Source organism: Ammospiza nelsoni, chromosome 12 (assembly GCF_027579445.1).
Source record: "Ammospiza nelsoni isolate bAmmNel1 chromosome 12, bAmmNel1.pri, whole genome shotgun sequence".
NCBI classification, from domain to species: domain Eukaryota; kingdom Metazoa; phylum Chordata; class Aves; order Passeriformes; family Passerellidae; genus Ammospiza; species Ammospiza nelsoni.
In genome coordinates, this window is record NC_080644.1 from 12716690 (window position 1) to 12855731 (window position 139042).

Consider the following 139042-nt stretch of genomic DNA (forward strand, 5'->3'; position numbering starts at 1 on the left):
AGAGAGGGAGGAGGGGATTTGTCTGCTCTAAAGCAAGAGGCAGTGGCAGGAGGCACTGCTGGATGGCCTGGATTCCATCCCAGTCTGTGGTGAGACAGACAGTTGGGTGTTTCCTGGGTGGGGCCTGTGCTGGGGGAACACGTGCACAGCAGATCTGGGCTGGGTGCAGGTGCCCCTTCCACCTGGGGGCCGTTGTTTTGTTTTTCTCACTGCCTGGAAGCTGCTGGTTTGTGAGTTCCTGCTGTTGTTTGTGAGCCCAGGGATCCTCAGTGGTGCAAGGGGTTGTTTACAGCCTGTGCTCTCCACTCACACTGCTGAAAGAAAGGCAGCACTGGGTGTCCTGGGTGGATTTTTATCCCCTGCTCCAGTGGGGATAAAATCCTGCAGTGCTGCATCCAGAGATGCCCAGGGATGTGGATCCACCTTCAGAGATTGTCCCAAAACCAGAGGATCACAAGGTCCCCTGGGGAATGGGGCCAGCCTGGGGCGCTCTGTCCATCACAGTCCCTGCTGTGGGGTGGAAAAGGGGACTGGGGCACCCGGGGCAGTGCAGGCTGTGCCAGCAGGGCTGGCCAGCAGTGTCACACAGGGTGGCAGTGGCACAGCCGGTGGCAGGGAGGGGATGTGCCCTCCAGGAGCTGCTCCCAACTCTCCTTCTCTTCAGCAGAGCCACACACGTGTGTGCCACTGCTGGGCTGGAGCCTATGAGGCAAGGGATTCCCTAATTATTTCTGATCACCTTTTCAATTGGAGGCCAATAATGGAGCTGTAATGAGCTATCACAGGGGTGAGCAGGGAACCTGCTGCTCCAGCCCTGGCTCTTGGGAAGCTGCTCTTGCGGGATGGAGCTGGTCTGCAAGGTTTTATTAAAAAGCCACGAGGTCTCCTGGTGTTGAAGTGAATCCCACAGCTCTGGTGGCCCTGGGGATGTGTCCCCAGGAATTGGAGCACTCTGGCATTGAGGCAGCTCCCACTGGAGCCACCCTGACCTGCAGCAGCCCATGCTGGGGCTGGCAGGAAGGGATTTCCTGCCCTAAGGGACACTTCTGGAACAGCCTCAGGTCAATCCCAGGTCCCCTCCTCACCTGCAGCCCCAGCATCACTGTGGGTGAGTGGTGGCAGTGCCAGGCTTAGCTCTAATCACAGTGGGGAAGGGGAGCAGGGCAGGGCTGGGAGGAATTGCTTGTAAATAGATTGTCTTCCATAATTCTCATGCAACTTTGATGGCTGTGTATTAAAATTAACCCCAGTGTAAATGAATGAAATACTAACAGTCATGATTAGAATGATTGCTTCTTTTCTTTTTTGTTGTTTTTTTTTAAAGATGGAATGATAAATGTGAACTTGGGGTGTGGGAAGGCATTGGGTTAAGGTTTCTTTTTTTTTTTTTTTTTTTGACATTTAATTCTGTAATAGAAATTTGTTACTTCATTCCTGTGCATAACTTATTTAATGTCCTGTATAAAGGAACCCAAACTGTTACAGATGTATTTAGTTTGTTCTACTCCAAAGTAGTCAATAAAAAGACTATATTCATCCTCCAGCTCCCCTTCTCTCTGGGAAGGGACAGAGGTTTTCAGCAGTGCTCAGGCAGCTCTTGGGGTTTTTGGGGGATGCTGCCACACCTTGGGCTTTTAGGGACAGAAATTTCCTCCTCTGTGGTGGTGATGCTGTGGGCAAAGCCTGGCAGAGCTGAGTTCAGCCCTGTCCCCAGTGATTTCTCTGAGTTTACAGCTCAGTGTGTTGTTTTCTGAGCTTTTTTAAAATGTTATTTTTTTATGTGAGCACAGAGCAGCCTGCAGGGTGCTGTCCCAGCTGCCACTGCCAGCTGTGCCCCCCAGGGATGCCCATGCCCACACCTTGGCTTAACCAGAGGATTTTGATCTCCAGGCTGCTGCAAACATTAATCCAGTAGTGAAAAACCCAAAACTGAGGGGTGAACCCTACATGGGGCTGGGGAGGCAGCTCAGGAATCCCAAACAGAGCCTGCTGCAGGGCTGCCCCTGTGGCTGCCCCTCTCTGACCCACCCTGGCAGTGCCCTGGCACAGCCTGTCCCTTCCTGATGGTGCTGCTGTGGCTCCAGCACATCCCTGCATCCTTTTGTTTGTCATTCCCAGGGGCAGGAATGTGGCCCTGCAGCTGTCCCTGCCCAGGGCTGAGCCACTTCTGCTGTCCCCTGGTCTGAGCAAATCCAGGCTTTGGCCAGGGAAGCAGCAAGAATTGATAATCAGACAAACACTGGGGTGCTTGGGGATGGGGACAGGGCCAGGCTCTGCCCCCCATCCCTGGGAGGGGATTTGGGTTTGGGTTTGAGCCTGCCCTGGGCTGGGCTGTCCCTCCAAGCAGGAGCTTCCCTGATCCCTGCAGGTTCCTGCTGCCACCAGCCAGGTCAGCCCCTGCACCCCAACACAGGCAGCTCCTTCTGGAGCAAAACAAGCACCCTAAAACCCAGTGAGCCCTGCTGTGCTGTCACCCCTGGGTCACACCCACCCAGCACAGTGTGATTGGGGTCCCCAGGAGGAGCTGCACCCCCTGCCCCTTCAGGCACAGCTTCTCCTGCCTGCAGCCAGGGACTGGGGCAAAAACATTCAGACTGATGGTTCTGCTGGAGCAGCACCCACACGGAGTGGAGAAGAGCTTTGGGGTGGTAGCAGGTCCCAGGTGAGTGAGGGTTGGGGGTGCAGGCACCCCTGGGGCCACACTGGATGCACAAGGATGATGTTCTCCAGGCCAGGGGGGTGGCTGGTTGTGGGAATCTGACCAATCTCATGGGGCTGCTTAGCTCTAATCACAGATCTGCTGTGCCTTTTGCAGCTTTCCCCAAACCCTCTGATTTTATGGATTCCCACAGCTGGTGTCCCTCCTGTCCCCTGTGCCATCCCACTGTGGAGGCTGTCACAATGCATTTTCCCCCAGCTCAGCAGAGGCTCTGCTGCTGCAAAGAAAGCCCCAGTGCCCCCTGGAGCAGGTGGGATCTGCCCCAGCCCTCCTCCCTCACTCATTCCCCTCACCCCAGACCCCTTCCCACTGCCTCAGCTCCACTCCTGGCACCACTGCCCGGTGCCAGGGCTGGGTTTTGGGAGCTGAGCAGGGACTGGAGCCCCTCTGTCCCTCCCTGGCAGTGCTGGGGACAGGTCCAGCCATGGGCACAGCTGCTGGGGCACAGTGCCAGCCTCAGAGCCACGTGCTGCCAGCGTGGCAGGCCATCAGCAGGTACACCCTGCCAGGAGCACTGCAGGAAATATTTTTCCCCTATAAAACACTCTTGACAATCCATATCAGGCCACCTGGCTCCCTGGGCTGGGTGTCACAGCTGGCCAGTGCTGTGTCCCCTGCCCATCCCTGGGCAGCTCAGAGCCAGGAGGAAGAGGAGCTGAGTGCAATAAGGACTGAAGGCTCCTGGGATGCTCCTGGGCTGCCACCCCACCCAGAGCCCCCCAGGCAGCTCAGACACCGGCTTGGGAGCAGGAGAAATAAATAAATTAACATGAAAAGAGCAAAGGAGCAAAACACCGGCAGGGCCGAGGGCAGGCAGCCCCCGCTGGCCACAGGAGGGAATGGAGGGACAGGGAGGTGACAGGTGACAGAGGCTGTGCCCACGTCCTCCCGCATGCTGATGGGGTCCTGGAGACGCTGGCCCGGGTCAGTTGTTGTTCATGATCCACCAGGAGGCTGGGAAGAGAGGGAAAGCAGGGAGCTGAGGGCAGTGTGAGACTGGGAGTGGGGATTTGGGGTGGCAGAGATGGGGGACCTGACCCTGCAGGGCCCTAAAGCACCCACCCCACCCTGGGCAGGGAGCCTGGAGAGGGGGGAACCCCTAGAACTGTGGCAATTCTGCAGGAGAGCACTGGGAATGGGGTCAGTGGTACTGGGAGTGGGGTCAGTGGCACTGGGAATGGGGTCAGTGGCACTGGGAATGTGGTCAGTGGCACTGGCAACTCAGGAGCAGCAGGGTTCTTCAGTCCAATTTAATCCATGTTTTATGGACAAATATTTTCCAAGACCCTGCAGTGATCCCTGAAAGCAAACTGGGGCTGAATTTGGTTCCCAGTCCCCACAGCTGGTGCCACTTCCATGGGTACCCTGGCAATGGCACATTCCCTGTGCTGGCCTGCCCCTGCCCCAGCTGGGCTGGAGCCCCTGGCACTGAGCTGGGAGCAGCAGCACTTTGCAGAGCAGGTTCAGCCTCAGGGGAAACACAAAATGAGGCTCCAGGTGTATCTGGGCCAGGACTCAGCTTATCTGCTGCCTGGGCAGTGTCCCTGCTCCTGGCTGTCCCCACCTTGGGCAGGGGACAGAGCCCAGCTCACACAGCCAAACCTGCTGGGGACAACAGGTCTCACCCTGAGGCTTGAAAAATCTCATTTAGGTCACTCCAAAGGGATTTTGTGCCCTGAAGGGAGCCCCAGTGCCTGCTCCTGCCCTGTGCAGCACCAGAGCAGGGCTGGGGCAGCCTCACCTGGGAACAGCATGGTGGTCAGCAGCTCTGGGGACTCCAGCAGGCCGAGGATGGACTGCTGGAAGGTCTTGCTGCAGCTGGACTGCAAATGGCTGGAAAACAGGGTGTGGGTTCAGGGGGATGTGGTGCCAGGCCCTGTGCCCACACAGAGCAGCTTCTGCACCCCCAGCCCCTGCTCCCCAAACCCTTTATGGGGGTGCTCCCCCCCTGTGAGCTGCAGCTGCCCAGGGCACACAGGGCAGGGCAGGGGGATGGGCTGGGCACGGGAAGGGAGCAGGGGGCACCCCCTGTGAGCCCCCAGCCCCTCACATGGGCACTGCCCCACCTTCTCCACGAGGTCACGTCCTGCCAGAACTCATACAGGATGAAGCAGGGCTCGTCAGTCAGCTTGCAGGCAGAGACACTGTGGGGACAGAGGGACCCTGAGCCCTGGGCAGGCTGGCACGGCCCTGGCATGGCCCTGGCACAGCAGGGCACTGCTGTGCCCATCACTCTCCCCACAAAGCTCCCAAAGCACATTTTGGGTGCATTCACATCTCCAGATGATCCCAAACCCAATTCCTGCTCCACGGCTCCTGTGTCCAGGTGGCAGAGGAGCTGTACAGCACTCACACTGCTCTTTGCTGCTGCCCAGGAACCAGCAGCTTCTGTATTTTATTATTTCTTACTCTATTTTATTATTTCTTACTGTGTTTTATTATTTCTTTCTCCTCCCCAGCACTACCACATCTCATCCTTCCAGCCCCTTGAAGCAGGTTGGTGTCACCCTTCACACGGGGGGAACTGAGGCAGGGGGGCAGGAGCTGAGCCCCCAGCCCAGACCCCCAGCTCTCTGTCCCCAGAATGATAATTCCCCATTCCCTGGTGCCCAGGAGAGGCTGGGGCTGGTGCTGGGGAGGAGTAAGAAATAATAAAACACAGTAAGAAATTGCCCCAGAGCCCTGCAGTGCTGGGGTGCAGCTGTGCCAGGTGAAGCAGCTGTGCTGGGCAGCAGCAGCAGCAATCCCAGCTGAGGCCAAGCCTTCCTGCAGCTGCTGAGGGGGCCAGGCCCTGGGGGACAGCCCAGAATGTCACCCAGCAGCTCTGGGGCTCTGTGCCCTGCTCCACACGGGGCTCTGTGATGCCCTGCAGGGACCCAGCCCCACAGAGTGTCCCCAGGCTCAGCTTTGTGCTCACAGCCCACACACCACCACCCTGCTGCCTCCACAAATAACCCTGATGAGATAAAACCCATCAATTCCAAACAAAACCCCTCCCATTCTCTCCACCACACGTGTCACTGAAAATGTGAATTTGTGCTGTTGACAGTGAAGAGCTGAGGAAGGACACTCGAAACGGGAGCAGCAGGAACGTTCCCTGCTGGAGGCAGCCTGGAGTGCCCGTGGCACAGGGAGGGAGCAGCTGTGCCAGCAGGGCCAGCCTGGCACTGCCATGGCCCTGCAGGGCTCTGGGGCAGCCTTGGCCTCCCCAGGGCAGCTTCAGGTGCTTGTGGCAGCTCCCCCAGGCTCTGCATCCACCAGAGCTCTGCAGGAGCCCTGCCCTGGACCTTCCACTGCTGCTGAGTCCTTTGGTGCTGTATTCACTCACAGGAACGCTCCACAGCCACTCCTGCTGGCACAAACCCCCCACTCCTCCCCAGGCACTGGTTCTTACTGGGAACCTGCAGCGGATGGGATGGCACTGGGGGCACGCTGCCTGCCAGCTCCCAGCCCAGCCTCGCACACAAAACACCCCCCACACACCCCTGTGTCCCCCTAAAACCCTGGCTGTGAGGAGCAGGGCTGGGGACAGGGGTGGGCACATCCCACCTGGTACCTCTTGTGTTCCACCCATTCCCACCTCTCCTGTCCCACCCCAGTCCTTTCGTGTCCAATCCTGGTACTTCTCCCATCCTACCCAGTACCTCTCCTGCCCCACCCTGTCCCATCTCTGCTGTCCCACCCCGGTACCTCTCCTCTCCCATCCCATCCCAGTACCTTTCCTGTCCCAGTACCTGTCCTGTCCCAGCCCAGTACCTCTCCCATCCTACCTTAGTACCTCTCCCACCCCAGTACCTCTGCTGTCCCACCCTGTTCCCCGCCACCAATTCTGGGGGGGAACCCCCAAAACACCCCAAAAACACCCCCAAAGCACCCCCAAAACACCCCAAAAACGCCCATAAAGCACACACAGCACTCACTGCAGGCAGCTGCTGTGGCCGGCCGTGCCCTCGGTGTAGGAGCGCACCGCCCTCCGGAACTGCTCGATGCTGCTCGTGGCCACCGAGATCTGCCTCTTGGCCACCAGGATGTGCTGCCAGGGACAGCACAGGGTCAGGGGCTGTCCCCTCCCGCCCCCTGCTCCCCTCCGGTGCCACCGCAGCGCTGGGGACAGCGGGGACACCGAGGGGTGCTGCCCACCTGGACAGGAGATGCTCCATCCCCCTGGGGGGGTCCTGCTGCAGATCCCCCCAGAAAGGGGCTCGGGGACCCCTCCCCTTGGGGACCCCTCCCCTGGCTCTGTGGGCACTCACAGGCAGAGGGTGCCACCCTCGGGGCTGGCAGGGACACGAGGGAGCTGCACTTGTCCCCAGGCTGCACCATCAGCGGGGCACGGCAGGGCTGTAGGATGGGCAGCGTGGGACAGGGGGCACCGCACACCAGGGACAGGGATGGGGACAGGGACAGGGGATGGGGACAGGGAAATGACAGGGGCAGGGACAGGGATGGGACAGGGACAGGGATGGGGACAGGGATGAGGATGGGGACAGGGACAGGGATAGGGACAGAGGGACAGGGACAGGGATGGGGACAGGGACAGGGACAGGGATGGGGACAGGGAAATGACAGGGGCAGGGACAGGGATGGGGACAGGGACAGGGATGGGGACAGGGACAGGGATAGGGACAGAGGGACAGGGACAGGGATGGGGACAGGGATGGGGATGGGAACAGGGACCAGGACACGGAAAGGGACAGGGGTAGAGACAGGGAAAGGAATGGGGAGAGGGAAATGACAGGGACAGGGAAATGACAGGGACAGGGATGGGGACAGGGACAGGACAGGGACAAGGACTTACTGCATCCTGTCCCTTGCACATGGCTTCCTCCTTCAGCGGCTCCAGGCGGGGGCTCTGCGTAAGCACCAGGGAAAAACAAGATTTACCAGGAAAAAACAGCGTTACTGGGATAAACCAGAGTTACTGGGATAAACCTGAGTTACTGGGATAAACCAGAGTTACCAGGAAAAGCCAGTGTTACTGGGATGAACCAGAGTTCATCTGGGATAAGCCAGAGTTACCAGGAGAGCTCTGCAGCAGGAGTGGCACCAGCCCAGGGACAGCTGGGGACCGCCCCAGGGACACTCCCTGTGGCACCTGGGCAGGGCAGGGCTGTGCCCTGCTCACCTGTGGGGTCACTGGGGCCTGGGGGACTCCTCAGCCCCCCGGGGAAGGCAGGACAGGGTCAGCAGAGCTGGGGGAAGGGCATGCAGGGCTGGGGCAGCTCTGTGCCAATGCCAGGGCTGAACAGGGGGTGCTGGCACTGATGGGAGGGGGGTCCCAGCACTGCTGTGGCCGTGCCCAGGTGCGGGGCAGCCCCAGCACCCCCTGGGCACACACACACCTTGCACTCCAGCTTCTCGATGAGCTGCTGGAGCCTGTTGATCTGAGCCATCCACTGGCTGTTGTCCTCAACACAAACACCTGCAGGGCAAAGGGCACAGAGGTGTCACCCAAAAAAAGCTCAGCTTTGTCATGGCCAAAGCTTGCTCAAGACCCAAACCCCACAAAATCTTCTAAACCTCGGATTTAATCCAAAAAACTTAATTTTTTTCCTACGGTCCAAGAGACACAACATCCCCAAGAAGCTCCAGCTGGCACCTGGGTGAGATGCTCCAGGCTCCATCCTGGAGGAGCCCTCACTGCCCAGTGCTGCTGGAGATGTGGCATTTGGGGACACAGGTTACAGGTGGACTTGGCAGAGCTGGGGGAACGGTTGAATTCAATCTTGGAGGTCTTTTCCCACCTTACTGTGATTCTGTGCTGGTCCCACAGCCCCTCCAGGCTCCAGCAGGACACAAAGAACTGAGGAACAGCAGGTACCTGTTGTCAGCATCCCAGAGTAGGGGTCTGCTGGGGACAGACAGACGTTCTTCTGTCCCCTGCGCCCACAGCGCCTCCCTGACCTCAGGCCAACCGAAGTCTGCAAGTTCTTGATCTCTTTTCTGGAATTAAACAAAAAAAAAAATGCAAAAGGAGGGGTTGAAGCCATTCCTGGAGGTGTCAGCTCGGCACTGGGCTGGGAAAGGGCTGCTAGCTGTGAGGAGCAGGGCTGGAGACAGGGGCTGGACATGTTCTACCCAGTACCTCTTGTGTCCCACCTGGTACCTCTCATGTTCCACCCATTCCCACCTCTCCTGTCCCACCCTGTTCTCTCGTGTCCAATTCCAGTACCTCTCCCACCCCACCCTGTCCCATCTCTGCTGTCCCACCCCGGTACCTCTCCTCTCCCATTCCATCCCAGTACCTTTCCTGTCCCAGTACCTGTCCTGTCCCAGCCCAGTACCTCTTGTGTCCCATCCTGGTACTTCTCCTGTCCAACCTTGGTACCTTTCCCGTCCCACCCTGTTCCACCTCTCCCATCCCACCCCAGTACCTCTCCCATCCTATCCCATCCCATCCCATCCCATCCCATCCCATCCCATCCCATCCCATCCCATCCCATCCCATCCCATCCCATCCCATCCCATCCCGTACCTCTCCTGTCCCAGTACCTGTCCTGTCCCAGCCCAGTACCTCTCCCATCCTACCTCAGTACCTCTCCCACCCTGATACCTCTTGTGTCCCACCCCAGTACCTCTCCTGCCCCATCCTGGTACTTCTCCCATCCAATCTCGGTACCTTTCCCGTCCCACCCTGTCCCACCTCTCCCACCCCATCCCACCCCACCCCTGTACCTCTCCCGCCCCGCCTGCTCCTCCACGGTGTCCACAGCACACTCGAGGGACGCCTGCAGGGACTGCAGCTGGTGCATGGTTTCCCGCAGCAGGAACCGCGTCAGGAACTGCTCCATCTTGGAGGCTGTCTCGTACCTCTGGGCAGAGGGGACAGCACCTGTCAGACCTGACCCTGTGCAGGGCCACACCTGGAAGGGGCTGTCCCTTAAACAAACAAAATGGGGTGGTGTTACAGTGCTCACAGGGGTTTTCAGGTGAGGGAAGAGATGAGGATCTGACTCCTTGTTCAGAAGGCTGATTTATTATTTTATGATATACATTACATTAAAACTATACTAAAAAGAACAGAAGAAAAGGTTTCATCTCAGAAGGCTAGCTAAGCTAAGACTAGAAAAACAAAAATGATAACAAAGGCATCTGCCTCAGTCTGTCTGAGCCAGCTGACAGTGATTGGCCATTAATTAGAAACAACCACATGAGACCAATCACAGATGCACCTGTTGCATTCCACAGCAGCAGATAATCAATGTTTACATTTTGTTCCTGAGGCCTCTCAGCTTCTCAGGAGGAAAAAATCTTAAGGAAAGATTTTTAATGAAAAGATGTCTGCAACAGGGTGGGTTTTGATCAAATTTTAATTATCACAACAAGTGACACTTGGGGGTAGAAGTGAGGCTGTGGGGCAGGAGAACCCTCGGGGTGCATTGCTGTGAGATCACAGCAGGGCATGCAGCCGTGGTTCCATGGGCACCCCTGCCCAGCACCACAGGCCAGCCCTGCCAGCTCCAGGAGGGCACATGGACACCAGCCACAAGGTCAGGGTCACCCTCAGGGACAGCCCCAGCCCCAGGGAGGGCCCCAGGCTGGCACAGCATCCCCTGTGCCCCTGCTCACACACTGCAGGGCTTGGGGACAGGCTGGGAGCCTGTGGTGGCCCCTGGGTGCTGGCAGCTCCTCCAGGGACCCTTTCACCACTGGCAGGGCTGGCTTTGTGCCCTCTATGCCCAGGGAAACAGTGCCAGCCTGGCTGCTCCCATGAGACACTCCCTGATGAATTCCTGATGGGTGGTGTAAAAGTGCAACCAGAGGGGCATGTGAGAAGCTATGGGGAGAACAAATCACAGAATCACAGACTCACAGATCACAGAATAATGAGGTTGGAAGAGACCTCTAAGACCATCGAGTCCAACCTCTGCCCTAACACCTCAACCAGACTATAGCCCCAAGTGCCATGTGCAGTCTTTTTTTAAACACACCCAGAGATGGTGATTCCACCACCTCCCTGGGGTGCATACTTGAATGGGAAGAGCACTCCAGTACTTTATTATTCTTTTGGTGAAAAACTTCTTCCTAATATCCAACCTACACCTTCCCTAACATAGCTGGAGACTCTGTCCTGTAAAGGGTCACCTGGCCCGGAGAGTGCCCAAAGAACAGGTCAAGAGGCACACCATGCCACAGGGGCAGGTCTGGGAGGCACAGAGAGCCAGGGAAGGGCCTGGACACACACAGAGGCACCCCAAACTCCTGCCCTTCTCTGCCAGCTGGGATCACAGCTCCTCTCAGCTCCTCTCTGTGTGCTATGGGCTCTGCTGGCAGCACCATTTATGGAATCAGAGGATGTTAAGGGATTGGAATGGACCTCAGAGATCATCCAGATCCAATGTCCCCTGCCATGGCAGGGACACTTTCCACTGTCCCAGATGGCTCCAAGCCCTGTCCAACCTGGCCTTGGGCACTTCCAGGGATCCAGGGGCAGCCACAGCTGCTCTGGGAAATCTGTCCCAGGGTCTGCCCACCCTCACCCTCAAAGAACTTCATGCATTTAATATCCAACCTAAATTTTCCCTCTTTCAGTTTGATGCCATTCCCCTTGTGCTGTCACCACAGCTCCTGACAGAGTCCTCTGCTGCTTCCCTGTAGCCCCTTCACACCCTGGCAGGTGCTGGGAGGTCTCCACACAACCTCCTCTTCTCCAGCCTCAAGAGCCCCATCCCAGTTCTCTCAGCCTGTCTCCAGAGGGGAGGTGTTTCAGTACCCTCAGAAACTCTGTGGTCTCCTCTGGAATTGCTCCAACAGTTCCATGTCCTTCTGGTGGAGACACCAGAGCTGTGCACAATATTTCAAATGGGGTCTCACAAGAGCAGAGCAGATGAGCAGAGTCACCTCCTTTGACCTTCTGGCACCTCTCCTTCAGATACAGCCCAGGATTTGGTCCACACACTTAATTTTCCTGTCCAGTGTTCCCTTGCTTCCTTAAAACCACCTGAACTTCTGTCCTTGCACTGTCACAGAACCTCAGGGGATAGAGACAAGGAGGGATGCTCAGTGAGACAGGGAACAGGAGGGACAAACCCAGCCACTTCCAGAGCAGACACTGCTGTCCTCCAGTGGGGCAGCGCAGGCACCTGAGCCTGCTTTGCCCTCACCAGACCCCTCCTCTCCCACTGCAGGCTGTTCCTCCATGCCTGTTATCCCTCAGGAGCCCCAGCCATGCTGAAGCCCGCGGTGGTCATCGACAGCGGCAGCCGCTTCACGCGGGGCGGCTTCGCAGGCCAGGAGCAGCCCCAGTGCGTGCTGAGGACGCTGCTGCCCTGCAGCCTGGGCACCCCCTGGGACCCCTGGCAGCCCCGCCCTGGCACGGAGAGCCCGTGCTGCTCGACCCCGGCCCCACGGCGCTGCCCGCTCAGGTACGGCCTGGTTGAGGACTGGCACAGCATGAGAACCCTGTGGGACCACCTGATCTGCTGCTGCCTCAAGGTGTCCCCAGAGGAGCACCCGGTGCTGCTGGCAGAGTCCCCGTCCTGCCCTGGCACCGACAGGGTGAAGGCGGCCGAGGTGCTGTTCGAGGGCCTGGGGGTGCCCGCGCTGCACCTGGCCAACACCGGGTTCCTGTCGCTCTGTGCCCACGGCAGGGTCACGGGGCTGGCTGTGGAGGCCGGGGCGGCCGTGTCCCATGTCACCTCTGTCTGGGGGGGCCAGACCCTGAGGAAGGGCACCCGCAGCCTGGGGGTGGCCGGGGATCACCTGTCCAGGTACCTGCACCAGCTGCTGCTGCAGCAGAGCCACACGGAGCCCTTGGGGCTGCAGGCCCTGACAAAGAAGGTGCTGACCCAGCTGAAGGAGCAGTGCTGCTACGTGTCCCTGGACTATGAGGGAGACCTCCAGGAGGAGGGATCCCATCATCCAGCCAGATTCCAGACCCCTGACGGGCGCTGGATCACCCTGGGCAAGGAGCGCTTCTGCTGCCCCGAGCCGCTGTTCCGGCCCGAGCTGCTGCAGCTCAGCTGCCCCGGCCTGCACCAGCTGGCCTGGCAGAGCCTGCACACCGTGCCCCAGCAGGCCAGGAGACATGTGCTGGGCAACATCGTGCTCTCAGGGGGCTCCTCCATGTTCCCTGGCTTTCCTGAGAGGATGTGCTTGGAGCTGAACCTGCTGTTCCGAGGAGCAGGAGTGCACATCGAGGTGCTGGCCAGCCCCAAGAGGGCCACGGCAGCCTGGGCTGGGGGCTCCATGGCAGCCTCGCTCACCTCCTTCCAGCACACCTGGATGACAAAGGGAGAGTACCAGGAGCACGGGGCCCAGTATGTGCACACAAAATTCCAGTAGGGAGGTGGCAGCCATCCCCTGTGGCACTGAAACACTGCCCTGCCCCAGGGGCAGCTGCAGCAGTGCTTGAGTGGCTCCTGTGCTGCTGCAGGGCTGCAAAGTCAATAAAGTGCCCCAAAAGAAGCAAAGTGCTTTCATTGACACTCCAGGTTGTTTCCTGTCTAACAAAGGTGTCTCCTCTCAGGCTGGAAAACAATTAGGGCTCATGCTGGAGATGCAGGCCATGCTGACTGCCTCCTCTGGGTACATTTAGGCAATCCTAATGCTCCAGGCTGCATTTCCCAACTGGAAATGCAGCTGCCAGGATGAGGAAGGGAATTTCTCCAGCTGCAGGACCCCCAAGGGGAGCCACAGGTGTGGGAGGAAGGAGCTGAGCAGGGCAAGGTCCCCAGAGCACCTGCACTGCAGCCACTCCTTGCAGGAGGTGATTTCCCACCTGGCACTGGAACAGGTCAGCACTGGCTGAGGAAGATGAGCTAAAAGCAGCTTTCACTCCTTTAATTTTGGTCTAAAGGTTGTTTAGTGCTGCAGGGAGCCAACTCAGCTCCCTGAGCAGGCATTTCCTCACCTGGCACTGCCTGCCTGAACTCACTCAGCTGGGCAGATGATCTGAAAGGGATCAGAGGTGGTGAAGGAACAGCTGGGGAGCACAGCCCAGCTGTCACAGCACACTGCTGTCCCCATGGCCAGCCCCGTGCCAGCTCCCCAAGGGACACAGAAACCACAGGAGTCACCGTGAGCTCTGAGAAAGACAGGAGCAGCAGTGGGAGGGCGAGGAAGGAGCCTGCACATGATGCAGGAGGGCTGGCTGCTCCCCAGGAGCATCCACCAGGAGAAATTCACCCCTTTCCTGGACAAGACAAGGCTGGAGCAGCATCCCTGCCCTCCCTGGGTATCCTCGTGTGACCCCTAAGGCTGCAGCACCCAGAGCTGCCCTCACCCCCCCAGATCCATGAACCATGTCCAAAATCATGTCCAGCAATGCCACCCCATCACTGGGGTCAAATATTTCCAATTCCTGCTGAGTTTCTCTCCAGCACGCTGAGGATCTGGAATTCCAGAAGCTCTGCACAGATGGATTTCATTGTAACCCTTCCACTGCTGGTGCCAAAGAAAGGGAGCAGTGGGGAGGGTCCTGAGCCCCTCATGGCTCTCTGGTTGCTCTGTGCCAGTCCAGGAGCTGTGTCTGACTGGGCACAGCTGTGGCTCGATGGGAAAGGAAGGGAAGGAAATTGGAGAGAGTGGACAGGATGGATGCTCATCCCCCAAGCTCTGGGCTGGAGCCAGCAAAGGATGGTCACAGCTCCCCCCAGCACCAGGGGCCAGGGGGATGGGGGTTTCATCCCTGCTGGAAAATCAATCTAATTTTCCTGCCTCAGAGACAGGATGGCAGCCACAATGACAAGATGCAGCCACAGCAAACTGAGCTCCAGCTCTGCATCTCCCAGCCAAGCATCCCATGTGCTCCCACAAAGCCTTCTGTACCCACAGCCCCAGAAATGGAGATCTCAGGGCTGGGGATCCCTGCCCACCCTTCTCCTCCTCCTCCCAGGGTGTGCAGGCACTGAAAGCCCTGGCAGCACTGCCCCTCTGTGCCTGCCCACCTCCTGCCAGCCTGGACCACTCCCTGCTTGAAGGTGAACAAAGACACTCCAACATCCCCAGGACACACCTTGAGAGAGAGAGTGCCAGGGGGCACAGCAGGAACATCATTCACCCAACACACAGCCCTGCACAGTCAGTTCTGATGCATCAGGTTTTAGCTTTTCTATTTTTCATATTCTGTGCTGCTTTAGTGTGTGGGTCTGAGCTTCATATTATGGGATGGTGAGCTCTGTGCACAGAGCAGGGAAACAAAACAATTCCTGCTCCAGCTGGGCACCAAGGACAAATGATCCAAATCTCAGCCCAGGAGCACAAACACCGTGGGCTGGAGAGAGAAAAACAAGCAGGGTGGGACTGCAGGGGCTAAAGCTGGAATGGGACAATGAACTGCAAGATGCAAATGGAGCAGAACTGATCACAGTGACAGACCCCGTGCCCGTCCGTGCATTTTGGGGCCATTTTGGTTCATCTTGGGTGCAGCCCTGGATGGGCTCTTGTGCTGCCCAAGGTGGATCCATGGAGGAGATCCTTTGAATAAATCCCTGCTTTATTCTTTAGCTCTGTCCAGCCTCTGTTCTAGGTCAGCCTTCACAGGGCATCAGTTTCAGTGCCCAAAATCTAAATCCAAGCCCTGTCATCCCTCTGGCACCACCCAGGGCCCTTCCCCCAGCATCAGGCAAATGAGGTGTGCTCCCTTCCCTGAGGTGTCCTTCCAGCCCTGGGCACACAAACACTTCTCCTGCCCTGGGGCTTGGAGGCTTCTCCCCAGTCACATCACTCACCTTCCTGTGGGAATATATTTAGTTTACTAATTTTATTTTTAGGGGGTACTGAGGTAGTATAATTAATTGTACTACAAACCTGGGTTTCTGTATATAGGATGATGGGGAGTAACATTTAATTATGGATTTTTTTTGTACTGAAACTCAGTACAAAATTGTATTGTTAAAGTAGAATATTGTTATTGTATTGTTAAAAATAGAATATAAGTTTTTAAAACACCTCCCAGATGCCCCATCTCTGGGTCAGAAAAGAGCATAATCTGGCACCAACCCTTCCTCCCAGCACTCCTCATCCTCTCAGCTCCCATCTGAATGCCCCAAGCCCCACATCCCCCATGGATGGAGTTTTATGGCAGGGACAGAGCTGCTCTCACCAACACCACATCCCACCTGCCCTGAGCCCCACAGCTCACCCAGGGCAGCCCCTACACCCTGAGAGGAACAGTGGATTTGTCTTTCCAAACAAGCTGTGGGTCTGCTGGTAGATAAACAATGAAAGAAACAATGGGAAGGATTGCACTGATTGATGAATGGAAAAAGATATTTGCTTTTACAAATAAACTGTAGGTTTGCTGATAAATGAAACTGGATATGGAAAGATGAAAGAAACAACGGGAAAGAAAAACCCCTAAATACCATAAGAATTGAAAATCAAAAAGGAGGGTTACATATGAGAGGGAAATCTTCAGTATCAGGTGTTTCAGTCTGTAACTCCCAAGTACCTCAGCCAGTGGGGAAAGAGAGAGGGGAAATGTGGCTGGGAAGTTGGGACAAAAAGGAGGCTGAGTCCTCCAAAAATTAGAGACACGCCAGGGGAATGCCCCATGGCCTCTCCCTTTATTGGAATAAAGTAAAAGGACTCCTGTGTCTCCTTTTTGGACATAAACCTCTGGTGTTTGTGGATGAATTTCCTAACAACCCCAAACACACAGGCACAGGCAGCAGTGTGGGGTGGCATCCCTAAACCCCCCTGGCAGCCCAGGGCAGGCTGTGCCAGGAGGGGACGTGGCTGCACAGGGTCCCATGGGGACATGGCAGTGCCAGCTGCCTCATCAAACACAGCACACCCAGGGGAACGTTCTGGAAATAGCCATCCCCGGGAGAGCTCAAAATGCTGCTCCACATTTCTGCAGCAATTTGGGAAAATTCGTGCCAGGGAGAGAAAGAACTTAAAATCCAGTCCCCATTGCACTCCTCATTTTGGGGCAAAAACCCAAAATCCTCTCATCAGATGCTGCACAGAGGTCAAACCCTCTTATCAATAAACTCACCAAGCACAGCATTTTGTGCTCATGGAAAAGGAAATAACTCAGCAAGCTCAAGACAAAGGAATTTTGGTCCTGCACTGGTATTTCAGCCCTGTTTACCCAGCTGAAAATCACCAAGTTGCCAAGAGCTGCTATAATTTTGCTTTTGAGGGGTTTTACTGATTTTTTTATGATGATAGTTGAGCTCAGGACAGAATGGGTGGCCACATAATTCCTGTCAGAGGGTCAATGAGGCTGCCTGCCTTGGAGAGGTATTTATGTGAGGGCTTGCAGTGTTTGCACACTGGAGAATGGAAAGATTTCAGCACACAGACCCCCTGTGAGAAACATCAGGCTGTTTTCTGAGCTATTTCCTCTGTTCACCTCCTACCCCTACACAATTATACTGCAAACATGAAGTTCAGCCACAAAATAAGGTGTAATTAGCACACTACAGCACAGCTACCAAGTTATATTTTACAAATAAGTGGGAATGACAGAATGTCAAAAACTCTTTTCTAGACAAGGCAAATTTTCTTCAGCATGTTCCTAGTGAGGGAGGATGGAGGCATGGGAACCCCTAATGGTTTGGTTTCCTCCTGCTGACCTGTAAATTCATAAAAACAACCAGGAGAGGGTTTGCTGCTCATACACACACAGAGCTCCTGCAGTGTGGGATTTATAGAAAAATCTTAAAATCTGACAGAAGGCTCACATAGTACATATTTGTATGTAAACATTGAGATAAGAAATGTTAGCTTATAAATATGATAGAATAAGATAGACATTGTTGAGAGAGAAATGAAACTAAAAATAAGTTTTAAAAGTGTTAGCATAAGTATAAAGTATATAAGTAAATATTTTATATATATAAGTATATATTAAAATATATATAGTATATATTATATATACTATATATTTTATATATTATATAAAATATATATACTATATATATTTTATATATTATATATAAAATATACTATACATATAGTATATATATGTATATATTTTTATATAAAAATATATATATGTATATATTTTTATATATACTATACTATACATATAGTATATATAAAAATATAGTATATAAAAATATATAGTAAATATACACTATATACATATAGTGTATATATACTATATATACATATTTAAAAGTATTTTTATGAGTATATATATTTAAGTATGAAGTATAGTATAAAGTAAGTTTTTAAAATAAATTTTAAATATATATTTTATATATTATATATATTTTAATATATAATATATCTATTTTATATATTATATAAAAATATATAACTGTATTACATAATATTTATATATTATATATAAAATATATTTTTATACTATGTAATAATATAGTATATTATTATATATATTATATATTATATATACACTATACCTATTGTATATAGTATATATAAAAATGTATAGTATATAAAATATATAGTAAATATACACTATATACATATAGTGAATATACACTATATATACATATTAAATGTATATATATAAGTATATATATTTAAGTATGAAGTATAGTATAAAATAAGTTTTTAAAACAAGCTTTGTAAATATATATTTTCTATATTATATATATTTTAATATATAATTTATATATTTTATATTTATATTCTAAAACCTTAAATGATAAGTTTTCTACTACGTGATATTACACGCTTCTATTTAAATTACACACTCATAATATTAATTATACGATTTAATTTTGGAAGCTTTCTCTATGGCCTCAGGTTAAATGCAGTGTTCTCTTGGGGGTCAGTGCCTGGCAGCACAGAAAGTCTGGAATTCTCAGTGACCAGGGTTCCAACACTCCATTTTTCTCAGTGCACAAGCAGCTCCCTGGGGTGAAAGCTCATCTGGTTCTTCCACAACGCTGCTCTCTCTGGCCAAAAGGGGCTCAGAGCAGTGTTTGAACCAGAAGAATTGAGGGGCAGGTGTAATGTGGTGTAAAATTCTGAGGGGCAGGTGTAAAATTCTCTGCCCTGGCTCACAGAGCTGAGAGCTCTGGCTAAAACCCAGCCCACTCATTCCATCACAACTCAACCTCAAGTCCAACTCTGCAAATACAAATGTGGGAGCACACTCATGTGCCAGCAGGTAGGAATGCAGCATTTATCATCTCTGCAGCCTCCAGGCATCCCTCCCACAGCTCCCGCCCAGAGCAGAGCCCAGCAGAGCAGGGAGTGCAGGGAAGGGACCCCAGGAGCATCAATTCCTGCACTGCGCACAGCAGGGCTGGGTCAGAGCCCCTGATCAGCACAGACCCCTCCTGGGTGGGAGCAGTGCTGGGAACTCTGCACTGCCCCAGCTCCAGGCACATCCAAACACGTGGAAAAACAGGTCCAGCAAAATTTGCTTCAACAGGAAAAACCTGCTTCTGTTTTCCAGGGAACAGCAGTGGCACAGGAGCTTTGGAGGGAGTGAATGCCTCACAGCAATACTGGGGAGCAGAGAGTGACTGTGCTGCCCTTTGCAGAAATACATAACTATACACATTCAACACCCAAAAAACAGAACAGAAAGGAACTGAAATAAAGCACAGCTCTCTGGAGAGGATTCCTCCTCTCCCTCTGGACTTGTATTTAATAGCTGTGAGTGAGGCCAGGGATCTGAACCAATGAGAAAATGCATTTTCAGGAGATTCCCTGTCCTGGCATGAGATTTCTACACGTAGGTTTGAAAACACCTCTCAGTTGCCCCATCTCTGGGTCAGAAAAGGGCTCAATCAGGCACTGCAGTAACTGCAGGCACAGAGGACAAACTCAGGCTGGGTTTGGCCAGAGGAAAGCCCAGAGAGGATCTGACACTACAGAGGCACAAATACCACTCTGGTGAGTGTGGGACTGGTCCTCCTTTTCTTCTCTGTCTGACCAAGAGCTCAGAGGAGCATTCACACAGATGATGCCCCTCATCCGCATCAAAGAAAGGCTGTTCCCATGGTCAGCAGCTGCCCAAGCACACAGCTGAGCCCTCTGACACAGCTCAGGTGCAGAAGGAGCTGCTGGTCCCTGGGCAGGGCCCTCCAGTGCTGCCTTTCCCCATCGTCCTTACCCTGAGGCTGCTCAGCACAGCTGGGGCTCAGAGCCTGCCCTAATCAGCACCTCCAAACTGCTCCCATCAGCACAGGGTGAGCACTGGGGCAGGAATGAGCCCTGCACCAGGCTGGGAGAGCAGGAATTGCAGCTGTTCCTGCCCCTCTTCTGCAACCAGCACTCAGTGCTGCAAGCTGGGCTCCATCCTGAGCACCACCAGCCCTGCAGGGCAGTCTGAAGCCTCACTGCTGGGGGGAAACACTTTGTTCTGGCTCAGAACTCGACACAGGCTCCCAGTGATGCTCCCTGAAAGTGTCTGTGGGGAGGACACTGCAGGGACCTGCTGGAACAGGCTCTGCCAGAGCCCTGCAAGGAGGGGATGATGTCCCCAGAGCATTGATGATATCCCCAGAGCATGGATGATGTCCTCAGAACACAGATAAGGTCTCCACAGCACAAAAGTTTTGGATTTACCCTTCTCTGTGAACACCTTTGAGCCTATTAGGGAAACTTCTTGGATGTTGCCCTGGAAGAATTCACCCCAGGCTTTGAGAGTGCCTCTCACCTTAGGGTGAGCTGAAAGGGGCTTCTTCCATGGTGTCCTGCAGCAATGTTAATCTGCCCTTTCCTCACAGGTCACTGCCCTTTGTAGTGCCCCTGTGCCCCCAAACCATTGCTCTTGACCCCATACTTAAAAAAGGGACACTCACTGTTTGCCCTGTCCTTGTCCCTGGGTTTCTTCAGTGTGATTCTACAACAAACCTCATTGGAACTCTACACAGAGACCCTTTCCACATCTTTTTGCTGACCCAGCTGTGCTGAGAGTGTGGATTGAGTCTTGCCTGAGCAGCTTTCTCAGAAGATGCTTTTGGGAAAGGTAGGAGCAAACACCATCCACTGATACCAGGCTGCTGCCCTTGCCCTCCTCCAGGCTGTGGAACTGCACATGCACAGACATCCCTGATTTGAGGGGTTTGCTACCTCCAAACCCCAAATTCCACCCTAAGAAGCAGCTGAGCTCACCACAGATCCAGTTTCCCACCCTGCTGCCCTCCCCTGTGCCATCCTTACCAGCTTGGTTTTGTCCATGGCTGCCAGCACCGCAGCGTTGAGCGTTTCCAGGGCAGAGAGAACATTCCTGTATTCCCCCAGGTATGCTGAGAAATAATCTGCAGCAGGAAACAGAACACCATGGTCAGGCTCCTGAGCACCTCCATCGCTGCCTCCCCTGCTCCTGCTCCCCACACTCAGCCCAGAGCTGCAAAGGAGGGAATTCACTTCCCTTTCCAGAATCATTCTCCCACTAGGACTGAAACGAAAAGTCCTTCCCTATTGTTCTGGGTTGTAAGATGTGATTTAGGGCTGTGTGTACTCTATCCCCATCTGTCAGAGGTGGGGCAGATCTCTGCTGTCCATGGGGCAGTTTTTTCTTTATCTCTCCCACACCAACCCTCCCTCCAGGAGATCTCTGCTGTCCCATGGCCACTGAGTGTCCCAGCATCCCATGGGGAGATGCCCCGCCCAGGGGAGGAGCCAAGCATTCCTACCTGGATCCAATCTGAGCCTGGCACAGCACAGCAGCCTTTGCCCCCTGCATTGCCAGAGGAGCAGCTTTCTGCTGCCCTGCATGGCCAGAGGGAGCCCAGGCCCATCTGCAGCAGCCCTGGAGCTGCAGAGGAAAACTCCCCCCTTGTGCAGGATCCCTGCTGCAGCAGAGCCACAGCTGGCACTGCAGGAGGGCTGAGCCCCCATGGCATGGGGCTGGGACACCCCCCTGACACACAGGGGCAGGGCCTGTGATCACTCTGGCAGTAGTTTTTTTATATTACTGCATTTGTATTTTATTTTTATTTTGTCCCTAATAAAGAACTGTTATTCCTGCTCCCATATATTTTCCTGAGAGCCCCTTAATTTCAAAATTATAATAATTAAAATAGAAATATTAAAAATATTTAAATATTAAAATATAATTATAATTAAATTATATAATTAAGTCTATATAATTAATTATAATTTATTTAATTTATTTTATTTTAGTAAATTAATTATAATTAATTTAATAATTAATTATAATTAATTCTTAACAATATAATTAATTGAAATTAATTATTATTAAAATATTAAAATATAATATTAAAATATAATGAATACACTTTCTTGTGATTTTAAAATTATAATAAAAATTTTGAAATTATTATTATACTTTCAAAATTATAATAATTCATAGGGAAAGTGCATTTTCCATTTCAGGGGAGGCTCCTGCCTTCCTTAGCAGACACCTGTCCTTTTAAACCAAGACACCTCTCCCCTTGGGCAAAGCACCTCTGTGCTGGGATCCAGCCACAGGGACCTTGGAGCCACCCAGTCCAGCCCAGGTCAGACACACACAAACCCAACACACACCCTGGGAAGGGGAAGCAGGAACATCCCTGACTTACCACACAACTTCTCCGTGTCCACGTTGCTGCAAGAAACACAAAAAAAGCTCCTGTTAGATAGTGGGGCTGGTGTGGGGGAAACAGTGAGGGTGAGCAGAGGTTTGGGGGCTTGTCTTGAGTCTTGGTGGATTTTCATGTTCATGTATTTTCACAACTGAATTAGAAAAATAGGGAGCTGCACAGGTTCAGAGCCAGCAGCTCAGGAGCCATTGCCAGCCCCTGCAGCACCCAGGGGCTGAAGGACCAGGAAAATCTGCTCCACCAAATCTCCTGGAGCTGGAGTGTGCTGGGAGAGCACCTGTGACAACAGAGAGGGGTTGGATGGAGGTGCCTGTTGAAGATTGCAATGCAAGATGTATTCCATTACCATCCGTATGGCAGATTACCTTTGTCAAGTGGGCAGTTTGCCTTATCTCTCTCTTTGAGTGACCACAATCACTCCTCCCTCAGGGGAGACACCTGCTGATAACAGCTACTGAATGTCCCTGCATGGCTGATAAGAACTACAGCATCCCACTGGGAGATGTGAGCCCAGAGGGAGGAGCCAAGCATTCCTATCCGGATATAATCTGGAGGTTCTGGAACACCAGCACAGCTTCTCCACTGGATTCCCCAGAGGAACAGCAGCTGCCTCTCCCACTGGATCCTCAGAGGAAGAGACTGCACCTTTCTACAGGACCCCTGCTCCAGCAGAACCAGCCCTGACACTGCAGGAGGGCTGAGCCACAATTCCAATGGGACTGCTGCCAACACCCTGACCCACAGGGTGTCAGGTTGGATTCTGACTCTGGCAGTGTTGTTCTAGTGTACTGCATTGTTTATTTTATCCTTTTTTTTCCCTTCCCTATTAAAGAACTGTTATTTCCTGCTCTCATATTTTTACCTGAGAGCCCCTTAATTTAAAATTTATAGCAATTTGGAGGGAGGGGAGGGTTTACATTCTCCCTTTCAGGGGAGGCTCCTGCCTTGCTTAGCAGACTCCTGTCTTTGCAAACCAAGACAGTGCCTCACACCCCTGGCTGGCCAATTCTGAGCCCTGGAGCTGCTTCTGCAACCCAACATCCTCCCCCAAAGGTGGGGAGCATCCAGCCAGGGCTCCCTCCTTGTTCATCCCTGACCTCAGCTCAGGTCCTCCCCATGGCCAGACCCCCTCCAGCTCCTCCTCCTCCTCCTCCTCCTCCCTCCCTCAGAGCCCAGGAGCTGTGGGGCTGTCTACAGGCTCCCAGGGGCTGGGTGACTTCCCAGCCCTCCAGAGCAGTTGTTCCTCTCCTGAAGGTCATTAAAGCAGGGATCTCGCCCCAAAATCCTGGAGGCGGGGGCCAGACACCCACCCTTTGCACTAACAGAGAGCACAATCCCCCCTGGCATCCCTGCAGGGCTGGGGCAGGTCCCTCCTGAGGCTGCTAAAGGTGCTGCTGGGGTGGAGAGGTGTGGGAATCTACAAAAGCAGAGGGTTTTGGGAAAGCTGCAAAAGGCAGGCCTCAGAGGCAGCAGAACTGTGATTAGAGCTATGCAGTAGCCATGAGACAGGTCAGCAGAAAAAAATATTTAAAAAGTAGAAAAGCAAAGACAAATAGAACAATGGTTTGTATATTAACACTTGTCTAGAATAACTCCCTAAACTACAGAAAAGTTTATCTAGTAAGATATTAGGAAGTTTGAAGCTTAATAATGGAGTTCTGTGCATTGTGCTTTAAGGCTCACAAGCAGGTATTGTATTTGAAATAAGCAAGCATTGTTTAACCAAAGGTACCTGTGCTTATAGGGGTTGGATAGAACTACTGTCAATGTGCTTTTGCTTTGTGTGATTGGTCAAAAAACTTATAAAGTGAGTTGTAACATTCAGTTCTTTGTCTGCTGCCTGGGATGTGAGCTGGTGGCATCTTCGCATTGTCATAACCATGGAATGAGGCTGATGCTGGAAAATCAAACAGCTCAAGGCACGTTCCACAGCAGTCCTGTCCTGTTTGTGATTTGTACAGAGACCCCAGCTGGTGATAGAGAGGGAGGAGGGAAATGCTCAAAAGCAGCCCCAGGTTTTGGGATGGGTCTGCAGGAGCTGCTCAGGTGGCCAAAGGCACAAAGGCAGAGCTGCTTTCCATGCCCAGAGCCTGCAGGGACAGAGCCCAGCATGGCATTTATTCAAATCAGCCTCAGCTCCAGGCCTTCTGCTGCCTCAAAATCCCCCAGATGATTACAACCAATTTTAATCCTGATTGGGAAAGTGGAAGAGAGCCCCAAAGAGAGCTTTTCAAGTGGTTTTTAAGTGTTGAAGTGCTGTCACACATGTGGGAAGTGGCAGTACCTGGAGTTTGCCAGGCTCCCAGCACAGGGAATGCTGCAGTGCTGCTGCCCAGGGATGGGAAACCATCACCCTGTCCCCCCCTGACACTGCTGACAGGGCAAAGGGACAAAAACACCCTCATGTAAAATTAGAGAACAGTGTGTGAACTGTCCGAAATACCATTTAAGGTGAAATAATTAAGGCAAAAATCTTCCTACAGCTTTTCCTGAGACATCAAAGGCTGTTTGTGTCTCTCCCTTTCTCCTGGGCTCCACTGAGAGCACTTTAACAGTGGGCAGTGGCTCAAAGCAGGGGAATATTTTGGAGTGAGGGTGGCAGAGCCAGGGCAGGGGGCTGCAGGCTGCTCTGGGACTGCACCTGGAGCTCTGAGCAGCACACAGGGGCAGGAACACTCAGCTCAGCTATTTTAAACACACAGCAGCTGATTCAGGCAGGGCTCTGCGCACTGACCTGGCACTGCAGGCACTTTGTAAAGGGGAGAAAAAAAAATCCTGTTTCCCTTGAGAATGGATCCAGATAAACCTGCAGAGCCACAGCCCCTCACTGTGCCCAACTCTGCTGATCCCCCCTCTGGGCAGCTCTGCCTGACACAGACACTGGGGTTTGGGGCACCAGTGTGCACTGGGAAAAGGGTTTGCTCCTTGTGAAGTTTTCCTCTTTATTTCTGGCAGCTGCCTGGAGGCTGCAGAGCTGCTGCAGTGCTGCAAGAGCCCTGGCCCTGCAGTATGCACAGCACAGCCCCAGAGCTGCAGGGAAACCTGGCTCCCACCTGAGAGAGGGGTAAAAATCACCACAGAGGGCATGTGGACACTTTGTTTGCACATTATCCAGGCATTTGCACTGGTCCCAGTGAGCACCTGGGACTGGGACTGGTTTCAGCAGGAACAAGGAGCCACCAGCTCAAGTCACTGCCATCCCAGCTCCAGCAAGGTGTGACAGGAGCTGCCATCAACTCCCACCCTGTGGCTTCCAAGGTTATTGATAACTCTTATATATATCTTTATCTATCCTTTTTATATATAAATATATATACATTATATATAGATATATAAATTATATATAAAAATACATATCTTTATACATATCTTTATCTATCTTTTTATATACAAATATATATATAAATTATATAGATATATAGATATATAAATTATATATATATAAAAAGATATATATCTTTTTATATATTTATATATCTTTTTATATATAAATATATATGTGAATTATAGATAGATACATAGATAGATAGATAGATACATAGATTACATATATATATATAAAGATATATATCTTTATATCTTGGATGCTTGCTGCTTAAAAAGAAATGTTAACTAATCAATCACTAAACCACTGACCATTGAACCAATCAACATCTCATGGCACAAATCCTCCCTGTGGGAGCTGCCCAGGGGAGGATCTGCAGCCTGTTCCACCAGCAACCCTGCAGGGGAACCTCTGCCATGTCCCAGAGGCTGCAGCAGCCCCCAGGCACAGGCAGGGGCAGGACAGAGCACAGCAGGCAAACCCTCGGGCCATTCTGATGCTGCCAGAACCGATTCACACCAAAACCAGGGTGGAGCTCACCCCCAGAATGTGCACACCAAATGCTGACCCACTTTGCAGGGCTGCCAGGGCAGCAGGCTTTCCTCCCTGCCGTTCCCACTCCAGGAGAAGAGCCATCCTCTGCCTCCAAAGCACTCATCCTGAGACTCTCCACATCTCCCAGAGCTGTATTTTGACTGTGCTCAAACCACTGATTAACTGTAATTAAGCCTGAACTGATGATGGAGGAGCTTGTCATCATTATGCTGTTGGGATTTTGTCAGAATGTGCCTGGAATTTATGCAAGAAAACAGCAATCAGCTGCAGAAAAGCAGACGGGTTTTTTTTTTTTTCATTTTTATCATTTATCATGTTGGGAACCTCCACTGCCATCACAGATCTGCTTTCCAAACCCTTTTTTGTGTGACACAGAGTGTTTCAGTCACTCTCCATCATCTGGGGCTGGCAGATGCTGCAGTCTCTGAGTAAAGGAGCAAAGAGAGGAGAGGGAATTCACTCAAATCCCTTCTTCCATACAATCACACGCTTGAGGTTATTCCTACCAAGAGAGTTTCAGAGGCACCAGGTCAGAACTTCCATCCCTTGTGGCTCCAGGTCAAAGGCTCTGAGCAATCTTCACCCAATTCCTGAACAACCTCATGCAAAAATGCATTTTCCAGACCTTATTTTTCTAAATTTCCCCAACAGGTGCAAGACAGAAGGACAGGTAAAATCCAAACATCACATCCCTGGGCAGGTTTCACAGGGCAGGCATTCAACCCCTGCAATTCTGGATGCAGCTATGGAGCTCTCAAACTTCCAGAAACATCAGTCTCTCCTCACCCAGATGTTTCAGGGGATGAAAATGCTCTTCTCCAGGAAGATGAACCTCACTGTGCCACTGCCAGAGCTGGTGAGGAGCTCTGGGCCAGCACACAAAGCCATGGACCTGCTGTTGTACCAGCTTTTGAATTTGGCTTCAACATAAACTTTGAAATGTCACAGAATTAAAGTGAGAGGATATTTTATGCCAAAATGGAGCCATTTTCTGAAATGCAGAATAAACCCAGCCTGGTGTGGAGATGTAGAATGTGAAGTGACCCCAGCAGAGGTGTGTGATGCACAGGCCCCAGTGTCCCACCTGAGAGCCAGAGGGTGGGAGGTGGACAGAGGACAGCATGGGGCTCTCTGGAAGGACAACAAGAAATGTGGGAGAGCTCTGAAATATTCCTGTTCCCAGCTGTCAGCTCTGGGGCCCTGCAGCTGCAGGTTCCAGGGGTAGGTGAGGGTCAGGAGGGGTCTGGGCATGGAGATCTCTGCTACTGTCCCTCCTCAGGTCAGCCTGGCATGGATGAGGAAACACCAATTCCAGCCTGGACATGACAAACACAGCACCAAACCCACCTGCTGAATGGAAGTGAAACTTTCCCATCATCACTAAAGCTTCAGGACACAAAAGCACCACAGAAGATCTGCTTGCAGAGCTTGTAGCTGCTCCCCAGCTCTGTAATACTCTTCAGTCTGGCAGCAAATTTTGGCCAGCTCTCTGAAATGTTAAGTTCCTGACAGTGCAAGGGACAAGGCCAGGGGAGAGGGGCTGTCCAAGCCACCATGGGGACAGCAGGGCACCAGCACAGCCCTTAAACAACACCAAATCTTGCACACCCCAAACCTCATGCTCCCTACATTTGCAGGAATTTGCAAACAGCTCTGTCTGAGGGTGCCTTCTGCTCTTGGTGGCAGGAAGAGAACAAGGACCCAAGGCTCACACCCGGCTAACAGGTGTCACCAGCTCAGTGCTGTCACTGCTGCAGCCACAGCTCCTGAGCAGCACAGCCCAGCCAGGCCTCCCCAGCTGCTCCAGATGGATGGAACAAACCCCACCTGAAGGCAGGAGACCTTCCCTGCTCAGTTTTGAGCTGGGTTAAAGCTCCCAGCTTCATAGAACCACAGAATGACCAGGTTGGAAGAGACCTTCAAGATCATTGAGTCCAACCCAGCCCCAACCCCTCAACTCAACCCTGGCACCCAGTGCCACATCCAGGCTTTGTTAAACACACCCAGGGATGGGGACTCCACCACCTCCCCGGGCAGAACATTCCAGAACTTTATCACCCTTTTTGGAAAATCTTCTCCCTAATATCCAACCTGTATTTCCCTTGGCACAGCTTTTGCTGCACCCTGTGTTTTCCAGGGGTGCTGTGACTCTGAGATCACCCCAAAATGGAACAAGAGGAAAGGAGCATTTCCAGAGGAAAGGGAACACTCACTGCAGCTTCCTGGGACCACAGCCCAGAGACAGAGATGTTTTCAGATATGTTCTCCTGCTCCCCACACCCACAAGCCCAACCAGCAGCTCCAAGGAAAGCAGCACAAGGCTGCTGTGTGGACTGACCCCAGCCACGCAATCCAGCAGCACCTAGTTCCTCCCAGCGCCAGGACAGACTCACCCACAGCACCCAGCTGGGCATAGAGACCCCAGTGAGGCCAAAATACCCCAAAAGCAGGGCTGAGAATCCCAGCAGAGCCCAGCAGAGTCCTCTGGATAGCACCACTCATGAGGAGACCAGAGCTAAGCTCAATTCCTTCTCCTGCTCTGTGGGGCTTTTTTCTACAAGTACCTGCCCTAAATTCCCTGTTAGGAGACCAGAGCTAAACACAATTCCTTCTCCTGATCTGTGGGGCTTTTTTCTACAAGTACCTGCCCTAAATTCCCTGTTAGGAGACCAGAGCTAAACACAATTCCTTCTCCTGATCTGTGGGGCTTTCTTTTTTTCACAAGTAGCTGTCCTAAATTCACTGCTAGGAGACCAGACCTAAGCTCAATTCCTTCTCCTGATCTGTGGGGCTTTTTTTGACAAGTAGCTGCCCTAAATTCCCTGTTACATGCACCAAGCCCACTTGTGGTGGAAAGCAGCTCTTACATAAGTGCCAAGCAGCTCCTGAGTCAGCAGTGGCAGAGTCTGTGACTTTGTGTGTCCCCACAGCAGCTCAGGCTCCTGCAGGCACACAGGGCTGCCTATTCCTGGAGCACATTTTCCAAACCACAAAAATGGCATTTTCAATGCTTGCTTGCCTTCTAGAGCTGCAGGAAATCCAATGGCTGCTCCTAAAATGGTCTGGCTGCTCTCAGCACTGGTTTTCAGTGGCTCTGTGGCAAGAGGTGGGTTTGTCTCACCCTGATTATTTATCACACCCGCCTCCCAAGCTCCTCCACCTCCAGGCAGGCAGTTTTAGCTTCTCCTGCATCTCCTCAGTGCCACCACCACGGTACTCACTCTGAGTGACGCCTGTCAATGCCACTGAACAACTCCCACAGCTCCTCCGAGCTCAGGATGCCATCGGAGAAATAGTTCTTGAACTCCTCAAATGACAGCTTCCCATCATCTGCATTCAAAGGAAAGGGAAGAATAATTATATATCTGTGGAAAGCAGCATCCCAGCCCTGTGTGGGATAGGGCTGGGTGTGTTCTGCATGATAATTACAGCAAAAATCTCCCTGAGAGCCTGGCCCACCAGCCCAGCAAAAACACTGGGTGCTGCTGGAAGTACAGGTGGGAATTTCAGCCCTTCCCTAAAGCAGTGGTGTTCTCAGAAAGGCACACAGACTGTCCAAGAACAGCACACTGAGGGCAGCATCAGATTTCCATGGAAAGAAAGTGCTCTCCATGGACTCAGGAGGTTTTTCCTTCCCCTCTGTGGAGGATTTCAGCTCCTGGGCTGCACTAAAAGCACTGATCTGCAATAAAAGCATCTCCTGAGCTACCATGAAGGAAAAGAGCCAAGAGAGTGTGGGAAGGCTCAGGGATATCCCTTGTGATTTTGGACCTCTTGGTTTATGGGTGCTGAAGATTAGATTTGCTTGGGGGTTCATTAGCAGGGGCAGGAGTCGAACCATCATTTTTGGGGTATGGGCCCAGTAACTTGTTTAGCTGACCCTACTAGAAAGTAATATAAAGGAAATATGGAGGTTTTTGATTCCTGTAGTGTAGGTTCCATTCCTGCTTTTCTAAGGAATTAAAAACTGGGTGGCAGAGCCTAACTCCCAAATGCCAGGGGCTCCCAGAAACAGAATCCCCCAGCCAGGAGGGTGAAACTTTCCCATCACCACTAAAGCTTTGGGACACAAAAGCACCACACCAGATCTGCTTGCAGAACTTTAGTGAAGCTCTCCAAGCAGCAAATTTTGGCCAGTTCTCTGAAATATTAAGTTCCTGACAGTGCAAGGGACAAGGCCAGGGGAGAGGGGCTGTCGAAGCCACCACGGGGACAGCAGGGCACCAGCACAGCCTTCAAACAACACCAAATCCTGCACACCCCAAACCCCCTGTTCCCTACATTGAAAATTCCTGCAAAACAACTCTGTCTGAGGGTCCCTTCTGCTCTGTAAAACCCTGGACTGAGCACAGAGACAGAACCAATCCTGGAGGGACCAAGCAGAATCCTGACAGCTCCTGGGCAGGAGAAGGGCTTGGCAGGGGCTGTGTCCTGTGTCCTGAGCCCATTCCCAGCCCTGGGCAGGGATCCAGGTGAAGCAGAAAAGCATTTTCCACCCTCCCTCTAGCAGGCAAAGCTCCCAGTGGGAAGGAGCCAGGCAGGGAGGGGGAGGCAGCAGCAGCAACAAGGCACTCACCGTTCTTGTCGGCTCGCCGGAAAATCTGCAAGACAAAACACAACAGGAGAGAAGGGCAGCTGAGCAGTGAGCCAGGCAGCACCCAGCACCATGAAAAATCACCCCCAGGAGCTCAGGGAGAAGCCCCAGCTGTTGGGACTGCACAGGCTGCCTTGGGAAATTCCCCTTTGCCAATGATTAAACCCATTTCTTGCCCTTAATGCACAGAGCCCTTGGCTGGGTGAGCCCAGCACTCAGAGCAAACACCTTTAGAGAGCACACAGGCAAAGCAGAAAGGACTTTGCTGCATCCTTGTGATAGCAACTGTTTAATTTTTCAGTTCATTGAAAGGAAAGAACATTAGGAACAAACCCAGTCTGTAAGGAAGCACTTTGTGCATCTCAACACTCCAGAACCTGCATCAAGGAGCAGCTCCTGCCCTGAGCTTTGTAAGCAGCCCTCAGCACAGCCCTTCCCAGCTCCTCAGCATGCACACTCACTGTAATTAATCATTAATGCATTAATTAATCTGGAACTGCTTCTGGCACAGGGCACAGCTGGAGAGCTGCTCCAGTTCAGGGTCTCAGCACAGATTCCCAACCATGCCTCAGGAGAGAGCTGGGGCTGCTCAGCCCTGCTGGGATCTGATTCACCAGGAGTTATTGGGGCTGACTCCAGTGAGGAGCAGCATCGCTTCTGAACCTGGCAACGTTTTCCCAGACCAAAATGTACAAGGTTTTGTCCAGCACATCCTAATGGAGGCAACAACAGAAAATTGTCTATATGGAAGCTGTCCTTTATATCATCCTGGCTTGTGGCTGCATTTCTCTTCACAGAGAAAAGCAAGGTACAACTTCCCAAGGATATTTCTGGGAATCACAGAGAGAAACCTCAGAGAACAACAAGAACAAGTCTTATCTCATTTACTGCTCCTCTTGTTGTTCACAAGTAGAATGCATTGTGGAAGATTGTTTACCTGAAGGGAATTGATAATTGGATTCTGCTGTGAGTGTTTTGATTCACTGACCAATTGAATCCTGGTGAGTGTGTGTGTCAAGACTGCCACTGACAGTCACAAGATTCTGGGCAGTTGAGTGGAGTTGAGTGCTTGTGCAGATTCGGTGTAATATAATATAGAAAAACATAGTATAATAAAATAATTAATTAATTAGCCTTCTGATAGCGACAGAGTCGACCTCATCATTCCTCCCTTTGTTGGGGTTGCCTTGATTTACTATACTGGCTGATGAAAAAATCTGCAGGTCTGAAGAAAGATTAGGAAAGAAAAAAGGCTGGGAAAGGAGACAGAATTTTCTATTCTTGCCCCCACGCCCAGAGCAGCCCCAGTGCCTGTGCAGGCAGAGGCACCACCACCCCTCCTGCACCACCCACTGCCAGCTCCATGCATGTCCCGAGGCCCTGACATCCCCCTGAGAACCTGAGGCAAAGTAGAAGCTGCCAGGAAAATTCCCCAAGGGTCTGGCTTGCAGCTAGGCTGAGGCTTTTCTAATTTTCTAAGGCTGGAGCTTCCCTGGGAATCAGGAGCAGGAACAGCTCCTTGTAGGATGCTCCTGTGAGCACAGCGAGCTCCTCCTGCCCCAAGCTGAGGAGCTGGGGCTGCCTTGGGCTGGGCAGCATCAGGGAACCATCCCCAGGATCCCAGCTGGCCAGGAAAGGGGGTGAGCACTCCCTGAGCACCACACAGCACACACTGAGCTGAGATGGGAACCTGCAGCTCCCTAACAGTGGTGAATTCTCTGGATTTTAGAGCAAAGCTTTCTCCAGGCTAACAGGTTCCTTGTGGGGTCTCATGGCTGCAGGGGCAGCACCCGTGGTACTGTATTTACAGTGTTTATTGTATTACAATTTTAAATTTGTATTTATTGTATTCCTGCCCCAAAAAAGGCAGGAATGATGAATCTGACTCCATGTTCCCAGAAGGCTCATTTATTACTTTATGATACTAAATTATATTAAAGAATACTATACTAAAGAATACAGAAAGGATACTTACAGAATGCTAAAAAGATAATAATGAAAACTGGTGACTCTCTCCAGAGTCCTGACACAGCTTGGCCCTGATTGGCCAAAGAGTGAAAACAACTCCCAGCAGAATGCAATGGAACAATCACCTGTGGGTAAACAATCTCCAAACACATTCCACATGTGAGCACAGCACAGGAGAAGCAAATGAGAGAAGAATTGTTTTCCTTTTCTCTGAGTCTTCTCAGCTTCCCAGGAGAAAATCCTGGGTGAAGGGATTTTTCCAGAGAACGTGAATGCCACACCTGTGGGTCCCACCCTGCCATGGACTCTCCATCAAGGGGGAAGCTTCATCCTGCAGAGTTGTGTGTCATCAGAGGGCACATGGCTCGTGTGGCTCCAGGTGTCCCAGAGACACCCAAGTGTCACCCAAGCACTTTGAGTGAGGGCAAACATTTCCCACTCACAGGCTGGCCTTGCTCAGCAGGGCTTATCTGTGGGCTCAGAGGCAGAACTCAGCTTCAGGGGAGATTAGAGACCTGAGGTGTAGTGGTGTTCACAGGGGTCCCAGGACCAGGGAAGAGATGAGAATGTTGACTTTATGTTTCAGAAGGCTGGTTTACTATTTTATGATATATATTATTTTAAAACAATACTAAAAGAATAGAAAAAAGGATTTCACCAGAAGGCTTGCCAAGGAAGCAGAGAGAATGGAATGATAACAAAATCCTGTGACTGACTGAGACAGTCTGGACAGCTGGACTGTCTGGATTGGCCATTAATTAGAAACAACCACATGAGACCAATCACAGATGCACCTGTTGCATTCTACAGATAATCATTGTTTACATTTTGTTCCTGAGGCCTCACAGCTTCTCAAGAGAAAAATCCTAGCAAAGGGATTTTTCAGAAAATATCATAACTACACTGAGGAGGTCTCTAATCTGGGGTGAGCCCAGCCTCAGCAGGAGCCTCAGCACACAGAGTGGATGCCTGTTCCTCACTCACAAGGCTCAGTGAGTTACACGAGCCAGTGCACACCTGACAGCTGCCTGGAGATCCAGAGGAACATGGCACAGGCAGGAGCTGTGAGAGACCCCGGGGCAAGGCCATTGCTGCAGGGCCCCTGTTGAGGTGTGATGTCCTGGTTTGCCTCAGATACCCTGGGTCTCTCCCTAATAATTCTGTCCCAGGTGTGTCAGTCCTCCCTCCTTTCCCCTCCCAGCACTGTCAGTCCTAGAATTCCAGAAGTGATTGGCAGATTCAAGGGATGTCCTTTAGCCCTGGGGGGCATTGGGGCAGGTGTCCTTTGTCCCTCCCCTCCTGTCCCTGGCTGGTGGCTCCCTGCCCCTTCCCTGCCCCTCTCCCCGGGGTTAAAGGAGCAGCAACCACGGGCTCAGGGAGTTCTGTTGGAGCTGGTGCTGCATTCAGAGGCCTGTGGGCCAGAATAAAGCTCTGCATCCAAACCCTCCATCAGAACCGACTCCTTTCCTTCACCATCGCCTCAAAGCTTCTCTGGCAGAGGGAAACCTGAGGAGCAGCCCCTGTTATGGGGGAAGCTCCATCCCAGCACCACCAGAGCTTCTGCAGGCCTGGACTTGTCCCCATGGGCCCAGCTGCAGCACCCAGCCAGCCAAAAGTGTCTGTGGGGTGAAACACCACACACCCAGCCAGCCAAAAGGGTCTGTGGGGTGAAACACCACACACCCAGCCAGCCAAAAGGGTCTGTGGGGTGAAACACCATAGTTGCTGCCTTTTGGTCAAGCATCAAGGGTCAGACACGCTCAGGCATGTCCTGTCCTGCTATATTGGTAATAATTTACCAATATAGCCTGGCATGGCAGGGCTGTGGCTCTGGCTGCCTGCAGCCAGCCCATCCCTGCCTGAGCCCAGGAGCAGCTCCAGCCCAGCCCAGCCACCACAAAGTCCCTTCCACACTCCCCAGGGCCGGTGCTGTCCCCTCCCTGGGCACAGCACCTGCTCAGGGATGGCAGCTGAGCGCTGTCCCCAGTGAGGACAGCACCCTGGGACAAAGGCAGGGGAAGGTGATGCAAAGCCAGGCTGGGAGTGGGATTAGGGCCAGACAAGGAATCCTGAAAGTGGGATTAGGGCCCTACAAGGAATCCCTCTCTTGCCTCAGGGTGCAGCCCCAGAGCACAGGGGCACTGCCTGGAGCCCAGGATGCTTCCCTCAGCCCTTGGGCTTGTGCCCAAGCAGCCACAGCCTCACAGGACCGAGGGAAGAGGCACTGAAACAGCATTTATTTATGGGATGAGCCCCACACATACCTCAGAAAGGAAGGAGATTATAGGATTCCTCCCTGCCTGCAGGTCTGGAGGCAGCTGCGGTGCTGGGGAGGGGACAGCTGCCCTGGGGACAATGTGACAGGTTGGACAGGCTGCGGCCAGGCAGCACAGTGCCATCCTTCCTGCAGCTCCCGTGTCCCAGGAGGGGACAGAGCAAGCCCCGAGGCTGAGGGATGAATCTCCCCGAGGCTGGAGATGCCGCACAGGGCCATGGCAGCACTGCGGCTCGCACGGTGCCTGCAGTGAAGCATCTCGGGCAAAGCCCTCCTCCTCCTCCTCCTCCTCACTTCTCCCAAAGGCAGGAGATGTGCTGGCAGGTCCCAGAGGAGCAGCAGCCGCCAGGATGTGCTGGGGGCAGGCAGGGATCCTGCCCTGCTGCCGAGGGATGCTCACCCCGACCAGCCTGGGGGGCACAGACACCTTTTGTGGAAAATCCTTTCCTTAGGATTTTTCCTCCTGAGAAGCTGAAAAGCCTCAGGAACAAAATATAAACAATGGTTATCTGCTGCTGTGGAATGCAACAGGTGCATCTGTGATTGGTCTCATGTGGTTGTTTCTAATTAGTGGCCAATCACAGTCAGCTGGCTCAGACAGAGTCCGAGCCACAAACCTTTGTTATCATTCTTTCTTTTTCTATTCTTAGCCAGCCTTCTGATGAAATCCTTTCTTCTATTCTTTTAGTATAGTTTTAATGTAATATATATCATAAAAGAATAAATCAGCCTTCTGAAACATGGAGTCAGATCCTCGTCTCTTCCCTCAACCTGAGACCCCTGTGAACACTGTCACACCTGGGGGCAGCTGGGCACCGGCCAAGTGCCCAGAGCCAAGGGTGCAGAGGTGAAACTCACCCTGCCGAGCTCTGAGGCAAAGCTGGGAGCAAAGGAAGAGAAGCCGCCAGAACCCGGAAAGCAGCTGCTAGCGTTGTTAACATTTCCCATTTTAATTGCTTTAATGACACCCTGAGGGATGGATGTGCGACTCAGCGAGTGCCCAGAGGAGCTGAGCTGGAACACAGCTGTCACCACCCGCCCCCTCCTGCCCACCTCCCCTCAGCCGAGTAATTAGCGCGGTTAATGAAGCTGGCAGCCCGAGCCCCCCAGGCAGGAGAGAGACCCTGACCCCAGCTGGCAGCTGAGCGGCACCACGGCTTCTCAGCGCCTCCTGGGCATGCCGGGGGGTTTGGACTGGACCAGACGTGGCTGGTCCACACCGGGATCTGCTGTTCCCCTCCTCTGGCATGGGCTGGGGCACGGGGATGAACCTGGAGCGGGTCAGGATGGAGACGGCAGCTGGGACACGACAGCTGGCACCAACCTGAGCTGTGCCAGTGCCCGGGCACCCCATCCTTAACTGCCTTTCTCCTCCTCCTCCCCGGGCACCCCATCCTCGCTGCCTTTCTCCTCCTCCCTGCGGCAGGGCACCTCTGTCCCCGCATGTCCCTGGTTCCCAGGGTGGCTCGGAGCTCAGCGGTGCCGGACACTCGGCAATGCCAGGGCTGTCACCAGGGCGATTTGGGCAGGAGCAGGAGGGCCGGAGGTGCTGCAGGGGTGGCTCTGTCCCGGGCTGTGCCCCTGGCCCTGGCACACGGCCGGCATGCAGCCACCTTCCCCCCGGAGCCCCGGCCCCTGGCACCGGAGGGGACGCGGTGTGACAGCAGGAACCGTGCCAGCATCCCCGAACACAAAGAGCCACCACCTGCATTTCCAACTCCCCCGTGCCACCCACAGCCGCCAGGATGCCGAAGCAACCTCCAACCCACACGGGGCATCCTCCTCCACAATCCCGGAGCGTCGGGAGCGGGCAGGGACAGGGCTGCACCCGGGGGCCGCCGCAGGCACCGCTCTGCTGGATGCCATGGCTGAGAACAGCCCCGGGGAACCTTCCCCGGCTTTCCTGCCACACAGCTCCCGCTGCGGGGGTCATGACAGCCAGCTCTGGATGAGGCGTGGGCTGCTCCCAGCCACCAGAGGCCCAGCATTCAGCAGAAGGACACGACATCACTACTGAAGCCATCACGACCAGGCTGGCAGGGGCACATCCCCCGGGCCGGTTCCTGCGGGAAGGAGCCCCACCGAGCGGGGCACGGGCTGCGGGGGTCCCCCCACGGTACTCACGTCGTGGAAGATGGGCAGCGGCTGGCGGCGGGGCTTGGGGCCGCGATCTGCGGACAGCAGGCACACGGCCAGCAGCTCGGCACACGACATCATGGTCCCGCCGGACGCGGTGCTGCGGGGAGCGGAGGGGGCCGGGGGTGCGGTGCCTTAGGGTGCGGTGCGGTGCCCGGGATGCGGTGCGGTAGCGCAGGGCACGGGTTCGATGTGGTGCCCGGGATGCGGTGCGGTAGCGCAGGGCACGGGTTCGATGTGGTGCCCGGGGATGTGGTGCGGTGCCCGGGATGCGGCGCAGAACCGCAGAGCACGGGTTCGGTGCGGTGCCCGGGGATGCGGTGCGGTGCCGCAGGGCAGGAGCGCTGGTGTACGGATGGGTTCGGTGCGGTGCCGTAGGACGCGGTACGGTACCGCAAGGCACGGCTCGGTGCGGTACAGTAGAGATGGGCTGGGTGCGGAAAGAACGGCCTCGGTGCGGCAGGGATGGGTCTGGTTCCGTGCCTTAGCGATCAGCTGCGTGCCGGAGGGATGCGTTCGGTTCTGTTCGATGCTGTAGGGATGGGTTCGGCAGGGTGGCTCGGCTCGGCTCAGTCCGTGTGCCGGTCGCGCCCCGCCGATCCCGACTCAGCCGAGCGGCTCCGCCGCCCCAGCCAACTTTGGCTCCGCGGAGGGCCCGCCCCCGCCGCCATCCGATTGGTCATGAGCTGTGATTGACATCAGTAACACCAATGGGCTTGGCGGATGGGCGAGGGGCGGGGCCGCGCTGGGTCCGGGTGCCCGCTCGCCGCTGGGGCGGTCCCGTTGGACCCAGAACAGCCCCGTGGGCTCCCAGTGCTGGGTTGTGTGGCCGTCCTTGAGTGTCCCAGTGTGACCATAGCTATCAGTGCTGGCCCCACAGCAGTCCTGGGTACCCCAGCTGATCCCAGGGTGGCTACAGGTGGTCTCGATGTGGTCACTGTAGGCCCCGCAGTAACACTGGTTGCCCCAGCTGGCCCTGGGTGGCTCTAGTCTGGTGATGGATGGTCCCAGTGTGGTCGTTGTTGACCCCACCGTAGCCCTGGGTGCCCTAAGCGAGGTCCCAGTTGGTCCCAGTTTGACTGTGGGTGGTCCCAGTGTGGTTGCTGTTGGCCCCACCGCAGGCCTGATCACACCAATGTGGCCCCAGTTGGTCCCAATTTGAGCCATGGATGGTCCCAGTGTGGTTGCTCTTGCCCCCAACGTAGCCCTGGTTGCCCCAGATGGCCCTGGGGCTGCCCCAGTTTGACTGTGGGTGGTCACAGTGGGGTCATGGCTGGTCCTAGCATAGCCGTGGTTGTCCCACTGGGGCTCCAGTTGGTCCGGGTTTGACCACAGGTAGTCCCGACAGGGGCACTGATGGCACTGGGAAAGTCCTGCTTTCCTCAGTTGGCCCTGGGTTGGCCCCAGTTTGACCACAGGTGGTTCCACTGTGGTTTTGGTGGCCCTAGATCCCAGGGTGGTTCCAAATGAGTTCCTGGTGGTGCCAGCCCCTCCATGCCCTCAGTGCCAGGCAGCCTTTGTTCCGAGCTGCTTCCCTCCAGAGCAGCATGCCAGGATCCTGGTTCCTCCAGGGATGGGAACCCCCTGCCTCAGCAGGCTGGGGGACACAAGGAAGAGGAGGAAGAGGAGCTATCCCCATCCCTTGCCTGGCACAGGCACCTGGGGGCTTATGCCTCCGTTCCAGGACTTCCCTCCCTGAGAAAGGGCCATGAACCTGGGTTTTTTTTGGATTTTGCAGAATCCCAGGCAGGCTTTGCCTCCCTCAGCACCACCTCTGCTTTCACAGGGAGCTCTGCAGGACACCCTGATTGCTGAGCTCAGCTCTGCTTGAGCCTGGTCTCAGATCCAAGCCCCAACGTGACCCAGTGCAGCACGTGGAGCTCCCTCACCTCCTGCTCCCCCTGGGACAACGTGCTCCAAGCTGAGCCCAAGGCATCACAGCTATTTTTACCATCTCCCAGCTGTTCCAGGTGTGTGCAAAGCAAAAGAGGTGGAAGAAGCCCAGCTGGGCCCTGGCAGGGGCATCCAAAGGCTCCAGGGTGCACGTGCACTCCCTGCCCTTGGCACGGGGCTGTCCCTGTCCCCAGGGAGGCACAGAGCTCCAGGGGCTGGAGCTGCTGAGTGTGGCCATCACCAAATCCACCTGAAATGGGAGCAGGAGCAGAGCACAGGCCAGGGCTGCAGCAGGGACAGGGCTCACCTTGCATGGAGCATGGAAGGGGCTGGGGTAATGGTGAGGCTCTGCCCTGGACCAAAATATCCCTCTTGGAAGGGCTTCCCACACTCCCATCTGCCCCAAAACCCCACACTTGGTGCCCAGGGGGATCCCTGGGAGTCAGTGTGGGTTTCCATGTGGGAAGGAGCAGCCTGAGCGTGAGGGGAAGTTCAGGCTGATGGCAGGAGGTGACAGGTGTGACCGTGTTCACAGGGGTCTGAGGATGAGGGAAGAGATGAGGATCTGACTCCATGTTTCAGAAGGCTGATTTATTCTTTTATGATATATATTACATTAAAACTACACTAAAAGAATAGAAGAAAGGATTTCATCAGAAGGCTGGCTAAGAATAGAATAAGAAGGAATGAATAACAAAGGTTTGTGTCTCAGACTCTCTGTCCGAGCCAGCTGACTGTGATTGACCATTAATTAGAAACAACCACATGAGACCAATCACAGATGCACCTGTTGCATTCCACAGCAGCAGATAACCATTGTTTATATTTTGTTCCTGAGGCTTTTCAGCTTCTCAGGAGGAAAAATCCTAAGGAAAGGATTTTCCACAAAAGGTGTCTGTGACAGACAGGTGCTCCCAATCCCAGAAAGCCACAGCAGGGAAGGGGGACATGGCCCAGCTGTGGGGGACACCAGGGCTCTGCTCTGCTCCCCAGCACCTCAGCAGGGAGGAATTCAAGGGAGCAGCCACTCAACAGCATCCCAGGAATAAACAATGCTGCTCCTTACCTCCCTGAGCTCCCTCCTTTGGAGGAAACAGGAGAGGGTTTTGGAAATAGGGAAGGGTGGGATGGGATGCAGAGGTGGGGCAGGACACCCCTGCCTAAAGGGACACCAAACCCCCCTAGGACCCTCTGAGGGGGATCAGGTTAAAGGCACAAACCCTTATGGGGGGCATTAATGCCCCTGCCAGCCTATCCCAGAGCTCACCCCACTGTGGAGCTCTCCTGATCCCCCAGATCCCAACCCTACAGCCCAGGGCCACGACACCCCAGGGCTGCTATAGGTATTTAATTCCAATACCTGGGCTCAGCACCGTGCCCACATCCTGCCCAGCATTTTCCAGTGCCACTGGGGTCACCATGGTCCCTGTGGGGTGACACTCCTGGCAATGAGCTGAGAGCCCAAGGATGAGTGCAAGGTGCCATCCCCTGACCTGCTGCCTTCACCTGGCACAGAAAAGCAGCTTTGCAGCAGATAAATCAAACCAGGCAGTGCCTGGGGCTGCCTCCCAGTGCTGCCATGTGCTCTTCTACCATCAGCTCCCTCTCCAGGCACCCGAAATAGCAGAGGGAAGCCCTTCAGCTGCATCATGAATCATCCTGGGAGGCACAGTGGTTATTTTTACGTGGCTCACGTGGAGCTGGGCAGTGCTGCTGCAGTGGGACACAGCCCTGTCCCTGTGGTGGTGTTCACAGGGGTCCCAGGATGAGGGAAGAGATGAGAATCTTGACTCCATGTTTCAGAAGGCTGATTTATAAAAATATTATTTTATTAAACTGTTTTATAAAATTTTAAAAATATATTTTATAAAATTTTAAAAATTTATTTTATAAAATTTTAAAATAGAAAATATTATTTTATGATATATATTATATTATTAAAAGAAAATTATATATTATAACTATACTAAAAGAATAGAAGAAAGAATTTTATCAGAAGGCTAGCAAGCAATAGAAAAGAATGATAATAAAATCTTATGACTGCTCACCACCTCAACACAGGTGGTTTTCATTGATCATCAAGTAAAAACAAATTCACATGCTGGGTAAACAATTCTCTAAATCTCATTCCAAAGCAGGAAAACATGGAGAAGCTGAAGCTTCTCAGCTTCTCAGGAGAAAAGATCCTAACAAAAGGATTTTTCATAAAATCTGTCTGTGACACTTTGCCTTGTCTCGGGGGAAAGAGGCAGAGCTGTGCTGCTGCTGTGGAGCTGGGGATGGCAGTGCAAATCCTCTCCCATCTCCTGTGCCCCCTGGATCCCATAAAAACCATTTCCTGTGCTGGGGTGTAGGAGTGTCAGGGGGTAGGGGTCAGGACAGACGGACAGGAGAGATCTCTGCAGCCAGGGCTGGAACTTGGGGTTTATTGCAAAGAGCCTGGGGGCAGGGCCCTGCTGGGAGCTGCCAGACACAGCTCAGAGCAGGCTGAGAGAGGAGAGGGGAGAGAGGGTGAGAGGGGGAGAGAGTGGTGAAGAGGATGAGTAAGAGGGTAAAGAGAGCGAAGTTCCTGTTCCAATACCATAAATCTTCTTCTGTGCTGAATATTCTGATTCTCACTAACCAATCTAGTACAAGATGCAAATCCTACAGCATTTCCATACAGCCTATAAGAATCATTATATTACCACACTATGTTACATTTTAAACCCTAAAAACTCCTCTTTGGGTCCCTTCTGCCAAGCTGCAGGGTCTGCTCTGACCCTTGGGCCTGTCTGCAAGCAGAGGGTGTTGTTCCATCCAAAGGGGATCACCTTCAGCTGGCCATGCCATTGTTTTCCCATTGTTCAGTAACTGAGGTATCTCAAAGCTTGCTTTCATTTCAATCTCATTTATGATAAGGCTTTCCTGTTTCATCTTCCCCAAAACTGGGGTCTCTCCCCTTTGCAGCGCTGCAGATCACCATCACCATCAGGATCCATCACCTTGGGTCTAAGCAGAGGAGAGTGGATGGCTGGGCAGGAGCTGCCATGGGCTGGGCTGGGCACTCTGCAATGTTGGTTACCTGCTGCTGATTCCCCGACTTCTGGGTTATGGCTGGGCCCTCCCCTGTTGGGGGAGACCCTCCTGGGGTGGTTCTGTGTCAGGAAAGAGAGATACACCAGATCTTTTCAGTCTTCAGGTTCTTGTTTATTGTTATCTTATGTGGAGTTTTACACACTGTCCACACCAGGCTCAGTGCACTGGAAAAGCACCACAAAAATGGCAACAATCTCTTGTTCCAAGGTCTTTTAAGGCTAAACTATCCAATTAAGCACTGACACCTGGATTAATTTCCCTTTTAACCCAATAACTGATCCCACAGAGCCCCCAATGCAGACTTGTCTGCCCAATTACAAAACGCCACCCAAACCCACGGAGAAGAAGGTGTGGGAAGAGAGGCACAAGGGTGCAGGCAGGATGCCAGGCAGTGTGATGGGCTCTCTGTGGCACCCAGCAGCCTGTGCTGACCTGGGATCCCATTGCCTGCCGCTGCAGGAGCAGGGGCAGTTTACACAACGTGCTCAGGGTGAAATATTTATCAGGCTGTTTAAAGGAAAACCAGGCAGGAGGAGGGGAGAAAGGCAGGAAGAAGCACAGCCCTGGCTGTGCCACTAGGGAGCCCCTGAGCCCCATCCTGGCTGCCAGGAGCCCCTGGGAAATCCAAGCTCCCCGCCCTGGGGTCCCCAGTGTCCGTCAGTCCTGCTGTGCTGCAGAGGGATCAGGGCAGGGCTGCTGCTGCTGGCAGTGTGTCTGTCCCCAGGCAGCAAGGACACAGGGACCTCGAACTTTGGGCCAGAAAGCTGTGCCAGCAGGTGCCTTGGGGCAGCACCAAGGGCTGGGTGAATGGGGAAAACTGGGAACTCAGTGCATGGAGTGGCTTCACACTGGCCCCATGCTGTAGCCGTCGGAACTCAGCACATCCCTCTGGGTGTCCAGAGTTCCCAGGACCCCGCCGGGATGCTCAGAGACCCTGGCACACAGCCCAGAACACCTGGGGATTTGATTTTGACCCCTGGAGCAAGTTACCAGCTTTGTATGAGGACCTGAAAGTCACACAGGTTTGAATGGTGTAATAATAAAATTATCACAGGGTGAAAATGTAGATTTTAGGATTTTTGGTATGGGGGTTATGGGGACAAGATGGAGGAACTTGGGCATGTCCAGCCTTTCTTCTTCTTCTTCTTGCTCTCCATTTTCTGCAGTGATGTTGGCACTTTGGGATTGGTTTAGAGTAGAAGTGCACTGTCTAACACAGGTGATGGGTATTGGGAATTAAGAGTAAATATGTTATATGTAGTTTGTAATATAAAAGGACAACACCGCCTTGGGGGCGGTCAGAGTGCCTGTGGCTGCCCTGCTGAGCAGATCTCGGCTGGGCAGAAAGAAAATTTTATAGACAAGAATTGATAAACAACCTCAAGACCGAAAGGTGAAGAGTCCAGACTCGTTCTTCAGTTGTGTGGGCTGAAACAGAGACATCCTGCACATCTCGGGGCAGCAATTAACAACAGCAACCTGAGACAGCCCCCGCCAGGAAAATGCTGCCCCAAAACCAGGGGGAAGGTGGGGAAGGGAACCAGGCACGAGAGGGGCCAAGTGGGGACAGGGGCTGCTGGAAGGAAAGCAAACCCCATCCAGCCCCATCACCCCATCCTCCTGCAGCTCAGCCTCTGTGGAGGAGCAGGGAGGGCAGGGTCAGGCCCAGATCCCACCCTAAGTGGGACCAAGCACCAAAGCACCTCTGGCAGCCCCAGGTATGGACATCTCTGGTCGTGGATTTCAAGTTCAAAGTGGAGAACAGAGCATAAAGTAACCCCAAACCTCTCAGTTTCTCAGCTGAGGTCCCCACCACCCCTCACACCCCCCCCAGGCACCTGAGCACAGCCAGAGGGCAGAGTCAGTAGAAACCTTTATTAAACACAAAGCTCCGAGGAACACAAGCTTGTTAAATGGCAGTAAAAGTGAAAGTGCGTCTCCAGCTCGGCCCAGGGGCACTCCAGGACCCCCCTGCCCTCCTCTCCCAGCCCCAGTGGCCTGGGCATGGGCAGCCAGAGCCAAAGGGCTGCACAGGGAGGGGAAGGAAAGCCTGGAGACAGCACAGTTGGGTGCTCACCTGCAGAAATACTCCCCCTGGCCACCTCTGTGTCCCCTGAGGGGACAAGCACACGGTGCCAGGGCCACCAGCCCCCCCAGCCCCGTCCCCACTGCCACCTGCCACAGCCATGGCCTTGCCAGCCTTGTTCTGGACCCAAGCAAAGCCAGGATGTGCTGGTGGGACCCTGGTGACACCCTCCATGTCCCACCAGCACCGTCCTCCTGCCCCCTCCATGTCCTGGGAGAGCTCCACACGCCATAAATAATAAATAAATACCCCACGCTCAGCCAGGCCGTGGGCAGCCCCCAGGCAGGGGGACAGCCCTGAGCCAGCACCCCCCACACCTCCACCACCCCCTCCCAGCACAACAAAAACTCTCAGCACCCCCACTCTGCTGTACAGCCCCCCCAAACCCCCGTGGAAATGAAACGCTGTCCCCAGGGGACAATAATAAATTAATCAAATCATTAATCTATACACAGGACTGCTTAAAGCTCTGCAACGGGCTCCTGGGGGGCAGTGGCTCTGCCCTGGGCAGTGCCCCTGATCAGGGCCCTATTGGGGGGTTCCCCCAAGATGGGAACCCCACCCTGGCATCCTCCCCGCGGGGCTGGAGCTGGGGATGCCACCGGGCTGGAGGGATAATAAGAAAATATTGCAAAAATGGGTGGGGGAGGAACAGGGGGCATGGGAGCCAGAGGGGCTGCCCTGCCCTGGCACTGCCCAGGCACCCAGGAGGGCACAGCCTCAGAAGTCCAAGGGGGTGAAGTCCCCAAAGTTGCAGTCGAAGAGCTCGCTGATGCCCTCGCCCTCCTCCAGCCCGAAGTGATAATCCTGTGCCTGCGGTGGCGACAGGTTGATGAACTCATCGGGCAGGAAAGCCGCCAGCTCCTCCCTGCTCTGCTCCAGCAGCATGTCCATGGAGGCCAGGGGAGACAGGCTCACCTCCTCCTCCTCCTCCTCCTCCTCCTCCTTGGGGCCCTTGCTGGGCAGCGCGCTCGGCCCTGGCAGCAGCGCTTCTGTGGGCATGGCAACAGCTGTAAATCCCATAATGCTCTCCAAAGAAACCCCAAAAAAGGCTTTTGTGCCTGGGGAGATCCTGCCTTCCCACCTCCCTGCCTTGCTGGGGTGCTTGAGCAGCGTGCCAGCTCCTTGCTTGTGTCACTACAGAGGGGCTGAGAGCCACCGTGACATCCCACCAGCTCCCTTGTGTCCCCAGGCCCTTCATGTCCCCAGCCGCTCGTCTCCCCAGGCTCCTCGTGTCCCCAGGCTCTTTGTGTCCCCAGCACCTCCCTTGTGTCCCCAGCACCCTTATGTCCCCAGGCCCTTCCTTGTGTCCCCAGGCCCCTCATGTCCCCAGCTCTGTGTCCCCAGCCCGTCCCTTGTGTCCCCAGGCCCTTCATGTCCCCAGCTCTGTGTCCGCAGGCCCTTCATGTCCCCAGCCCCCTCATTTCCCCAGGCCCCTTGTGTCCCCCAGCACCTTCTGGTCCCCAGGCCCTCCCTTGTGCTCCCAGCCCTCTCATGTCCCTGGGCCCCTTGTGTCCCCACCTCCCTCATGTCCCCAGCTTATTTCCCCAGTTCCCTTGTGTCCCCAGCTCTCTCATATCACCAGCCCCCTCCCTTGTGTCCCCAGCTTGTGTCCCCAGCCCCACCTTGCTCTCCAGGCAGCAGAGGCATGTTCACATCCTGGGCAGGATGCAGGAGCAGGGGGCCTCTGGGCTGTGAGTGGCTGGGAGGAGAGTCCTCAGGAGGGGCTTTGAAGGGGCTCTTGACAGGGCTGCAGACCCCCGAGCTGTCCTCGGGGCACAGGAACACATCGATGGGGCCCTGAGTGCTTCTCACCGAGACCTGGAACGCCTGGGGAGGGGACAGGAGTGACACAGGGTGACACAGGGACACGCAGAGTGTTGGGGAAGATGAAACAGGAAAGCCTTATCAATATGATTGCCTGGCAAAAGATTTTGAGAATTTGGAAACTATAAATGAGATTGAAATGAAAGCAAGCTTTGAGATACCTCAGTTACTGAACAACTGGAAAACAATGGTGTGGCCAGCTGAAGGTGATCCCCTTTGGATGGAACAACACCCTCTGCTTGCAGACAGGCCCAAGGGTCAGAGCAGACCCTGCAGCTTGGCAGAAGGGGCCCAAAGAGGAGTTTTTAGGGTTTAAAAAGTAACACAGTATGGGAATGTAGTGATTCTTATAGGCTGTATGGAAATGCTGTAGGATTTGTATCTCGTACTGGATTAGTTGGTGAGAATCAGAATATTCAGCACAGAAGAAGATTTATGGCATTGGAACGGGAGCCTCACTCTCTTACCCTCTTTACTCTTTCATCCTCTCTCTTTTACTCTTTTTCTCTTTTTCTCTCCCTCTCCTTTTTACCACGCTCTTGCCTTCTCTCTCTTTACCTCTCCCTCTCTCAGCCTGCTCTGAGCTGTGTCTGGCAGCTCCCAGCAGGGCCCTGCCCCCAGGCCCTTTGCAATAAACCCCAAGTTCCAGCCCTGGCTGCAGAGATCTCTCCTGTCCATCTGTCCTGACCATCCTACCCCCTGCTGCTCCTACAGCAGAGAACCCTGGGCTGCTCAGGGATGGCACAGGAGGCGCAGTGTGACCCCAACTCACCTCTGCAGGGTCTGACACCTGCAGCTGGGTCTCTGGGGGGGCTTTGATCACCATCACCATTTGCTCCGCGGGGTCCACGATGCTGCGGAGGTCCTGGCAGGTCACATAGGCTGCGGTGGGGCGGGTCAAGGAAGGGACACACAAGGGGATGTGGGCTGAGCGCCGCCCTGCCTGCGCCTCCAGGGCTCAACCACAGCCCCACCCAGCCAGCCCCGCCCCGCAAGCAAAGGATATTGCTGGTTGGCGGGGTCCTCGGTGAGCAGGCGCAGCTGCACCGTGCACATCTGGATGAGGTCATCCAGCTGCCGCTCGGCCGCCTGCAGCTCCCGCAGCTCCTTCTCCAGCAGCCGGTGCCGGCCTGGCGCTCCCACGGTGGCCTGGCTGCCCCTGGGGAGCACCGTGCCCATCAGCAGCCAGCCCCCACAGCTTGCTGTGCCCCCAAGGAGAACCAGCCCTGCAGGGATTTTAGCAGCAGAGCGCTCCCCAAGGCTGGATGGAGCCCCACCACTCCCCTGGATGACTTGGGGGGCCCCAGGGGACACACAGAAGTTTCCTGCCACTGAGCACAGCCCTCCCTGCAGCAGAAACTCTGGTGACCCCACCCTGAAACTCCCCACCCAAATAAGACCATCCTCCACCCAGACAGCTCCCCCACCCCAGGCACAGCCCAGGGACGTACAGCCACTGGATGTGGTTCTTGGATTTCTTGGTGATGAGCTGTATGCCCTCCAGGACGTTGGTGATGTCGTAGATGCGCCTCTTCTGTACCTTCAGCACCTCAGCTGCCCAGTTGAGGTCCACCACACCATCTGGGGACTGGCTCAGCAGCTCCAGGAAGCGCTTGGTGGTGAGGTTCAGGGAGGTTTCATACCGGGACTTCTCTCCAGGAGACTTTGCCCCTGCCAGACGTGGAGGACAAGTGTCATTCCAAGTGTCATTCAGCCACAAGGGAAAAGCAGAGCTGAAAGGTCACAAAACTCCTGCTACCTGCTTGCAGGTGGCTTGTGGACTAGTAACCAGGACTGGCACCCCAAACCCGATCTGTTTTGTCAGGGCAATGGGGTGAGCTGCCCAAATCCCCTGCAGGAAGGAGGTGGCAGCACCTGGCACAGGCTGTGACACCTGTGCTCCAGGTGTGACTGAGACAGAGAGTGCCAGGCGGGGCTCAGGGGGGAGAGAGCAGCAGGTCATCCTGGGACACTGCACTGACACCATGCTGGACCTACAGCTCCATCCCACAGCGAGGGACAGAGCCAGTGTGACACCCAGCAGAAGGGCAGGACAACCGTGCCACCAGCACAGGGCACAGCAGTGAGTGTGGAGAGTGGACAGCCCCAGGGACAGCCCATTCCAAAGGGCTGGAAGAACCTGCCAGGGATGAGCCTGGGGGAGCAGAGTGGGGCTGCTGGAGCTCTGCTCTGAGCTGGGCTGGCAGGGGGGCCAGCAGGAGTGGAGCTGATACCTTTGGCAGGGTTCCTGGCCTTGCCCCGGCTCACTGGCAAACTCTCTGCTATGTACTGGTGATCCGTCTCCAAGTTCAGCTTCCTCTTCACCTGCAAGGGACGGGGTCAGGCTCCAGTGCTATTGAAGGGTGTCTGTGAGGAACCCCCCAGCACCGCACCATGGGGTACAGACACCCCAGATCCGGGCACGAGGGGGTGACAGGAGCTGTCACACACCCGGCGGGAATGGGGGGCTGTCCCCACCGCGGGGGCCCTACCAAAGGCGGCAGGGCCGTGGGTGGGGAGGCAAAGCACGGCCCGGCGCCCGGGCCTGCGGCTTCCGGAGCGGCGGCAGGGCAGGGCCGGCCCGGCAGGTGCTGCGTGGCACGGCCCGGCCGTACAGCCTGGCACAGCCGAGGGCACCGGGCACGGGCTGACACCGAGCGGGCACGGCATATGGCACGGGGCACAGCACGGAGAGGTACGGGTCGGCCCGGTATGGAGCCCGGTCCATATACAGCACGGCTCGCTGTACGGCCCGGCTCGGTGCAGCACAAAGCACGGCCCGGTATCCAGCCGGGCCCATTGTATAGCCCGGCTCCGTGTGCTCCGGTGGGGTATACGGCCCGGTAGGGTATACGGCCCGGTCGGTACACAGCCAGTTCGAGGCTCAATACTGCCCAGCCCATAACACAGCCCGAGCCCGCCGCTCCCCGGAGCCCCCGCCCGTCCCCGTCCCCCGACCCCTCCCCATCCCACTCGCGGGGGTTACCGGCGGGCGGCCCAGCGCGGGCCGTCTGGGCGCGGCGCCGGGGCGGGCGGGCTGCGGCGTGGCGAAGAGCAGGAGGTCGGTATCGGGGTGGCCGCCGCCCGCGGGCTCCTCGGCGGCGGCGGAGACGATCAGGAGGTGCGGGGAGGCGCTGCCCAGCAGCGCCGCCAGCCCCGCCGCGCCGCCCGCCGCCGCCATGGCTCACATGGCAGCCGGTGCCGCCGGTGCGGCGGGCGGCGCGGCAGGCAGGGCGCGGACAGGGGCGCGGCCCATGGCGGGCGCGGGGCCGCTGCGCTCCGGCTCCGGCTCCGCTGTCCCCGCCGCCGGATTGTTCGGCGCGCCGGCCCGCGCGCCTTTGCGCGCCAAATCCTTTTTGCCGCGAAAAGCGGCGCGAGACGCCCCGCCGCCCGCCCATTGGCTGCGCCCGCCGCGGCGGGGAGGTGAAGGCGCGCTGCCATTGGCTGGAGCGAGCGGGGAGGAAGGCGGTGCCGCGCGGCCATTGGCGGGTGGGGGCCGCGCTGACAGGCGGCCAATCAGCGGCGTCGCGCTGGGGCGGCGGCCAATGGGAGCGCGGCTCGGGGACGCGGCGGGGGCGGCGCGTGGGTGCGGCGCGCGCTGTGTGTGTCCCCCCCCGGGGGTGTCCCCTCCCGTGTCCCTGTTTGTGTCCCCCATAGGAGTGTCCCTCTTTGTGTCCCCCCCCGGGGGTGTCCCCTCCCGTGTCCCTGTTTGTGTCCCCCATAGGAGTGTCCCTCTTTGTGTCCCCCCCCGGGGGTGTCCCCTCCCGTGTCCCTGTTTGTGTCCCCCATAGGAGTGTCCCTCTTTGTGTCCCCCACGGGGTGTTCCCCCCGTCCCTGTTTGTGTACCCTGGGTCTCCCCTTAGGAGTGCCTCCTCCCATGTCCCTCTTTGTGACCCCCTCGGTGGTGTCCCCTCCCGTGTCCCTCTTTGTGTCCCCCATAGGGATGTCTCTGTGTCCCCCATAGGGATGTCCCCTCCCCTGTCCCTGTTTGTCTCCCGTGTCCCCCTCGGGGGTGTCCCCTCCCCTGTCCCTGTTTGTGTCCCCCTCTGAGGTGTCCCCTCCTTGTGTTCCGCCGCGGGTTCCTCGCTCCGACTCGGCCCCAGCTCCCGGTTTTCCCCCGTAGGGAGTTCCAGGCTCGGTCCCGGCCCGGGCTCAGCCCCGCCGGGCTGACGGGCTCCGGTGCGGCCGCTCCCCGCCCCGGTGCCCGGCAGGACGGGCCACGCACCCACGAGCAAAGTTCAGCTCGCTGCCTGCCCTGCGGGCTGCGCCCCGCCACGGGTGTCACCGCTCGGGAAGGGGGTGGCTTTGGGCTCTGCAGGGTGTCCCAGGCTGTCCCTGTGTGTTCCCCCTGCCCGGGGGTGACAGCCAGCCCAGCCCAGCCTGCCCTGCTTTGGGACACCAGTGTTGCTCAGCCGTGCTGGGGCAGGGGCTCTCCTGTCTTGCAGGGCCAGGTCTCTGCAGGATTTTAGTCCAAAAGTGCTGGAGGGATGCAGGGCTCAGCTCAGGGCTGCCCTTGCTCAAAGCAGCCCCGAGATCACGGGTGAGGCTGTGGAGCAAATCTGGAGGTTTCAGGCTCACGCTGCTTTAGGGATCCAGCAGGCACAGAAACCCCGGGATGCTGCAATCTGCTCCATCCGCTCGGCATTCTGTGTTTCCGAACGCCGAACAGCTCCTTCAGGACTGCCTGATAACCCCTGAGAGGGCAGAGGAAAAGCTCTGCCGGCAGCACAACCTGCACTTGACCGTGCCAGGCGCTATCTCCGCCCGTGGCACCGTGTGGCAGGGGACAGGCAGGGACACAGGGACGGCACACAGAGCTGGGAGTGGCCCCATATGCTGAGAGAGATGAGAGTCCACCCACAGACACGGCACAGGCAGCTCCCAGCGCCACTATCTGCTGCCTGCAGGACACTGATAACCTCCGCTGCATGAGGAAGCAAAATGAAAAAGGAAAAAAGTACATCCTGCTAATAATAATTAAAAAAAAAAAAAACAACAAAAACAAAAAAACCCAAAACATTTCAAGATTAGGCCTTTTGCAGTGCCCTGATGTGGGGAAGCTCTTGAGGAAAGTGTGGAGCAGGTTCTAATCCAGGCACCCAAACCCCCACTGAGCCAAGCCCAGGGTTTCACCCCTCTGTGCCCCCCAAGAGCTGCCCCACGTGTCCCTGGGGGTTTTTGGTGGAGCACAGTGGCCCCCAGCCCGCTGCTGCTGCCAGGCAGGGCTGGGAGCCAGTGCTGGCTCCTGCCCCAGCCCTGCTGCCAAGCCTGACCTGCCTGGGATGCAGGAGAAGGAAGGGCTGTTTTTCAGGAGAAGGGCTGTGCAGGAGAAAGAAGAAGGGCTGTTTTTTTTCCCAGCAGTGCGTGGGATGCAGGAGGCATTTGCAGGGATGAGTTAACTCCTCTGCTGCAGAGCAGATCCTGACATGCAGTGCCCCTGTGCTGGCCTAACAGGTTTCTGGCTTTAAAGGATTTTATGCTGGATATTTTGGCAGTGGTTGCAATTCCCATGGGGATGGCCAGCACTGAGCAGGGCTGTGATTTCCCTGGATCCCTCCATCCTTAAATACAGCAGGACCATGGTGCATGTCCGTGACCAATCAAATCAACTCGCTGTGCCTCATTTCTTCACCAGCACAGAGCAAATAGAAACGCTGCCTTGCTTAAAGGAAATTAATACACTTAATTAACACTTGGCCCTTCTAATATTCCAGGCCTCACTCTCCAGAGCCTTTCCAGTGCAATATCATCATTACTAGGAAGCATGAGCAACAGTTAGACCAGATGTTTGCACACAGTTAATGCTTCTTCCATCTGGGCAAGGGGGAAGAGGCATCCCCAGCAGGCGGGCGGGAGCGCAGGGCTGGCGGAGCTCTCCCCGTACATCCCTGGGGAGCCCCAGGCCGGCGTTTCCTGGGATGAGGCAGGGTTTGGGACACAGCTGCCGCACCAGCTGCTCCCGCCCGCCTCACAAAGGCTGCCTTCACCCCCCTGATTCATGCAGGGGCTGCTCGGGGGGAGCCGGCTCTGCCCCCTCTGCGGAGCGCGAAAAGGGCCGGCTGTGCAGACAAATGAAAGGCAAACGCTGCTGGGAGAAGGGCGGGCAGGGCCTTTCCTTGCATGTGGATGAGGGGAAGCAGATGAATTGCGTCTCGGCACAACTGCAGCCCCGCTAAGGAGTGCAGACGTGCTCCCAAGATTAGCTGTGCGGCAGGTGCTGCTCCCAGATAAAGCCCTGTCTGCACAGCCCTGCTCGGCTGGAGAGCATCGGGAGCCTGCTCAGACACTCTGTGCCCCAGCAGGACTCAGCCTGCAGGAGTTTGGGTGGGTTTGGCACCGTGGGATGGGCTCAGAGCAAGGGGTGTGTGCTGGGAAAAGGCTGCAGCTGGAGCACAGCTGGTACCTGTGCTGGAAAATCACCTGGCAGCAGGAGCAGGGGGAGGAGAGCTGGCAGGATGGAAACCCACAGCCCTGGGCTCAGTTACTGTCCCTGCCATCACAGCCACTCCTGCCCCCAGCAGCTCCCACATGAAGTGTTCTTGTTTCTGTGGTTAAGATGACCCCAAGGTGTCAGAAAGTCTCTTTTTTCCCAGCCCCGCAACTGAAGAAGTTGTTGAGATTTGTCAGTTCTGCTTTTCAAGGTTGTTTATTTTTTCTTATCTATTCCATTCTTTCTCTGACCTGCTGAGATCTGTCCAGCAGGTTGGGTTGTGGCACAGTCCCTGCCCTTGGGGTGGTGTTGGCTTTTTATACTAAAAACTGGGTGTACTTTATTGACAATAATTTTCCAGTATCTATCACCTATGTTAGACAGTCTGTCTCTACTCTAAACCAATCCAGAAGTGCCACCATCACAGCAGAAGATGGAGGACAAGAAGAAGAAGAAGAAGAAGAAGAAGGAGAAGGACAGGACATGCCCAGACTCCTCCATCTTGCCTCTTGAACCCCCATTCTAAATCCCCAAAATTCTACTTTTTCACCCTGTGACAAATTCAATATCATTCTACTCAAACTCTTGTGGCTTGTAACTCTTCACACAAAGTTGGTAATTGTTTCCATGGGCTAAAATCAAAGGCACAGGTGTGTTTGACCTCATGCCAAGGTCTCTGAGCCCCCCGCCAGGGTCTTGAGTCCTCCAGGGCAGTCAGAGGAATGTCCTGGGTTCTGACAGAGTGTGTTGAGCTGGCTCATGGAAGGACAGCAGGACTTCCCTGGGGTCTCCTGCCAATGCCCCTATCCCCAGGTTTGTTCACAAGATGGTGACTTGGCAGTGTGGCACAATCTGCAGCTGGGGAAAGCCCAGAGCCCCCCAGTTGTGCTGCCCTGACCCAGCAGTCCCCAGCTCTGCCACCAGAGCTATCACTGTTGTTCTGTGCAAACCAAAGCAATTTTCTGGAAGCATCAACAATGTCTAAAGCTGCCTTGTGGCAGAAGAGAGCAGCCCTGGCTTAGGTGTCTCCTCTCAGATCCCAGTCCCCAAAGCCAGGCAGTGCCTGTTCCCTTGCATCTTTACAGAAGATGACACAGTTCTTCCCACAGGACACCAGGCCAGCTCCTCTTTTGGATGCTGGGCACACCAGACTGAGCAGTGCCACCTCCTCCTCTCCTGTGGTGGCACCTGCTTTTAAAGCTCACATCATCAGTGTCTCTCAGGGAAGCCACGGGCACAGAGCCTGTTCCCCTCCTGCTCTGCTCCACACCCTGCCAGGGCAGCCTTGTCTCATCCTCCGAGCCAAAACACCACAAACACTGAGAGCCACTCCATTCCACAGTGCTCTTCAATTCCTTCACTCAAAGGAAGTGTTCTTCACCCATGGAAGAACAGAGAGGCTGAAATGTTTCTGGGAGCCTGGGGCTTTTATCCAGGAGTGATTTGGGAATATGCCAGGCTCTGGCTTCTACCTCTCTTAAGAGTGGTCAAATACTAGAATCATCTACCCAGGGAGGTGGTAGAGTCACCATCCCTCGAAGAGTTTAAAAAAAGACTGGATGTGGCACTTGGTGCCATGATCTAGTTGAGGTGTTAGAACATGGGTTGGACTCGATGATCTTAAAGGTCTCTTCCAACCTAGAATTTCTGTGATTCTGTGATTCTTTAGTGTCTGCAGCCAGTCCAGGTTCACTTCCCACCACACGGTCACTGAGAACCCAAAAGTGTTGGAACGCTTTTGCTTTTGTCAGAATAAAACCTACAGGTCACCCAGAGCTTCACCTGGGCTCAGACAGAGTGTGACACTCTGTAAGGAGGAAAAAACCACTTGAAGGTAGCACTGGCATCAGTTTAGGGGTGTTAATTTGGCTTCTCATGGCCCAGGCTGGACACTCCAGCATTTTAGCTACAAAGCTGAAGGTTTGATCTTACACTCAGCAACTGCTTCATCCCACCACCACAGCAGTCACCTCTACAGCACATTTCCTTTTAGCTTGGAAGAGGCAGCAAAACCATCCCTAGACATCCTTATTTTCTTTATTTGTCACATTTTAAAAACCAAAAAGAGGTGTCAGCCATCCCAGTTTGTTTCTGCAGCTGGCACCTTACCCCTGCAGGAATTAAATCTGATGCTGGGGTCAAAGCAGTTCCAGCTGTTGTTTCCAAGCTGGTAACACCAGAGCCCAAACCATGCCCAAACTGCACCTTGTGCATGGCTTTTCTACATCCAGGACTACAGACATGCAATAATCAAGCATTGTTTCAAAGATTTTAATTTAAAAATGATGACAGTAAAAAAAGACAAAAAATTAGGATTTTTATTTGTAGACAAAGCACAGTACTGTAATATTCAAAGAGTGATTATACAGAAATAATGGCCACAAGAAGGTGATTCATAGTGGACAGAGCCACATCAACAACCCCCTGCCCTCTCTTTTTATTGTTTTAAACCCAAATCCAAGATATTTCTACAAGCATCTGATCAATGTCACATAAGTTACCTGAGTTTATGTTCTTTATTTTATTCTATGCTGTCAGAAAATCAAGGCCTGGATTACACAGTAATTATGAATACAAAATGCATCTCAAAAGCAGAGGTAATAATACCTGTATTATAGAGCTGTTAGTTTGTTTTTCTCCCTCCTCACCAGTAGAGACATGAAAATTCTTCTAAATAAAGAGAAAAGTTACCTCCTCCAGCAATCTGGTAGGAACACACAGGTTGAAAACTCAAGATTAACACCCCAAAAATATTAACAGTGGCAGACAGACATGATGCCTTATTTCCCCTCCTCCCTTATCTGCTGGGTTTCAAAAGCAGCATCAGAAAACACACTCAGCTCCAGGCTGCCATGGGCCAGGGAGACAAACACAGCCTGGCAAACAGGGAGCAGCACACAGCTTGGGGTATTAACCAAAGGTCACTTTTGTGCTGATGCAGGGAAAATGAGCTGGAGCTCCCCAGCAGCTTCTCCTGGTGAGGGATCTGCACAGGGTTTGGTGGCTCCAGCAGCACCATGCAGGCAGCCATGGCAGCTCCCAGCAGCCTGCAGAGCTCACTCTGCACAGAGGGGCTCTGTCAGCAGCCAGGGATCATCTCTGCCCTTCCACACACACCCAGCTGGGTGTAAAGCAGAGCTTGACCTATCCTAGCAGGGCAGGAAAGTCTCACAGCACCCATATCAAAGGTGCTCTGCACCCTCCCCACCCTGGCACAGGTGCCCAGAGCAGCTGGGGCTGCCCCTGGATCCCTGGCAGTGCCCAAGGCCAGGCTGGACAGGGCTGGGAGCACCCTGGGATAGAGGAAGGTGTCCTTGCCATGGCAGGGGCTGGGATGGTTTTTAAGGTCCCATCTAACCTGAACCATCCCATAATTCTCTGATAAATGCCCTGAGCAGGGCAGTTCTCTGGGTATTGCACAGACACAGGGATGGTTCTGTCCCATGCACTGTCCCATCACAGACACGGGGTCACACCCCCAGCCTCCTCAAACCTCCTCTGCAGCACTGAATGGCCAAACACAGGTTCAAACACCCTCTCCTTCACTGCCAGCATCAAACACAGCCCAGAAAAGCTTCCCTAACCCAAATGTCAGGCAGCTGTCTCATTTTCACCTTTGTTAAATAATGCAATTGTCCCGGAAAGGGTTCTGCAGCCCAGCACACAAGCTGTCCTCCAAAGGGAAGGGAAGCACAGTGGGTATGCCAGGGCAGCAGGCAGCAACAGTAAATAACCCTGAGCCTGCTTTGTTCCTTCATAAAATAAATGATTAATAGCCCAGGATAGTCAGTCTGCTTGAAAAGCTCAGGATTGCTGAAAACTTTTGATCAGTTTGATTCATTAACCTTTAAAACTGCCTCTAAGAGAGGCTTAAAATCTGAGGGAGAAGCATCATTTTAAACCCTTCAATTTTATCCAGAGTGACAAACTGAGCAAAGACAGAGACTCTGCTCCTCTTTAGAGACACTCAGCATCAGTCAGGTGTCAAGGAAAAAATAACAAGGGGGGAAAATAAAGTTGTTGTAGACAAACAACCCCATGCTCATCTTAAAATTCAAAACCAGTCAGGGCTGAGGGGAGAAAATGACCCTTCTTTGTGATCCTTAAGGACTGGCCATACTGCAGGTGCCTTCCCAACTGTCTCTTTATTTCTTTGGCTTTTAATGCTAATAAAAAAAGGAACCCAAACAGGGCACTCCGTTCCCCAAACAATGCCCTGGGGGAGGGCAGGGAGTGTCACTTACATATCCCAAAAGTCTGACTCAGACAAATTACTTCTAGTTCACTTCCCCACGACACTCCTGCATTGTTCCAACACCTTGGCAGCAGGAGGGGCTCATCCCCAGCTATCTGCTCCCAGGACAGCCAGGGGGGCTGATGTCATTAAGGAGCTGTCCCAATTACTTCCCTGGGGAAAGCACTGACTTGCAGCTTAACGTCCTGGCCCAGCCCAGCAGGGAAACCAACGGTCAGCAGAGCCCCAGGGGTTTGGGATCCAGGGAGGAGCTGGGATGCAGGGATGGCAGCTGCCCCCTGCAGCTCAGCCAGGGCTTCCTTACAGAGTCCCGAGAGAAAAAGGGAGTTTTGAAGCAAGGAGAAGCCATGGTACTGCTGCCAGGCTGATTGCAGACACTGGGTTTTGGCTGGGATTTGTTTTCTGGAGAGGACAGAGAGCAATGTGGAAAGGTCAGGAGTTGGGATGGCAGCTCCACTGCAGGCTCAGCCATGGCTTCCTTAGAAAGGAGAGATTCCCCAAAAAAAAAAAAGGGCATTTTGAACCAAGGAGAAGCCATGGTACTGCTGCCAGGCTGATTGCATACACTGGTTTTTGGCTGGGTTTTATTTTCTGGAGAGGACAGAACGCAGTGTGAAAAGGTCAGGAGTTGGGATGGCAGCTCCACTGCAGGCTCAGCCATGGCTTCCTTAGAAAGGAGAGATTCCCAAGAGAAAAAGGGAGTTTTGAACTAAGGAGAAGTCATGGTCATTGCTGCCAGGCCGATTGCAGACATTGGTTTATGGCTGGGATTTATCTGGAGAGGACACAGAGCAGTGTGAAAAGGTCAGAGCTGGGATCCAGGGATGGCAGCTCCACTGCAGCTCCATGGCAGGCTCAGGCATGGCTAAGAAAGGAAGAGATTCCCAAGAGAAAAAGGGAGTTTTGAATCAGGGAGAAGTCATGGTCACTGCTGCAAGGCTGATTGCAGACATTGGTTTTTGGGTGGGATTTATTCTCTGGAGAGGAAAGAGCAGTGTGAAAAGGTCAGAGCTGGGATAGCAGCTCCACTGCAGGCTCAGCCATGGCTTCCTTAGAAAGGAGAGATTTCCAAATAAAAAGGGCATTTTGAACTGAGGAGGAGCCATGGTACTGCTGCCAGGCTGATTGCAGACATTGGTTTTTGGCTGGGTTTTATTTTCTGGAGAGGACACAGAGCAGTGTGAAAAGGTCAGAGCTGGGATCCAGGGATGGCAGCTCCACTGCAGGCTCAGCCATGGCTTCCTTAGAAAGACAGATTCCCAAGGGAAAAAGGGAGTTCTGAACCAAGAAGTCATGGTGCTGCTGCCAGACTGATTGCATACATTGGTTTTTGGCTGAGCTTTACTTTCTAAAGGACACAGAGCAATGAAAAGGTCAGGAAAGGCCCCTGGTCCTTCCACCAGCAGCCACAGTGCCCAGCAGAGGAAGGTTATTCCACCTCTAAGGGAACCACAAGCTACAAATTTCACAGATCAAAACCTTCTCAGAGACACCCAGCCCACAGCTTCTTTTGCTGCAATAATTACACATGGTCAAGGATTTGTGAGTTTAATAGTTTTAGGGAGCATTTCCCAAGGCACAGCTGTCAGCTTTCTGAAATCCCATCAAAGCTTGCAGGAATTCTGCAATTTTAGAATATCAATGCTCTTAGTTGGAACAATACTGAGGCTTCTGACAGAAAAACTGAGATGCTTCAAACACCCAACAGTGGTGGAAAGATTTTTATAAAGGAATCAGACCTCACCTGTAGCTTCACCAGCTTTTCTGTATTGAACCTTTATGTTTCTCTATACAGAGAAAAATATTTAACCAAAAGAAACAATCCAAATTCCTGATTTTACAGCTTTCATGGGGTCTGATGGCTTTCAACTCAATTATTCAGTCCAGACTGTAACAGCAGTTAATTAGAAATTAGCAATGAAATTAGAAGTTGAAGGGATCATTATGACAAAGAAGTATCTTGGTTTTTGGGCACCATGGACATCATGGGTTTGCATGGACAAAGAAAAGGGGAAAATAAAGAAAAGCAAAAAAATAAAAGGGGAAAAATAAAGCAAAGCAGCACTCTGAATATGTCCAACAGTAATAAAGGAGTTCAGGAGGACAAGGAAAAATTACTTAAGAAGAAATTGAGAAGTTTTTTTAAATCAGAAGCTCCCTGAAGTTAAATGTACCATTTCAGTTGTATATACAGAGAAAAATATTTAGCCAAAGGAAACAAATTCCTAATTTTACAGCTTTCATGGGGCCTGATGGATTCCAATTCAATTATTCAGTCCAAACTGTAACAGCAGTTAATCAGAAGTTAGCAATGAAATTAGAAGTTGAAGGGATCATAGAAAGTTATTACGACAAGAAGTGTCTTGGTTTTTAGGCACCATGGACATAATGGATTTGCATGGACAAAGAAAAGGGGAAAAATAAAGAATAAGGAGGACTCTGAATATGAGCAGCAGTAATAAAGGAGGTTAGGAGGACAAGGAAAAATTACTTCAGAAGAAATTGAGAATTTTTTTTTTTTTAAATCAGAAGCTCCCTGAAGTTAAATGTACTATTTCAGCTGTACCATAGGAGAAATTGCCAGAGCCTGGAGGGTAAAAAGTTCCAAGGATTATGAAGAGAGCATCAGCAGGACTATGAAATGCCATGGGCAGGTCAGGGAAAAGCAGGTGGGTACAGGGAAAGTGAACCAAACAGTCCCAACTGAGCCAAAAGAGAGCAGGGAATTTCATGATTCTCTTGGAAATATCACCCCATCAAAGCAGGAATTATTTCAATGCACATCACTGAGTAAAATGTGTAGTTATTTGCACTATGAGGAGTTTGAATTTATTAATTTATTAATGAAACCAGTTTTTGTGCTTTCTCAGCTATCTTCTGCCATAACCCAGGGTGTGCTGCCCTATCCTGGGGCTCAGCAGAGTGTTTTTGAGAGGAAGATAATTAATAAATTAATCAATTAAATTAATCAATTAAGCCTGCACAAACTACAGGTACAAAATCAGATTCAAATCTGGTTACAGCCAACACTTGCCACAGCTGTGGAAGGCAGATTCTGGACCTCAGAGAAACCCTTGCCATGCTCCACCAAAATAAAATAAATAAAAGTGCTTGGGAAATGCCCCCTTAGACACACAAAATCCCCAGCATAAGATCTGAGGCCTGGTCATAGAGGAGCCCAAGTTGTGTAACTGTTTTTGGTATTTAGTTCAAGCAGCTTTTAAAAGCTTTACAAACAAGTTTAAAATAATTACAGGGTATTCATTAGTGCACTTTATAGAGGCACAGATTCAGCCCAAGTGCAGGAAAGGAACCAAGCAAAAATAGTCTTTGCAAGCCTGATTTACCAGGCTGGTACAAGACAATCCTAACAGTTCAATTCTCACACATTTTATTGTCTCCCTGAGGGAAAACTGCAGAGGAACTCTCTCAAGAAGCACATAACTGTCCTTATAATAGTTTAAACAGGATTCTCAGCCATCCACAGCAATGAAGAAATGATGGCCCTGCTCTCAGAGCTCAGCAGGTCCCCCACTCCCTTCACCCTCAATCACACCACAGTGAGCGCAACAGCACAGAAAAAAAACACTTGTAAACATTCAGATGAGCCCTAGAACATGGTTTCATACTCTCCACTTAGTGTCAGGCTGTCATTTTATAAATATATTTAGTTTTTCAAGAACAAACCCCAATGCCACACTTGTAGGGAAAATAAGGCCTCTTAAAACCAGACTGCAACAAGTTTCTGTGGGGGTTGAGCTTGCTCTAAAAGGAGCCAAAAAACTGATCAGAACATTCTGGCTTGGAGATAAGAGCGAACTCTGCTTGATGGATGTTAATTTTAAAAAACCACAGGTCAAAAGCAACAGAATAACCTTTTCCCCCAGCTGCTGGGAGGTTCCATCCCATTCCAAGGTGGTTTAGAGGGAAGCACCTACTTGCTGTCTGTCCTTTTGTTGTAGATGAGGAAGTCAGACACGTCGTGCCACACCTCACTGTCCTCATACAGGTAGGTCATGGAGGACTGCAGGGAGGGCTGCAGAGTGTCCCTGTGGTACTCAAAGAGCCACAGGACTGTCCCCCACACCAGGGCAGCCAGCAGAGGGAAGGGATCCTGCCTGGGCTGGGGGATGTAGCCCTTCTGCACAGCCAGCCGGGACAGCCCGAACAGGATGCGGGACAGCAGGTACATGATGATCTGCAGAGGAGAAATGTGGGGACCCACAAAATCAGAGGGGTTGGGAAAGCTGCAAAAGGCCTCAGAGGAGGTAAAACTGTGATTAGAGCTAAGCAGTAGCCATGAGATTGGTCAGCAGAAAAATTATTTAACTTTAGAAAAGCAAGGACAAATAGAACAATGGTCTGTGTATTAACCCTTATCTAGAATAACTCCCTAAGCTACAGAAAAGTTTATCTAGCAAGATATTAGGAAGCTTGAAGCTTAATAATGGAGCTCTGTGCATTGTGCTTTAAGGCTCACAAGCAGGTATTGTATTTGAAATAAGCAGGCATTGTTTAACCAAAGGTACCTGTGCTTATAGGGGTTGGATAGAACTACTGTCAATGTGCTTTTGCTTTGTGTGATTGGTCAAAAAACTTATAAAGTGAGTTGTAACATTCAGTTCTTTGTCTGCTGCCTGGGATGTGAGCTGGTGGCATCTTCCCATTGTCATAACCATGGAATGAGGCTGATGCTGAAAAATCAAACAGCTCAAGGCACGTTCCACAGCAGTCCTGTCCTGTTTGTGATTTCTACAGAGAAACCCAGGGAGCAGGGTGAGAACTGAGCACAGCCACCTCCAGGGCTTCACAAGTGACAATCCAGCCAGGAGGGACAGGAACAACCCCTTCACTTCAAAGCCAACAGGCTGACATTGCCCCTATCAGCACTCTGCCAAAACTCTGTTTGTTCTCCTGCAAGGCCTGCTGCTCTGATTTGCCAATCACAGGCTGCATTTCCTGCAGCACTGCTGGGCAGTTGCACAACTTCTGTCTCTACCCAGCTCATGCCACCTCAGATGGTGCTGACAGAACAGTCCTGCCAAGCAGGTGAGAGTCTGAGCACAGCCTAACCAGGCCTGGCTTAAGTCGAGCACTTGGGATTAATCTGCAGCTCTGTGTTTTACTCCTTGGTGACTGTGTGTTAACAACCAGCTTTAATCAAACACCCCCTGAGCAGCTTTCATCAGTTTAACCAGTTTAGTGGTGAGTTTAACCACTTTAGGGGTGAATTTAACCAGTTTAGGAGTAAGTTTAGCTGTCAGATTAACCAGTTTAGTTGTCAGTTTAGCTGTCAGATTAATCAGTTTAGTGGTCAGTTTAGCTGTCAGTTTACCCAGTTTAATTGCCAGTTTACCCAGTTTAGTGATCAGTTTAGCCAGTTTAGTTGTCAGTTTGGTCAGTTTAGCTGTCAGATTAACCAGTTTAGCTATCATTTTAACCAGTTTAGTTGCCAGTTTAACCAGTTTGGTGATCAGTTAAGCCAGTTTAGTGGTCAGTTTTAGCCAGTTTAGTGGTCAGTTTAGTGGTTAGTTTAGCCAGTTTAGTTGACAGTTTGGCCAGTTTAGTGGCAAGTTTATCTGTCAGATTAACCAGTTTAGTGGTCAGTTTAGTTGCCACTTTAACCAGTTTAGTTGCCAGTTTAACCAGTCTAGTGGTCAGTTTAGTTGCCAGTTTGGCCAGTTTAGAGGTCAGTTTAGCCAGTTCAGTGGCCAATTTATCTGATAACCAGTTTAGTGTTCAGTTTAGTTACCAGCTTAACCAGTTTAGTTGTTAGTTTAACCAGTTTAGCTCAGTCCAGCTCTATCTGATCAAGTCCTACACTCACAACACTTCAGGTGAAGTGTTTAACCCTGTGATGGCCACACCAGGAACACACAGTAGTGACCACAGGTGACAGGTGGGACAACCCAACAGCTCTGGGTTACCTGACTGCCTTCCTCCAAACCCAGGGCAGCCCTGGAGGCAAACCTGGGCTTCCAGCACCCACACTGCTCATGGAAACACACAGCCACACCTGGGACTTGAGTGCAGAGCAGTCAAAACTGCAATTTGTGCAGACAAAATGATAAAAGAGCAATGCTCTGGTCAGAACCACCAAAAACAGGAGCCCTCACCCAATTCCTGGCACACCTCTTGTTTTTCCTGGCCACAGAAACTTTCAGCAAGTGCCTTTACCTGGCTGTTGATGGGATTGTTGTCACCAAACACCAGCCAGCCCCCAATGCAGGCTGCAAGGAAGGAATGGAATGGGATTTTTTTCCCCTGCAGCCGGGACTGGGCTGCCAGGAGCCCCTTGTAGGTGAACACAAAATAAGCCAGGTTCCGGGAGTGGGCGTACGTGGCCTGGGCAATGGACTTCAGCTTCTCCCTGAAACTGAGGCAAAGAGACAATTACAGGAGAGAAAAGGCAAAATCCTGCACTCACCCAGCCTGGGCACTGCACTCCCCACCTACATTGGTTTGGCCACCCCAGGAATGTTTTGGGAATGAGGAGAAATTCCCTCATCAGAGCACAGCCTTGCCCAGACTCTGGACTGGGTTCCATTTTCCCTCTATTCAAGCAGCCCTTTAAAAACTTTTTTTATTGCTAAATACAAACTTTTTTATTGCTAAATGCAAACCTCAGGCACTCAGGGAAAGGCACAACATGCACTGCTACAGCCTGGGTTCCCATATTTCAACACAGCACAGAACATTGCTGTTGGCATCTGTTAGTTCTCCCTCTGTCCTCATCAACAATTGCATGAGTGATTAAATCCCTCAATTATATATATTTGTGTGTATTTCATATCAGTACAAGCTCAACCATGGCTCACACATTTTTCTGCTTTTAAACCACCTACAAACATGGAAAATAAACAGCTGCTATGAAAACATTCAAAGCAGCAACACAAAACACAGATTTAGAGTTTGTACCTTCCACTCTTGAACAGGAAAGTCATCACCAGGGCGTGTGGGGCACGGATTTTGGCTCCATAACTGTAAAGGTCGACAAATATTTCACAAAGTTCGTTTTATACTATGAAACTATTGTATTTCTAGTCTACTAACAGACAAAAAAGGTTGTTTAGCCAAATATCTATTACTTTTAAGCCAGCCCAGCAGCAGCAGCACAGCAAGCCGGGAGGAGCCGAGCAGGAGAGAGAAAAGCACAGGCACCTCAGCGAGCCAGGCCCAAGGGGACCCTCAACCCTCAGGCCCGAAGGGGACCCCAAAGCAGCCCAGGCCACCCCAACAGCGGCTGAGGGAGCAGAACCGCCTCCCCCTCACAGCACCCCCGCCACAGCACCCCGGGAGGGATGGGGACCCCGCGGCCGGGCCCGGCACTCACACGGCGCCGTTTCGGAAGCCTTTGATGACGGCGAGCGCGGCGTGGTAGCGGCGCTGCTGCAGGAGCGCGTTGGCGGCGCGGAGCAGAGCGCGAAGCGAATCCTCCCCACCCGCCATGGCCCCGCCGGCCATGGCGCCCCGCCGCACGCCGCTTCCGGGGGCGCCGCCCCGCCCGACACTCCCATAGGTCCGCGCTCTGTCAATCACTGCTTTTGACCAATAAGCGGCACCACCTCACTCTCGCATTGGTGCGGACAGCCTATCCTGCAGCCAATGGGCGCCGAGCGAGGCGTCCCGCCCACCCGCTCCATGCGGGCGGCGGGCGCCGCTGTGAGCCCGGCCCGGCACAGCCCGGTCATGGGCCTGGGGTCGTGGCCGCCGCGGCCGCTCCGGGAGTCCGAACGGGACAGGGGCGGCCACCGGGCGGTCCCTGCCCGGTCTGCGCGAGCTGTCGCAGTGCCGCTCCGCCGCGCCCCGAGTTGAACACAATCCCCCCGCCCCCGGGGCCTCCCCCGCCTCTCCCGCGCTGTGGGCCCGTAGCGGGCGGCGGGCGCCCCCTGGCGGCGCCGCTGCCGCCGCCGCTCCAAGATGGCGCAGGCGATCTTCGAGGCGCTGGAAGGTAACGGGGCCAGACCGGGGCCGCGCCGGGACCTCCCGAGCCGCGGCCACAGCCGGGGTGCGCGACCCCCGCTCCTCCGAGCTCCCTCCGTCCAGCGCCGCCGCCGCGCGGGTCGCGGAGCCGCGGTGGGGCCGCCCCGTGAGGCCCGGCCCGGCGAGGCGTGTGGCGCTCCCGGGAGCCCCGCGCTGCTCCCGCGCTGCTGCTCCGCTGCCCGCACCGCAGGCACGGCTGCAGCCCCCGCCACAGCCCCACGCCGTCCGCGGCTCCGTGCGGCGCCACTGTCACCTCCGGTCCCCCTGCCCTGTGCCACCTCCCGCCTGTGCGCCGCGGCATCCCCGAGCAGTGCCCGGAGCGCCGGGCAGCCTTCGTTAACCACGGGCCCTGGGCTCGGTGCGCCGCATCCCTACCCTGTGCCAGTGCCCGACGGCCCCAGGCATTCTGTGCTTTCCTTGTCCTGTCCCTGCTGCTCTAGGGCACCGCATCCCCACCCTGTCCCTGTGCGTCTGCTCCTGGACGCTCCATCCCTATCCTGTGCGTGCTGCTCCTGGATATTCCGTCCCCATCCTGCCCCTGGTGCTCCAGGTCCTGTCACCTCCTTCCTTCTCCTGTGCCCACCGGAGCATTCCCATCACCGCTGTCTCCGTGCCCAGGAAGCAGCACCACCAATGCCCAGGGCACTGTCACCACCCCTGCACCTCCTGTGTCCCTGCATGCTGGGGTCCCCCATCCTCCCCCTGCCCCAGGGCTCGCTCTGCCTGTCCCACTGCTGTGCCAGGCTCTGTGCCAGCCCCTGGGATGGTGCCTGGGTGGGTGCTGGCCCCTGCATGTGTATTTTGAGGGGTGTGCTCTGGGCAGTGCCTGTTGCGTGGGTGAACAGGTTGTGCTCAGACACATCTCACTGTAGTGTTGGGACACTGCTACAGCCAGGTGCCATCCGAGGATGAGGTGCTGAGCTGTGGCATCTGACATTGGGCTGGGACTACTTTCTTTGCAGAGAAACTATTTCATAGGTATTAATTTCCTAAATTGGATTACAGAAGTATTTTCCTTTACATGACACCACTGCCTGGAAGGTGTGACATCGGGATTGTTACCTGTGCTTTTGAGTATCACCTGTGACCACAGCAGCAAAGAATAAATTTTTTTTTCTCTATTTTGTCAGATTACTTGGTGCATTTGCCAGCACCCCCGTGTAGAAACAGGTCCCTATTTTCTCTCTGCAATCAGCTCCTCATTGTGTTCCTTTCCCTGCAGCATTCAGGACAGCAAAGCTTTTTAGCAAATTGAAAGAGTGGGGGTTTTTCAAGCCCGCAGCAATTGGCAGCTTTTAGTGCCTGAGCTTGTTTGTTTTGTCTTGTTGATTGGATTACAAGTCGATGGTGGCTTGGCATTCTTAGAGCAGCCTGGTGTCAGGGTGCTGCAGGGCACAGGTGCATTGTCACCTGTCACTAAAGCACCTAGTGCTCCTGTCAGAAAAAAAGGCTTTATCACAGGGACAAATTAGCACCTGGGTGACATGGACAGCCCTGCTTCATCTCCAGCTGAGAGAAATTTGAAAGGGAAGAAAAAAAGGGCAGATCAGTAGTCCTGTACTTTTATCTTGGCTTCCCCAAATCACTTTGGTTTTGTCAGGCTCTGGGCACCTCGGGAGCTGGGATTTTTCAGTTCCATGGCTGAAGAGCATCCTGCAGGCAGGGCAGGATCCATCCAGAGCCTTCTCCTGGGCTCTGTGCATGGCTGTGAGTGGCATCCCTGTAACCAAGTACCTGCCAGCCTGGCTTCCTGGCTTGTTAGCCATCTCCTCAGGGGTTTCCCTCTGGGAAGTGTGCAGTTCCTCAGTGAAGTGCAGGGACTCTGATTGCCAAATAAACATTTCTGTTTTCCTGGGCCATTTCTCTCCATCGAGAGGCTGAGTGCAACCCTGCCAATGTTGCTGCATCATTGTGTTCAGGTCTGGCCTCTCCAGAAGCTTCTTCCCCCTCATGGCATCAAGGCAATTGTTTGGCTTTTTTCCTTGCAAGATCTGACTCTGTGCCAGAAGGAAACCCAGTTGCCCAGTGCCAGGCATACCAAGAGTGGCACTGTTTGTGCAGTCATGATTATCCCCATATTATACTTCACCTGAATTTTTGATCCTTTTTCCCCCTAGCTTATTTTCGCTGGAGAAGCTGCTGCATGCCCCTGTGTGCTTTAAGGCTGCAGTGCTCCCTTTGCAGTTGCCCAGAGGTTCTTTGTGCAGGGGGAGATGGTGAGTTTTGAGCAAGGCTCTGGCTGGAGTGAGGAACCCTCCCAAGCACTGTTCTGCCAGCAGGGCTGAGCTGCAGGGCTGCCTCCAGCTCTCCCTGCAAGCCAGGGCTTGCTGAACTGGACCTGCAGCTTTGCTGTGCCTGTGATCTGTGTGAAAGGCTGCCCACAGATGGCAGGGTGGGAATTTGATGGGAGTGTGGGATGTGCTGGGATCTGCTGCCTCCCAGCAGCTGCTTGTGCCCTTGGAGGGTGGTGCTGTGCTCTCTCCCAGGGACACGAGCAGGGGTTGCAGCATCTCCTCAGTGAAAGGATGAAAAAGTGTTCACAGAATCTTAATGTGACATGCGGGAGAAATGAGTAGTTAGGGTATCTTTGAAAGGCTCTAGTTTATTTGGGTACTCCCCACCATGAAGGGAACATTCCAGTTGTTCAGGAGAAATGTTAGGAGAGGAGCTTGGGGTGCTGGATGCTCCTGCTGTGCTGGTCCCTTTTGCTGTGATCTGCTGTGGTGCTTCACTGTCTTTCCTTCTGCTGTCTGCTCTGAGCAACCTCCCCTCATCCCAGCACAGTCCTCACCTCACCGCTTAGGAGTGATCAGACCCACTGATTTTCCTTTCCCGTGGCACATAACTCTGAGTTCAGAGCTTTGCACTTTTGTTTTGCAAAGATCTGGAAGTGAAAAACCACCTAAGAACCCCCCAGGTTTCTTCTCTCCCTTAATCCACAAGATCTAACATACAACCTTGCTGTGCCATTTGCTTCCTTTGTGAGTTCTGTGTCATAAAAGAGTGATAGGAAGGAGTGGCAAAAATCACTTCTTTTTATCTCCCAAAATCAGGCTGTCCTTTGTGTCTTTACATCCAATTTCTAAATAGAGTGTGTCATGCTTAATCCACAATCCCAGGTTGTCTCCCTAGATGAGCAGTCCCAATCTTCTGTATTTATCTGGAATATTTTAAAACATTTTAGCTGTAGTGAAAAATGTTTGTGCTAAAGCAAGTAAGCTGGTTCTAATAAGAGATCTGAGTGTGTGTGTGTGCCCTGTGTCTGACATTTGTGCCACCTCTGCTGGGAGAGCTGCTGCACACAAGGATTTTGTGTGCCCTGAGCTCGGTGTCTGTGCTGCATCCCCAGGCAGTTCCAGCCAGGCCCCTGCCCTGTGACATCCCCACACTCCTGTGACATTCTCAGCTCTTTTCATACCCAGGATTATGAGCATCCTTCCTTTCTGCTTTGGTGCTGAAACCAAACCCCCTTTTGGCTTTCCCTGCCCTTCTTCCCTTCTCTTTTGCACCAAAGCAGTTCTGAAGACAGGTGGGTGTTGCTGTTGTGTGGGAGTTGGTGCTGTTGGAGGGTGACAAGGTGACAGTGGCTCAGGGGGGAGGGAGCAGCAGCTGGAGGCTGTCCCAGTGCCCAGACACCCCAGTGTGGCTGTGTTCAGCTCACCATCCATGCTTGTGTCTCCTTTCAGGGATGGATAACCAGACTGTGCTGGCTGTGCAGTCCTTGCTGGATGGCCAAGGAGGTGTCACAGACCCGTCTGCTCCCAATGTCAACTCCTCTGCAGCCATCCAGCCCATGGGTGAGTCCTGGTGGCACTGGGACACAGCACAGGGCAGGGGGGCTGCACAGCTCCCCTGCACAGCTGGCACAACAGCTGGGTGTGCAGGGTACTGCTGTGAGTGTTGTGAGCCCTCAGCAGGACCAGACTGAGCAGGAGGAAGGGACAAGTGCCCAAGCAAGCAATGATGTTTTGGAGACAGTCATGGCAACAGACTTGACCATGAGCTTCCAATAAAGGCACAAAGGGAGGGAGAAGCCACTGTGCCCACATCTAGTGCCTGTTACTGTTCATGTTTTTCATTTAATATCCACTCCTTCTCCTCTAGAGATGCTCCATTCCTGCAACACCTCTGTGTTAATGAATATGGGAACTGGTCATTGCTGTGCATGTGGACCCTCACAGTGCTGCACTAGAATGTGTTGGGTGGATGGGGAGTTACCCCCAAGGAGTTACACAGTCTGTGTCCCCAAAAAAGGTCAACTTCAGGCTGTGACTCAGACAGGGGAACAGCCTTGTGAGTCTGCTGGATGGAGTGCAAATGGTGTGTGGTTTGCTAACGCTGCAGATTTCAGCTGGGACTGGAACTGGGTTGTCTTCTTTCTGCTTCCAATGTCAGGCATAGGTGCCAAACCCCAGCAATGTTGTGGAGGGGTGTTAGGACAGTGCTGACAGTGACTCTGTGCCCTTATCCAAGGTACTTCTTGTGCTTTGTGCAGTCTGAGTTATAAAATCTGCCTCAGCCAGCGTAATGCTGATGCTTTGGCAAGAACAGCTTTGACTAAAAGCAGAGGGTGCTACAGGTGCAAGGTTGGTTGTTGCTGTATTTGGGATGAGAAGACAGACAGTGGAATTAGTGTGTCCCAGGGAGACATGGGGTTTGTGTGTGGGAGCAGGGCTGGGATGGGCTCAGTCACATCACTTGGCTTTAGGGACAGCTTGGCCCTTGCAGCTGCTCTGTCCTGCCAAGGATGTCCTTGAGGTGCTGAGATCCAAAGGTGGGTGCTGGCTGGAGCACTGGGGAGTGCAGGACAAGGCCTGAAGCTCTGCTCTTCCTCACTGCAGATGATGAAGACGTGTTCCTGTGTGGGAAGTGTAAGAAGCAGTTCAACTCCCTGCCTGCCTTCATGACCCACAAGAGAGAGCAGTGCCAGGGCAGTGCCCCATCCCTGTCCTCAGTGTCTCTGGCCACTAACACTGTGTACACCCCATCCATCACCTCAGTGCAGCAGGCTCCCAGTGCTGCCCGCCAGGTACCGTGTGCAGGCACAGGCTCTGTGCTCTGCTGCTGGGGTTTGGGGCTGGGGGGCATTGGGGTGATGGTTTTGGATCCAGTGGTGTCTCATGACTGAGCTCTTCTCTTGGAGGCTCAGCTGTTGTCCCTTTGTTGGCTTTTCACCTCATGGTTAAAGTGGGGCCCTCTGCAGTGAGGTGACACAGCAGGAGTGTCTGACAGCCTTTTTTCAGGACAGGACAGAAGGGGTTTCATGTTCTGTCTGTGTTGCAGCCAGACCTTGGCTCTACTGAGCAGCCCCAGTGTCAGAGCCTGGCCACAAACCTGGGGGCACTCTCACAGTGCTCTGCTGTCCCCTGGGCTGTGGTCTGGCTCATGGGCAGAAGTGGAGCAGCTCTGTCCCTGCATCCCTCCTCTCTCACTCTTGCAAATAAGGCAATGTAATGTGGTGTGATGAGTGCTGGGGGAATATCCCCTCTGGAGTAATTCTCATTCCCTAGAGAATCCTCCAGTGGGAGTCCCTGGTGCATGACATGTAATGTGCCTGCAGTTGTGGCTTCCAAAGTGCTTTCAAACCAGCTGCTTTTGCAAGTTAATGTAGTCCCAGTGGATGGTGCTTCTTCCCAGGGCTGTAAACACAGGTTATTTACTGCCAAGAAATTCAACAGCCTCCCTCCCCTGCTATAACCTGAGTCCAATCTTAAGAGATGAGCCTGACATTCACCATCTGAGCCAGAGCAGCTTCCCTGAGTTTTCCACCTTCCCTTGCTGGGACAGGCACCCAGGAGAGGCCTGAACTTGTCCGTGACCAGTTTGTCCTGCAGATCTTGTTTAATAACCCCTGACTTGCAGCCAGTGGCCACTTTCTGAGCCACTGTGATATTTTTTTCCTCCTTTCTGAAGAACATTTGTGGAGCTAAAAACTCCCATGGACTCAGCAGGAAGCTGCAGATAATTACTGTGGCTCACTGCTGACCAGAGGCAGTGAAAGCAGAGACCCTGAGGCTCAGGAAAAAGCAGTGTCACTGTTTTTTGGGTATTGTTTTGTCCTGTTGCTGCTTAACAGTGGATCTTTCTTTTCTTTCAGCAAATCTCTACGTACATCACAGTTCCCCCATCACCTTTGATCCAGACCCTGGTGCAGGGGAACATCTTGGTCAGTGATGAGGTGCTGATGTCAGCCATGTCTGCTTTCACCTCCTTGGACCAGCCCATGCCAGCAGTGCAGCCCCCAGTGCAGGTAAGGGGCACATGTGGATCCAGGCAGTCACGGGTAAAGCTCTCCCAGTTCCAGCCCCTTGGCCTTAGGAGTGACACCTTCCACTATCCCAGGCTGCTCCAAGCCCTGTCCACCCTGGCCTTGACCACTTCCAGGGGTACTGCCCACACTGCTGAGGATGCCAGTGCCCACAGCTGGGTCATGCTGGGCTTCTCATGCACCAGCTCTCCCAAGTCCTTCCCCTCAGGGCTGCCCTCAACCATTCACTGCCCATCTGTGCTTGGGATCACCCTGATCCAGGTGCAGCACTTTGCATTTGTTCTTGCTGAACTCCCTGAGGATCACACAGACCTCTCAGTCCTGTCCAGGTCCTTCTGGATGCCCATTCCTTCCCTCCAGTGCTTGGACTGCACCACAGCTTGGTGTTGCTCACAAACCCATCTGTTGCTGGATGCTCAGATCTTTGTCATGTGATCTCTCCAGCTTTTTTTGAGCCTCCATATCATGATTGGCTTCCAGGGCCCTTGTCAGCTTCCTCTATGGATTCCTCTCCTCCTGGGAGCTTTGTTTGGACTCTCCCCAGACTGGCTGGGCTGTATATGCTCTCCATGCTCTAAAAATATTCCTTGCAACCAGAAGGATTAAAAGCTTTAAAAACAAATCAATAAAGGGATGGGTTTTGGAGGAGGCCATGTGTACCTGCAGGTCATTCCAGGCCTGCAGCACAGTGTGGTCCAACCTGCCAGCTGGATATGCTGTGTTTAGCCAAGACATCCCTGCAGTTCCTGCAGACACATGGGGATGGGGAAGGTGTGAGGGAGCAGCCCCTCACTCTGCCAGCTGGATGTGCTGTGTTTAGCCAGGACATCCCTGCAGTTCCTGCAGACACATGGGGATGGCGAAGGTGTGAGGGAGCAGCCCCTCAGCTCGTGCTGCTGCATTTCCAACGTGCCGTGTGTCTCTGCTTGCAGAGCAGCATGAGTCTGCACGCCGGGGCCGGTTACCTGTCCCAGCCCCCGCCGCCGCCGCCGCCCCCGCCGCCGCCCCCGCCGCAGCCGCCGCCTCCCCCGCCGAGCCTGGCGGCTCCCGGGCAGCCCGGCGGCGGCAGCGGCGTGGTGGAGGTGTACAGCGCCCCTGCTCCCATGGCAGCAGCCAGCACCGTGGAGATCCAGACTCTGGGCATGCAGCCCTACCCGCCCATGGAGGTAAGGCTGCTCCTAAGGATCTGTCCTCAGAGAATCACACAATGGGTTGGGTTGGAAGGGACCTTAAACTCATCCAGTCTTGGGGATGGACACCTCCCACTGGAGCAGATTGCTCCAAGCCCCATCCAATCTGGCCTTGAGGAATGTGGAATTACAGTGTGGGAGGAGGAGCTAGGTGATTTGGCAACAATTATTTTCTCTGGGAGAAGGCGGCAACAGGAGATCAGTAAGATGATGAGGATTCTGAGGAGAAACAGCTAACAGAGACAGAGGACAGGCTTAGGAGACCTGAACATTTGTTTCTGACCTGCATATGCTGGGAGTGAGGGGGTATAGAGGTGAGAGCCTCACCTTCTGTAGAAGCACAGAGCATCACACTGCACACTTCAGCTTGTGTGGAGAGAAGAATCCAGTCTAAATCTCAATGAGCTTGTCAAGGTGGCTTTTGCTAAATAGTGGCACAGGCAAGGTGTGGATTTACTGGTGGATCAGCTGTTTGCAGTCTCTACATTTGCACTGCCCTTCACAACAGGAGCTGCTGGGTGTGGCATCCTTACCTGTGTAACTGGAATCTGATCTGGAAGTGCCAGTGCACAGGAATGGATGGGGATGTTGGATAAATAATGGTCTGTGTTAATTTATCAGACTGGGCAGCAGCAATGCCTTTAAACTATCACCCCAGACTGGTCACTCTGTCTCTTAAGTGTTCTTTCCTAATACTGATGCTGACATAAACATCTGTGCTTTGGCACCTGGAGTTTCCTTGTGCCTTCCTTCCCTTCTGCAGTCCTGCCAGGACAGGCAGCAGGACCTGGAGGTCCCTGCTTCAGGATTGGTGTGAACCCACAGAGTTCTTTCCCTGATCCTTCTGGTAACCTGCTCCAGAGGGATGAGAGACTCTTCGAGGCATGAGGCACAGATGGGGCACAAGACAGCTCCCTCAGAGTGTTTCTTTGCTCCCTGTTCCTGCTGTAAGAATTTCTGGATGCTTTTGATGTTCAACAGGAGAGTTCCACATTGTGCAGGGTATCAGTTTTGGTTAGAGAGACATTGTTGGCCTGGTGAACCAGAAATTTGATCCAGTTTGGCAGAAGAAAAGTCAACCCAAGTGCAGCCTGGTGTGGATGGAGATGGAAGTTAGGGCATGGTGTAATTCTCTGTAGCAAACCTGTTCCACTGATGAACTGCCCTCTCACAGGTACCAAGCCAGTGTGTGGAAAGCCCAGTGTACCCCTCTCCCCCTGTGTACAGCCCTGGGAAGCAGGGCTTCAAGGCCAAGAGCACCAGTGCTGCCACCCCCCTGAGCAGTGCAGGGGGAGGCTCTGTGGTTGGCTTTGATTCCCCTGCTGCTGCCAAAACTCGCCGCTGCAAGAACGAGACTGGGCTGCAGGAAGGTGAGTGCCCTCCAGCCCCTGCCCTGAGGGTCACTGGGCTTGTCCCAGCTGGGCTGCAGGAAGGTGAGTGCCCTCCAGCCCCTGCCCTGAGGGTCACTGGCTTGTCCCAGCTGGGCTGCAGGAAGGTGAGTGCCTTCCATTCCCTGCCCTGAGGGTCACTGGGCTTGTCCCAGCTGGGCTGCTGAGCCAGGGGCTCCCTGAGGGGTGGCATTGGCTGTGCAGCTCTGGAAGGGGAGCACAAGGCCTTGCATGAAGTTGGTGGATGTGAACCTGGGGGGTTCACAGCACAGACAGAGCTGAGGCCCTTCCTCTCACTCGTGCTGTGTTTTTTCCCAATGCCCAGAGCACCTTTAAGGCTGGTGCTCTGTAGGTCCCTGGAAGGCAGTGGTTGATGCCTGAGGGGATGCCCTCCCCAGCAGACTGCACTGCTCAGGGTTTGTGGGGTTCTCTCAGGCTGTGTTAATGAATGTTTGTGCCCATGACCACTCCCCAGTCTGGCCAGGCAGATCTTATCTTCCTGTAAGCTCTTTAGTGGTCCTGAGCAGTCATGTCCTGGGCTGAGGGCCCTGTGAGCTGTGGGGACAGGGCTGTGCCACATGATCTCATTCCTGTGTGTGCTCTTCCTTTCAGGCAAACCCAAGTCCCCCAAGCTGAAGTGCACATACTGTGACAAGGCCTTTACCAAGAACTTTGACCTGCAGCAGCACATCAGGAGGTAACAGTGCCCTGCCCTGCACACAGCAGTGACTGGGCTGGGGCAGGGCACAGCTCTGCTGAGGGACTCTGTGCAGCCCAGTTTGTTATGTCCCAGAATCTGTGCTGCAATGGGAGGGATTCTTCTTTCTTCTCACCCTAGGATACCTTTTCCTCAGTGACTGGAGTAAAGGCTGTATCCTGGATCTAATCTTCATGCTGATTATGTGCTGGGACTAGAGGCTCATTTTCCTTGCTGATGAGACCTTGTCAGCTAAACCTTTTGTCACCTGATCACTGGAGTAGCAGCATTCTCACTGCTTGCCTCTGCCCTTCCCTTTCCTCTCCCTCCCTAGCAAGCTGCAGCCTTCCTGTTTGCTGCTGCTAGCAAAGTGTAAGCCAAGCTCAGGGTCTGTACAGGGAGCTCTAATCACAGAGCTTTTCCCTGGCAGGAGGAAGCTGAAATCTGCAGAGTTCTTTCCCCCAGTGGAGTTATCTGGACTCAGAACAGATGGGAAGGAGCAAGTGGTGGTTTTTGCACCTCTTCCCAGCCTGGACTCTTGACTTTCTCTTGAAGCAGAAGGGCAGAGTAGAAAAACCTTTTTGCTATAGACAAAGGAGAGCACATTCAGGCAGATCCGGGGGCTGCAAGCTAGAAAAGATGTGTGCAGGAGAGAGAAGGGTGACAGGGAAGGAAAGGCTTGTACCCTTGAGAAAATGATGAGGTCCCCAAGGTCTGTGCAGGGACCCTGATGTTGCTGCAGAGCTGTTTTCTTCTCCTGCTTCTTCCTTTGATCCCCTGTCATTCCCAGACCACAGGTGTTTTGTCTCTCATTTCCCCAGGCCTCTCACAATGCACTTCTCTGGTGAATCAGGTCTCAAAGCCCTGTTTGGTGTGTCCAGGTGTGATCAGCCCAGCACTGTCCTTGTCCCCACAGGCCCTGCCTGGGGGCTCCCTCCTGTCTCCACACTGCTGACCTGGTGCCTTGTCCTCCAGCCACACAGGTGAGAAGCCCTTCCAGTGCATCGTGTGTGGCCGTGCCTTTGCCCAGAAGTCCAACGTGAAGAAGCACATGCAGACCCACAAGGTGTGGCCTCCAGGGCTGGGCTGCACCATCTCCCGCAGCTCCATCACTGTGCAGGTCATGGCCCTGAACCCCAGCCAGCCTGAGGATGAGGAGAACACAGGTGTGGTGTGTGTGGGGCACAGCACTGGTGTGAGGAGGCTGCACCTCCACACAGGGAGGGAGGGGAGCCGTGTGTGCTGTCTGCATTCCTTGGTTGTGTTTAGCATCTCACACTAAAGTGGCATTTGCTCAGCTCCAGCTGGAAGCTGCATCATTTCATACCCCTGTGGTGGGTGCAGGTGCTGGTGGGGACAGTGGCTCCAATCTCTGTCCCAGTCTGTGCACAAACAGGGCCAGGTGTCTTCCCCTCCTCACTCCCTGGCAGCACAGCTTTGGCAGTGCACAAGCCACACCTGGCAGCTCTGGCCCAGGGGACACACAGCTGCTGGTTTGGCATAGCCCAGTGCTCTGGCTTTGCACTGTGCAGGTCTGGATGCCAGGCTGGATCTGCTCACAGTGGCCTGTAAATACCTGAGGCAGAGAAGAGCTCCTTGCTGGTGTCTGGATGCTCTTTCTGCTGGTGGCCTCAGACCTGGTAAGGGAGGGAATGCAGTGGCAATGTCATGTCTAGGACAAGGCACAACTGGGGTCCTGTTTGTGTTCATCATGGGCTGTGAACCACTGGCTGGATCTTACCTCCTGTCTCCTGCCAGGGGTGGGAGTAAATCTGGCTCTCGTTCACTGGTGGAGGCTGTGGTGGTGTTCACAGGGGTTTTAGGATGAGGAAGAGACAAGAATGTTGACTCTCTGTTTTAGAAGGTTTGATTTATTATTTTATGATATATATTATATTAAAACTATACTAAAAGAATAGAAGAAAGGATTTCATCAGAAGGCTAGCTAAGAATAGAAAAGGAATGATAAAGGTTTGTGATTGACTGAGACAGTCTGAGACAGCTGGACTGTGATTGGCTATTAATTAAAAACAAGTACATGAGACTAATTACAGATCCACCTGTTGCATTCCACAGCAGCAGATAATCATTGTTTACTTTTTGTTTTTGAGGCCTCTCACCTTCTCAGGAGAAAAAATCCTAAGGAAAGGATTTTCATAAAACATGTCTGTGTCAGGAGGCCTGTTCTGACTGCTCCACAGAGCACAGTTATATCCCTGGAAAAAGAGAATGGGCTAGGGAGGGGAAGATGGAGTGGTCAGAGTCCTTAATAATCTGTCAACAAATTTTGTTGTGATATTTTTGTTAGTGGTATTCATGTGATCTGAAGAGCCTGTCTTTGAAGGGGAGGAAGGCCAGGCCTGGTGTGTGCTGGCAGCAGGGTGCCTGCAGAGCTGTCTCATGGCAGGCTGGGACTTTCCTCCCCAGGTTTGCCCCCCAGGAACGCGGTGCCCCCGGCCCAGGAGCTGAGCCCCTTGGAGGAGAGCGAGGCAGCCAAGCTGGAGGCCAAGCAGGTTGTCCTCATTGACAGCTCCTACCAGTGCCAGTTCTGCCCCAGCAAGTTCAACACCTACTTCCAGCTCAAGTCACACATGACACAGCACAAGAATGAGCAGGTAGGGACAGAGGGTGCCTGGCTGGGTGGCAATATTGGGATTGGCTCCATATAATGCACCTGTTATCGGGGTCTGACCTGAGCCTTTTGGTCTGCAGAGCTGCCAGTTCTTCACATGCAGCTCAGCTCTCAGGGTTGTAGCTGTGTGGTCTGGGTGGCTTTGAAAACTTTGAAAACTGAATGAGAAATTCAGCCAAGCAGGTTTGGGTGGCTAGAGAGGAAGCAAAGAGGTGAAGTGTGTCCAGTTCTGGGCCCTTCACATCCAGAAAGACATAGAGGTGCTGGAGCCTGCCCACAGAAGGGCAGCAGAGCTGGGGAAGGGTTCTAGAGAGTAAGGCAGAGGAGAGGGGCTGAGGGAGCTGTGGAAGCTCAGCCTGGAGAAAAGGAGGTTCAGAGGGAACCTTCTCATTCTTCACAACTCCTGACAAAAGGGTGCAGCCCGAGGGGAGTCAGGCTCTGTTCCCACAAGGGACAGGACGAGAGGAAACAGCCCCAAGCTGTGCCAGGGGAGGTTCAGGTTGGACATCAGGAGGGATTGTTTTGCTGAGAGAGTTCTCAGGCAGTGGCCTGGGCTGTCCAGGGAACTGGTGCAATCATCCTCCCTGGAAGTGTTCAGTAACTGACTGCACTTGATGTTCTCTCAGAGATTGGACTCGCTGACCTTGGAGGTCTTTTCCAACCTTTATGGTTCTGTGAAGTCCAAAATTTTCAGTGTAAGTGGCAGCTCTTGGGTCCAGGGGCAATCACTTTGGGGTGTTGTGGTCCCACCCACTCAAGTGCTTTCAAGCCCTCACAACTGCACCCCTCTGTCCCACCTTGCTTTCTCAGGGGTGTGCCCTGACAGTCTGTGCTTCTTTCCAGAAAAGAAGGCAGTTCTGCCTGTTGGCAGAGGCTTTCCCTACCTCTTTCCATGGTGAGCCTCTCCAGTTGCTCTCCCTTCCCCCAGGTGTACAAATGTGTGGTGAAGACCTGTGCCCAGACCTTCCAGAAGCTGGAGTCCTTCCTTGAGCACATCAAGAGCCACCAGGAGGAGCTGAGTTACCGCTGCCACCTGTGCAGCAAGGACTTCCCCTCTCTGTACGAGCTGGGCGTGCACCAGTACTCGCACAGCCTGCTGCCCCAGCACAGCCCCAAGAAGGACATGGCCGTGTACAAGTACAGTACAATCGCTGCTCACAAGGCTTGTAGGAGTGAGTGGGTGCAGAGCATGCTTGGTGGGACCTTAGAGGGGACAGGGGGCCCTGTGTCCAGTGGCTGTGATGCTTTTGGACACCCAGGTGGCACATGGGGGGGTTCCCTCCACCAGACTGCAAAGGCCAAGCACTTTGAATGCAAGGAGTCATTCTGAATGCAGGGAGTTGTGGTGGTGTTCACAGGGGTCCCAGGACCAGGGAAGAGATGAGAATCTTCATGATTTTATGATATATATTATATTAAAACTATGCTAAAGGAATAGAAAAAAGGATTTCTTCAGGAGTGAAAGAAGTGAAGTGGAATGATAATAAAATCTTGTGACTCTCCAGAGAGTCCAAGACAGCTGACTGTGATTGGCTATTAATTAGAAACAACCAACATTGGACCAATCAAAGATGCACCTGTTGCATTCCTCAGCAGCAGATAATCATTGTTTTTCTTTTCCTCTGAGGCTTCTCAGCTTCTCAGGAGAAAAATCCTGGCAAAGGGATTTTTCAGAAAATATTATGGCTATAGAGAGTCTCTTTGAATGACAGTGAAAAGCTGGGATTGGTTATATGGGAAGATCCTGTCACTGCAATTCTTCTTATCACCAGTCAAGAGTGAGATGGTGTCTGGGGTGACTTTATGATGCTGAATTGTATCCCCATTCATCTGTTTAGCCCAGAAATAAGTTTTGCACCTTTAAGACTGGTTCTGACAGTGAAGGGAGGGGGAGAGAAGTGCACAGTTTTTTTTTTTCAGAAGCTGCACTCACTCCTCCACAATCCTTCTCCTGGACAGTGTTTTGTGTGGAACGGACAGTGAGAGAGAGCTCTCCTTTGCTTTTAGTTTCTCTTCTGGCTGAGGCAGTGAAATTCCCAGGGAACCAGGACCCTAAACCAGGACAAATACACATGGCTGAACCTGCCCTGGGCTGGGTCAGAGAGCCAGGGAAGCTCTTCCCAACCTGTTTTCTATGATTCTTCACCTGCAGCAAAGGGGTTGTGGGTTGTTGTCTTGGTTTGGAAAGGCAGGTGTGTGCTAAGGAAGGCAGGAGCCTCCCTTGAAATGGAAAATGTGAACCCCCTCCCTCCAAATTGCTATAACTTTTAAATTAAGGGGCTCTCAGGCAAAAAATATAGGAGCAGAAAATAGCAGTTCTTTAATAGGGAAGAAAATTAAAAAAATAAAATAAACAATGCAATAAACAAAACCAACACTGCCAGAGTCAGAACCCAACCTGACACCCTGTGGGTCAGGGTGTTGGCAGCAATCCCATTGGAATTGTGGCTCAGCCCTCCTGCAGTGTCAGGGCTGGTTCTGCTGGAACAGGGATCCTGCAGAAAGGTGCAGTCTCTTCCTCTGAGGATCCAGTGGCAGAAGCAGCTGCTGTTCCTCTGGGGAATCCAGTGCAGAAGCTGTGCTGGTGTTCCAGAACCTCCAGATTATATCCGGGTAGGAATGCTTGGCTCCTCCCTCTGGGCTCACATCTCCCAATGGGATGCTGTAGTTCTTATCAGCCATGCAGGGACATTCAATAGCTGTTATCAGCAGATGTCCCCCTGGAGGGAGGAGTGATTGTGGAAGAGATAAGGCAAACTGCCCACTGACCAGAAGACAACTGCCATACAGATGGCAAAGAGAATAGATCTTGCCTTGCAGTGTGGAACAGTTGTAGAAACCGTGCTCAGAAAAAAGTTTCCTATCCCTTTGCTGCAAAAGGGTCTATTCCTTGGAAAGCTTCTCTACTCCTGTGGAGGGAAGGTGTGAGGAGTTCCACAAAGAGCTCCACATAGCTTTTGGAATGCCCATAGAAATGTTCAGGGGGACTAGGAAGCCCAGGAGATACTGGAGTCACTTAGGAGCTTCATGGAATAAATAGCTGCTAATTCTTGCCTAGACTATGGTTTCTAGTTATCCTTGCATTACAGAGCTTTGTTCTGCAGCTTGGTAGTGGGGATCCCTGAGACCAGAGCCCTGCTTGAGCTTGAGGAGGTTTTAGTGTGACCTAGGGAGAAGGGGTTTCACAGCAGGAGCAGGGTGTGAGTGCCTCTGTCCTCACTGCTGATGGTGCCTGTCCCAGTGCCTGCTGTCAGTCAGCTTTGGCAGAAACCCTGGCAGGATGTGTGACCCCTGCCATGCTGTGTCCCCACTCAGCTCCTTCTCTGGGGGCTGATGTCTTCAAGCAGTGAAGATGGAAGGAGGTGTTTGAAGTAAAGTGAAGTCCTTACCTAAGGCTAGATCCATCAGGAAGCAGTGTGGAATATGTGGCTGCTCCTATGGCAGTCTGTGGAAGGTGCACTAACATTTAAAGGCTTCTACACCCACTTTTCCAGCATCTCCCTCTCTGAAGGCTGCTAAGTGTGAGTGTGAACTGGCATGTGGGTTGCTGAGGTTTTAGAGCACCTGAGTGGTTATTTTGTGTATCAGTCCTGTCAAAGATCACCCTGGAAGGTGGCTGGGCTGGGCAGCTGTACCTGTGCTGTGGGGTGTGCTGCGGTAGCCTTGCTCACAGGCTCTGTCCTTTCCACGTGCAGGTGTGTGAAGTGTGTCAATAAATACTCCACCCCAGAAGCCCTGGAGCACCATCTGCAGACAGCAACGCACAACTTCCCCTGCCCCCACTGCCAGAAGGTGAGTGCTGACCATGGATGGTCAGCATGGCCTGCTGAGCCAGCCTGGACACCTGGCACGGGCTCTGAGGGGGACAGGAACCCTCAGCTCCATGAGTAGGAGCTTTGGATAGATCATGATGAAGCTTCACTTCAAAAAGTGAAGTTAACTCTGTGGGGAAGGTAGGAATTGCTGGGGATCCTTGCCCAGCCCATCCTACTGCTGGCTTTGGTGGGAGACTGGGCATCCCTCTGAGATGCTGCTCCTCAGCACAGAGTTACATAATTGACAGCAAGATTTCAGTTTATGGGTTTCTTAAAAAAAGTTTTGGCACTTTTTTTGTTTTGAATTTTGTTGGCTTTTGTTATTAAAGCCTTGTCTATTTCATTATACAATCCTGAAGGTTTTCACAGTGCATCCTTCCTGGGAAAGCAGTGACTGAGCTTCTTGCTCAGGTTGCCCTGACCAGCTGTGGCTGCCCCATCCCTGGAAGTGTCCAAGGCCAGGCTGAACAGGGCTTGGAGCAGCCTGAGATAGTGAAAGGTGTCCCTGCTTACAGCAGCAGGACTGGTTAATCTTTAAGATCCCTTCCAACCCAAATCATTCCATGATTCTTATGTATTTTGTCCTGGCTACACGCTCTCTGCCAGCTCTGTGATGTCCCATGTGTGGTGCCAGCTCTGAGCTGTGTGTTTGTGTGTTCCAGGTGTTCCCCCTGAGCTCTGTGTGTTTGTGTCTTGCAGGTGTTCCCCCTGAGCTCTGTGTTTGTGTGTAGTAGATGTTCCCTCTGAGCTCTGTGTGTGTTCCAGGTGTCCCCCTGATCTCTGTGTGTGTCTGTGTGTTCCAGGTATCCCCCTGATCTCTGTGTGTGTGTTCCAGGTGTCCCCTGATCTCTGTGTGTGTCTATGTGTTCCAGGTGTTCCCCCGATCTGTGTCTGTGTGTTCCAGGTGTCCCCCTGATCTGTGTCTCTGTGTTCCAGGTGTCCCCTGATCTATGTCTCTGTGTTCCAGGTGTCCCCTGATCTCTGTGTGTGTGTGTTCCAGGTGTCCCCCTGATCTCTGTGTGTTCCAGGTGTCCCCTGATCTGTGTCTGTGTGTTCCAGGTGTCCCCTGATCTCTGTGTGTTCCAGGTGTCCCCTGATCTCTGTGTGTGTGTGTTCCAGGTGTCCCCTGATCTCTGTGTGTTCCAGGTGTCCCCTGATCTGTGTCTCTGTGTTCCAGGTGTTCCCCTGCGAGCGGTACCTGCGCCGCCACATCCCCACGCACGGCGGGGGCAGCAAGTTCAAGTGCCAGATCTGTAAGAAGTTCTTCCGGCGGGAGCACTACCTCAAGCTGCACGCCCACATCCACTCGGGTATGGCTCCCTGCTGCCAGTGCTCCCCACTCTGTGCCACAGCCCTGTGCCCTGTGCCCTGGCAGCAGGAGTGACACAGTCATTTGTGGTAAATGTGGTTTCAGATCTGTGGGTTGGGTTCAGCCTGCACTCGTTAGAAATGGGGGACACAGGGGGCTTCCCCACTTGCTGTGCTGGCCCTGAAGAGCAAGACTAGTTTGCAGCACAGATTGTGCTCATCCATTTATTATTTTATTGAGAAGCAGCTGAGGGATTTAGGGTTGTTCAGCCTGGAGAAAAGGAGGCTCAGAGGAGACCTTATCACTGTCTACACCTCCCTGACAGGAGGCTGTGGCCACGTAGGCATCACGCTCTTCTCCCAGGCAACCAGCAACAGGACAGGAGGAGACAGCATAAAGCTGTGCCAGTTTGACTAGGGGAAGTTTAAGCTGGAAGTTTAGACTGGACATCAGGAAGAATTTCACAGAAGGGGCGATTGGGCACTGGAATGAGCTGCTCAGGGAAGTGGTGGAGTCACCCTCCCTGGAGGTGTTTGAGAAAAGCCTGGATGTGGCACTCAGTGCCATGGTCTAGTTGACAAGGTGGTGTTATAGATTATAAGTTGGACTCTGTGATTTCAAAGATGTTCTCCAACCAAATTCTGTGTGATTTATCCATAGTGCAGGGCAGTTTCTGGTGTGGCCCAGCTGGCCTGTCCTGGCCAGAGCAGCCTGTGTGGCTGCAGTGTCCCTGAGGCCTGCTCTATTCCTCCCCAGGTGAGAAGCCCTTCAAATGCTCGGTGTGTGACGCAGCGTTCAACCGCAAGGACAAGCTCAAGCGCCACATGCTCATCCACGAGCCCTTCAAGAAATACAAATGTCCCTTCTCGTATGTAGTGTGCCTGCACATGGCAGCATATCTGACTGGGGTTCTGGGAGGGGGGAATGTGTCCTGCAGGTGTCCTAGGGGACACTGTGGCACCTGCCAGGCTGCCTGGGGAGGTTGGAATGCTGTGTGCTGTTGAACTGGGAACCCAAGAGTCTCAATTCTTTGTCACTGACTTCCTGTAGGGCCACATTTTATTGCTTCATCAGCCTTGTAAAATAACTGCTACCTTCATGGGAGGCCTGGGCGAGCACTAGAGAGAGAAAGAGCATTATTTGACTGCAGAGATTCCTTGGATGATGAGCTCTCACTCAGTGTCACAAAATCATGTGACATGCTTTTGTCATACCCAAAAGCATGTGACAACATAGGACCTAATGTAGAAGCCAGAGGAACCAAGTTTTGAAAGGTGCAGTCCCAAATGGACTTGCTGAGATAGCCCAAGCTGACTGGCTTCTCCTTGCTCCAACCAACCTCCTTCCAAAATGCTTCTGTCTCCAGCTGGGATCTTGAACCTGCTGCATTTTAGAGCATTCATAGTGAGACACGGAGCATGTGTAGTTTAGGAGAAGCCACATGTCCCTGTGGCAGCCTGTTTAGTTCTTGCCCCTCCCAGAAAGGCTGAAATAGTGGAACCCCTGCTGAGGCTGCACCAAGAGAAACATCCAGGTGCTGCTAAGGAGAAAGGCCATGGATGTCTTTGTGATCTGGGATCTGTCTATGCATTGCTCCTCAGCTGGTTCCCACATCTCACCAGCATGTTTTGTTGTTGTTGCAGAAGCCACACAGGCTGCAATAAAGAGTTCAACAGGCCTGACAAGCTGAAGGCTCACATTCTGTCCCATTCAGGTGAGTGGTGGGAATGCAGTCACTGGGATTCCCTGTGGTGCTGTAGGAGCATGTGACAGAAGGATTAAACCTGGGAAATAAAAATCAGCTTTAGATTTTTTTTCTCTCTGCAGGCCTGTTTAAGTGAGTGTCTATTCAGGGTTATGTCTAAGCTTTGGGCTGGTTTCTAGGACAATATAATCTGTAGGCAGGGCCTGCAGATGAGACTCAGGAGCTGAGCTGGATTATTTGTTCTGTTTGCTATCAAGTGAATATTCAGAGTGCTCTGTCCACTCCTCCCCAGTCCCACCTCACATGCAAAAGAAAATCTCATGGCATTTGATTCCCTTCTAAAAATGATGCTCACAATTCTAATAAAGACAAATAATTTACTCCCATGTCCCAGGGGAACAATCAGACTTTTATGTCTTGGGGTAAAAGGAATATCTTTCCTTGTGCCCAAAGCCCTGCAGGGTGGGATCAGATGGGATGGGCTGATAGTGCAGTCATGGGCTCTTTCAGAGTGTACATTCCCATTTTTTGGAGGGGAAAAAAAGTGACAATTTCTTTATTTACTAAATACACTTGAAAAAATACTTCAAGATTGTTTTGCATTTTGTATCACAACTCACTTGACATGCATGTTTTTCTGGTGCTATTTTAATGCTCTTGAGGCAAGAATATTTATTTGCAGTGTGCAGCTTCTTCCTGAGGGACAGTGAAGGGACAGGCACTGATCTCTGCTCTCTGTGACAGTGACAGGACTGAGGGAATGGCTGGAGCTATGTCAGAGGGGTTTAGGTTGGATACCAGGGAAAGGCTCTTCCCCAGAGGGTGCTGGCACTGCCCAGGCTCCCCAGGGAATGGGCACGGCCCCGAGGCTGCCAGAGCTCCAGGAGCTGCCAGGGATGCCCAGGGTGGGGCTGTTGGGGTGTCTGTGCAGGGCTGGGGCTGCCCTGGCTGATCCTGGGGGTCCCTCCCAGCTCAGGACATTTGATGACTACAAAGTCACGAGTGGTTATGGTTAAACACAGACATTGAAGCTGTAACCACCCCGCTTTACTGTGTGTGGCACAATCTCCTCCCATTGATCAGGGAGCACCTCCTTTCAGGAGCCAGAGCTGTCCCCCTGGGGGGATGGCTGGGTGTAACTCATCTCCCTCTGCGTGCAGGGATGAAGATCCACAAGTGCCAGTACTGTAACAAGTCCTTCAGCCGCCGCGCCCACATGGTGGAGCACCAGCGCTCGCACACCGGCAACTACAAATACCGCTGTGCCACGTGCAGCAAGGGCTTCACCCGCCACAAGTACCTGCGGGAGCACAAGTGCCGCCTGGGCTCGCCCAAGGACAAGGAGCTGCAGCTCAGGAAGGCGCAGAAGAAGCGGGCGGGGCGGGGCCGCAAGGCGGGGCTGGCCCTGGGGCTGCCCGAGCTCAAGGACGGCGCTGCCGGGGACAGCTCCCCCGAGAGCGGCCCCAACAAGGAGCCCTTCCAGGAGTCGGATGCTGTGCTGTCCATCGTGGTTGGTGGGTCAGGAGCTGCAGACCCTGGGCTGGTCCCAGGGCAGCCCAACAGCATGGGCTCCGACCTGGCCCTGGCAGAGCTGCAGACAGCCTCGGAAGGGCCCTGCACCATGCTGGCTGTGCCTGTGTACATCCAGACCTCCGAGTGACAATGCCCAGAGCCACCGTGTGGCTGGGGGCTGCTGCTGGCACTGTCCCACTTGGTGCTCAAGTTTATCCCTGTGGAAAAGACCAAAGCTCTTCTGGGGAGGTAGATGGATATGGGAGGGAATGGCTTCCATCTCCACTGGTTCTTCCCATCCTTGGGCAGAGGACTGCTTGGAGGCCACTAATGCCTACCAGGCACTGAAGAGGGTGGCTCCATTATTTCTTGTCCCTCTGTACCACGGGTCAGCTTAGGGCAAGAAAGACAAAGATCCCTGAATCAGGGAAGAAGAAGGACCATGCAAACTTGCAACAAACAGAGCTGCTGAAATCAGGTGGCTTTGCAAATCACAGCCTGTCCCATCTGTGGTTTTTCTGGCCTAAAAACTGTATTGCCCAGTATTTGGGTGGCCCTTCTGAGAGCAAACATCCTTCCTAGTGGAAGCAAGTTCATCCTGAGATCCTTTGGGAACACTGTTCAGAAATCCCCTGATAGACTTCTGTCTGGTATCTTCTCTCTGTCTGTCTCAGTAGAAAGATCACCGTGTCTGTACTACAAGTTATAAACACCCTGGACCTCACCTGTGGAGTCAGTGTGTTGGGGGGAGTGGTGGGTGATGCTCCTCTGTCTGGGTACTGATCTCTCCACAGTGTTCATGGTTTTTCCCCAGATCCAGGGATTTCTGAGTGCCTTTGACATCAATGAGTCAATCCCTGGGAACAGTTCAATGTGAGCCCTCTGTTCACTAAGGGCTGGGTGAGGTGACCTGGCCAGGTCACACAGGAAACCTGTGATGCCTCCAGGAGCCAATGTCCCAGTGTCAGCTCTGGGCCAGGTGCTGCAGAAAGCTCTGGCAGCTGCTTCTACATTCCCTCTGCTCAGTGCTTGTCAGCAGTTTCATGGGGAGTTGGTGTGGTTCAGCAGCAAGGAACTCTGGTGTCACTGGGACATTTGTTGTCCTCTTGGCTTCTCTGATTTCCTAAGCAGGAGTCCCAAAGCCAGAAACTGAGAATTCCCATTGTGCAGGGGTGGGTCTGGAGCCCAGGCAGGGGTGCTGCTGCCTGCTCCAGTGCCCTGCCAGGCTCCTTGTCCCTGTACTGCCCCCAGCCTCTGCTTTTGCACTGCCACAGCCTGCACTGGCTTCAGGGCAAGGATCTGCACCCACACCTGCTCATCCCTGCTGGGATGTGTGTCCCCATGCTCTGCTCTCCCTGCTCCAAGGGGAGGGCAAGCCAAGTTGAGCTTTCCCAGTTTGTGTGATGAGCTGCTGAGGTGTCTGTGGCTGCAAAGGGCTGCATTCCCAGCCTGCTTATCCAGAGTTCAGTCAGTCCTGGCTATGGAAATCCTGGCAGGGTTCAGTCAGTCCTGGGTTCTGGAAATCCTGACAGGGTTCAGTCAGTCCTGGGTTCTGGAAATCCTGGCAGGGTTCAGTCAGTCCTGGGTTCTGGAAATCCTGGCAGGGTTCAGTCAGTCCTGGGTTCTGGAAATCCTGGCAGGGTTCAGTCAGTCCTGGCTATGGAAATGCTGGCAGGGTTCAGTCAGTCCTGGGTTCTGGAAATGCTGGCAGGGTTCAGTCAGTCCTGGGTTCTGGAAATCCTGGCTGTGTCTGGGACTCTGTGCTGCTCTGGCCACTGCAGCAGTCAGCCCAGCATTACTGGTCAGACTGGTCTGATCCAACCCAGTTTTTGACCTCAAGGTGTTCCTGTCTCCTTCCTTAATTCTTAAATTCTTAAAACCAGCAGCTTGCAGAGGGCTGTACACTGTGCTTCCTGAGTGCTCTGTGTAATGATGGCTTACACTGTCACTGCTGGGACACTGTCACACGGTCACAGTCTGCATAGGTCTGCCACCAGTTCACTTCCTAACTTAATTTCTGCTCATTTCACTTTTTTGATGCTGTTTGTGCACCTCCAGCTGTTGGTGGGTGGGAGGAAATGGAGCTCAGGGCTTCCAGGGGAGGCTGGGAGAAGGGGTTGTTGAGGATTTACATGAGGTTAAGGAGAAGTCTTGTCCCTGCCTCATAGAAGGGGGTGGAGAAGGTGGAGCCAGGCTGCAGGGGTGCACAGGGATGGGAACAGAGGTGATGGGGATGTGGTGAAATGTGGCAACTGCCAGTACTTAAAGGGACTTTTCACAAGGGCCTGGACAAGGGGGAATGGCCTCAAGCTGATGGAAGATTTAAATGTGATATTAGGAAGAAATTCTCCCCTGTGAGGGTGCTGAGGCCCTGGCACAGGGTGCCCAGAGCAGCTGTGGCTGCCCCTGGATCCCTGGCAGTGCCCAAGGCCAGGCTGGACAGGGCTGGGAGCATCTGGGACAGTGGAAGGTGTCCCTGCCATGGCAGGGGGTGGGATAAGATGATTTTTGGGGTCCCTTCCAACCCAAACCACTCTTTGATTCCATGATCTGAGTCAGTACAAGGAAGGAGCCTGCAGAGATGTCCTGAGACCTCATCACCAATTTTCACAGAGTATCCTGTCCTGGGTGGATGTGCTTGGCATGAGCTGACTGGGCTGGGGACATCGAGGTGGTCCTCCTTAGGTGTGCCCATGCTTCTGTGAAAGCTCCTGTCTGTTTGAAGGGCTTTTTATTTACCCACAGTTTTTGTTTTACCCTGCTCTCCCAGGAGGGGAACAGGATCAGGAAGCAGTTGGCTAAATACACATTTCCTATTTCCCTCCCCTCTGTCCCTCTGTAGGTGTCATTTTGTGTCCTGTGCACTCAGGTCTATTTTGGGGTGCTGATGTGTGGGTGCAGCTCCTCCAGCTCACAAGCCCTGTCTGAGCTGGTGTCACTGGGACATCTGCTGTCCTGGCTTCTCTGATTTCCTAAGCAGGAGTCCCAAAGCCAGAAACTGAAAATTCCCATTGTGCAGGGGTGGGTCTGGAGCCCAGGCAGGGGTGCTGCTGCCTGCTCCAGTGCCCTGCCAGGCTCCTTGTCCCTGTACTGCCCCCAGCCTCTGCTTTTGCACTGCCACAGCCTGCACTGGCTTCAGGGCAAGGATCTGCACCCACACCTGGCCTGCCCTTTCCAAATGCTGCTTTCCCCCAGCTCAGTGGGATGCTGGAACCCACTGGGGATGGGAACAGAGCCACCCAGCTGCCCTGAGTGTGGCTGCTGAGGGACACAAGGCTGGGGACTTACCCTGACACACCTGTGGGACACCTGTGGGACACCAGGGCTCAGAGATGCCACCCTGGGTGTTTGATAGGTGTTTGCATATGGGGTGGTGTTGAACCAGAACAAGTGTTATCCTGAGCAAAATGATTGTCCTCTTGGGGTAAACCTTGGAGTGATTGTTCTCCCTGCCCTGCTTTTGTCCAGCTGCCTCAGCTCCTGCAAACTCAGATGTCTACAAGCTCTTCCATTTGCTGCAGGGAAGATTTCTGCCCAAATTCCTTTTGTTTCTGTTTCCCTGGCAGAGCCCTGCCCATGGGCTGGGGTGGATCAGAGGTGCTCAGGGCACTGGTTTTCTCCCTGTGTCCTGGGTGTGGGGGTCCCAGTTGTGGGTTTCTCTGGCTCTGGACTGAAGGCACTTGAGACAGTAATTCATGTTCAGACTCAGGTGTTTATTATTTCTTATCAGTAAAACAGTTTCACCAATGTGAGTTCTGCAGCTTTTCGTTAGAAGGCACAAAATGGCAACAATCTCTTGGTACAAGGGCTTTTAAAGCTAAACTATCCAATTAAGAACTGACACCTGGATTATTTCCCCTTTTAACCCAGTAACTGATCCCACAGAACTGCAATGGGGGCTTTCCTGCCCAATTACAAAATGCCACCAAACCCATGGAGAAGGAGGAAGAAGCAGCATGAAGAAGAAACCCAGGATGACACCCTGTGCCCTCCATCTTGCTTCCATCCACAACACACTAAAAATCCCAAAACCTCAATTTCTCACCAAGTGATACACCTACACTGCTCTCTATAATGTTTCACACTTTTGTGAATTCCAGTCTATTCTGGAGTTTAGGAAACTTTCTCCATGAATGAGGGTCAAAGTCAGTGCTGCCCTGGGGGTCAGGGCACCCCAGAGCAGACACAGAAATATTCCCTGGGCCCTGGGTTTCCACACCTGGGCACTGCTGTTTTCTTTACAACCCCAGCTCCAGAAGCATCTTTTGGAAGCATTTTCTGAAAGTTCCCAGGAGAACCCCAGCACTAGAGCCATGCCCGGGGAGAAGTGAATCAGAGTAAAGGTCTGTGGTGCTCAGTGACAGCAGATACTTGTGAGAGAGGAAGCAAAGGGCACTTAAAAGCCATCTCTACTGTGTCCTCCTCAGCCTCCAGTGCTGTCAGCTGGAGCTTTCCTGCCCTGGCAGTGTTTCCATCAGCCTCAGTGATTTTTTCTGTATATTTGCCTTTCCCACCCACCTGCAGTTTCAGGGAGGTGGAACAGGGCAGGAGCCGTTACAGGGCTCTGTTGCTCAACTCCCACCTGCTACGTAGGACATTCTTTGTGTTTCCCAGAGCAGTGCTTTTCCCTCTTTCTCAGGGCACAAAAAAGCTCTCTAACCCAACCAGCATTTGTTTGGGTCATTTTCCCTCTTTTCCATGTGATGTGTGATATTCCAGCCCTGCTCCAAAGAAGTGATCAATTTTCTTGGGTGATTTCCAGCGCCAAACATTATTATTGTCTAAGTCTGTTATTAATTATCTGTTGTCACAACCCTGCTGTGACTGGAGATGGGGGTTTATCACTTTTACAGGTGATTGAGGCCAAGCACAGAGAAAGAGAAATCAAAAGTATCCAGTTGTCAGCAGGATGAGGGACTCAAGACTTGATTTCCTCATGGGATTTTGTCTGTAGGTATTTCTGTCTGTGAAATGATGGATTCCATTACGGAAGGTCCATGCTGCCCCCACAGCTCAGAGCATGTGCTTTATGTGTCCAGGAAATGAGCTCACAGTGAGTCACCACCCACTAAACATCCCTGCTGGTAATTGTGGATTTAAACACTTGCCTCTGTACAGTTGGCACACCGGAAAAGGAAGTTTGAAAGAATAAACATCTCGACACTGGAGCAAGCTTGAGGGGTACACAGAGGGGAGTCACCCTGGCCGTGGGGATGGGTGCTGGAGGAGGGGATTGGCACTGACTCCAGGCTTTGCTCCCCTGGGCACTTCTTGGGCACCTCAGGCATGTCCAGGGAGGGGAATGGAGCACCGGGAACAGCTGGGAACGGGCTCAGCCTGGAGAAAAGGAGGCTCAGGGGGGACTTTATGGTTCTACACAGCTCCTGACAGGAGGGGACAGCCGGGGCGCTCGGGCTGTGCCCCCAGGTAGAGGAGGAGAGGGAACGGCCTCAGGCTGAGCCAGGATGGATATTACGAAGAATTTATTGATGGAAAAAGTTGTCAGGTGTTAAAAACAGGTTAGAAAATGCTGCAAAATAGCCCGTTGTTAATATCAGGCATTGTCAGAGACTCCCCAGGGAGGTTCGGAGTCCCCGTCCCTGAGGGTCCAAGGAAGGTCTGGACGCGGCGCTCTGGGCTGGGGACACGGCGTGGCTCAGGCCCAGGTGAACCCCTCAGTGACCTTGCCGGGCTTTTCCAACTCCAATCACTCTGTGACGCTCCACCCGCGGCTTCGTGTGTCCCCTGCCCGATCGCCGCCCGCCGGAGCCGCTCCTCAGGCCGGGCCGGGGCCGCAGCCGCCCCCGCTCCATCCCCGCTCCGTCCCGGCCACAGCCCGGCGCGGCACCGCGCGTGACGTCACGCTTCCCGTGACATCACCACTACGTAACGGCACGCGCCTCAGCGCCACTGCCGGGTTCTGCTCAGAGGCACCGCCTTCCCGGCGTGCCCCGCGCCTCGCTGCGGTCGCGCCTCAATCTCCCAGCAGTCCCCGCCCGCAGAGCTCTCCGGCGCTCGCGGCGCTGCCGCGCAAGGCACGCCGGGAGTTGTAGGCGGTGCGGGGGCGACGGGGCGAGGCGAGGGGGCGGAGTCGGGCGGCGGCAGCGGCGGCTTCGGGTCTCGGGCCTCGGGTCAGTGTGTGCGGAGAGCGGAGTGAGGGGAGCGGGCACCGCAGCTGCACGGCCTCGGCCCGGCCCCGCGCAGCCATGTCGGGGCTCCTGGGGAAGCTGTTCGGGACGGGCGCCGGCGGGAAGGGCGGCGGGAAGGGTCCGTCCCCGCAGGAGGCGATCCAGCGGCTCCGCGACACGGAGGAGATGCTGAGCAAGAAGCAGGAGTTCCTGGAAAAGAAGATCGAGCAGGAACTGGCGGCCGCCCGCAAGCACGGCACCAAAAACAAGCGCGGTGAGCGGGGGGGGGCCGGGCCGGGCCGCGCCGAACGCGGGCAACAGGTCGGGAGGGCCTTGGCCAGCGCAGGCGCGGCTGTGCTGCTGTGTTTTACACCCAGAGCCTTTATTTTTATGCCTTGGTGCCTTTATTTTGTACTTATTGGCACTGTCCTATCTCTCCGCGGCCGTACCGCCCTCCCGGCGCGGTTCCCGCCCCAGCCGCGTTTCCTCGGAAGGGAGGACACGTCCCCTTCCCTTCCCTTGGGCTGCCCCGTGTGGGAATCTCGTGACTCCCATGTCGCGATAGTGCTCGGCTCCTCCGTGGTGTTCCTGCCTCTCACTGTGGGGAGAGCTCCGGGAAGTATCCCTGAAAAGCAAAGGGAAAAGCCGGGCAGCACCCTGCTATCAGCCCTTGATTTGCCTTGCTGGTGGTTTTAATTCCAACCCACAAAAGTCTTTGCTATCTGTGTTTATTTTCATCACGTCTTCCCAAAAGTTCTGAGCGTGCTGGGGAGGACAGGAGTTACAGCCTGAATGTTTTTGTTGGTTGTTTTTTGTTGTTGGGGTGAAGAATTTCCAGGGAGAAAACTGGCCAACATTAAAAGGGTTTCTTTAAAATAGAATATTTTAATATCCCACAGACAACAAACAGCACACACATTCAGGCTGTAGCTCCTGCTCTCCCCAACACACTTAGAACTTTTGGTAAGAGCTGATGAAAATAAACATAGATTTAATAGTTAATGTTCCCTCTTCTGGGAATAACTTGGGGTATGTTTGTGCTTTGTTTTGTGTTCTCATGGAAATACTCATTCTTTTGGAAGCAGTGTTTGTTTTGGGGGTTATTCCCACTGCTCAGCCTCCAAGAGGCTCTTCCACACACACTCTTAGGTTAATTAATGGAATTGCTGTTTCCCAGGTGGAACTTGACTTCCCCAGGCAGGTCTGGCTGTGCTTGATGAGTCTGGAGATAAGGCAGTTGTCACATTACATATTCCAGTGCTCTGAAAATCCACTTCTTCCTTGTTTTAGCTTGGCAGTAAAAGTTTCCAGGAAAGCACATCCTGATTTCTGTGTGGATGTTGTTGCCCTTTCTGTGCAGGAGCAGGAGTGGCTCTGCCTGTGGCACAGGGAGCTGCAAACACGTCTGGCAAGGGTTCATTGGCAGTAATTACCCTCAGGAGTTTCATGTCACTCCTTCAGTCAGCACTTTGAGCTCCTTCAGACTCCAGAACTTCCTTGTGTGTGGGTGACGTGGATGGAGCTGGCTCATGAGGGCTCAGGGATTATCAGTGACCTCAGCAGAGCCTGACTTGAGGCTTAACCAAGTCAGTTCTAAACCAAATACACTGCAGCAGTTCTAAGAAGCGAGCCTGGCCTGTGGTTCTTGTGGCAATGAGAACCAAAATGTGCCTCGGCAGTTTCTTCATCTCCTGGGTCACACTGGGTGTTTGAACTGCTGAACTTTCTGTTCGGCTTTGTCTCCCTGATGTAAAGGCATCTCTCAGTGTGCTGCCCTTCAGAACCTGGCCAGGGGAGGGATTGAATTTCCTTGGAGGCGGAGGAAGGAGGAGAACCTGCCCATCCACGGCGGGGCTCTGGCTCACACTAATTGAGGGCTTGCAGCAGCACAGGAGTAATTAAGGAGCTGTGAATAGGAGAAGGGCAGGGATGGGTTTCTGCTGGAAAAGGAAACCACTCTTTTTCCATTTCTGGAACTGAGAGGCCGACTGTTCTCACTGGGCTGGGAGTTAAGGCAGCTGATTGTCTGTGCCTTGCTGGGAAGTGAATTCCCCTCAGGACACACTCAGTTTTTCTGAGTTCATCAGCTGAGCTCCTACAAATTGCATTTTTTGATAGCCAGATACTGGATTTTCTCTGACCTTAGGTTGTTTCAGAATCCATTATCTATGCGATTTTGATGCAAAGTCACTTAAATCCATATTTTAACTGAATATAAAAATATATTGGTTTTATATGTGAAAATGTCATTTTAATGGAAATACTTTGGTATAGTTAAAATGCTTTCAAGTAAAACTGAATGAAAGATAATTAGCTAGAGATTATTTTAAGTGTTGGATCAACTCTTAAAAATTAAATTTGGAGAATCCTTAGGCTTAGTTCTCCAAGATTTAATCACTTCACTCTGGAATCCCTGCTGCTCCTGGAGGATCTCCTGTGGATGCTGCACATCCCCCACTCAGCTGGGCAGTCCTGGAAGCTGCTGTGGGACAGCCAAAAGAAGGTGAAAGAATGGTGCAGGGAGCTTACCTGGAAGCTTAAATCACCTTGGGAAAACCTGGAATGGCGTTTTTGTAGTCCCAGAGGAAAGGCGGGTGTCTGGAACACTTGAGGAAACAAAAGGAAACATTCTGAGCTGCCCAGCACACTGGGTGATTGTTCAGGTGCCAAGTGAGCCGCTTTCCAAAGGCTCATTCACTCATTCCTGCAGCACTTCTGGAGCCTAAGGAAAGCTTAATCTTAGAAATTTAGAGGTTTCTGGTTCCTGTGCCCGCCCCAAGCACATGCAGGGTTTTGTTAATTTATGAACTTGTTTTACGTGTGTGTTTTTTGTTATCTGTATTTAGGGTATCCAGGCTGTGTAACCAAACAACTCGGGACATTCTGGGGTTATAATAAGGAACTTTGCAGTAGAAATTCCCTCAGTCTGTGTTGTTTCTTGGCATGGGAGGCTTTAATCTTGTATGAAAAGTTCTGAGTGTGCTGGGGAGAGCAGCAGTGATGGCTTTAATGTCCTTGCCGTGTTTTGTCCATGGGATGAAAAATTCTCAAGATTAATCATCATTGGAAGGGTTGTTTGGAAACAGGCAAGTTACTCTTCCCTCTTCAGAGAGGAACTTGGGCTATGCTTGTGCTTTGTGTTCTCATGGAAACGTTCAGTCTTTTGAAAACAGCGTTCTGGGCTTTGTCCCTCCCCTCTGAGAAACCCTCCCACACTTCAGCTCTACCTCGTGAGTAGCGATTTACTCCTCAATGAATTTCTCACAGCAGCAGCACTGCTGACTAATTTAAACACTGCTCAGCCAGTTCCTCCCTCATTTTACATCTGCCCTGGAAATCAACTTTGCTCTAACAAAAGCAGAGTGCAGCTGTGAGCCTGATGCTCTGGGAGCCCCGTGCTGCTGCTGCTGCCTCCTTTTATTCCGCTCCAGTTCGTCCGTGCCGTTGTTTCAGCTGGGATGTTTTCTCAGTGCCCAAACCTCGTGATACAAACTGAGCTGCTCCATCTACTCCAGCGGTTCTGGGTTCAGTTTCAGGGGAGTTGAAGCTGATCCTAATCTCTGCTGCTCTGGTCTTTCTGTTCCTGTGGCTGATCACGCAAAGCTGAGCTGCCAGAGTGGCCTGGTTTAGGGCAGATTTGGGAGAAAACCTCCAAAGGGGCCCCTCCAGAAAGCAAACCCACACAGCCCTTCCCCCCAGTCGGTTCAGGAAGGATTCCTCAGAGAGAAGTGGAAAGAACCTGTTTATTTAACAGGCACAGCACCCCCAGCACACAAAATGAACAATACTGGATGACACCACTCTGAAAAAGATGACAAATTCAGAAAGTCTCTCTGGGGGTGGTCGCTCTGTTCTCAGTCCCTCCTGTGCTGGGGCAGCTGCTGCAGCCACAAGGTGCAAACTCTCGGTGTTCCCAGGTCCCAGTCTGGAGCAGCTTTGAGTGGTCCCAAAAAAAGGAAAGAAAAACAGTCCAGGGAAATTTGGACTGCTTAGCTAAACTAACTATTGAGCAGGAGCAAAAAGCAAGAGCAAAGCAGAAGGAAAAGCAAAGCAAAAAGCCAAAGCAGCACCACGTACTACCCTGTCTGTGTGTCCCACCAGCTGTGCGAGAATGGCTGATAACAAAACCAAAACAAAACGTTCACTCTTCAGAGCCAGCCTTGAAGGCACAGAACATAATATCCGGCATGAACTGAACACACAAATGGGGATACAAGCATCATAATGTCACCCTAGGACACAGAGGAATAGCACAGGCACACAGACAACAAGGGGTTAATGCCTTTAGCTCTGACTACCTCGGTTATAACAATTCCACAGTCTGTTTCTCCTGGAACCTGAAGCTCAAGTTATGTCTGAGTGTGAGGATTACAGGAGGGAGGGAAGCTCAGGGCTGCTTCAGAGTGCCAGTGTTAAAAGCAGCTCGTTCAGATTCAGATCTGGGGTGAGTGGATGCTCTTTTGTGCCTGCCTGCCACTGATCTTACCTGTCTGTTAGCTAACACTAGGGCTACAAACAGCAGAATGGGTGAAAAACCAATTTTGTGCCAGAATGTATTCAGGTTTTAGCAGGAGAGTGACATTTCATGGATTTTCCTTACACTCTGGTTTCTGTCAGTGAGCAGTTTTCTTTTCTGATGTCAAAGTTTTTCTTTTCACTGTACATACACAGTGTTGGGTTTTTCCCCAGCACTAAGTACACAAAATAGATGCAAACCCACTGCTAGATACCTGCTGTATAATTCAGACTTTTCCTAGAGAGAGAACACTCCTGTTCTCCATCCAGCACCAAAACCAAACCAACCAGGAGCTTGGGCTTGGCTGATTTGAAGGGCCTACCTGGGGCTCTCAGTGCTGCCTCAGGTGATGGTTTGTGATGGAAATGAACTCCTTACATCCCTTTACCTTTTTTAAGCTGTCCCATCAGGCTGTAGCTGTGATTTCCCTGCAGCTGGAGGGTTCTGGTATCAGAGCTGGGACTGGCTGAGTGAGGCTGCTCCAGGAGTGGCCCTGCCTGTTCCTCTGTGCTGCTCTTGCTGTTTGTGTGGGCTGGCCATGAACTTGGATTAACTTGCTGAGCCGGACAAAACCCAACTCTTACCAAAAAAAAAGAGAGAAAAGTTGTTTTCCACACTTAACCACACAAATGCTGGAGCTGGCTGGGAGAGGGAGGCTGGAATTTGATAGGAAGAAGGAGGAAGGGCAGCTCTGTTATCACAATACCTGTGATAACATCTGAGGGACACAGGGCAATGAGCTCATGGCAGCAGGAAGGAGGGCCAGGATGGTTCTGTGTGCAAGGCTGGGTGCTCCAAAGCTGGCAGGGAAAGCTGCAGCCTCAGCTCTGGGCACAGGCAGGGATTCAGAGGGTGAAACCCTGTGAGTGTGTGTGAGGCCTCTGACAGGTTTGGGAACACAGCTCAAAGCTCCTGCTTGCCAGCAGAAGTGATTCTCCTCCCAGAAGCAAATCTGCCCCCGGTTTTGTTTGCATGAATCATCAGGTGCTGTGCAGGGAGTCCTGCCGCACTCCCAGCCCATCTCCAGCCCCTCAGCCTGCCCTCTCTGTGTTTTAAGTCTCAGTTTAATGGGAAATTGATGTTTGAGTTCCAGGTGCTTCTCTATAACCCAGGGTTTCAGTGCAGGAATATTGATGGCAGTGCAGGCCTGAGTGCTTCATCTTCCCCCGAGGTTAATGAGATGGGCATTCACCACCTGCCTTGGGAAAAGTGATAATTGCTCTTTTTAATTAGATCTTGAAAAAAAAAGAACCTTCCTCTTTGCATTCTACCCTACCTATGTTTAGCAGGGGTTTTTGGAGACAAGACCCTCATGTGTAAAACAGTTTGGGAGCAGTGGTGGGATTCACAAACACATTTTTAAAAACTGCTCTTAAAAATGGCATAAAAAATCCCCAAACTCTGTGATTCTGAAATACATGATTTGGTAACTGTACTTGATGCAATACATCCTTCCTCTGTTCCTGTACCCTGTCAGGAGGGAAGCCTGGCATGTTTGCAGCTACTGACTTTATTCTTTTTCCTCTCAAAATATATTAAATGTTGGATTCTAGTATTTTATTAAACTCCGAGCCTAATTACTGAATCCTGCTCCTAGGCTAATTCAAGAACTATAATTTGCAGATGATGCAAGTCATCAATTTGATTTAACCCTTTTTTACTTAGACTTGTGCTGAGTTGTGGAGAGTTTATCTGGACTGGGATGTGTTGGGCTTTGTATTTGTATCATTCAGATCTGTCTGTCAATCCCTTATTGCTCCCAAAACCCCAAAATTACATTGCCATTTCTGCTTTTTGGGTATATGATGTTTGTCCCAGAGACTTTGGGTAGCAGGTTGTGGCCTGAATTTTGCAGCCAGCAAAGTGTGGACATGAGCAGGGTTTTAAGTAAAATCTTGTCACTGCTTAAAATGGATGATTTTTGCAAAACTAAAAGCTGGAGCAATCTCATCCTTGACTTCCCATCATGTTTGCAGCCAGGTGTTCAACAAACTGGAACTCCTGGCACAAAGTGTGTGAAACCAACAGGATGCAGTTGGAGAATGCAGAGCATCAATGTTGTCAGGGTTTTGCTTTTCCCTGAGACAGCCCAAGGCTGCAGCAGAGCTGGTGATCAGGAGGTTGGATCTGCTCTGAATCATCCCCCAGAGTCTGGAGCAGGGATCCAGAGCCTGAAGGAAGGGCTGGAGCTGGGGGTGCTCACCTGGACAGGTGAGGGCTCTGAGGAGAGCCCAGAGCCCCTTGCAGGGCCTAAAGGGGCTCCAGGAGAGCTGGAGAGGGACTGGGGACAAGGCATGGATGGCAGGATAACCAGGAATGGTTTCACACTGCCAGAGTGGGATATTGGGAAGGAATTCCCCCTGTGAGGGTGCTGAGGCCCTGGCACAGGGTGCCCAGAGCAGCTGTGGCTGCCCCTGGATCCCTGGCAGTGCCCAAGGCCAGGCTGGACAGGGCTGGGAGCACCTGGGACAGTGGAAGGTGTCCCTGTTGTGGCAGGGGTGGCACTGGGTGATCTTTAAGGTCCCCTTTAACCCAAACCACTGTGATCCCATGGAACCTTCCTTGTGGCCACTACCAAGGGCCCAGCAGTGGTGGGACCCAGAAGAGCAGAGTGTGAACCTCAGTGCCAGGCTGTGGCAAAGGCAGCAACAGTTCTGTCCATGGTGTCCTTCCAGGTGGAAGCCCAGTTGGAAAAGCTCTTCTGTGGCTTCCCCTGGTTCACTGCTGAGATGAAGCCTTGCCAATTAGCAGTTTCTAGGAGCTAACAGAGTTACAGGATAATTATGTGGGCAGCTTTTGTCTTGCAGCTCTTGACTAGTGGCAGTGAATGATGGAAGTTTGATGATAGCACAATATTTTAGATGTTAATAAGAATTAATTTTCACATGTATTATGTAAAAATAGCTCATTTTCTTATTTTCTTTTTCCTTATCCTAGCCTATTCTAAGCTGCTTATTTCTGTATAAACTGTATAAATTGTCTTATTTCAATGTTGGAAAGCAAAAGAAGGAAATTAGCCCCTCAAAACACTTACAAAAGGCACTGTATGTTTTTAATTTTTTGAACTGCTCCTTGATGAATTCTAATTTTCTAACTGTTGACATGTTAGTATTGATTTGCATCTCCAGCTCAAACAGAAAGCCCTCTGAAGTTTGGAGGTGTCCAAATAACCAGTGTCACATCTCTGGGATGTGATGGGATGTGTGCAGTGGGGGGGTGAAAGTGTCACCAAACACCCACACTGTGTGTGCTCCTCAGGGCCTGGCAGGGTTTCATCCACATTTAGGGGCTCTGTGCACAGAGCTTGCTCAGGTGTTGTGGAACTGAAAAGAGAAATGGCAGAGTGACAGGAATCAGTGGTGTTGAAACATTTGGAGGTGATTTTGGTTGGTTATGAAATAAAAACAAGTTAATAGAAAGCAAACTTCATTGTGGGCTCCCTGGGCGCTGCATCTCCAGTGAAGGTGAGGATTTTACCTCCTGAAAATGCTCTCCATGGTGGGCTCTGCACGTGCCCTGTCCTGGGGGGACAGTGAGAGGCAGAAAGGCTTTTTGGGGACTGCATCCCTGGCAGCCCCATCAGCAGGAGCAGAATTTATTGCTGAGCCTGGCTCTGGAGCTGATCCCAGCCTCAGAGCCTGGCATTGCCATTCAAAACTGCAACTCACCCTCAAAAATACTGCAGTGATGACTCTGGAGTGTTTGGAGGCTGAGTCAAAAACTACAAACTTTTTTTAAAAAAATACGGTTTGTCTTACTTGCTTTATAACTTTTGGCTTTCTGAAGGTTTGTGTTCTGAGCTTTTCCTCCCTAGTCAGTGTTGGAATCTCAGCATTCACAAAAAAAAATCTTTTTTACATCCCAAAATATCTCATCTGGGGAAGTCAGGCTGTTAAGAGAAATGCTAAATATTATGACAGCATCAATGGAATTTTTAGACTTGGCAAGGCTCTAATAATAATGGTCCAAGGCTGGAAAATGCCTGATGGATTCCCAGGCAGCCACTCTTTGAATTCCCCAGCAAGAAAAGGTCTTAAATGTGCCATTTCAGGGTAGGATCTTCTCAGTTTGTGAATTAATTACAAAAACACTGTTCAGCTTAGAGAACTGGGTTGTTTGTTTGTTTTTTTCCTGTGAGAAACCAGCATTTTGAGATGCTTAAGAGCTGTTCCTGCAAAGCTGAACCTGATGAATTTCTGGCAGAGATTCAAAGGAATATTCTGGGTTTTCACTGGAATTCTCTTTAACAAGGTACCTTCAGCAACTACAAAATCAAAGAGAAAACCCATAAATAGTATTTGCAGGCTGTGAGAATCTCAGGGACAGCTTAGGGAACACACATTTCTCATCCTAAAAGTTTAAATCTTGGTTGAGTACTTAAACTTTTTAAAAGTTTAACAGTTTAATAGTAATAAAATGGTTATAAAAATAGTAATACAATTAGAGTAATAATAATTTGGACAGTTTGAATTAGGACAATATGAGACAATAGAGACAAAGAGTTATGGATGTTTTCCGGCAGCATGAGCCCAAAAAAGGACCCACATTAACAGAGGATTAACAGCCTGTTGCATATTCATACACCTCATACATGGTGCATAAATTCCATTCAAACACAGGATTCTGTCTGGGCAGTGTCAGCTTCTTCCTCTGAATCCTGACAGCACCTTCAAGGTGGGAAGAAGTTCATTTCCTCTGATAAGAGAGCAATAAATTCATTTTTCTGAAAGATTCAGGTGTCCTGTGGCTGCTATCTCACTGCAAGTCCTTTCTTTAAAAAAAGTATCCTACACAGCATCGTTTCTATTTTAACAATTTTTATAACCTAAAACTCTATTTAACACACTACTTAAGAGAATTAACAGGATTACTTTCTAACACAGCACATAGAATATTCATTTGAATATTTGCAAAAAGCCAATAATAAAATACACATTTCTCACAAGTTGGAAAGAGTAAGAGAGGCTAATTTACTCAGGCAGCTTTAGAAAATACATAATTTAATTTGGAAATCCCTTAATTTTGCAGTCCCTGCCATCACCCAAAGGCCTGCAGGAGCCTGAGGAGTGCAGGCACTGGGGATGGGGCAGTGCAGGGCAGGCTTTGCCTCCAGAGCCCGGATCAGCGGGCAGGGGAGGCTTTGAAGCTCCAGGCTGGATGGTTTTGGCTGAACCAGCATTTCTGAGATTCTGCCAGCTCCTGGCTAGTATTGGAATATGAATCCCAATATTACCAGTTGGATTGTGCCTGGGCCAGTCTGACCCTCGCTGCTGGGCCAAAGGCAGCAACTGCGGTGTATCACCCCAGAGATACCTTGGCTTGCTGGAGATTGCAGCTGGGCACTGAACAAGTCCAGGCTTGTTGGAACCCCGTTACCTCAGGAGGAAGGCTTCAGGTGATGGTGAAGAGAAAAAGGAGATGATTCTGCTGGAGGGTTTAATGTCCAGAGGTTTATTCCATGGTTACAGGAGTCTGAACGTGAGCAACTGCTCCAACAGAATCCAGCCGCATGGTCTGATTCACCTTTTAAGCTCAGGGACAGGGGGAGGGGAGGTACAGGTGAGCCACCAACCAGGTGAGAGGGGCAGGGTCTCAGGAGAAGATGACACCCAGACAGGCCAATGACCCCTGGGCCTGAGGGGCATCCTTTGAACTTGACCAACCACACGAGCCTTGCTGGAATGTTAAGCCTGATTGACAGGACTCACTCAGCAAGGGGGCAAGGAGAGAGGTACAGGCACACCTGGGGAGGGAAGTTCCAGCACACTGCAGCAGGCTAGGACAGAGCTGGCTCTGCAGCTGGGATTGCTCATTCCCGCTCTTCTCATTTCACCTCCAAGGCTCACTGTAAATGACATTTTTTTCCCTTTATTTTGGACAAAACTGACTTTTTTCTGGACAAAACTGACTTTTTTTTTTGATGATTATGTTTTTTAATGATATTTTTTATTACTTGTTTTCAATGACCATTTTTTAAATGACTTTTTTTTGATGACCCTTTTTTTGGATGACTTTTTTTCCCTTTTTCTTTTGGACATTACTGACTTTTTCTTGTGGCCTTTTTTTTTGATGACTTTTTAAATGATTTTTTTGTGATGACTTTTTTCTTGATGACCATTTTTTTATTACCTTTTTTATGACCCTTTTTTAATTACTTTTTTTGATAACCTTGTTTTTTGATTACATTTTTCCCTTTTTTTTTTTAAACTGACTTGTTTTTTGATGGCCTTTTTTATTACTTTTTTTTGACCTTTTTTTGATTACTTTTTAAAATTACTTTATTTGATGACCATTTTTTTTATTAGGTTATTTGATGACCATTTTTTATTACTTTTTTGATGACCATTTTTTAATTACTTTTTTCTTATGACCCTTTTTTCATTAAATTTTTTTCCTTTTTTAAAATTTTTTTGGACCAAAGTGACTTTTTTTTTATGACCTTTTTTTGATGACCCTTTTTTTGGATTACATTTTTTCCCTTTTTTTGACAAAACTGGCTGTTTTTGATGGCCTTTTTTTATGACCTTTCCTAATGACCTTTTTTTTGATGACTTTTTATATTACTTTTTGTTCATGACCATTTTTTATTACTTTTTTGATGACCCTTTATTTATTATATTTTTTTCCCTTTTAAAAAAAAAAAATTTGGACTAAACTGATTTTTTTTCCCTTGTTTTGAATGACCTTTTTTTATGACTTTTTTATTACTTTTTTTCTGATGGCCCTTTTTTGATTACATTTTTTTCCTTATTTAAAATTTTTTTGGACAAAAATTGACTTTTTTATGACCTTTTTTTTGATGACTTTATTTTTTATTACTTTTTTTGATGACCATTTTTTATTACTTTTTTGCATGACACTTTTTTTGATTACATTTTTTTCCTTTTTTTAAAAATTTTTTGGACAAAATTGACTTTTTTTAATGACTTTTTTTGATGACCCTTTTTTATTATTTTTTGATGATTTTTTTAATGACCCTTTTCTGATGACTTTATTTTTTTATTACTTTTTGTTGATGACTTTTTATTACTTTTTTGATGACCTTTTTTTGCTTACATTTTCTTTATGTTTTTAAAAATTTTTTTGGACAAAACTGACTTTTTTTAATGACCTTTTTTGATGACTTTTTTTTGATGACTTAATTTTTTTATTACTTTTTTCAATGACCATTTTTTATTAATTTTTTTTCAATGACCCCTTTTCTGATTACATTTTTTTTCCCTTTTTAAAATTTTTTTTTGACAAAACTGACTTCTTTTTTTGATGGCCTTTTTTATGACTTTTTTTTGATGATCCTATTTTTTGATATACATTTCCCCCCCCCCCTTTTTTTTTTTTTTTTGACAAAACTGACTTTTATTTTGTTGACCTTTTTTTTTATGACCTTTTTTTTGATGACCTTTTTTTTATGACTTTTTTTCCCCTTTTTTTGACAAAACCATCCCAGAATTACCTTGAGATTATATTTTACAGAGATTATTGACCAGAGGAGTGTTGCCTTGACATTCAAAGGAGAGAGGAATCACCTTGCAAAGCTGCTTCCTCTCGTGTTTGGCTGTTGCTGTGTCACACCCTGATTTCTGCTCTACAAATGCTTTTTTCTTAATCTTTCTGTTTTTTTTTTTTCTTTTGTACATTTCTAGATTTTTAGAGCAGGAGTGTTTATTGGTTTTGCACACTAGACTAAATGTTATGGCACTGCTTTGCTCAAGAGGAACTTGTAATCTTGTATTTTAAAAGGCAAAAACTTTGTATTCTCTGCCTGGGTTTGGGTGCTTTATTGAAGTAGTTTTAATCAGTCCCAATCTCTGGGCTGGCAATAGTTGCTTTCCTTTGAGGGCAGGGTTTGGAAACTTTTTTAGAAATTTAATAAACAGGCAAGGGAAGGACCAGGCCTTAACTCTGCCCATGATTCTCTGCTAAAAGTGCACAAAAGCACAGGAGAGTGCTGAGACAGACCCTGGCATCAGGGACAAATGTGGATCATGGATTTAGAGCTGACCACATCCCTGAGGCAGCAGAGCTCTCAGGAGGTGATCTCACAGGATCATAAATGTATTTATTTATAACCATCCTTTGGTACCTCTGTGTCCCAAACACTTGGACACCACAGGGCTTAAAATCACACCTGGCTCTTTGGAGATTAAAATCAAACCTGGCTGTTAGGACATTAGAATCACACCAGTTTTTTTGGATCTTAAAAATCACACCTGGCTGTTGGGGCCTTAAAATCACACCTGGTTTTTGGAGCTTAAAATCACACCTGGCTCTTTGGAGCTTAAAATCACACCTGGCTCTTTGGGCCTTAAAATCACACCTGGCTCTTTGGAGCTTAAAATCACACCTGGCTCTTTGGAGCTTAAAATCACACCTGGCTCTTTGGGCCTTAAAATCACACCTGGCTCTTTGGAGCTTAAAATCACACTGAGTTTTTTGGATTTTAAGATCACACCTGGCTGTCTGGACCTTAAAATCACATCTGGCTGTCTGGACCTTAAAATCACACCTGGCTTTTTGGACCTCAAAATCACACTGGGTTTTTTGGACCTTAAAATCACACCTGGCTTTTTGGACCTCAAAATCACACTGGGTTTTTTGGACCTTAAAATCACACCTGGCTTTTTGGACCTTAAAATCACACCTGGCTTTTTGGGCCTTAAAATCACACCTGGCTCTTTGGAGCTTAAAATCACACCTGGCTTTTTGGATTTTAAGATCACACCTGGCTTTTTGGACCTCAAAATCACACCTGGCTGTCTGGACCTTAAAATCACACCTGGCTTTTTGGACCTCAAAATCACACTGGGTTTTTTGGACCTTAAAATCACACCTGGCTTTTTGGACCTTAAAATCAAACCTGGCTGTTAGGCCCTTAAAATCACACCAGGTTTTTTGGAGCTTAAAATCACACCTGGCTATTTGGTGCCTAAAATCACAGCAGGTTTTTTGGAGCTTAAAATCACACCTGGCTGTTTGGACCTCTGACATTTTGTGTTCTGAGACTCCCCTGGGATGAGCCATCCTTGCCATGGCCTGGATGCCTCTGTATGGAACCAGCAAGGGCAGTCCTGGTGTAGCAGCTCTGGAGCCATCAGAACTCTGCAGAAAGGGTTTTATTCAAGGCAAAAATCAGAGTTTGATCAGTCTGTAGTCACCAGGCTTTTTATCTGCTCACAGCCACATTAATCTGTTATTTGGGGATAACTTGTCAATGGCTTTAAATTCTCTTTTTAGGGTTTTGTTTGGAGATCTGTAGGCAGTTTGCTGGACCGCAGCAGTGAGAGATGAGCAGTTGCTGCCCAGGATAAAGCTCCTCACTGCAGGCAGGGCAGGCAATTCCTTGTTTATCCCATTCCAAGGACAGCCAGGATGTTTCCTGATGAAATTTGCTTCCCAGGCAAGTGCCAGGAAGATGGAATAGGATTTTCAGAAGCAGCAAAAATAAAATTGCTGCTTTTTGCAGAGCAAATTACAGATGGATGCACAGGGTAATGTGCAAAATGCTTTTCCACTATTAAGTTGATTATCTCAATCCTATTTAGTGCCTGGACTTGCACTTGAGGGGCCAAGGCACCCCAGTTTGGGCAGCTCCTCTGCAGATCTTGCACTCTTTATTATTTTGGTGTGGCTGACATTGGGTGCACATTATTTCCTGAGGCTGCTGTGGAACTCCTCATGCCATATTCAAATTGCTGCTCTCCCTGTGCCCTGGCATCTCTGCTGCTGCCATTTGTGCCAGAGAGAATGCAAGAATTAGCTGTGAGATGAAGTTATTTTTCCCCTCAGGTGGAATAATCAGAGCTGTTAACTGCAGTGTTTTCCCCTAGAGGAGAAGCCTCTCTATTTTAGACAAAAATTTATACCCCTGTTTTAGGTGTCAGTGTGAATTTTGGGAGGGTTTTGCAGAGGAAGGAGACACCTGTACTGTGTGGGGACAAATCCTGTGGCATCATCAGCACTTCCACCTTGGTCAGGTGTAATCTTAAATTCAGTGAAAATTGGCCAGGTGTATTTTTGAATTCAGTGAAACTTGGTCCAGGTGTATTTTTGAATTCAGTGAAACTTGGTCCAGGTGTATTTTTGAATTCTGTGAAACTTGGTCCAGGTGTATTTTTGAATTCTGTGAAACTTGGTCAAGTGTATTTTTGAATTCAGTGAAACTTGGTCAGGTGTATTTTTGAATTCTGTGAAACTTGGTCAAGTGTATTTTTGAATTCAGTGAAAATTGGTTCAGGTATATTTTTGAATTCAGTGAAAATTGGTTCAGGTGTATTTTTGAATTCAGTGAAAATTGGTTCAGGTGTATTTTTGAATTCAGTGAAAATTGGTTCAGGTGTATTTTTGAATTCAGTGAACCTTGGTCAGGTGTGTTCTTAAATTCAGTGAACCTTGGTCAGGTGTATTCTTGAATTCAGTGAAACTTGGTCAGGAGTATTTTTGAATTCAGTAAAACTTGGTTCAGGTATATTCTTAAATTCAGTGAAACTTGGCCAGATGTATTCCTAAATTCAATGAAACTCGATCAGGTGTATTCCTAAATTCAGTGAAATTTCGCCAGGTGTATTCTTAAATTCAATGAAACTTGGTCAGGTGTATTCTTAAATCCAGTGAAACTTGGTAATTTAAATTCTTGAATTCAGTGACACTCCTGACTTCTATTCCTAGTGCTCTTTTCTCCTCTCAAGCTGAAATGTGTTTTTGCCAGCAAAACTTAAAGTTCTAATTATGTAAGAAAGCTTTCTTCCAGGTTTTTATCTGCTGATCTACTCTTTCCTGCTAATGATATTTAAAAGCATTAATTCCACAGCTTTGCTGTGTACATAAATATCCCAGGAACACTGCCTGTCCTGCCAGTGTGTAAGGAATATTTATTTGCAGGAGGGCTCTTGATTTTTAACAAAACCACTGACATTCATAGTCAGTTTTCCCTCTCTGAATGCATTCCCATGTAGTAAAATTATATTTTTATTATCCTGCAAGCTGCTTATCACAGTGAATATTTGCCTCATTTGACTAACAAACTGCTGTAAATATTGCAGAGAAAATCATCAGACTTAAAACAGTTCATTTAATAATAATAATTTGCCTATACATGGGTTAAAATAATTCTAAATACATCACATTCTTACAGAAGCATTTCTGGAGGACAATATGACATTATCTGGGTGAGCAGTCATGTTTTTCTGACTGATGTGCTGACAGAGGAGGAGAGTCTGGCTGAGTGACTCTGCTCTTTTCATTTCTGGGTGTTGATCAGGCAGGAGGAGTGACTGGAAACAGAGTTCGGCTGTCACCTGCCATGGTGACATCCCAGTGAAACCCTGAATTCTTGGGAATCTCCATGGTCAAACAGGAGTGCAGAACTTCTGCTGGAATTTCTACCACAGAAATTCCAATAAATAGACGATTAAAACAGTATTTACCACAGAAATTCAAATAAATAGACAAAACAGTATCACAGAAATTCAAACAAATAGACAATTAAAACAGTATTTATCACAGAAATTCAAATATGTAGACAAAACAGTATTTATCACAGAAATTCAAACAAATAGACAACTAAAACAGTATTTACCACAGAAATTCAAATAAATAGACAATTAAAACAGTATTTTATACTTCAATCAAAGACGGGAAATAAAAAAAACCAACCAGCCAACAATCAGTGAAAAACCATCCTCCATAAAACCCCAAACCAAACCAAAAAGCAGAGGAAGGAATAGGTTTTTAACTGTTAAAAAGCTTGAAAAATTTTATTTGAATGTAGTTTTAGGCAGGTTTTATATTCAAGAAATTGAAGCAGCCAGCCCAGATCTGGCTGGACTCAGCTGCAGTTTTATTCCTCTCTTGGATGTGATGTTTTCTTTGTCAGAATTTCTCTGTAAAAAGGAACTGCAGAGATCAGTCTGATGCTCATTAACCCAGAGAAATTTTACATTCTTTTGCCAATGAAAAAGAGATAATAAACTATTGATACCCATTTTAACTGGTTGGGGCTCTGTGGGGCAATCATTTTAATCTTTATTAATAAAAATTGGTTCCAACATCCCTGTCACAGCTGATAATAAAGACAATTAATATATCAAAATGGAAAAGGACATTTTGAGCCTACTCACGGATGGCAGAAGTCACCCAGGTAGTATTAAATACATTACCTTTAATTAAATTATAATAATAATTATATACAAATATATCCAACTGCTTTTCCCTCAGTCATATGTATTGTCTGAAAGCTTTATTCAGACAATAAAACAAGTCAGATAAAGTACAGCTAAGGTTTGTTATCTGCTGATTGGTTTTTTTAGAGGATCTTTTAAGTGCTTGTAATTCATGCTGCACATTGGACTTCTAAGTTAAACCACCAGTGTGCCTGGTAAGAAGGAGGTGTGGAAAACACTCTTTATTGGCAGGTTCTTGCTATTATCCTGTGAAAACTGCCCATGGAATGATCAGATATTTTTGCTGGCACTGAGGGCTGTTAAATCCCCTCTTACAGCAGCTGGTTTTTATGTTGGGAATATACCAGAGTGAGTTCAGCCATTCAGCTGTGGCAGAAGAAGAGCTTTTTGGGGAACCTAGGGTATAAAATTATAATTACAATCTGCTTATAGTGATAAACAAACCTTTTATTTCTATGTTTTGTAAAAGCAGCATTGTTGGGTGTTAGCAGAGTAAGGTTTTGTATCCTCCATGGTCCTCATGGTCCTGGTTTTTATGTCAGGGGGATATTCCAGAGTGAGTTCAACCATTAAACTGTGGTAGAGGAAGAGCTTTTTGGGGAGCCCAAGGTATAAAATTATCATTACAGTTTGCTTTATGCTGATGAACAAACCTTTTACTCCTGCATTTTGTAAAAGCAGCATTGTTGGGCGTTAGTAGAGTAAGGTTTTGTATGGTCCTGGTTTTTACTCCACAGGGATATTGCAGAGTGAGTTCGGCCATTAGGCTGTGTCAGAAGAGCTGTTGGGAATCTTTTTGGGGAACCCAGGGTATAAAATTATCATTGGAGTCTGCTTTATGCTGATGAACAAACCTTTTACTACTATGTTTTGTGGAAGCAGCATTCAGGGTGTTGGCAGAGTAAGGTTTTGTTTGCCCCATGGTCCTGGTTTTCATGTCCCAGGGATATTGCAGGGGAGTTCAGCCCAGCTGGACTCTCTGCGTATCAGGCCCTGTGCAGGAGCTGCTGGGAGAGGCTGGCCCTGGAAATCCTGCATGGCTTTGGGTCCAAGATAAGGAGTTTGTCTCACTGCTGGGAAGCTGAGATCTGCTGGTTCTGGCAAACCCTGCTGGGTGATCTCTACAGCACCTTCTGGGGCATGAGTGAACTCTGGCTGGCCAGCATAAATGATTGTAACCTTGTCACAGGTGCTGCTGAAGCAGCTCCACAGCAATTACAGCTGCCTGTAAAGTGCATTTCTGCCTCTAATTACTGCCTTGGAAGCAGTAAAGGCATCCTTTGGGGTGTGGGTGCTGAGCAGAGCCTCTGCCAGGGCTGTTGGATGTGATAGCAGCTTTGAGGGGGGCACAGGGAGGCCCTGGCCCGCTGATTTCAGACACACCCAATTCTTGTATTGCACAGTGCTGCAGGGCATCTCTACCCCACTGCCTCTGGTGCTTATTTAATGGATTTTTTTGGGGTTTTTTTTTTTTTTTTTTGGTTAAGGTTGGGATTAAATGTATTTTTTGTTTGGATTTAGATGTTTATTAGTTCTTATTTATATTATAGTCTTGTAAGTTGTGAGTTTTGTAGTCTTAATTCTAATAAGTTAAATGCTACAGGACAGTTGTACCCCACAGGTGCTGCCTTCCTGTGATGGGAGGAAGGTGAGCAAAAATCCATTATTTAATGGATTTTTTGTTTGTTTGTTTTTTTGTTAAGGTTGGGATTAAATGTATTTTTGTTTCGACTTAGATGTTTATTAGTTCTTATTTATACTATAGTCTTATAAGTTGTGAGTTTTGTAGTTCTTAATTCTAATAAGTTAAAAATGCTACAGGACATTTGTACCCCACTGTCTCTTGTGCTTATTTAATGGATTTTTGGGTTTATTTTGGTTAAGATTGATATTAAATGTGTGAGAAGGTTTTTTTGTTTGCACTTAGATGTTTATTAGTTCTTATTTATATTACAGTCTTAAGTTGTGAGTTTTGTAGTGCTTAATTTTAAAAAGTTAAAAATGGAGAGGTATGTCTCTCTCTAGAAGATCTTTTAAGGATAAACTTTATTTAAGAAATGACACATAAAATAATTTTTTAATTTTTAAATATTTAAATAATACTTTTTACTTAATAACTAATTATTTGTGGTTTGCAATGTGGATTTTTTATTTATTTATATAATACTACTCAAATTTATGAAGAAGAAGGTAAAGAAGAAGGTAAAGAAGAAGGACTAGTCTCTGCCCTAAAACTTCTATCTTGTTTTTTATATATTACTATATTCTAAAACTTCTACGTTTTCTACTGTTTGATATACACACTTCTATTCCAATTACACACTCATAATCTTAGTTCTATTATTTAATTTTGGAAGTTTTTTCTATAGTTTCAGGTCAAATGCAGTGTTCTCTTGGGGGTCAGTGCCTGGCAGCACAGAAAGTCTTAAAATTCTCAGCAACCAGGGTTCCAACACTTTTATTTATTTCTGATTTTGGAAAAAGATTTTTTTTTTTTGAGAAAAAGAGCCAATGTAATTCCCTTCAGATTAAGTTTTTATAACTTTGACTTTAATAAAAACTTGACAAAAACATGTACTCTGGCAGTTCATAAGATTTCAGTAGGCTCCTGATCTTTGGCCTTAGGGAGGAGAAAATAAGTATTTTCCTTGGTCTGAAGGGGTGGGAAACAGAAAATGCCACAAATCCATGTGCACTGTAAGGGCAGTTCTGGTGCACAGGAGGTGTGGGTGGGAATGGGAGGGACGGGGTTACCCAACAGTCCTGATAAGAACTTGTGATCCTGATAAGAATTTGTGATCACTCACAGTGATCCCTGCAGTGCTTGTGTCTGAGCACTTTGTTTTAAACATTGCATGAAATGCAGACAAACTCGAATTGTTCTCAGAGAAAGCTGGAGTGGGGAGCTGGACAGAAATTGTAGCATTTTATTTGACTTTGTATAATGTTATATAATCCTATAAAATCTCTGGTTTTGCTAGTAATTCTCCACGAGGCACAAAATTCTCACATCCCCTTGTTGTGGGGCATTTCCCCAGCATGTCACTATACAAACACAGCTATTAACAGTTTTTAATCATTCTGAGTAAGAAAACTTCCTATATCCTTAATTAAACCATCAGTGCAGAATGAACCAGTCTAAATATCCCAGCAATGTGTTACTCATCACTTTATGATCTGGAATGTTTGGGATGTTTGTGTTGTGCCTCATTCTGCAGATCAGACATTGTCCTTTGCACACCCCCTGTTCTCAGTCCTGTCACACACATGGATGTTGGACTGGCCCAAACTGGGCACATTTACTGACCACTGGAGGGAAAGTCAGGGCAGAGGCACTGTTTGTTTTGCACTCACTGTTTGTGTTTGTTTTGGGTCCTTGGCGTTTGTACTGGCTTCTCCTAAACAATCCTGAGCTGCTTGGCATCCTTAGCTGGGCCTTCCCATTAAAAAGTGCTTTTTTTGTTCTGTAACACATTAGTTAATTTGAATTGAACCAAATACAGCATATTCATAACCAGTTGCAGAGCTGGAGCTCTGTTTGGGATTTTACCTTGCAGGACTGTCAGATCTCAGGGTGGCATCTGCCAGAACACCTGGGCTGCCTGTGGGCTCCATCAGCTTTATAAACATGTTCATCACATCCCTGAGTTAGCAGCCCTCTGCAAGGGGAGATAAGAGAAACTGTCTTGTCAGGATTTCCTACTCTGGAAAGCAGGAAAGCATCTCTCTCAGAGATGGAAAGATGTAAAGTTTTATTTGCCACCATTCCTGGTGTGTGTGACTGAGCTTTTGGGAGGGCCAAGCCTGGTTTTTAGCAGAGCCAGTCCTGTGTGACATGAAATAGTTTCTGCTGTGAGACTCTGAGAGATCAGAGCACTGCAGAAATGAAAAGTGTGTGGCTGAGGCTGCTGGAGCAGCAGCTTGGGGCCCAGGTGAGGGTTGGGGTATGAGCAGAGCTGTCCTGGAGAGCACAGCTCAGCCCAGAGCAGGCAGGGAAGGGCAGTGCCATGCAGGGAGGCTGTATTTGTGCCAAACTCCATGTGCCACCAGGTGTTTGTTGCTCTGAGCCTGCCCAGCCTGGCCTTGGACACTGCCAGGGCTGTGGCATCGAGCACATCTTGTACAGCTCTGTGTAAGGTTGGTGTTCCCTGGGTTATACATACATAATATAATGTAATGTAATATAATGTAATGTAATATAATATAATCATATTATAATATAATCATATTATAATATACATACATATTATAATATTGGCTTTTTGCAAATCTTACAATGCATTTCATATGTGTACTGTTGAAGTAACTTTGCTATAAATATATAGTTTTTATTTCTGTTGTTAATTAAGCTTACACATAGTAGTGAAATCACTGATAAAAGTATGCTTATGTTAAAATACCTACTGAGATAATATCCAATAAACAAATGAAGAAGACACCTACTACAGATACACCAACTATCAACACTCACCATCTAAAGACAATATGGACCAAAGCCCAATATAAAAGTTATAATAAGAATAGACTAAAACCACAGTCAAGGAATACACATGCTCTAAAGAAACAAATCTGAAAAAGAACCATACTAAATACTTCTTAGAATGTGTAAACTAATTTGAAGAAAAAAGTTTACTATGCATAATTGTTTATAAATATGTAACAGACTAGTGCAGTAAAAATAGTGTATAAAGAGTGTTTCCAAAATAGCAAATGTGCTCTTAGCTGAGTGCCAGACACACCTGGCTGTAATAATCTTTGCTTTATAATCTTTATCTCCTATTAAACTTCTGTAAATTTTTTAAAAGTCCTTTACTCAACTTAAATTTTTAAAAGAAAAGGAACGTGTTTTTCACACCTGTCTGTCTCTGGAATGGCCATGGTTTCTGCCCAGGTGTCTTGGGCAGAGCTGGCTGTGGGCTGTTGTCACCTGCTGGCTGCTCCCTGGCTGGGTGGGGTGGGTAGGGCAGGTTGGACCAGTCCTCCCACCAGTCCTGTCCTGGGGGGCTCCTCCTGCACAGCCCACCAGCAGCAAATTGCTCAAACCACCTTCAGTGAGGCTTCTCCCAGCTCAGGCTGTTGTGTAAACACCTTCTAGGAGGAGTAACACGAAACATAAAAGCATACATAAACACCAACATTTTTAGAAGGTGTATTTCACATCTAAGTGCAAAGCTGAGGGAACATTTCTCCTTGGATTTGAACAGGGGTTCAGCAGGAGGGGGGGTCTGCAGCACCACAAAGATCTCACCTGGCAGGAGCTGCACCAGCAGTGCTGCCTTCCTGTGATGGGGGGAAGGTGAACAAGGCTGGTTTTGGTGGATGAGCCTGGATATTGAAGCTTTCTGTTTGCTGTAGCAACCACCCCCAAACAAACATAGAATTAACCCCAGAACTAACCTCCCCAAAAAAACCAAAGAAAAATACAAACCATGATGATAAATCATCAACCAATCACTCACCAAATTTTACTTTCTTGTAGCTTATAGAAAGCATGACACTGAAGATGTCAAGGTGGCTGCCACACACACACCTAAGGACAAAAGACTTAGTCCTGACCTTACTGTCTCTGTGGTGTGTCAGGAGTGAGTCTGGGCTGGCATCTGCTGTGACAAGTGACAGGTGACAGCCACAGGGCAGCAGCCACCTCTGTGCCACCCCTGAAGGATAGCAAATCAAGGGTTGGGCAGCACAGGTGATCTGTGTAGACAACAAACACCAGAACATGCTGAATATCTCTCTGTGCTGAGTGGCATTGGTGCAGAGTGTGAGGGGCTGTTTTGGGCACAGAGCTCACCAGTGCCACCCTGTCCTTTGCCCTGCAGCTGCCCTGCAGGCCCTGAAGCGCAAGAAGAGGTATGAGAAGCAGCTGGCACAGATAGATGGCACGTTATCAACAATTGAATTCCAGAGGGAAGCCCTGGAGAATGCCAACACCAACACTGAAGTGCTCAAGAACATGGGCTTTGCTGCTAAGGCTATGAAAGCTGCTCATGACAACATGTAAGTCACTCCCTCCTGCATCTTCCCACAGGATCTATGGTTTGGCATTTCTCACATCTGCTGAATTCCAAACCAAAGGTGGAGCTGGAGCAGCAAAACCTTCTTGTGAAAGGCTCTCACTTCAGCTAAAATTGAACAAAACACACAAATATGATGCTTCCTCAGTTTACTACTGTTTTATTTTCTATATTTATCCAAAAGCTGGGTAGCACCAGTGTGGTCTGAAGAAAATGGCACAGATCAATTTTGTAACAGCAAAAATTTTAAGCCTCAAAGGGGGTCTTAAAACTTGTTTTTCTGCAGTGGAGTTGGTGTATGTAGCAATAATTAATGGTAAAACTGCATTATGGAAATGTTGTGCTTGCTCCACAAGCAAACATTGTGGATGTAATAATGCTGAATCAGGGAAGAGAGCAAAGTATTATTAATATCAGTGGTGCAGAACAGAAGCTCTCCCTGGTGTCTGTATAACTACTGGGAGCTAAACTTGCAGGAAGAATTAAAAATACATCTCTAATTGTGTTGAGACCAGGGGGATAAAACCCAGACTTGCATGCAAAGTGTATTTTGGGGAAGGGCCTTGGAAATGTCACAGTGGTGGGGATTTCTACAGAAGCCAGGAAACGCAGTGTTGGTTGGGAAGGTGCCTGCTGACACTGAATTATTTCCTTTTTTTTCCAGGGACATTGATAAAGTAGATGAATTAATGCAGGACATTGCAGAGCAGCAAGAGCTGGCAGATGAGATCTCTACAGCCATCTCCAAGCCAGTAGGATTTGGGGAGGAATTTGATGAGGTATGGCTTTTCATTTGCTTCTCTTTGTACCAGTGAGGGATGGAGTCCTCTGGGTTGGGAAGATCAGGGATCCAACCACTGGCCCAGCACTGCCAGCCCCATCATGTGAGCACCACATCTTCTTGTGAAGGCTCTGAAATCCCTGCAGGAATTGTGTCCCTCAGGATCTCTCTCTGGAGATCTGCACATTGTGTGTGCCTGGCTGCAGGACTGGGCTCTGAAATCTCTCCTGCAGTTGTTTCTGGCTGTAACCTGAACTTTATGCTCAGAATGGTCTGGATGGCCTGACCTGAGAATATTTGGACTTGGATTTCTTCTTCCCTCCTCTGCTTTCCCTCCAAGAGATGAAGTACAGGAATCACATCAGAATCAGATTCCTCTGACCCTGTGCATTTGTGCTATTTTCTTTAATAATATGATCAGCTATATCTGATTGGTAATGAATCTAACTTATAGTTCCTTCTTTTTTTTTTTTTTTTTTTCTCCTTGAAATCCTAGGATGAACTCATGGCAGAGCTAGAGGAACTAGAACAAGAAGAACTAGACAAAAACTTGCTGGAAATCAGTGGTCCGGAGACAGTACCACTACCAAACGTGCCCTCAATATCAATACCCTCCAAGCCAGGTATGATCAACCTTCACTGCAACATCCTGCACCATTAAAAGTGTGCTTATTCATCTGCCTGCTCCTTGCATTTGGGAGATCTGGCTGCAGGCAGCACAGACATTTTGCTTGGAATTGCTTCCTGAATCCCAAATCACAGCCAGTGATTGCCATTTCTCTGTGAGGGGCACCTGCCTTTCAGAAGCAGCACAAAAATCACTCCCTGTCACAGGAGCAGCTGTTTTCTGCTCCAGCTCATCCAGGTGGGATGGGAGCCTTTTTTCAGGTGCTGCTGGGCCAACAAGGAAGAAATCTTGGCAAGACACCCTGAGGTCATAAAAGGGAGGGCAGAGTGAATTAACTCATAAATCATTGCAGTTGGAAAAGACCTCCAGGCTCATCCAGTCCCAGGCAGGTTCACATTCCCCCATGGATCCATGTTTCCTTTGGGTTTTCATTTGATCCCTGCTTTTCTGGCCTTGGAAGGATCTTCCTTTGGGGTTCCCTCTTTAGGAAGGCTGTGGGCTCCTCTGCAGTACCCAGACCAGGCATTCCCAAAGTCAGGGTCATCCCAATCCTAGAGTACACATACCCAGGAAATTGTGAGGATTTTACCTGGAGGATGGACAAGCAATGTTTGTATTTACACAGAGAGTTCAAAGCTGCTCTTAAATCCCTCTTGCATGAACATTCCCCCTGGAATTCAGCTGAGCTGGGACACCTCTGGCAGCACTAATGGGATATGAACCTTTACAAGCCCATTTTGCTGAATCTGCCTGACTGTGATGAATAACTTACAGAATTTGCAGCTCTGTTCCATGTCCTTACTTGGAACAGGATAAAAACTCCAAAAAAAGCAGTGGATGCAAATAACCCCAGTTGGTCAGTGTATCTGTAATTATCCTGCTGCCTTTCCAGGCCTGGATGGGTGTGGGAAGCAGCAGCACTGCCTGAGCAGGTTCTGCTTTGTGCCATTGCTCCTGGTGTTCCTCTGGTTTTATTCTGCCACTACTGATTTTCTGTGTTCCTTATTCTGACACCACTGATTTTTTGTGTTCCTGGTTGTGTTTTACCAGGCAGAGCTGCTGACCAGAGTTGGTGAGAGGGGAGGGAGTTCTATCAGAATATCTGAAATCTGAGACTTTTTCAGATTCAGGAGAAATAGATTAAATGCACCAGTGCATTGCCTTTTTATTGCCTGGTTGGTTTAATGAGGTTTGTTCTCTAAATAGTCTTAAAACACAATGTCTGGACCCAAATCTACTCTTTGCATTTTGTGACTGCACACAAGTAAGGGGTGTTGTAATTGTGGATATATTTAAGGAGCTACACAGCCTAAAACTTAGGGAAACTCCCTAAAATAATACAAATTGTGTACAAGTTTGGTAGTAAAAGCTGCAAGCATAAAGCTCAGTGTTTCACAGGATTTATGCTAAGCTGCTTTTGGGTGGAAATGAGAATTCCATGAATTCCATTAATGTATTTAAGTGGCAGTTCTTGCTTCAATAAAGCTGCCCCCAAGGCTGGCACTTGGGAAAAATTGGGATTCTGGGGTAGTGTTGGGTGGGGATTTTGTGTGGGTTTATTTTTTGAACCTAAATTGATTTTCACTGAAAACTGACTTAACACTGGGATTAAAAGTTTGCTTTTGATTACCATGGTCAGACCTCCAAAGGGAAAACTGTCCTAATGGTTCAGGTTCATGTGTAATTGTCTTTTTGGGAATAATAATGTGTCTTTTGAAGTAGAGCTGACTCTGTTACCTCCTTTTTATCCACTGAAGGGGAGATTACCACTAGCTTTTCCTGCTTTTCCACTTCTCAGGAGCAGTCTGGACTTTGGCTTCAGTCAGATCAGCCTGAATAAGGAATTTTGTTAGTGGTGGTGTCAGGAGAAATTCAGGCAGAAATTGTTTAATGGAGGCTGGAGGAGCTTAATATAGAAAACCAAATTCCAGCCTTGTACAAGTGAGGGGTCTGGAGCTTGGAGCTGACTCAGTTTTCCTGATGTAAACATTTCTTTTGGAATGACACACACCACTTGGACCAGGAATTGTTTCACTCTTTGTTTTTTTTATTTTGCATTTTCCAGAATTATTGCAGCTATTTGTGGGTTCATACCTTTGTTGCTGAGTTAATGGAAAGTGAATTTGTCAGGTTCTAACAAAGAGCAGCATTTTCTGCCCTGGAACAACCAGGAAGGAGGAGTGGGCAGTGTCCAGGCTGCTCCCTCCTATCCACATCCACATCCACATCCACCCACATCCAGGGAGCACAGGAGAGGAGGAGTGGGATATCCCCAGGCCTCTCCAGCCCCTCCACATTCTGTACCTCACCCAAACACCTCATGCCCTGCATTCACAATACTCAGTGATGCAGTAAGGAATTTCATGTGGATGGGGAAGAAATTCATTCTGGAGACATCAGATGAGTTTCTGTAAGAAGTTGCATTTCTCTGAAAGAGCCTTGGAAATTATGGGAAAATATCACACTTGAACTTTCATGCCCACTGCCTTCTTCCTGTGGGAGCTGTTGTTTTTTTCCACTCAGGAAGTTTGTGGCTCTTTCAGCAAAGCACTTTTTACTTCAGCTCAAAAAGATTTTATGTATTTTTTGTCCACAGCTTGCCTTAGGTGCTTCATTTACTCATTTGTCAGTGGCACAGAGGATTCTGTCAGGATTCCCACTCACTTGTTCTCTTTTGTGATTTTGCAGCCAAGAAGAAAGAGGAAGAAGAGGATGATGACATGAAAGAGCTGGAAGCTTGGGCAGGAACCATGTAACCACAGCAGCCCCTGGCTGGAAAAAAGACTTTGGTTACCTATTCTGGGTGCAAATGTGTTTTGTTGAGGAGAAAGCATAAGCAAAATGTCTTTATCTTTAATTTTAACCCAGAGCAGTGGGAACTGCATTGCTGTTTTCTGCATAGCATGGAAAAAAGTTTGCCCAGAGGAGAGAAGGGGGAGCAGGGGAATTGCCTGCTGTCGATACGGTTGAATTTCTGTAGAAAAGGTATTTGCAAAATCAAACACTCAGCTTTGGGACTGTGCTCCTGCCGCTGCTGGATCTTCATCTTCAATTTGGGCCATATATTGAATTGAAATAAGCTGCAAAATACTCTGTAATTTTAAGTCAGTTTAAGTGTGTCTAGGAGTCTTGTAAGGCATTTAAAAACCAGGAAAAGTTGTAAGCCCCCATTGGCTTCTTTATTGTGTTTTAGGTGCAAGAATGCTTTAGGTTTTTAGTTCTTTGCCAGGTCTATTTATATCCCTTGACTGCTGTGTGCCAGCCCTGTGTCTGTCACTGCAACGACGTAGTCACTGTGCCCATTTTAATTGCTGAGAATGATCTGCAGTTGATCCACGCTCTCTTGGAAGTAGGGAAGGTTTCAAGTTCTGTTGTACATTTTTCTACACAGCACTACAATGTTTATTGCTTTTTTGTGATAATTGATAACCCATTCAGATACATGCACACAATTATTTTAATTAAGAAACTACTATGGATTGCACTGCATTAAATATCTCGATTAATTTTCACCTGTGCCTGCTGTGGTCAATTCTGTGTCCTGTTTAAGTGATCTGGATGTGCTTTAGGTGGAGTTTGGCCTTTTTCTACATGTGGGACATCCACTCTAAAGCCTGCTGAGCTATGGAGAACAGGGACAGGACAAGAGGAGAGAACCTCGAGCTGTGCCAAGGGAGGTTCAGGTTGGACATCAGGAGGAATTTCTTCATGGAAGGGTTTGTCAGCTTTGGAAGGGGCTGCCCAGGAAAGTGGTGGAGTCCCCATCCCTAGAGATACTCAAGGAACAGCTGGGTTGGTGTGGCTGTGGGCTGGTGACAAGATGGGGGTCAGTCACAGGTTGGACTCAGTGATTTTGGAGATATTTTCCAACCTCAGTGACCCTGAGATTCTGTTCTGTGTGGAAATCCCCACTCCAAGGCGAAATGAGCTGAATTAGGGTGTTAAGAATTAGGGTGTTCAAAGCAAGAGGTTTAGGGACAGACCTGGAGCCCTTGGCTTTGTTTTTCATCATGGAAATCACCTCTGCTGTGCACTGTGCTAATAGATGTTGTTAAAGCAGCTCTGTTTTATTCTGGGAATTCCAGGGAGCAGCTGAAATGCAGTGAGATGTCCCAGCAGGAGCATTCAGGTGGAGCTGGGAGGGGGAAACCCAGCCCAGCAGCCCCATTCATGCTGTGCAGGGTCCTGATGAGGGAGCTGGGAGCAGGGCCAGTGATGCCCCTGGCATTGATGATGGGATTTATCTCACTGGCAGCTTTATCCTAATCATTGTTACCATTGGGTATTGGCCACTCCTTGGTTGGCTCTGGTACACTCACTAAACAGGTCCTAAAGAGTTGGTCTGGCCTTGAATTGGTTAAACATATGTGTCTGAGTTTGTTACTTGGTTAAAGTAACTTAAACATTCATTTTTGGTTGATTTACAGGTATAGCTGTATTGTCAAAGTAAGTAAGTAAAGTTAACAAGTGTTAATATGTTATTTGATTTAACTCTTAAGTTTTATGTTTAGTTACCCTTTGTAAAAGCTCTCATATATTTTAATATATATTTTAATATATATTAAAATATATCATATATTTATATATATTTATATATATGCTATTATATACTCTATATATTTAATATTTTTTATATATTTATATATCTTATATATATTTATATATTATATATTATATATTATATATTTATATTTATATATAATATATATTTTAATATCTATTTTTGTAAAAGCTTTCTTATATATTTTAATATATATTTTAAATATATATAAAATATTTAAATATAATATATATTTTATATATTTTTATATATGTTATATATAATAATATATATTTTTAATATCTATTTTTGTAAAAGCTTTCTTATATATTTTAATTCTTAACTAAATTTTTTAGTACTTGTTCAGGGACTGGTCAGCTATAAAGCACTAAGCTGTCCCTCTAACATTTCATTTTTAAGCTTTGCTGCTCACTCAGCTGTACCCAAGCAGAGGGGAGATGCAGCAGGGGAGTGTGTGTTGGACTTCTGGTTACTCTGAGGGATGACAACCTCAGCCCCTACAGCCTCTTCTTCCTTCATCCTTTTAATCACTGATGGGATGGTTCTTATTCCTTCAGTTTCACGGGACACCTTTCTGCTTTGGGTTTCCCTGAATTCCTTATCCCTGCCTTAGTGAACAGCTGGATGTTTACAGGGAACATTTTCTGCCTTGTTCAGAGGTTCTGAGGGCAGAACTTCCCTGTCCAGAGCACCGTGGGGCAGTGCAGGAGGGAGCAGCTGTGCCAGCACTTCCTGTGGGTGCCACTCAGTGCCACCTGGTCCCTTTTCCTGGCAAAGCCACTCCAGTTCTGCTGGCAAACTCAGCTCCATTCACTTGCCCCCAACAACTCAAGTTCAGCTGTGCCAGCGTTTTTTTGTGGAACTGTTAAAGGGGGCAAGCAGAAATCTGGGATCCAGGTGTTTTCAGTTTAGGGAAAATCCTTGTTTTTTCTTCTGGGGAAGGTGGGAAGGGTTGTCACTGCTGTGTGTGTGTGTAAGAAGGACTCATTTAAAGCAGAGTGAAAAGCTGGGGCTGCCCCTGGATCCCTGGCAGTGCCCAAGGCCAGGCGGGACAGGGCTTGGAGCAGCCTGGGACAGTGGAAGGTGTCCCTGCCCTGGCAGGGGTGGCACTGGATGGGCTTTAGGGCCTCTTCCAACCCAAACCATTCTGAGATTCTGTGAAAATACAGACTGGGCTGAAGGGTCTCATCATCCCTGCTTTTCCCTTGGAATGCTTTCAGCACAGAGTGGCTGTTGTGCTGCTGGAGAAGCCAGGACATGGAATTTGTATGGGATCCAAGGGAAGCACAACCCTGGGAGGGACAGGGAAGGGTTTTGTGTTTGTGCTGCACATTTGGGTCAGGGGAACAGGAAGGAGATCCCTCCTCGATGGCTGCTCAAGGCTCTGAGTCCACTGACACTGAGGATCTGTGTTTGTACCTCTGGAACAGGATGAACACTCACAGAGCACTTGGAAAAGCTGGGCCAGAGAGGCCAAGGTGAGGTGGATAAAGCAGGATAAGTAAACCTGAGATAAATAAACCTGAGCAGACATCTACCCTGGGGCTGCAGCAGTTGGGGCACTGTTCCCTCCAGGACAATGGCAATCCATGGCTCTGCTCAGTACTGCCCAGTCAGACTGAATCTTTAGTTTCTGTCAGACTGGATCCAGCTGGATCTTCCCCTTCCCAGGTGGATAAGTGGCTCTCTTGTGGGCCTCTCCTGCTCTTCTGGGGCTGTTCTAAGGCACAGACATTGAACTTCAGTGCAGTGTTAAAGAGTAGGGAATGGGGGGCTTCATCAGCCACTGGGGAGGCAAATTGCTGCTCAGTTGCTTCGCTGGTGAGTTAATGTGTGTGTGGGTTAGTAATGGGTTAGCAGTGGTTTAGTAGGGGATTCTGAGGAGCTGAGAGCTCTCTGGAGAGCCTTTGGCCTCACATGGAAGCAGGTGGGTACAGGAGATGCCAGGGAGACTCTCAGCATGCACTGAGGGCAATGTCCTCACTAAAATCTGTCATCTACAATTTGGTACTTGAAACATTTGAGGGACAGCACAGCTTCTCCATACAATGCCATCAGATAGATCCCTGTGTGCTCTGCCTGCAGGGAAGTGTCCCCTGGAGCAACACACAGGACGTGGCATTCCTGTGAGTGAGAGCTTGTGGCTGCCAGTGCCATAAATCAGGTGCCTTCTCCTGTGTCACATTCCCCCTTCCTGTGACATCTCACCCTTGGGTTCTGCTCCTGCTCTGGGGCCAGTTTGACTGCCAACCCAGCCTTGCTGCAGCTCTCACAGCAGCACATCCCAGCTCCCTGGCTCTGTCTCACCCAAGTTACTGCCTGGTTCCATCTGCTTCCAGTTTTCCCAGCCCTAACTAGACCCTCAGGCTCTGGAGTCCTGCAGGTGCTGCAGTGCTGGGCTGTCCTGCAGGGCTGATGGTGCCATGTGGGATGTGGGATGTGCTGTGCCCAGCTGCAGCTGGAGCCCCAGCTGTGCTTGCTCTGGAGGGACAGAGCTGGTGGCCTGGAGCTCACATCCTGGGCTAAGCTGCTTGTGCCTCTCTCCTGCTGCTCTCCCCACCTCAGACCTATCCCCTCTGCTAAACCCCACCCCAAACCCCACAGGGCACTCCGGTGATGCTGCAGCTCCTCCATCCCCAGGCACAGCCCCAGGGCCACATCCCAGGCTGCTGGGGACACCTCTGTCACTCTGGGCACCCAAACAGCAGAGAGGGCTGGAGACCCCCTGGGCTGCCCTGGCTGTGGGTTCTCCAGGGGTTCCATCCCTCCACAGCTCCCCTGGGACGCACTCCCCACTCTGGGTGCCCCCATTGTATCCCAGTCTTTTGGGTTATTATGGCAAAGTGGCTCCAGCCCCACAGATGCCAACAGCAGGGACCACTCTCTCTAATCCCTTTGCAGAGAGGTGTGTGTTTAAATCTCATTCCTTTCATTAAAAGCACTGGGCTCACTGAAGTCCCTGAGTGCAGCACGTTTATAGAATTAGTCTGTAAGGATGAGTTTATTCGCACTGGAGAGATGTAACACCACTAATTGATAGACCAGGTTAATCCCTTTATTAGGGTGCTGCTGAGAGGACCCTCAGGTTAACATTTGGATGGGCCCAGCGCTCCCTCCCTCCCCTGCTCATTATTTTTATAATTATTTTGGTTCTTATGACAAAATTGCACAGCTCATCTGGAAAGCTCTTGCCCTTCTAAATCCTGCTGGCTGCTCAGCCCTGTGGCAAAGAAAAGAGCTCTCAACTTCATTTTCAAACATCAAGGCCCATTAAATCAAAGTGATGCTTTCCAAATCTTGTGGCTCTCAGTGGCCCAACTCCATCCGTTCCTCCCTCCTTCCCTCTCTCCTCTTCCTGCCCTTCCTCCCTCCCCTGGCTCCAGGCCTTCAGCTCAGCTGGACATCTCCCAGTCTGCTCAGCTGACAGGATTTTGAGGCCACATTTTAGGGCAATATCAGAGGTTTCCCTTTCCTTGTCTGTGCTGTGGGAACCTGGTGACCTCCTCTGTGTCACCTCAGAGCTGTGGCCAGAGCTGGCTGTCCCTTGGGAGTGAAGGAAGGTGGATCCAGCTGGGGATGGAGCTGGCTCATGTCACCCTCCTGCTGTCCTTGGGGTTCTCCTGCTTCCTTTGGGTTCTGCCATCCCTGGGGTTCTCCTGCCGTCCTTGGGGTTCTCCTGCCGTCCTTGGGGTTCTCCTGCTGTCCTTGGGGTTCTCCTGCTGTTCTTGGGGTTCTCCTGCCGTCTTTGGGGTTCTCCTGCTGTTCTTGGAGTTCTCCTGCTGTTCTTGGGGATCTCCTGCTATCCTTGGGGGTTCTCCTGCCATCCATGGGGTTCTCATGTCGTCTTTGGGGTTCTCCTGCTGTCCCTGGAATTCTCCTGCTGTCCTGGGGGTTCTCCTGTTGTCCTTGGAGTTCTTCTGCCGTCCTTGGAGTTCTCCTGCCGTCCTTGGGGTTCTCCTTTGCTGAACTGTTCCCCTGCTCTGGCCCCATCCTCCTCTGTGTGTGATGGGAGGAGGTTTCAGAGGGGTTTGCTCAGCAGGAACAGGGACATGAAGTGCCGGGCTTGAGCAGATCTTCCCCATCCACAATGAGCTTTCCAAAACCTCTGCAGCTCCTGGGACTCCCCTGTGGGCATTAGGGAGGAGATGGCTTTGGGATGAGGTAGAACTGAGGCTTCTGGGGCTGTCTGGCTTCAGGATCCCAAATGTCCCAGTGGGGTTTAGGCTGAGCTGTCCAGCAGAGACACAGCCTAAAAGCTTGTCTCTGCCTTGGCCCATCCTCTCTGCTGTGCCTGCAGAATCCTCGGATTTGTTTGGGAAGGGACCTTAAAGATCATCCCATTCCACCCCCTGTCATGACAGGGACACCTTCCACTGTCCCAGGCTGCTCCCAGCCCTGTCCAGCCTGGCCTTGGGCACTGCCAGGGATCCAGGGGCAGCCCCAGTTGCTCTGGGCACCCTGTGCCAGGGCCTGCCCACCCTCACAGGAAGGGTTCCTGCCCAGCATCCCTCTCCCCAGCCGCTGCAGTGACACACAAACCCCTCCAAGCCGTGCTGGAGCGCGGGCCGGTCCCTGCAATTTCCCACTCGAACACTTGGAGGCAAAGCTGCCTTTCTGGACAGACAGACAGACAGACAGACAGACGTGGCGCAGCAGAGGCTCCTGTCCACCCTTCTTGGCTCTTCCCCTGACATTCGGGGGTCACTAACCCCACACGCCACTTGTCCTGAATGAGGGCCTGACCCAGGGTGCTCTGCCATCCCTCCACCTTCACCTGAGGGGACAAAGGTGATGGGGCACAGGTGACCCTGCTGAGGCCAGCCTGACAAGGTCACCCACACCCTAAATAACAATGGCTCATCACCCAGCACCCCACTTCTCCGGAAAACCATCTCCCAACAAACCACTCTGTGTCTCTCACCTGAGCACCATGAAACTTTAAATATTTCCCTGCTGTGATGGAGTCACTAGCTGCCAGCTTTTAATAAAAGCACTTTCTACCACTTTAATTTCAGGCTCCCTTTTCCCCAAGGGAAGGCTCAGCCCAGAAGGGCTCCAGTCCCTGTTTCTGGTCACTCAGCTGCTTTCCTGACCCTGCTCCAAGCCCCAGGGAAGATCCTCCTCACCCAATCCCTCCGGCTGAGGCCGCTGGTGCCACCAGCCGGGATTTGGGGACGCTGTGGTGCCCAGATGCACCATCCTAGCCAGCTCCCTAGGATATTTTGGGAGAGCACAGCGGAGGAAAAGCTCATCCGAGAGGGATTTGCCAGCAGAGGGCAATGCCGGGATGGGTTTCCCTCCCTGCTCAGCTCAGGGTGCTGAACCAGCTCCAGCGCGGGAGGAGAAGGTGACAATGCTCGGGTCCCCAAGTGCCTCAGCCCCGGCAGGAGGGGACAGCCCAGCCCCTGTCCCTGGAGGTGACACCGGGAGCTGCCACCCTCTGTCACGGGCAGCGCGATTGGGGTGTCCCAACCCAGGGTGGGGCTGGTGCTGAGTGTGGGGACAGCTCACACAGATCCAGGCTGGGTTTTCTGCTTAGGGCTGGATTTGGCCAGGCCGGGTTCATGGCTGGACTCGATGATCTCGGGGGTCTGTTCCAACCTAAGGGATTCTGATATTCCCAGTGCCTGAGTCCCTGGGGTCAGGCATGGCCTCTCCTGGCTCTGGTCCTCTCATGCCAGGGATGGTTTGGTATCAGCTCCACCTGACCAGCAATGACACAGAGATAAAATGCAAAACACCCTTATTTAGTGCAACAGGGAGCAGCTCTGCCTGGCATGTAAGTTAAAATACAAAATTCAAGTTAAAATTAAATTAAAATACAAAGAGAGAGAGAAAAAAAAAAAAGCATTTTTAGTTGAACAGCTGGTGATGCCTCAGTAGGCACCTCCATGGGCTGTCACAGCACTTCCTAATCCAATACCTGACATCATTCTTCAGCCTCATTCAGTTCAGTTCCACCTCAGTCCTGAGCAAATATTGACAAATCTGATATAATCTCACGAGCACAGTCCTGGAGAACTTCCTTTTGTTTGCAGGGAGCTTGGTGCCCTCCACATCCCCTGGCCAGGAGCCAAGGGACAGGAGCAGAGTTAAATTGGAAAATAAAGGACAAGGGCAGAGGGGCTGTGTGGTTTGCTGGGAGGGCTTTTGGGGACCAGGGATGCTCTTCCCACATGTCTGCCCAGAACAGGGCTGTCAGTGCTGGGTGGCTGTGGGAGCATCCTCTGTGCCCAGGGACTCGCTCCAGTGTCACATTTGCTATCAGAGAATGTGACAAATCTTCCCTCACCCACCTCTTGCACCCCTCACCTGACGTTTTTCTCCCCTGCCAAACCATCCCTCAGCAAGGTCAGGAGGTCCTAACTCAGCTCCTCAGCAGGGCTCACCTTATTGCTTGGAAAGTTTGGGGTGCTTTTGTTTTATCAATCCACCAAACAGCAATTCCAGCTCAGGGAGAGCCATGGGAGCGTTGCGATAGAGACTGAGGGAGTGCTGCAGCTTCTCCTGGACATGTGTTGACAGGGTTCCCACCACTTCTGTGTAGCCATTGAGGGGCTGGGGTTGTCCCTGCTGGGGCTCTGAGGTTTGGTGACATTGTGGGCATGAAATGCCTCAAATCTGTTGCCTTGAACTGGAGCCAAAGGTTTTGCCTTAGGCAGGGTGCACCTTCGTCCCACTGCTCCCATCCCTGATCCACAATCCGTGGTGGCTTCTCAGCATGGGCACACACACTGACCCTGCAGCTGAGGCTTCATCTCCAGATGTTCATTCTCAATTTAAGGTCTCACTTAAGTCTTCACCTTTAAAAGCTTCCTTCAATCTGCCTGTGACCTGCACCCACCCATTGGGATGTTCTCTGTGACACCCACTGCTCCCACACCCCACAAACCATCCCAACTTCACCCACAGGTGATGTTCTCTTCTAGCAACGTCCAAAAAACCAGGACAGAACCATACTAAGGGCTTGCTCTGGAATTTATTTACGGAGGCATCTCTGCATTTAACTGCCCAGCAGCCTGGTGGAGATGGGCTGTGTTTTTGCATGGTTATGGAAACATGGAGAGGAGCTGCTGTGGAGATGGAAGGGTGATTTTAGCATGGAGCAGTGGGGAGAGAAAAGCCATAAGGATTCACAGAGGAAGGTGGCTTCTCACCATTGGTGAAGTGAGGGAGCCTGGGAGGCCTCACAGGAGCTGAGGAAAGGCCCAAAGGAAAGATGGGGACAGAGGGCTCAGCAGGGCCTGTGGAGAGAGGAGAAGGGGGAATGGTGGAAAACTGAGGGGAGGAAGATGATTTTTTTTTTCCAGTGTGGCTGGTGAGACATTGGCACAAACTGTGGATTCCCTGGGAGCATTCAGCATTAGGCTGGACAGAACCCTGAGCAACCTCGTCTGCAGGGCAGGTACTCAGCATGGACTGGGATGATCTTTAATGCTCATCCAAGCCAAACCATTCAAGGATTCGATCATTCTATGATCCTTGTCTCTCACTGTGGAGTGGCCCTAGGACTTCTGTGGAGGGCCCAGCGCTGGCCGTGCTGGGCCGGGGCCTGCGGTGGCTGCAGGGTCGCTGTGGGAGCGCTGGGTGCTGGCACCGAGCCCCGGCGGGGGCGATGGGCAGGGCAGGGCTGCGGGCTCACACAGCAACGAGTGCAACGAGCCCGGGGCCCAGCCGTGCCCGAACTCGGCCCCTTCCCGGGCAGCTTCCCCCAGGCGCTGCCCCCCTGGGCAGGCAGGAGCTCCCCGGCAGCCCCTGCCCGGAGCAGGGCGCCGGCAGCACCGGGGCAGCCCCGGGGGCTCGGCCCGACCCTGCTGGAGGCTCCGTGGCAGCCCCGGGGCAGCCCTGCCGGCCCTGCCCGCTGCGCAGCCGTTGTCCTCGCTGCAGCCCCGCTCAGCGCTCGCTCAGGGAGCAGAGCCCGGGGCCGCACCCGGCGCTCTCCTGCCTTGGCTGCTCCGCTCCACGGCCCCTGGCCCGGCCCGTCCTGCCCGCTCCGCCTGCGGACCCACAGCCGGGCCGGCCCCGCACCAAACCCTGCTGTTCCCGCACCAAACCCTGCTGTTGCCGCACCAAACCCTGCTGCTCCCGCTCCAAACCCTGCTGCTCCCGCACCAAACCCTGCTGCTCCCGCTCCAAACCCTGCTGCTCCCGCACCAAACCCTGCTGCTCCCGCACCAAACCCTGCTGCCGCTGTCCGCTCCCACCCCGCCGGGCACTCGGGCCGCAGCTTCCACAGGGTTTGCAGTTTCCTTAGTAGTACTTTATAATTACCCTGTTCCCCACCGAGAGAGAGTAAGCAGGGCCCTCATTGACTCTGCTCTGCTCCTCGTGGTCTCGTCTAAGCGACAGAGTCGCCAGGGAATCAGCTCTGCAGAGCAGAAGCTTTGACAGCTGCTGGCATTTCCAGCCAGGAGCTGCTGAGAAGCTTTGGGAGGATGGGGAGCAGTCCAGCGTGGGTATGGAGGGCAGGCAGGAGGCCACCAAAGGGAGACTGGAACCGTGTGACAGAGCTCAGAGACAAGTCCCAGGGAAAGGCTGCTCTGTCCATACCAAGACAGGGCCTCTTACTGGCCCAGAAAACATCAAATCTTTTGAATTTAGCCTTCAGTAGGCAACAAAGTCAAAAGCCAAGGGATTGGGCTGACCTTCCTCTTTGCCGGGCCTGTTGCTGTGCTCCCAGCACCACACCCTGCCTGCAGCAGAGCCTGGACACTCCCCACGAGCTGCCCACCGGGAAACACCACGTCTAGCAGCAAGTTTGCTCAGCTTCCCTTTCCCAAAACAGAACCATTTCCCATCCCAAGAAAATTCAATCTCTGCCTCTTCCAAAGCTCATTTCCTGCAAATCACTGATGAAAAAAGTGCACTGCTGTCCCAGTGAAGGTGCAGTGCCATTCCAGGGAGGGGGGTATCCCCTGACTGCCTGGGCAGGCTGGAGCAAAGTGGTGCTGGTGAGGAACAGAGACTCTCTCTGAGGCATCTTCCTGATATAGCCTGGTAGAGACACCCAAGAGCACATGCAAGTGGATATGGATAGTGAAGAGAGTATGGAAGTAGATGTAGAAGACACTGCAGAGGAGATGGAGGTTGATGAGGTAGAAGAGCTGGAGGAGATGATGGAGGTTGATATGAAAGAAGAAATGGAGGACATGGAGGTTGATGTGGTAGAGGAGCTGGAGGAGATGACAGAGGTTGATATGGAAGAAGAAATGGAGGACATGGAGGTCGATGAGGAAGATGAGGAAGCCCATGATCTTGGGATGAAGATGGAGCCCCACAGCAGGACAGGCAGGTGCTGGCCATGCCCTGCCCCTGATGGAGGTGGATGTGGAAGAGTTTGTTGAGGAGCTGGAGGTTGCTACAGAGGAAGAATGGAGGACATGGAGGTCGATGAGGAAGATGAGGAAGAGCCCATGATCCTGGGATGAAGATGGAGCCCCAGGACAGGACAGGCAGGTGTTGGCCATGCCCTGCCCACAGGCAGGGTGGGTCCCCTGCTGCCAGGCTGGGGCTGGGCTGGGTGCCCTGCTCAGGGACACGGTGCCCAGGGGGCTCTGGATTGTGGTGGCACAAACACCACCCCAGCCTGTCCTGTGCTTGCTCTGGGCCACACCAGCCCCATCCCAGCACCTGGGGCCCGGCTCCAGCCCAGCTGGGCTCAGTGCTGGCAGCAGAGTGCCACTGTGCCAGCGTGTGCCAGCCTGGGGGCACAGGGAACAGCCCTCAGGGCCGGGCTGGAATGGTCCTGTGCTGCTTCTCTCTCTTCCAGAACTGACAGATGCTGGACACAGTCTCTTCTGTATATATGTTCTATAAGCTGCAGTTAGGTTCTTCTGTAAATACATTTCTTAGATTGCTATATAGATCCTTTTACTGTAAATACACTTCATAGGTTGTTGTTGTCATAAAGATTCTTATAATGTAAATACATTCTGTAGTTCGTTGTTGGTGGTGCTGTTCTGTAAATACATTGTCCTTGTTTGTCACAGTTCTCTTTGCATTTTCTTTGGGCACAAGCAGCGTTTGCAGAGTTGGGGTTTCCACTTTCTCTGGGTTCCTGGGGCTGGAGGTCCCTGGGGGTGTTGGCACGGACACCTGGGGCTGGGGGTCCCTGTGCACAGGGGGTCCCACTGACAGAGGTCTCTCTGCCCCTGCAGTTGCTGGGCAAAACCCCAGCGGGCCCTGGCCCATGGGAGCCCATGAGGGAGCAGGGCCAAGCCTGCATGGTCCTGCAGAGCCTCAGCCATGGCTCATCCCTTGGTGTCCCTGGTGCCACCGAGGCTGTGCTGGGCTGCGGGCACCCCCTGCTCCCGGGCACCCTGAGGGGCTTGAGCCAGAAGGGAGTCTCAGTAACGGGGCCTCTGGCTTGGGCTCAGGCTCCAGGACGCCTTGGGGACAATCAGGGCTGTGTGGGCACCCCAGGGTGCTGCAGGCCCGGCCTCAGCTGCAGGGAGCCAGCGTGGCATGGCTTCTGTGTCCCCATGGGCAGGGTTTGCTTTGGAGCCTGTGCTTGAGGGAGCACAGGGAGCTCTGAGCAGGGCTGGGCATGGACCCATGGCACAGGGAGCTGTGAGCTGGGTTGGGCATGGCTGAGCTGAGCTGGGCCTGGAGCCTCACAACAGGGAGCTCTGAGGTGGGCCTGGACCCACGGCACAGGGAGCTCTGAGCTGGACTGGGCATGGAGCCACGGCCGGGCCTGGACCCACAGCCTGCCCTGCTGCTGCTTGCAGCCACTCTGGGCTGGAGGCCATGACAAGGGGAGCCCCAGGATCTGCCTCTGCCAGATCCCTTCAGCCCCCACAAGGAAGTGCCCAGCACATTCATTCCTTTCATTTTATCCCTCAGCATCCAAGCGTGCTTAGTTCCTCTCTAGGGATAACACAAAATTCCCCCCTGGTGCCCATGAAGCTGCAGCCCCTCCCGGGCTCATCCATGCCCCAGCTCTGGGTTGTGACCATGGGAAGCACCTGGAGCTGTTGGAGGGAATGCAGAGGAGGCCCCAGAGATGCTGCAGGGGCTGGAGCCCCTCTGCTCTGAGGAAAGGCTGAGAGAGTTGGGGCTGCTCAGCTGGCAGGAGAGAAGGCCCTGGGGAGGCCTCACTGCGGCCTCCCTGGCTGGGGCAGGGTATGGAGGTGTCCCTGGGCATGCAGCCCAGCCCTCTCCTTAAGCAGAAAAAAAAGAAAGGAAAAAAAAAATTAAATGGGCAAAGAAAAGGTGGAAATGTGTTTATTTGTGTATCAAAAACTTGGGGTGACAAAATGAACCTGGTGTCCTCAGGCCCTTTATGTGATGCAAAGGATAGGCACAATAAATCCAGGTACTCATTACCTGTGGAATCCCCGTGTTTCCTTGGAGGCCACGCTGGGGACAGCCAGATGCCCATGTTGGGGACACCAGCCCTGAGGGCTCCAGGGCTTTCCAAGGTTTGGGAGCATTTTTCCTCCAGCTTGTTTCCCTGCTGGCAGGTGAACAGCTTCCAGGCCATTTCTACTCTCCCAAGCAAGGCATCAGAGGGGTTTAATGCAAGTTGTGATAAAATGTCTGTCTTTACATACAGCCATAAACTAATCAAGGAAAGCTGAACTCCTGGTAAAAATCATTGGAACACTTTGGACTTCAGGCTTTAATTTTTATCAAGCTTTGATTTTTATCAGGATTTAATTTTACTCAGATCATCTGACTTTTAGGAGATACATCAAGATTTCATTTTTATCAGACAGGAGCTGCTGGTGGAAGCTCAATGTGCTGATCGTGGGTGGGTTCTGGTGAGGGTGGTGGGCTGAGCCTTGTGGGTGTCTCACTGCATTCCCTGGCCCAGAAAAGCTGCTGTTGTGTCCTGAACCAGAAGGCTGATGAGGAGAAAGGCTTATGGGAAAACAAGTTTCAATAAAACCTTTCAGTGCTCGTTATAAATGTTGGGAAGAGGTGCTGAATATTCCTGGCTCCCCAGCTAAAGCCAGAAGAGTCTTTTAAGCATGGAGCTGAGAATAGCAGATTGGCTGGGGAAAAAGATGATGCTAAGACATGGACACTGCCCAGCAAGGCAGGAGAGAAGCATTCCCTCACACCCCATGAGGAAACCCTGATGGCTGTGCTGACCCTCTGCCAGCATTCCCTGGGCTGCTCTGCCTCTCCTGTCTCTGCTTGTCCTTCCTCCTGTGCTTGCACTCCCAGAGGGGTGTTTGTGAGGGGCCCTTGGAAAAGCAGATTAATGAGTGAGACACTGAGAATTAAAGCAATCCACATCCACACACTAAGCAGGGCTGCTGTCAAGTGCTGTTCCTGAGGGAGATAATATCCCTTCCCCCTTAATTTCTTAGTAAATCCATTATGATTAATGCTATTACAGTGGGAACACTATTATTATAAATACATGGGTGATGGCAGAGCTGCAGCATTAATAATGCTGGATATTACTTTAATTAGCTGCTGGTTTGATAGGACTCTTACCCAGCTGCATTAAGCTGAGTTTTGCATTGCAGCCTTCTCTGGGCTGTCTCTGCTGCAAGGACACAAAATCAGAAGCATCTCCTTCCTTCTGGCCAAAAGCCACCTCCCTGTGGCACTGTCACTCAGCTGAGCTCCCAGTGGGTTGGTGGTGCCTGTGGAAAGCCTGGGACAGTACTGATGGAGTTTGGAGACCAGCAACGAGTGGAGGAGGTAATGGAGGCAGGACCTGGCACCTCCAGATGAGGACATGAGAGGCCTCTACAGCCCATGGGGATCTGGGCCAGCTTGGGAATATTCTCATCCCTCCTTGTGGCCTCATGGCTTCAGAACTTCTCTGAAGGACTTTCCAACACATTTTTTTCTGCTTTTCATAGATCTGCAGAATCATTAAGGCTGGAAAAGCCCTCTCTGATCACCGACTACCAGCTGTTCTCCCGGCACTGCCAGGCCCACCAGCAGACCATGTTCCCAAGTGCCACATGCAGAGGGGTTTGAAATTCCTGCAGGGATGGAGACTCTACCTTTGCCCTGGGCAGTTGTTCCAATGTCAAGTGAAGGAGGGAATGGAAGCAGGAGCTGGAACCTCCAGATGAACCTGAGCCTTTGGGGTGGCCCGTGCAAGGGACATGAGAGGCCTCTACAGCCCATGGGGATCTGGGCCACCTTGGGAATATTCTCATCCCTCCTTGTGGCCTCATGGCTTCAGAGCTTCTCTGAAGGACTTTCCAACACCTTCTTTTCTGCTTTTCATAGATCTGTAGAATCATTAAGGTTGGTAAACCCCTCTCTGATCAGTGAAAAACTGTTCAGCCAGCACTGCCAGGCCCACCACTAAATCATGTTCCCAAGTGTCGCATTCACTAGGATTTGAAATTCCTCCAGGGATGGAGAATCCACCTCTGTCCTGGGCAGCTGTTCCAATGTTTGACAGCCCATTTCATGATGAAATTTTCCCTAACATCCAACCTAAAGCTGCCCTGGTGCAGCTCGAGGCCTACTCCTTTTGTGCTGAGCCCGACTGGCTCCTGGCTCCACCCTCCCTCAAGAATGGTGCTGTGAGGACAAGTCAGTGCCTGAAGGAGATGCCTACAAGAAACATCAAGGAGGTACAAAACTCAAGCAATATAGAACCCTTGCAATATAATGACAACAAAATGGAGTCAGCTGGAGTCCTCCTTAGCTGGGGGGTGGCTCTGCCTTTTGCTGTGTTATAGATGGATAGTGAGATGATTGGCTCTGGCAATTCAGGGATAACTACTGTGTAAATATTAAGAAAAGCTTTAATGATGTATAGTTATGTTATTGTAGTTTAGATGTCCTCTGTTCTCCCCATAGTTCCCTTTTCCCCCTCCTGTAGTGTTACCATCAGACAGCCGGGGTTGTCTAGGACAGGTACAAAGAAGGCTGCACATGTACCCCTTGCATGGGGCAGTTGGGAATGAAAAAGCTTGGTGCTTAGGGGGTGAGGCATGGCAACACCTAATCTCCAATCCAGTTACAAGAAAGCAGTCTCCACTGATAAATGGCAAAGAAGAGCTGACTGACAGACCTTGGGAGGGGCCAGGGCTGGCTGATGCAACCCCCAGGGGTATAAAAGACTGAGCATCCATCTTGAAGATGAACCTGCCGTGTGATGTTCATGAGGGCAGTCCCCAGTGCTGCAAATTTTCCTTATATAGTCCTTTGTTGTGTTTTTGTTAAGGTTTAATAAACCTCTGTAAGTTTTCAAAGTGAGCAGTTGTTTCTCACAGCTGCCTTTGTGCCCTGTCCCTGCTCCCCAGGGACCCTCTGCTGTCCCCAGGGGATGCAGAGGGCCCTTCCCCTCCTCCATCCCCATCCCCTGCTGCCTGGCACAAACAGGCCCCAGGGCTCCTTTTCATGCCTTCAAATTAGCACCTACTTAAAATTCCAATGCAAATATATTTTTAATTTCCTTAATTAAAATTATTTCCTCGTTAGAGCTGAATAATGGGATTTGAAGCATGGGAAGTAATGGGGTGTGCCAGGCTGCATGGGAGCTGAGGCACTGGTGAGCACAGTGAGGTCCTGGCGGAGATGGCATCATGTCCCACATATTTAGGGAGCCAGAATGAGGCAGAGCTCAGCATCCCTGGTGTGAAAAATGTGTATCATATGATTGGCTTTTTGCAGATATTAAAATGAGTATTATATATGTTAGAAAGTTATGCTGTATTAATTCTTTTAAATAGTGTGTTAAATATAGTTTTAGGTTATAAAAAGAGTTAAAATAGAAACTATGCTAGGTAAGATACTTTTTAACTAGCTCCAGAAAGAGATGGGATAATCAAGAAATTCTTCGCACAGAGATAACAGGAACAAGACACTAAGATCCCAACAGAGAAGCATTCTTGCCTCCTTATTGGAAAAGACAAACTTTCATCCACCTCCTTCTCATCTTTGAGATGCCAACAGGAATTAAGGGGGAGAAGTTGACAATAACCAGAGAACACCCTTTGTTTGAAAAGAGTTTTTGAATCATGTATGAGAGATATGAATATGCAACAGGCTATTGCTTTTAAGGGTTAATCCTTTGTTAGTAGGTTTGCTTTCAAGAGGAAAGCATCTGAACGTTCGTAATTCTTTGCTTTTATTGCCCTTTATTTTCTGAACTCTGACTGTCCAAATTCTTATTGCTCCAATTTGCATTACTATTTTTATAACCATTTTATTACTATTAAACGTTTAAAATTTTAAAGCAAATGATTGGTGTTTTTCACATGTGGCATCTCCAGTGATTAAAATTCACCCAAGTGGCAACTTGAGATGATATCCCAGCTGGTTTTCCAAAGGTTGAGGGTGATGGATTGCTCCCCCTGCCTCCCCTCCAGGCCAAAATGACACCCAGAGGGGCTGCTGAGGGGGCTGAGCCCTTCTCATTGTGGGGGACTGGGAGTCAGAGTTTGGGGTGAGCATGGAGGAAAATCATAGCAGGACCCCAACGTGACACGGGGTGACCTCCTCCCTGTGTGCTGCTTTGCCCCAAGATGCCTCTCCCCAGAGCAACTCTGGGGTTTGGCTCTGCAGGGCTTTCTCAGCCTGGAAGTTGTGCTGCTGGGATGCTGGAGAGCTGCGTGCTGGGGCTCTGGTGAGCATGGGACAGGGAGGAAAAGGGACAATACATGATGATGATGAGCTAAAATGCATTTAACAAGCTCCTGCTGTCCTTCCACACCCCAGTGCCAGGGCTCATGGATGGGAGGTTCTGTAGCAAAGAGATGAATTAGTCCCACTTGGATCTCACTGAAAGAGAGAGAAAAGCACAGATTTCCCACTCCAAATCTCTAAACCCTCTGCTATTTCTGTCTGGATGCCTTCTACCCCTTCCCAAACTCTCTCCTCTGCTCTATTTGGGAGTTATTAATGTATTTATTTAAATTAATAATAATTTACTCGTTAAAATGCTGCAGATCAGTGGGTTCTTCCTGAAGGAGGAGTGTTTTCAGCTCCAGAGGGTTCATTAGCTGCATGTTGGGATTGGGAGGTGCTGTGCACAGAATGATTTATACACATCCCTGCCACTCGAGCCAATCCAGCCTAGAATAATTCAAAACCAATTCCATAAATCACTTATAAATTATTACTGAAGTATTTATGCAGCAGAGGTGCCTTCCTGTGAATTGTTGGGTTTTTTACCAGCATTTTCTGCACAGACAAATGAATGTTGATTTTTTTGTCTGTGCAGAAAATGCTGAAGAAGATCCAAATCTTTGGAGTCACCCTGCTCTGCCTGGCTGGCAGAGTCTCTCACTGCAGCCCCAAGCCTGACCACAGCGTGTGTGCCTGCTCCTTGAGTAAGGAGCAGGTATCCTAATTAATCCTCATTTCCAGCAGCAGCCTGAAGGAGCTGCAGGATGAGCACGGTGCTGTTTGATGCAGATGAAGTGTGCTTTGGTGGGAATTCAATTACACAGCTTTTCCTTGCTGAACATAATGCATTTGGACGATACAGTAGTTTCTGTGCTAATGAGATGCATTTTCACTGCTGTGAAGTCTGTATTTCTCCCTGCACTTAGTGCACAGCATCCACATTAATTACAGTTCCAGTGGAGAAAAACCCACAGAGTTACTACCTGCATTTTCCTCCTGGTAATAGCAGTTTCCTTACATGGCCAGGAACATTATGGATTCACTTCTCAGCCACATTTTATACCAAACAACTTGATTGTGATAGCAGGGAGAAAACAACCCTGCTACCCTTTGGCTGCTCAGGCTGTGCTGTAAAAGGGTCATTTAGAGGGGGGATGAATCAGATGCATTCAAGTCAGAACATCCTGGGAATAAAAGCATTTCTGGATGTTGTTTTAAGAGGGTTTTGTGAGACATATGGAGCTCAAACCAGCAGCTGATGGGCTCACAGAAAATGGAGCATCCCCCTGGGATGGGGGCTGTGTCTGGCTGGAGCCCACCCTGCAGGGCACTCCCCAGCCCTGGAGCCAGCATGGGAAACCATGGGTGTTTTATTCCAAGGAATTAACACATTTATGCTTTGATTTCTTTCTTCTTTTTGAGAGTTTTCAAACTCCCAAGCCTGACAGCTTGGAGTTTCCCTCATATTTCTCCAGCAGAAGCTGTTGCTTTGGGGGATATCCCACTGTTTGCTGCAAACCCCCACATTTTCGCCATAGATTTTGTTGTCACCTTTCCTGGAAGTGTTCAAAAACCAAGTATTTGTGGCACTTGGCAATACAGTTTAGTGGGAATGGTGGTGTTTGGTTCAAAGTTGAATTTGATCTTTTCCAACCGTAATGATCCTGTGATTCCATGGAAAGCTGAGCAGTTGTGAGGTGTGTAAAGCAGGAGTTCCCAGGGAATAGCACTGCAGAGATATTTCATAAAAAAATGAGCAAAAATGTTGTAGCATTTTGTATAGATCACTCTGTGACCTTCATTTAACACCACTGCCTCCCCACCTGGAGATGTGGAAATAATAGCTTAATAGCTGGAAATCCCTTGTAGCCTCTAATGCATCCTGGCAATTGGCATGGAAACAATTAACAGTTATTAACAGTTATTTCTGTTAATAATTCATGTCTTTATTCAGGTATTTACACATCTCCCTTTGTTTAAATCTCCCCTCCCTCTCAGGAGTTGAAACTCTGTGAATATGGGGGTGGTTAAAAATATAATGATGTGCACAAAGTCTTGGCTTCCCTGAGGAGCATTTGTGGAAAACTCTGGGATTTGGGGCTGTTGTGGTGGGCATGGATGGCAGAGGGGCTTTAGGAAAAGGATTGGCATGGAGCATTGGGGGGAGAGAGATCTTGATCTCTGTGTCCAGCTGAGTGCATTTGGGGAAAAAGCAGTGAGAAGGATCTCATCCCACTTTTTCCTTCATTCCTTTGAAAATTAACATTGTCCTTTTTCAAAGAGGCTTCCTTATTTTTCTTTTCCCCCCATTTTTGATACTGGTGTTTAAAGCAAAACCAGGAGCTCACCCTCTCACACTCAAGGTGCAGTTCCCTGACAGCTGCCAGCAAGAATTTCAGGGGAAATCACCTTTTTCTGGAGCTCTGAGCACTTCTGCTGTGATGGAGGCTTTCAGAGACAATGAAGCAGGTGTAAGATGTAGAAAGTGTGAATCCTTCAAAAACCAGAGCTGTGTTTCAGCCACCCAGCCCTGGTGCTGCTCTGCTCTTTCAGAGGTTGCAGAGCTTGTGAGCAACACCTTTTGCAGCCCCAAGTACTTCAAAGTCAAAACTAAACTAAATCCAGAGAATTAAAAAAAAAAAACAAAAACAAACAGAGAATCCCTGTCTGCTTATTACCTCCTGGCTGTAAATGGACCTGAACTGTGCTTTTATGGTGTCACCTGCAACAGCTGAAAAAGGATTCACTTCCTGACAGGGGAACTCTGAAGCACAGGTCTCTGGAAATCCTGACTCCAGGAGCCAGAGCTTCCCCAAATGTGGAGATAGGAATAAAGCCAGGGTGCCTTGCACTAGATGGAGCTCCAGGACAGCTGGCTGTCCTTGGTGAGAGCTCCTGCTCCTGCCCAGCACTGCAAGGTGCCTGGACACAGGGAGCTGCTGGAGGTGACCTGCACCAGGACATCAGTGACCACCCTGCCCATCCAGCAAAGCCCCGAGGATGCCTTTAGCTGATGTTGTTTGGTGCCTCCAGGCTGGTTTGGTTGCCTGCAAAAACAAAAAAGTTTCAAAAATTCACAGAATGACCAGGTTGGAAGAGACCTTCAAGACTGAATCTAACCCAGCCCCAACCCAACACCTCAACTAAACCTTGGCACCCTATTGTAAATGCAGGCAACCCTGATGAGGAAAGAGATGATGCATCTGACTCCATGTTCTCAGAAGGCTCATTTATTACTTTATTATACTATATTATATTATAGAATATTATACTAAAGAATACAGAAAGGATACTCACTGAATGCTAAAAAGATAATAATGAAAACTGGTGACTCTCTCCAGAGCCCTGACACAGCTTGGCCCTGATTGGCCAAAGAGTGAAAACAACTCCCAGCAGAATGCAATGGAACAATCATCTGTGGGTAAACAATCTCCAAACACATTCCACATGTGAGCACAGCACAGGAGAAGCAAATGAGATAAGAATTGTTTTCCTTTTCTCTGAGGCTTCTCAGGAGAAGAATCCTGGGTGAAGGGATTTTTTTCAGAGAATGTGAATGCCACAGCACCCAGTGCCACATCCAGGCTTTGTTAAACACACCCAGGGA

General features: G+C 50.8%; 6 protein-coding genes across 7 annotated transcripts; 3 read left to right on the forward strand and 3 right to left on the reverse strand.

Annotated features, from left to right (window-relative positions):
* Window positions 1-3471: 3471 nt before the first annotated feature.
* NECAB3 (N-terminal EF-hand calcium binding protein 3) lies at window positions 3472-37572 on the reverse strand. Its single transcript, XM_059480932.1, has 13 exons — window positions 36988-37572; window positions 30603-30627; window positions 29248-29356; window positions 22126-22151; window positions 20759-20856; window positions 9395-9531; window positions 8541-8662; window positions 8062-8141; window positions 7518-7571; window positions 6640-6752; window positions 4786-4863; window positions 4461-4552; window positions 3472-3673 (listed from the first exon to the last, which is right to left on the reverse strand). The coding sequence occupies exons 1-13, from the start codon at window positions 37078-37080 to the stop codon at window positions 3645-3647; spliced, it is 1056 nt and encodes a 351-aa protein (XP_059336915.1). The 5' UTR covers window positions 37081-37572; the 3' UTR covers window positions 3472-3644.
* Window positions 11888-13003, forward strand: ACTL10 (actin like 10). Its single transcript, XM_059480513.1, has one exon. The coding sequence runs from the start codon at window positions 11888-11890 to the stop codon at window positions 13001-13003; it is 1116 nt and encodes a 371-aa protein (XP_059336496.1).
* A 6877-nt stretch (window positions 37573-44449) lies between the features above and the next one.
* Window positions 44450-49064, reverse strand: E2F1 (E2F transcription factor 1). The gene is made up of 7 exons (XM_059480905.1): window positions 48870-49064; window positions 48118-48208; window positions 47335-47554; window positions 46890-47042; window positions 46656-46770; window positions 45682-45886; window positions 44450-45048 (listed from the first exon to the last, which is right to left on the reverse strand). The coding sequence occupies exons 1-7, from the start codon at window positions 49062-49064 to the stop codon at window positions 44777-44779; spliced, it is 1251 nt and encodes a 416-aa protein (XP_059336888.1). The 3' UTR covers window positions 44450-44776.
* Window positions 49065-54617: 5553 nt separating this feature from the next.
* PXMP4 (peroxisomal membrane protein 4) lies at window positions 54618-64033 on the reverse strand. The gene is made up of 4 exons (XM_059480665.1): window positions 63902-64033; window positions 63487-63549; window positions 62746-62944; window positions 54618-60766 (listed from the first exon to the last, which is right to left on the reverse strand). Exons 1-4 carry the CDS (start codon window positions 64030-64032, stop codon window positions 60503-60505), a joined length of 657 nt encoding a protein of 218 aa, XP_059336648.1. The 5' UTR covers window position 64033; the 3' UTR covers window positions 54618-60502.
* A 455-nt stretch (window positions 64034-64488) lies between these two features.
* ZNF341 (zinc finger protein 341) lies at window positions 64489-85215 on the forward strand. 2 transcript variants are annotated; one of them, XM_059480954.1, is made up of 15 exons: window positions 64489-64576; window positions 68238-68348; window positions 69393-69580; window positions 70649-70801; window positions 71752-71985; window positions 73184-73379; window positions 74010-74094; window positions 75070-75260; window positions 76522-76709; window positions 77655-77863; window positions 80422-80518; window positions 81719-81851; window positions 82607-82718; window positions 83494-83564; window positions 84716-85215. In XM_059480954.1, the coding sequence occupies exons 1-15, from the start codon at window positions 64489-64491 to the stop codon at window positions 85213-85215; spliced, it is 2556 nt and encodes an 851-aa protein (XP_059336937.1). The 2 variants fall into 2 exon arrangements, with proteins under 2 accessions (XP_059336937.1, XP_059336938.1); XM_059480955.1 differs by having other exon boundaries at window positions 64489-64519.
* A 5946-nt stretch (window positions 85216-91161) lies between these two features.
* Window positions 91162-118828, forward strand: CHMP4B (charged multivesicular body protein 4B). The gene is made up of 5 exons (XM_059481008.1): window positions 91162-91469; window positions 113713-113890; window positions 114572-114686; window positions 115185-115311; window positions 118005-118828. The coding sequence occupies exons 1-5, from the start codon at window positions 91274-91276 to the stop codon at window positions 118070-118072; spliced, it is 684 nt and encodes a 227-aa protein (XP_059336991.1). The 5' UTR covers window positions 91162-91273; the 3' UTR covers window positions 118073-118828.
* Window positions 118829-139042: the final 20214 nt, after the last annotated feature.

What these genes read in the sequence shown, in the direction of transcription:
- ACTL10 (XM_059480513.1), top strand. Translation starts at nt 11,888, where the DNA reads ATGCTGAAGCCCGCGGTGGTCATCGACAGCGGCAGCCGCTTCACGCGG.
- ZNF341 (XM_059480954.1), top strand. Translation starts at nt 64,489, where the DNA reads ATGGCGCAGGCGATCTTCGAGGCGCTGGAAGGTAACGGGGCCAGACCG. An exon ending in CTCCCAGTGCTGCCCGCCAG is followed by an intron (nt 69,581 to 70,648) that starts GTACCGTGTGCA and finishes CTTTTCTTTCAG; the next exon opens with CAAATCTCTACGTACATCAC. An exon ending in CCTGCCCCCACTGCCAGAAG is followed by an intron (nt 80,519 to 81,718) that starts GTGAGTGCTGAC and finishes TCTGTGTTCCAG; the next exon opens with GTGTTCCCCTGCGAGCGGTA.
- PXMP4 (XM_059480665.1), bottom strand. Translation starts at nt 64,032, where the DNA reads ATGGCCGGCGGGGCCATGGCGGGTGGGGAGGATTCGCTTCGCGCTCTG. An exon ending in GGCTTCCGAAACGGCGCCGT is followed by an intron (nt 63,550 to 63,901) that starts GTGAGTGCCGGG and finishes CGACCTTTACAG; the next exon opens with TTATGGAGCCAAAATCCGTG. An exon ending in ACAATCCCATCAACAGCCAG is followed by an intron (nt 60,767 to 62,745) that starts GTAAAGGCACTT and finishes TCTCCTCTGCAG; the next exon opens with ATCATCATGTACCTGCTGTC.
- NECAB3 (XM_059480932.1), bottom strand. Translation starts at nt 37,080, where the DNA reads ATGATGTCGTGTGCCGAGCTGCTGGCCGTGTGCCTGCTGTCCGCAGAT. An exon ending in CCATGGACAAAACCAAGCTG is followed by an intron (nt 9,532 to 20,758) that starts GTAAGGATGGCA and finishes CCCTCTGCCCAG; the next exon opens with AGGTACGAGACAGCCTCCAA. An exon ending in GGCCACAGCAGCTGCCTGCA is followed by an intron (nt 4,864 to 6,639) that starts GTGAGTGCTGTG and finishes CTGTCCCCACAG; the next exon opens with TGTCTCTGCCTGCAAGCTGA.
- CHMP4B (XM_059481008.1), top strand. Translation starts at nt 91,274, where the DNA reads ATGTCGGGGCTCCTGGGGAAGCTGTTCGGGACGGGCGCCGGCGGGAAG. An exon ending in AAAGCTGCTCATGACAACAT is followed by an intron (nt 113,891 to 114,571) that starts GTAAGTCACTCC and finishes TTTTTTTTCCAG; the next exon opens with GGACATTGATAAAGTAGATG. An exon ending in TTGGGGAGGAATTTGATGAG is followed by an intron (nt 114,687 to 115,184) that starts GTATGGCTTTTC and finishes TTGAAATCCTAG; the next exon opens with GATGAACTCATGGCAGAGCT.
- E2F1 (XM_059480905.1), bottom strand. Translation starts at nt 49,064, where the DNA reads ATGGCGGCGGCGGGCGGCGCGGCGGGGCTGGCGGCGCTGCTGGGCAGC. An exon ending in CCGCGCTGGGCCGCCCGCCG is followed by an intron (nt 48,209 to 48,869) that starts GTAACCCCCGCG and finishes CGTCCCTTGCAG; the next exon opens with GTGAAGAGGAAGCTGAACTT. An exon ending in TCTGCTGCCTGGAGAGCAAG is followed by an intron (nt 45,049 to 45,681) that starts GTGGGGCTGGGG and finishes CCATGCCCACAG; the next exon opens with AAGCGCTGCTGCCAGGGCCG.